This window comes from Dromiciops gliroides, chromosome 2 (genome assembly GCF_019393635.1).
Source record: "Dromiciops gliroides isolate mDroGli1 chromosome 2, mDroGli1.pri, whole genome shotgun sequence".
Taxonomy (NCBI): Eukaryota; Metazoa; Chordata; class Mammalia; order Microbiotheria; family Microbiotheriidae; genus Dromiciops; species Dromiciops gliroides.
Window position 1 is genome coordinate 36,430,642 of NC_057862.1, and position 130,327 is coordinate 36,560,968.

At 45.4% G+C, this 130,327-nt stretch overlaps 3 protein-coding genes and 1 long non-coding RNA gene across 5 annotated transcripts; 2 read left to right on the forward strand and 2 right to left on the reverse strand.

The window, feature by feature from the left end:
- Positions 1-1,759: 1,759 nt before the first annotated feature.
- CRABP1 (cellular retinoic acid binding protein 1) lies at positions 1,760-10,685 on the reverse strand. The gene is made up of 5 exons (XM_043987610.1): positions 10,554-10,685; positions 9,364-9,464; positions 8,865-9,043; positions 6,178-6,291; positions 1,760-2,119 (listed from the first exon to the last, which is right to left on the reverse strand). The coding sequence occupies exons 2-5, from the start codon at positions 9,431-9,433 to the stop codon at positions 2,069-2,071; spliced, it is 414 nt and encodes a 137-aa protein (XP_043843545.1). The 5' UTR covers positions 9,434-9,464; positions 10,554-10,685; the 3' UTR covers positions 1,760-2,068.
- A 46,499-nt stretch (positions 10,686-57,184) lies between these two features.
- On the forward strand, positions 57,185-89,626 carry WDR61 (WD repeat domain 61). Of its 2 annotated transcripts, none has more exons than XM_043982004.1 (12): positions 57,185-57,295; positions 57,950-58,000; positions 58,932-58,959; positions 60,068-60,173; positions 62,412-62,584; positions 63,772-63,920; positions 66,107-66,200; positions 66,588-66,681; positions 73,917-74,009; positions 74,709-74,787; positions 78,070-78,175; positions 88,835-89,626. In XM_043982004.1, the coding sequence occupies exons 2-11, from the start codon at positions 57,989-57,991 to the stop codon at positions 78,157-78,159; spliced, it is 918 nt and encodes a 305-aa protein (XP_043837939.1). In that variant the 5' UTR covers positions 57,185-57,295; positions 57,950-57,988; the 3' UTR covers positions 78,160-78,175; positions 88,835-89,626. The 2 variants fall into 2 exon arrangements, with proteins under 2 accessions (XP_043837939.1, XP_043837941.1); XM_043982006.1 differs by having other exon boundaries at positions 57,220-57,295; positions 58,937-58,959.
- DNAJA4 (DnaJ heat shock protein family (Hsp40) member A4) lies at positions 79,895-97,624 on the reverse strand. Its single transcript, XM_043982003.1, has 8 exons — positions 97,498-97,624; positions 96,604-96,742; positions 91,870-92,050; positions 89,742-89,846; positions 88,785-89,012; positions 86,340-86,570; positions 82,134-82,234; positions 79,895-82,049 (listed from the first exon to the last, which is right to left on the reverse strand). The coding sequence occupies exons 1-8, from the start codon at positions 97,566-97,568 to the stop codon at positions 81,834-81,836; spliced, it is 1,272 nt and encodes a 423-aa protein (XP_043837938.1). The 5' UTR covers positions 97,569-97,624; the 3' UTR covers positions 79,895-81,833.
- Positions 97,478-121,247, forward strand: LOC122740148. Its single transcript, XR_006354712.1, has 3 exons — positions 97,478-97,611; positions 110,524-110,628; positions 117,295-121,247. It is a non-coding gene; the product is annotated as an uncharacterized LOC122740148 (long non-coding RNA).
- Positions 121,248-130,327: the final 9,080 nt, after the last annotated feature.

A 130,327-nucleotide genomic window follows, 5' to 3' on the forward strand; every position in this document is an offset into this window, starting at 1 on the left:
GCTATCTATAGTTATTTGCATGTGGTCATGGACTTAGAATGCAACTCAAACAAGTAAGTATCTGAGGGAGAATCTGAACTCAGGACTTCCTGGATGCAGGCCCAGTGATCTAACCACTCAAATGGGTGCTGCCACAAGCCTCGAAGTTTCATATGAAATGTTTTTGTCATCATGAACCAAGAACATTCTTCTTCTTCCTAGAAAACTTATTTTATCTGAAGCCGCCGCCGCCGCAGCTAACATCGACATAGCGCTTTAAGGTTAGCAAAGCCCATTGTCATCTCATTTTCTCCTCACTACAAAGCTTATGCTGACAACTCTAATTCCAAAGAAAGTCTTCCATAAGGAGTCATTCCATCTCGGGATATCTGGGGGAGATGTTTGAAAGGGGGAGGAGGGGAGGACTGCATTTGCAAAGCGCTTTGAGCTTTGTGAAGACCTTATCTGACAATCCTTATAATTGATTATCCTGAGAAGTAGATGCTGCTGTTATTCCCATTTTACAGACCAGGAAAGTGAGGCACAGAGAGGGTCATTGAATTGCCTGAGGTCACACAGCTACTGAAGGACACTTTCTAGCAATGGATTTGGAGAAGTGGGGGGAGAAGATTTTCAAGCCCCCATTTATTTATGACTTTTATTTTTGGCAACCCAATTTTGGCAACCTGACCAGGAAGGAGATTAAAATAAAAGGGCATTCAGAGGCAAAGTTCCGAATCTTCAAGTTCTTGCACTCCAAAGGTCCTATGGATCTTTTACTCTCTCCCTCTCTCTCTTTCCATTTCCACACAATTCTAACCAGATCCAGTTTCTAAGCCTAGATATACTGGCCAGATGCAGCAAGTGTCAAATACACACCAGGGGCTGCACTTGGCCGGCAGCACTCCGGAGTGAGGCCAAAACCAGATTAAAATCTAATTAGGAAATATTTAACAAAATCGGTAAAAATACCATAAAACAGGTGATGTTACCTTTGAAAGCTAAGTCAGTATGCGCCCACGGGGATCCTCATACACAGAGCGCTGACCCCCATTTCTATTTGTTTGGGATACAATATGATCCACCAAAAAAGGTATGTAGGGAGCCACCTTCTACAGGAAGCCCTCCTGGATTCCCCTAGCAGCTAACGTCCTATCACCCTTACCTTGGGACTTATTTATAGATCCAGAGCCAGAAGGGGCTCTACAGAGCATTAAATTCACCACCACCCACATTTTACAGGTGAAGAACTTGAGGCCTTGGGAGATTGTGAGTTAATTCCCTCTCTTCTCCACCATTCAGCTTCCCAAGAGTTACCCTGGATTTTTTTGTATCTTGTGTTCATGTTTGCACACTCTCTCCACTGGAATGTAAGCTTATTGAGGGTAGAGACCACGTTTTTAATCTTTGTATTTCCAGCACAGGGCCTGGCACGTAGTAAGCACTTAAAAAATACCTACCAATGGACCAACATCTCTCTCCCAGAGTGTAAAAACCCCTTCGGAGCAGTAATTATTTTGTTGTTGTTGTTATCCCCCCCCCCCCCCCCCCCCCCCCGCACCTAGCATATAGTAGGTGCCTAATAAATGCTGGTTGATTGATTTAGGGTCACCTCTGGGGCATGAGCAGCTCCCTTAAGGGCAGGGAATATTTTGTGTTTACCTCTTTATCCTCAGCCCCTCTCCTTGCAAATGTCTGTGGAACGAATGTGTAAACGAATGAAGAACAAGCAATCAGTTGAATGAAAGGGTTTGCCAGGAAAAGAAAGAAGGAATCCGAGTATGTGCCCAATGAGTTTAATGAGTAATCAAACCATACAAATTCCAAGATACAAAATGGCAAATACATGAGAAGAGTGAAGTTTTAGGATTACACGACTGCTTTCGGTACAGGAAACAAAACCAAGGGATACACCTAACATGAGCTGGTGGGGCTTCTCATCTGGAGTCGGTTTCACATTCAAGGCTGCTTCAGGAAGGGGTGGTCCTGGGTCCCCTAAGGAGTTAGCCCCTCACATAGTATGGGTTCACATGCCTTCATTCTATTCCCCTCCCCCCTCCCCATCCCAGGACCAGAGCAGACCATCTTTTTACTCCCTGACATAAATTCTTGTGCACACGATGTCATCGGCACCAAAGGTCTGCAGCAGAAAGAGACAAGAAGCATGAATCAGAGCAGAAATGAAATTGGGGGGTGTGGGTAAAATGATACTGCTCATTTCCCCCTTTGGAAACCCGTCTACCCGACATCCCATTTCTTGGGTTCTCATGCAAAGGGCAAAGAGACGAGACAGAGGCCTCAGGCCTTGGTAACTGGGGTGAGGATGAGGGCAGAGAATGAGAAAAGAGCTCTTCTGTTCAACTTTCCATCCTGGGTGGCACGAATTCTAAGGGGAATTTCCTGGCTGGAGCTTCAAGAGGGAAGATCTGGCCTCTGGCATCTGTGAAGGGGTCCCTACTCTGCTCCCTGCTGTGGTGGAGAGTCTCCCCTGAGTACGGAGAGGTCTCCCAACCATTGTCTGCCTCCCTTCCTGGCTTGTTCAATCCCCAGGAGCTTTTGGCTTCAGAAGCAGAGCTGTGTGTGTGTGTGTGTGTGTGTGTGTGTGTGTGTGTGTGTTGGGGGGATTGAGAGGGATGAAAGGTGCCTCCCAGGGCATGGCTAAAGCTGGAGGAGTGCCTTAGGGGGCTAGGGTACAGATCAAGTAATCCCAGCTCCACTGCCTTCAGACAGTTTTAGAATAACATAGTAATTGGATTTTCACTTTTGAAAATACTAATTAAGGGTGGAAATGTAACCATAGCTTTGCATTCAAGACACAGCAACAGCTGAGGGAGGAGGGCTCACAAGTCCTGCACTCAGACCTGTATGACCTTGGGATGGTTTTTTAGCCCATCTTGGCCTGTTTCCTCGTCTGTAAAACGAGAGGGTTAGACTAGATGACCTCTAAGCCTCTCCTTAGATCTCTGGTTCCATTACCCTTCCTCCTAAGGTTGTCCCAAGGCCCCAGTACAGAAGGCAGCAGGATGGTGATGTAAAAAACATTAGACTGGCCTCAGGGATGGCTTGGGTTGGGCCAGATCGGCATGTCAGGGTCTCAACTTGGCCATTAATGAGCAGTCTGTTTCTGGACCAGTTAGTCACTTCACCTCTCTCCCTGGGTCTCAGCTTCCCTGCTCCCCAAAAAGGGGGTGGGAATGGACTAGGGCTGTCTGCTCTTTCATTTCTAATCACATGTGAGGTATGTGAAAGTCCTTAGAAAATGGTAAAGCCTGTTACAATCTAACAGGTTATCTGATGAATCATCATTTGTACTCACTGCAAAATGCTTTTAAAACAGCAGAACAAGAAAGATGGAAATGGGCCCCCCAAAATAAAACTGACCAAAGGTGGTCTATGCAAAGTCCTCAGGGCACAAGGAGACCCACCCTCTAGACTCTTCCCCCTCCTCCACCACCTCAAGTACAACACGCCCCCCCCCCACGGTCTTATAGTCTCTCATTAGGATATAAACTCCTCGAGGGAGGGTCTGTTGTTAGCATGGATAACTAGATCCCAATTAGTGCAAATGTGAATTCTGTTGATGTAATGCATATTTCCATTGGGCTGAAAGCAATGACCATATTTTAAATAATTATAACTTTAAATAGTATGAATTTGAATACATGTGGGATTCATTATTTGCATTCATTAAGACCTGGTCTTTATTTCCTCAGCACACAGTACAGTGTCTGACACATAGTAAGCACTTAATAAATGCTGTCTGTCTGTCCCAATTTATCTGTCTAGCTATCTACCTACCACACTGGCTTTGAGCTCAGAGATGAGAATTTCGGGCCCCTGAAATCATTCTGAGCAGATGCTACTTATGAACCTTCACTAACAACCTCCAGACAAACCACTCATCCTCTAAGCCTCAGTTTCCCCATCTGTAAAAAGGGGGGTGGTATGACTTCCAAGGTGCCTTCCTGGTTTAAATACCTAATTTTAAGATCCTAAAAAAAAGTATTATCTATTCCCAAAGAAAACTCTTATTTACAAAGCTGTTCTAAGCCCAGAAAGGTCTCACATATCCTGCAGCCCATACAGGGAAAAGAACATGCACACGGGGAGGAAGAAATGCCCTTGGAGCCTTTAATTTTTAAGAATACAGCTCAAATCTGCACATGAATCACCATACGCCTTTAAGGCCCTTATCTGTTGGCCATGGCCCAGGCTGCCGTACTGCCCTGCCCTTCCTCTAATAATAAATAATGCCTTTTCAAAATGGTGGCTACATCTTGTGCATGTTAGGGAAGAGATGGGGAAGATCATTACAAGAGCAGCATGTCATCCCAATAAGGCCACACCGACATTCCAGGGCCCCAGAGGACCCGAAGGCTCAGAGAGCTAGTGTGTTAAGGCACTTCAAGTATGTCTACTCATAAAAGACTCACAGCAGCCCTGCATCATAGGGGCTGGTATCAGTTCCATTACTGTCTCAGCAAGGGGATCTCCACTGGAGTACAGACAAAAAAAAAGAGTCATGAATGATCTAATGCCAGGTACTACTGTGCCCAAGGTCACACAGCTATTAAATACTAGAAGCCATACCCAAGTCTCCTGACTCCAAGGCCATTATAAGCTTCAGAGTATTTTTGCAGTATCTGCTGTCTCCATCACCAATGAGCTGTTCTGTAGAGTCAGTCAATGAACCAACATTTTATTCAGAGCCTACTATGTGTCAGGCACCGTGCTAACCACAGGCAAGAACTGTTTCCTTTTTATCTCTGTATCCTGGGAAGATGGTACAGTGCATGGTAGACAGCAGGCACTTAATAAATGCCTACCCTATGGAAATGAATTCTATTGAAAGCCCTGGTAATCACATTCAAATCCCAGTTCCCTCATTAACAGTAGGGCCACGAGCAAGTCACTTCCTCTCCATCTGCCTCTGCAAGATGGGAAAAGAGACTTTATGGGGCCCTCACTGGCTTACGGGGGTAGGCAAGACTACAGGAGACAGATGGGTAATTGGTATCATCCTGTACAGAACAACGAAAGCAACACCAGAAGCTGATTCCTTGGAAGCATCATTTACCCTCCTGCCAGCAAGGTCACCTCTACTTGTTCCTGCTAAGAAACAGTTTGCAAAGTGTGACGATGGTCACTGGTTAACGAAAGGACAGAGAAGATTCCTTCTAGGTTGAAGGCCAGTTCAAATCCACCCAAAGTGAAGAGCCCTCAGGGACGTTAATATCATCTAGCCAGAGCGGTCAGGTTATTATATTCTAACAATTCGGTCTGAGAGAGTGAGTGCAGACAGGGTCTTAGCTCTGCCGGAGGTAGTGGCGGGGTAATGGAATGAATGCTAGCTAGCCTTGTGGTTCAGAGACTCGAACCAGGGTTCTGAGGGACCCTAAGCAGATCACATCCCCTCCGGGTCTCAGTTCTCTCTTCTGTGAAACAGAGAGAGCCCTGGCACTACCCCCCTCTGAGGATGGTGTGAGCAAGGTGCTTTCTATAAACTTAATGTATTCTAGAATTAAAAGTTATTATTATTATTATCATTTCCTGCAGAATTGCCTCCTGGACCACAATTCTCTCCCCATTCCCCCATCTGCTGAAGGTTCCCTGGATCCTCTAAGAAAATGATGAGGTTTATTATACAGGCCACTTTTCAAGGGACAGCTTCTGACACTCCCTATACTATCTTTCTTGGGGGGTGAGGGAGATGTGTAGAAGTAGGGAAGAGAGAAAGCAAAAGGGGTGAAATGAAGAAAATGAAAAAGAAAGGAGGAAGACAGACAGAAAGAGGGGGAAGGAGAGGGATGGAGAGAGAAGGAAAGGGAGGCGGAAGAAAAAGAGAGAGGAAAGGAAGGAGAGAAGGGACAAAAGGAAAGAAAGGGAGAGAAGAAAAAAGAAAGGGGAGAGGGAGGGAGACAGAGAAAGAGAAGAAAAGGAAAAGGAGGCATACGGAAGTTTGGGAGAGAAAGGGAGAAAAAGAGGGGGAGACAATGGGGGATACAGCAAGAGAAACAGGGGTCAAGTAGAGATGAAAATGGCAGAGGAAAGAGGAAGGGGCAAGAACAGTGGGAGAGACAGAGGCAGACAGAGAGAAGAGGAACTGGTAGGAGCAGGTGAGAAGATGCCGGCTTAGGTCCTATAGCAATGGAACTGATTAGGGAAACATCCTGCTTAGCAGAGCAAGAGGGGCCTCACCAAAATCAGCTCGTCATTGGCCAACTCCCGGGTCCAATAAGTCTTCGGGCCACTGCCCTCCACCAGAGTCTGCGTGCAGTAGATTTTATTTTCATTCTCCCAAGTGGGCAAACTCTGCAGGCCAGAAAACATTAGCACCATGAATCCTACTTGGCTGCGCAGTGTAAGGCAGAGCCAACAATGAGGACTCGGGAGAGCAATGGCTGCTGGGGAGCAACGGCATGCGATCAATAATAATGGGGCCAAAAAGGTGCATTGACAGAATGGTACAAGTCCCAAATTAAGCACACTTCTCTCGGCTGGTGAAGTGGCTTGTGTGGGTACACACAGACTTAGAGCAGAGGGAGATGGATGGGTTGAGAGCTCTCGGGCACAATTTATGTCTTGAAATCCAAATGGGAGAATGCAGTTTTTCTTTTTTAAATACATTAAGACACAGTCCTTCCTTAAGGCCCGTAGAGGCTTAACTAATGTTGGTGCTTCAGAGAAGAAACTTAACTGTTTTATGAGCTAAGCTAACACACTCCAGGCCCTACCCTCCTCTCGATCGTTGGAGTCATCAGTTAAGGGTACATTGGTTCCCTTTTTTGGACACCTGACATATTTTACTTTGCTGGAACTCATTTTTAGTAATCGTGCTGCTCTGTAATCATTCTGGGCTAAGCAAAGCCTTATCTGGAGAATCCTAGAAAAGCCCAGGGATTCCTTCCTGGGTACCAGAAATGCCCTGAGGAGAAACAGATCACTACTTACCGGGAGTGTGCTAGAGAATGGGATGAATCCAATTGAAAGGGAGACCTACCCTGGTAGGGCCCGCTGGCTGGCCGGCCAGGGAGAGATGATTCCTCTTGTGTTGCAGGAGGATGAGGTGCAAAGGACGACCCCCTCTGCTTTGCTTCCCCAATGCTGTATTATTATTCTACAAAGCAGGGGGAACAGCTGGGCTTTGGGGATGGAGTGGAGGGGGGGATATGGGAGAGCAGTAATGAATGTACACATAATCTTTTTATAACTAACACATGGGAGACATTCATTAGGCAGCATCAGGGGTGGCAGGGGGGTTGGAATAAATAAAGGTCCGCTCTCCAGACTGTGTGCCCTGGGAAACTTTTCTATCAAAATTGGACTCCCCATCAGCGTGTCCAAATTAAGCCTTTTTGTTCTTATTGGTCAGATTCTCCATCCAATTTGTGGCTTTTGTTCTAATCCGATAAGACTTTTCTCTCCGTGGGAACAGTCATTTAACTAGGACCTCCGATTCATAACCTATGTCACTTACAGCCTCTGACACATTTTGGGGACGGGATCCAAATACTTAAAACTGAGTAAGGCTGTTTAGCAGCATCCTATGGCTTTGAATGACAAGGGACATAACTCAGTTGGAGGGAAAAGAAATCCTTTCACACTCTGGAAATTTGTTTCTATTTTCTTTGAAAACTGCCCGATAAAATACTTTTTTTAAAGGGGAGGCGGCCTGTTCTATCAACCTTCAAATAATAGAGAGTTAGCCTGATTGCTTTTCCATCTGCCCTAGAAGGCTTTCATTATTAAACAGGAGCAGAGCTCCCTTCTCCTTACAGACGGAGGCAGGGCCAAATTCAATTTTGCCTTTACAAAGACAGAAGTGAAGGTGGCCGAGGGAGGAATTTTTATTCCCTGTATTTGTGCTTTAGGACCAGAGGGGGGGATCCTTAAAACAAGCCCCCCTCTTTCATTCTTTCTTTCTCAAGGATGGGCAGCCAAGGCTCTCCCACCAGATCCCCAATTTCTTGGTATTTGGAATGTATAAGGCATTTTTTTTTTTTTTGCAGCGGGGGAAATTTCCTCAGTGGTCCACCCCTGACTGTAACTAGATCCAAAAGCATTCCTTCATCACATTCCTAACCAAACTTGGGGGATGGGGAGGGAAAGGGTGATAGGCACAGCCATCATTTACACCTGTGAGCAAAAGCAACCTAATAAAGCTGTTTAAAACTAGTCACTCGGGAGTCTGCAGTACAAAGACGTTGAAAAGTTGAACTTTGGTAGGAAAAAAAATTACCTCCCCCAAGAGCCCATATTTCAAAGAAGCCGTTTGTTAGCGTCAAAAGAGGCAGCCCTCCCTCTGGCTTTAGTGATAATCCCCACACACAATCTGGGCTTTGGGCTAAGAAAGCTAAGGACAAGGGCATTCCGTCTCTCTTACAGGTGACTGGACAAAACCGGCTGATCTACACAAACCCTTTGACAGCAAGCTCTAGCTAGGACGGGGGAGGACAGAAGGTCGGTCCTAAGGGTTGCCTTTTTTTTTCTTCCCTAAACCAAAAGACTGTGAGGGTTACCGAAGGGAGGGAACGTCTCTTGGTTTGGGGTTGCCACGGCGGGCTAAAGAGGAGGGGTGTGACTCTCGGCTTCGATCACCCAGGACTGGAGCCAGGGACTAGGGGCAGAGCCAGGTGCAACGGTGCAGGACTAGGGAGCGGAGGGACTTTAAAGCGCGTAGACCGGCTGGGCCGCTAACGCTGTCTTGGAAAAATCCCTTCCCCTTGTCGAGTCTCAGCATTCTAATGTGGAAAAGGAAAGAGGGTGGGCTGGACGATCTCCGAGCTCCTTTTTGGCTCCGACGGTGGCTGGAGCTGAGCTCTGCCAGCTCTCCAGGGGCTCCGGAGTCCGGCTGCCCCTGCCCACCCCCAACAGGGGTTCCTTACCCGGCACTTGCGTCCATCCACCGTCTCCTCATCAAAGCCCTCCCCGACCTTGAAGTTGATCTCGGTGGTGCGGACGGTGGTGGCGGTCTTGATGTAGAACTGGTCCCCGTCCTGGCGGATCTCCACGTGTGGCTTGGAGGCTGCGGCCACGGCCACCTTCCTCAGCATGGCGTTCACACCTGGCCCCGGGGAGGGAAAGGAGGGCAGAGCTCGGGTCAGTGTAGCCAGAGAATAAAAAGGTGGCATAGGGAGAATGGGGGCTGCGTCCAGCAGCAGGGGTCTCCGGGTGGGAGACAGCCCCGTTATCATGGCCAGGGAGGTGGCCCGGTTTGTCTCCCCATAGCGCCCAGCCCGGGAGGGAAGGAGCCGTCCAGGCTGCAGAAAATGGCCTCTTAGTTGGCCCTTGCGGAGTCCCCTCTTCCCTAACCCTTAACCGGTGCCCATGCTCTGGTCCGAGGTGAAGGGATGCCACCCTCCAGCCCGGCCGCATCCGTCTTACCTAGCGCCTTGAGAAGCTCATCGAAATTCTCACTGCTCCGCATCTTCCAGGTGCCGGCGAAGTTGGGCATGGCGTCGGGCTGGGTGCACGGCCGGTGCGAGCTGCACGATCAGAGCGAAGCGCTCGCTGTGAGCGAACTGCGGGACTGCGGCCGGCCCTGCCCAGCCCGTGAGTCACTAGCCGAAAGCCCCCACCCCACCCCACCCCACGCCCGCCCCTGCCCCCGCCCCCCCGCTCCCCGGGGACCAGGCTGCAGTCTGCCTGGCCGCCCCGCCCCCCCCCCCTCCTTCGGCCCGCGCCCTCCACGCAGGGCGTGGAGCAAGTCCTAGTGTACGCGGCCCTGGGCCACTCGTTAGCTGGGTGACCTTCTCCAAGTCCCTTATCCTCTCGTGCCTCAGTTTCCTCGTCTGAAAGATGAGGGAATTGGATTCGATGCTGTCTGAGGTCTCCGTCAGCTCTAAATCTATGATGCTCTGAGGCTTCCGCCCCTCCTAGCTTTGCTCACAAACAAGGGGAAGGGGCGCGTTAGTACCCCGCAGCTCTGAGGGCCGCTCCTCTCCCGAGGTCTAGCTGGGTGTGGGATGGAGATCAGAAGAGGCCAAAGCCCCTTCCCCCACCACACGAAAGCACCCAACGCCATAAGACGCGGGACAGAACGCTTCAGTCATCCCTAGTGTAAGGAATTACCCTCAAAGAAGTCCTTCCAGGGGAGGGGGGGGGATCCCCGCCTGTACGTGACCGCTGCCTCCCACTCAGCCTGGAGACTTCGGGCCGGGGGACTTTCGGGGATAATTGGCCAGGGCTCGAAACACAACATGGCCCCCCATGCCCGAGTAACCAGAGCCCCAGTAACGCAGGGCTGGCCCCCCTTGTGGAAGGCAACAAGAAGTGGAGAAGGGGTCCCCGAAAAGAGCAGCGGGTCTTACAGATAATGCGGTGCCCTTAGGAAGAATGCACCAACTACTTCACCCCTGGCCTACAAACCCACCCCACCCACCGAAAAATAACCAAAGCACTATGCAGTCCTTGCAAAGTACGAGAGCTTGGGACACCCCAGCAGCCCGGAGCCGGGTCCCATGGGTGGGAGCTGCCAGCGGGCGTTGGCGTCCAGCCCGTGGGAGCCCACACATGGCTTTAACCCTCCCGGGGCAAAGAGCTCTTGGCTTGCAGAGTTCTGAGTGGGTTCTCACCGGGGTGTCTCGGTGAAATGGAGAAGATTGCGCCCTGCCCGGCTCTGCTTTGCGCTCCGGCTGCTGCGCCTGCCGCTACTGTCCGCGGAGGGAAAGACGCGCCCCAGTTGGCGCGCGCGCACTTCCGCAGCCCCAGATTCTCCCCCCTGGGATTCCCCCTCCCCCAAGGGCGGGCTCACAGGGGCGGCCGCTCTCTCCTGCACCCGGGCCTTGCCTGGGTGGCGCCAGCACCCACCCGGGGCCCAGCAGAGCCCGCCCTGTCTGATTCGTTGTGTCCCTGGAGCTCTGGCCGGGGATGCCTGCGAAACCTGGGCAGGGCATACGGAGGCAATGTCTCCTGCCATTCTGTTTGCTCCAAGAGCTGCCCAAGGGGGTTGGGTCGCACCCATTGCTTCTACCCAGGCTCCAGTGCTCCGTGTTTCACCCTAGCCACAATTTTCTCCTGAAATAGCCACGCAGTTGCAAAGCCTCACCATTGCAGAGTTACACCATTGCAACTGCCTGGACGGGAAACGTTGGTGGGGGGCATTACTAGAACGGGATGCATAAATGTTTGCATTATTATTTTGCAAGTCGTTGCAAAAAAGTCTTAGTCTTCCGGTGAGCAGCACAAAACTCTGATTGCATTTGGAACGTGGGCAAATGCAATTCTTTTCACTTTTCCTTCACGCAGGCCTGCTCAAAGCTTACTCCCTAAATCCCTCTTTGAGGAAAGGATCTTCTCTCACTTGTACTTCAGTGAGAATGCAAATCATTCATTCCTTCCCCTAAGGGCGTTTGCATTAATTTTTTAAATCGCGAAATAATGACTCCTTGATGTTAGCATTTAAGGTTTAGAATTAATTTCGGCAAACACTTAGCAGGTGCAAAACTCGGTGCTAGGTGCTAGAGATACAAAGAAAAAAAAAAGAAATAGACCCAGTCCTCTGTGGCTTAACAGTTCACGAGGGTGGGGGAGGAAAGGGAATGAGCGTTTTATATAAAGCCTACTAAGTGCTGAGCTCATTTGATCCTTACAGAAATCCGGAGAGGTAGGTCCTGTTTTTCTGCCCCATTTTACAGTGTAGGAAATTGAGATTAAATGACTTGTCCAGGGTCACACAACTGGTGTCTGAGGTCAAATTTGAACTGAGTTCTTGGTGACTCTAGATCCCAAGCTCTATCCACTGCGCCATCTAGCTAGGTGCTTTTACACTGCTGGGGCGGGGGCCTGGAAGGGTGGGGGACGGTGAGGGGAGCGGGGGAGGGAGACACATAAGTAGGTTACGAGGTGGATAATGAAGAAGGGGAGGGAGAGATCCAGATGAGATATTCTAGGAAAATTTTGGGAGGAAAAGAAAGAGTACTAACAATTCAGGGCCACGGTACTAACTGAAGATAAAGATTCTGCCAGATGAGGGAAGACAGTCCAGATGTGGTGTGACAGAGAGGGTGTCCAGGGAAATACTCTGCTTAGTGATGCCAGGAAGGGCATCAGGAAACGTCTGTTTGGCTGGAATGTAGGGCTCTTGATACAGAGAGACCTTGGAAGAAGGCTGGAAGGGAGGGGAGTCTGGAGTCAGTTTCCTGTGACAGACTACTGAATTTGTGTTCTACCCTAGAGGCAAGAGGGAGCCACTCTAGACTTTTGAGAGGGAGAGTATACCTGTCAGAGCTGTGTGCCCTGTCATATAGAAGAAAGATTGGCTTTCTGTACTTAGTTGCCGAGGCTGGAACCAGAACACTGAGTGATAACGGAGAAACAAGTTTTCAGTTCAATGCTAGGGAGAACTTCCTAAGTATCTGTTATCCCTAAGTGGAATGAAAAGTTTCCCTCTAATAGGAGTCTATCTGTCCATCCAACCATCTATCCATCCATCCATCCCCGCACCCACCCACCCACCCACCCATCCATCTAGCTATCTAGTTGTATCTATATATTCTTGGTGGGGGGCAGGGTCTGTGAACTTGGATTTTTTAAAAATTGAATTATTTTAGTAACTTTTCTAATACATTAGGGGGCTTACCTAATTGGTTTTCTTTGTTATATGCATTTAAAAACATTATTCTGAGAAGGGCTGCCCCAAGACACAAAAATAGGTTAAGACCCCCTGAGCTAGAGAAGCTGTCCGAATGAAATGAGGTCACCCGATAAGGACCAGTGGTAGGATGGGGACCCAGGCGTTCCTGACTGCCCACCTGTTTTCACTGAATCATGGTAAGGCTTTGTGCTAAGTAAAAGAACTTCAGCCCTAAGTATAACGAAGGCTGTCTCCCATACCAGTGGGCTTTGGGACTGGAGTTATGTAAGTAATAAGTGGGGGGCATTTTACTTTTATTGTTAGGAGAGACCAGAAGATGGTCTGAAATGCCCTGCTAACCACTTGAGTGCACCCTGGGAAGCCTTCTGAAAGGGAAAATCTTGAAATTGTTGACTTTTATTTTTTTTAATTTTATTTATTTATTTATTTTGGTGAGGCAATGAGGGTTAAGTGACTTGCCCAGGGTCACACAGCTAGTAAGTGTTATGTGTCTGAGGCTGGATTTGAACTCAGTTGCTCCTGAATCCAGGGCCAGTGCTCTATCCACTGTGCCACCTAGCTGCTCCAAATTGTTGACTTTTTAAAGTCAAAAAACACTGAAGCAGCTTCCTTGGCAGAGTCTGTAGATGGGATGAACACCTTATAATAAAGACTTTTTGCTGCTTCTCTCACAGAAGCAGTGACCCTGGGGTCTTAGAATTTATCCTAGCTCAGTATCATTACCAGTACCAGTAGTCACTACCAAGCAGGAAAAGCTTGGAGTGTGGGCCCAGCAGCGGGCTGACTGTGGTTGGTTCAGAAAAAATAGAACTGACTCTGATGTGTTTCTCTGAGTTGTTTGTCCTTCATTCTCAAAGAGAACCAAGGCATGGGGAGTGATATCATAACTTTCACTGAATTGGATTTAAGTAAGGGAGGGCTATACAAGGTCACCAACCTCACTCTCTCCTCCAGACCATCTGGGTCCAGTGGCAATATATGGCCCTGGATGTTTAAGGCAATTGGGGTTAAGTGACTTGCCCAGGGTCACACTGCTGGTCAGTGTCTGAGGTGAGATTTGAACTCCGGTCCTCCGAATTTCAGGGACAGTGCTCTATCCACTGCACCACCTAGCTGCCCCTCTCTCTGAGTATTAAAGAAAAACAGAAATTAGGTCTAAACCTCACAGAGAAGGAGGAAGAGGATCAGTGCCCTTGGGGACGAATAAATTAGGGTATCTAACAGTGCCAAAAAATTCAAATGCTTTCAAAACAAAGAAATCAAGAATCAGAGTAGACTCTGAGTTGGAAAGGGGTACTTGGTGGCCAACTAGTCTCATTTCCTCATTTTACAGATGGGAAACTGAGTTACAGAAAGATTAAGAGCACATGTATGTATATGTGTATGTACGCATGTATATATGTGTGTATGTATGTGTGTGTATATGCATGTATGGCCTCTGGAGGTCCATCAGGCTTCTTGGCATTGTCAGGCACCAGCCGCTAATTCTCTCCCAGAGCGCTGACCCTCCCCTGGCCTCATTGTGAGGGTTCCCCTGGATTTATGCTCTGCTCTGCAACTTTGCCCAGAGACGCCCATCAGAGCCTCAGGCCTGCTGTCCAGCCAGGTCTCCTCTGCTGGACACAGCTTTCATGCTGGGAATAATGAGGGGGTCAGAGTTCAGGCCCCCCGAGGCTTGGGAACTGCAAGGAACCACCTAGCAGAGGTTTTTCAGGCCCACCCTTCTTGGCCAGGACTCAGAGACCCTCATCATTCAAGAGTTTCTGCACCACAATGCTTTCTTTTGAGGCTGAAGACTCCTTTTGTAACCTCAAAGAATTTTTTCACCCTTTGTCACAGTAGAAATCTTTCTCAATGTTTGTTAATTGAGAAAATACAAGATTGCAAAAAAGCAGTTCTGCCTTCAGAGATGTTTTGAAATGAATTATTTGCATTTTATTCATGAAATGAATAAAAATGTATACATTTTAATGAGAAAATAACTATATATGCAACAATATCTATGTATATACATAGACACACATGTACCTATACATACACACATGCAGGTACACATAGGTATATGTGTGCATATATATAGGCATATATATGCATGGTACACATACATATATAGGTATTGTGTACACATACATATATGGGTATATGCATACATATGGATCTATTTTATGCATAATATATACACATATAACTACATATACATATATACACCTATATGTACACACATATTGTGTATATGTGCGTATATGTGTATACACACATGTGTATATATATGTACACACACATCTGTAAAATGGGGCTATTCTCCCAGGGTTCGTGTGATGTTAAAATGAGGAAATGTATGTAAAGCTTTTGCCAACTTTAAATCCCTGTATAAATGTCAGTTCTTATTAATGTGTGTAAAGTGTTTTGTTAGACCTCAAAGCTCTGTGTAAATGCCAGAGATTATTATTATCTATACCCAAAGCTCACCTGGACTTTTTACCAGCCTGAATGCAACTTCTGAAGCCAGACCTAGGCAAAACTTTGAAGGAAGGAGACGTCCGCCCCTTCCCACTTCCCACCCCCCTTCTCCAGAGAGAAAATTTGAGCTGCAGCTTCCTTCCAGGGGAGAAACACTCACGGAATCATAGGTTTAGAGCCAGGATATGGAGAGATCATCCCAGCCCCTGTTCTTCCCTTCTCACCTGGGGAAGCCGACACCTAGAAGGGGTCCTCAAGTTACATTGGTGAGTGGGAAGTGGCAAGGCCTGGATACAAACCCATGGTCCAAATCCCGAGTCCTCTCAACACTCAGAATGGTCATGCCCATCATCCCTTGCAGCCTCCTGTGGTTGACCCGGGCCCTTTGCCCCATTTCCCTAATACTACCATTTTTTACTCTCCTGATGTGTTCCTCAAAGTGATTGTCCTCAGGGCTCTCTCTTTTCCCTTCAGTCTGGATCTGAGGAGTTCTTAGCCTTGGTCCGTGGATTTGTTATTGTTTTTTAAAAAATATTTTGATCATTTTATTTGAGTGTAACGTGTATTTTATTTTGTGCGTATAAAAGCCTTACTCTGAGAAGGGGGCCATGGGCTTCACTGGACACCGGAGGGGGGGGGGGCACAAAAAATGGTTAGGAACGCTTACTCTGTGGACTTCCCGGCCCATCTCATCTGCTCTAATTAGTTCTTTTCAGTAGTTTCATTAGTATCATTGCCAAGAAATCCCCAAATGGGGTCACAGAGAGCCCGGCATGACTAAACAACAACAATATGGGTTGTAACCATCTGAACCCAGGCCTTTTGCTTCAGGAGGCCATGTTCTTTTTATTGTACCATAGTGACCAATGGACCTTGTGGGTCAGGAGGCACCTGGGGAGATCTTGTGTGTCAGTTCAGCCCAGTTTAACCCGAGGTATGATCTCTTCTTTTTCACTAAGATCAACTCTTCACATCTTTACATGACAAATCTGGCTCCAACCTAAGAGTAGTTATTATTTTTCAGTGAGCTTTGTATGTGGAGACATGGTGTCTATAAAGACTTATGGAGGTCACAAATAGATCACTTTATTATTCTTTTCCAGTATCTCTCCTGTAGGATTTTATGCACAGATCTGCTCTTGTCACATTTCTGCTCAAAATCATTCGCTGGCTCCCTATTGCCTAAAAAGTCAGTAGACTTGAATGCCCTGGCATTCAAGGCCCTTCATGCTGTGGTACCACTTGGGTTTTCTAGCCTGGGTATTGTATTCTTCTCTCTCACTTGCTCTGTGCTCTGGGTTGGATGACTTACTTTTTGTCCCCCAAACTCACGTCAAACATTTCTACCTCCATGCCTTTGCTAGGCCCTGCACTGGGCACTGTGGTTCAGTGAACGTAGCATTGGCTCCAGAGTCTGAGGACTTGGATTCAAATCCTGGCTCTGATGCATAGTGCCTGTGTGACTTTAGGGAAATCATTTATCCGCTCCACCTCCATCCCAAACCTCAGTTTGCTTATCTGTAAAATGAAAGAACTGGACTAGATGGTCTCTTTTTTCCCCCCCGGGGCAATGGGGGTTAAGTGACTTGCCCAGGGTCACACAGCTAGTAAGTGTCAGGTGTCTGAGGCTGGATTTGAACTCAGGTCCTCCTGAATCCAGGGCTGGTGCTTTATCCACTGCACCGCCTAGCTGCCCCCCTAGATGGTCTCTTAGGGTCCCTTCTGAGGCAGCTGGGGAGCTCAGAGGAGAGAGCATTGATTGGTCTGGAGTGCCCCAAGTTCAAATCCTGCCTCATACTTGGGTTTTTGTTTTTTTTTTTGGTGAGGCAATTGGGGTTAAGTGACTTGCCCAGGGTCACACAGCTAGTAAGTGTCAAGTGTCTGAATCCAGATTTGAACTCAGGTCCTCCTGAATCCAGGGCTGGTGCTCTATCCACTGCGCCACCTAGCTGCCCCTACTGCCTCATACTCTTACTAGATGTGTGACCCTGGATAAGTCACTTGATGTCTGTCTGCCTCAGTTTCCTCAACTGTAAAATTGAGATAATAACAGCACCTCCCTCCCATGGAGGTTGTGAAGATCAAATGAAATAGCACAGTTCCATGAGTGTTAGCTGCTGCCATTGCTCTTTTATAACTTCCTTCATGCAGCCTTGCCTGGTCCTCCTTGTGTCGGTAATCCTAGCACTTCACCAAGCTTCCGCATGTGTGTGTGTGTGTGTGTGCACACCTGTACTGCCCTTTCTCTACTTCTCTGGCTGTTTCTGTACATGGTTCAGTGGGTACCTGCTGTGGCCCCAGAGTTCCTGGTTTATTTCCCTTTGCCAAAGATACGGTCCCAGTGACAGACCAGGCTGTAGTGGGTAAAGGGCAGGGATTATCAGGGCTGAGAGACAGTGGCATGTACTGGAATCGTTTACCTGCATGTATGCATGTGTATGTACATGTATGAATATACATGTGCATACGCATACATGTTACACACATACATCCCTATATCTGTCTATAATTGTTTCTGACTTTTGTAGGGGGTGGGGAGAGAGAGAGAGAGAGAGAGAGAGAGAGAGAGAGAGAGAGAGAGACTGATAGATGAAAAAAGGCCTGCGTGGGTGTGAGGGATACTCGGGTTTTCTGCAAATTAAAATGCATCCCCTAAGCCTTATCACTGAGTAAAACTCCTCAGTCTTTCTATACTAGGCTGCTAGACATTGGAGAGATCCTTCAGATGATAATTAAGATACACAGTACTTCTTCCAGTGATAGACTCACAGAGTGCTAGACCTTAGAACAGGGAACTGATGTTAGACCTGGAAGGAGCCTTGGGAAATAGGATGGTAGAACAGGAGGGGTGGAGGGGGGGGGGAGGGAAAGAGAGAGACAGAGAGAGGGGGGAGGAGGAGAAGGAGGAGGGGGAGAGAGAAAAGAAAAGAGAAAGAGGGATAGACAGACAGACAGACAGACAGACAGACAGACAGACAGACAGACAGACAGATAGATAGATAGATAGATAGATAGATAGATAGATAGATAGATAGATAGATAGATAGATAGATAGATAGGGTATTATTACGCACTTACTATTTGCAACCACAGTGCTACGGTTCTGGGATGCAAACACAGACAACAGTCTCTGCTCTCAAGGAGTTTAGAGTATACTGAGGGGAGACAAGGTATTAAGGAGTGCTGAAAAGGGACTGGGGAGAGGTACCTTGAGGAAAATGCAGGAAGAGCTTATGGATGTTTGGTTCCTAGGCAGGTGAGGCAAAAGAAAATAGTCTCAAATCTGGGGAAATGCTTAGAACACAGGACAGAATGTCAGAGCATCTTGGAACTGAGGACATCAGTTAAAAGAACCTAGGATAGGGGCAGCTAGGTGGCACAGTGGATAAAGCACCGGCCCTGGATTCAGGAGGACCTGAGTTCAAATGCAGCCTCAGACATTTGACACTTACTAGCTGTGTGACCCTGGGCAGGTCACTTAACCCTTATTGCCCTGCAAAAAAAAAAAAAAAGAACCTAGAATATCAGAACTTGGAGGGTTTCAGCCCAGGGTAAAGAGGATGTCCAAGCTGGAATGGACCTCTGAATACAAATGCAATATTGGATGCCCTTTAGAATAGAAACCACAGATCAGAGCTGGGAAGGACTTTGCGGCTCCTCTCTTTGAGGGAGAACACTATTTGATAATACAATGACAAAGCTGCAGCCTCAGCCCTTCTCTTTTCTTTCCCGCTTCCGAGCAGACACTTCAGGCCGTCCACCTGTCAAGCCCAGGGTTGAGCACAAAGACGCCGTCGTCCCTCTGCCTTTATTCCTAATGGATTCCCCAGTGAGCCCTGGATGCCAAACAGCAGCAGCCTTTGAAAGTTCTTCCAATGAGAGACCTTTCGAGTACATCCTGCTTGCCCTCATCCATCAACCCTAATGCCTTCCTCGTGGCATTTTCAGCGCCTGACATGCATGGCCTTGCCCATAAACAGGAATGAATGTTTTTAAATTGCTTTCATTATAAGCCTCATAACTGTCAAGAAAAACAACCAACAGAACGAGGGATAAATCGATGCTTGAACCTATCAGCTCTCGGCTATTTAGAGCAAGCGTCGCTAAAGGTTTTAACGAACTGGCGATCAGAGCATCTCGTTTGTTCCAGCGGTCTCCCCTTCCTGAGCTGACCGGATCGCATCGATGGGCTTTATTAATTTGTGCTTATGGAGTGGGCCTTTCTCTTGTTTTGACTCCCCTTCCTTTGCTCTGCCTCACTTGGGATAAGCTGTCCCAGATTTCTCTATATTCTCCAAAACTGGCATTTAAAAAATAACCCCCCACACACATACACAAAACCCCAGTGCGGCAATATTCCATTACACTGGGGAGACAACTCATTGATCAATTGGGGCATATCAGTAGTTTCCACATTGTCACTGAATATATGTTTGAATTTGCTAAATGAATGAATGAATGAATGAATCTTCTGAAGTGAAATGCGAGTCTCTCTCTCTCTCTCTTTTTCTTTCTTTTCCTCTTCCACCCCAGCCTCTCTCCCTCGTCTTTCTGGTTAATGATCCGATGGATGGGGAAGCACCAGCTCTCCAAATCCCTTCTTAATAAAGATTGACTGATAAGGGACGTGTGGTTACTATAGAAGCCAATATATTCCTCCTGAAGGAGGAATGAATGAGCCTGGCTCTCTCCTTGGGGGATTGGTGGGACAGCTGACACTTTCCCCAAAATTTCCAGGGAAGTCCATTCATATACAAATGAGAGAGAAAGGTTCCCTCCCCCCTCCTCCCCCCAACTCAGGAGTTCCCAATATGCTCCCCCCCTTCTCTTTTCCTAGGGCTCCAAATTATCGATTAAGTGAGTGAAAATGTGTCAACCAAGCCCTGGAAACTCAGGGAGGCCCAGTGTTGCCTGGGTGACTTCCAGCTTTCATCCTGGTCATTCTTTCAACCGAGTGACACTCGTTTGAAATGGGTGGCAGGGGAAGGAAGGGGGCCTAGCTGGACTGCCTGGGCTAGGCTGCAGTGGGGTGTGTCTGTGTGTCTGTGTGTGTCTGTATGTGAGCGTGTGTTTCCAGACAAGCTGCTCCCACGCATTCAGAAATGATGAAGCAGCCCCCTCTCGCTTAGGCCTGAGCTCCTCAGGTTGACAGGGACGATTCTTGTAAGATCCTTAAGAATGATGGCATCGTTATCCTCCCACATAAAATAATATCGGCGCTGGGAGAATCAGCACACTGGCCTCCCGGCATTCCCAGGCCGCCTTCTTTACTGCTTGCCTCTTGATTATTTATCGGGCTTCATTGCTCCCGGAGGTGAGGCAGGCTATGAATTAGGATGGGCCCTCTCTCTTGCTATAAGCACATGTGCTTATAAATATGATTCATGGCTTCTATTGTTCTGATGCCCTCATCCTCAGCCTCCCATCCCTGCCAGCCCCATAAAACACTCCTCTCCCCCTCCCTCCTTCATCCAAACCCATGCATCGCCCTCCGGCATGAACTGGTGTTTGCAGGCTGTGCCGGCGGTGATTTCTAGCACGCACCCCTCCCGAGGTTGGCTGAGAATTTTATTTTTCACAGCTACCCTGCTGGAGTAGGCCCTGGGGGAATCTCCATTCCCATTTTACAGGTGAGAAAACAGGTTTACAGGACAACACGGTGTGATGGAGGTCAGAGGAGAGCCACTGATTATCTGTGTGACCTTGGGCACATCACTTCTCTGGCCTCAGGCATCTCATCGGCATAAACTGTCCCATATTTCTCTGTATTCTCCATGTCTGGTAAATGGAACTAGATGGTGAGGGGACCAAATGACCTCTGCTGTCCCTCCCAGTTCTAAATCTGTAAAACTGGGAGGTAAAATTGCTTGCCTGTGGTCCTGTAACTGGGAAGGAAGAGAGAAGTAGATGGCATCTTGGATTTTGAGTCAGCCAGAACTGGGTTCAAATCCTACCTCAGATGTTTATTAGCTGGGTGGTTCTGGTCAAGTCTCTTGATCTCTCTGAGATTCCATTTCCTCCCATTTAAAAGGAGATGATAATAAAGGCACATGCCCTATAGGGTTGTTGTGAGGTGCTATATAAATGTAGACTTTTATTAGGGCTAAGGGTCAGGGCTGGCATTCAAATCTGGGCCTCTGGCCTCCAAGAACAAAGCTCTTTATGCCACCTCTTGCTTTAGCGCCCGGCCCAGCAACTACTGTGTGCAGTGTGAGTCGTCTGCACTTGGTGGGGTGGTGGGAATGTTCACCAGCCACTTCCTGTCAAACCCCAGTGCTTTGTCTTCTGACCTGGGCTGCTGCTCCCCTTGTCCTTGGGCTTCCTTTTGTCCTCCACTCCAGTGCTCACTGTAGTGATGCTGAACTTAGCAAGGACACTCCACTGACATCCATTTGGAGTGATCCTCAGAGAGGAGAATGGCCAGCCCTGGGTACACCTGGCTTCTCTTTCCGTTATTCAGGCACCACCTTTAGTGCTCCTTCCCCACCCCTCCAAGTCAGTGAAAGCCGGGCAGCTGCACAAAAAGGCTGGGAAAGCGGGCAGCAGCTGCTGCTGCTCCCACCGAAGGACGCCAGCTCTCCTACTCTGACCTTGCCTTTTGCCGGGCTATAAGAACAGGGAGTGTAGGCTCCTGGACCAGATCCCTTAGTGTTTCACTGATCTGCCTCATGACAGGGGCACGTGCTTTCTGTTGCCTCGGTGGTGCTGTGGCCTAGTGGGTAAAGTTGTCTTTAAAGGCAGGAAGACCCAGGCTCAACGGCAGCCTCTGGCACATGCTGGCAATCTGACTGCGGGCAGCGAACCTCTTGGGGCCCGCTAGCGGCTCCCCAAGATTATACATTCATTGACAGAGAAGGTGAAGACAGCTATTGCTGATGAAGTTTCTTCATGCAGAGATTTGAAAAAAGATTTTCTTTTCTTTTTGTTTTTTTAAGTGAGGCAATTGGGGTTAAGTGACTTGCCCAGGGTCACACAGCTAGTAAGTGTCTGAGGTCGGAGTTGAACTCAGGTACTCCTGACTCCAGGACTGGTGCTCTATCCACTGCGCCACCTAGCTGCCCCCTGAAAGAAGATTTTCAAAGGAAAATCCCAGGCCTCTTATCTCTACCTATCGATTTCCTTATCTGGAAAATAGCAATACCTGTTTTCCCTATCATATAGGATATTACCGAGGTGACAGAAAAGAGGCTGTGAAGGAGCTTTGGAAGGCATAAAGGCTTCCTTTTTTTTTTTTTTTTTTGGTGGGGCAATGAGAGTTAAGTGATTCGCCCAGGGTCACACAGCTAGTAAGTGTCAAGTGTCTGAGGCCAGATTTGAACTCAGGTCCTCCTGAATCCAGGGCCAGGGCTTTATCCACTGCACCACCTAGTGGCCCCTAGGCCTCCTTCTTGATGGAACATTTCTTATCTACTTTCAGATTCCATTTTAGGAATGATAATTATTCAGCTAGAGGCCATGGAGAGAGAACTGGCTTCTGAGATAGGCTGACCTGGGTTCAAGTCCCACCTTGGATACCTAACAACTGTGTAGTCCTGGGAAAGTCATTTATTCTTTCAGTGTTCCCACATACTTCTCTAGGACTATAACTTGAAAAACAGCTGCTGATCTGCCTTGGGAGATGGAGTTTCCTCAGCATTTCCTTCAACAGTGAAATAGGTCCATATCAAAAACAAACAAAAAAACCCCAAAAACTAAAAAAAAAAAGAGAATTCACAATATGAGCCCCTACCTGATGTGTTTCTTTACCGCTAGGCACACCAGAGACACATAAATCTTATTGAGAAGCATTTGATTAAAACATAAAACAACAAGGAAGGAAATCAAATAATAAACCATTCTTTGCAGCCATACACTAAGGGGTATAAATCTCCCACACTTCCAGAAGAGCAACAATCCAATCCCCATTCAGTCTCGTAGGAGAGCGGAACGACATCGTCACTCTGCAACCCGCCCACCATCTGAGTAGAAGATGCGGCATCATCTGTCTCTTGGAGTCTTTCCTGGTAGTCATTTGGGGCAGGCTGGGGAAGGGCTAAAGGCTCTCACCTCTGCTCTGCAGTCATTGTCACAGTTCAAATGGGATGTCAAGGACTCAGGACGCCATGACCTCCACTCCGTTCAGGTGTTTCTCTCTCTCTACTTCAGCCTCTGCTTTTCTCCTACTCATGAATGCCACTGGCTCTTGTAGCACCACTTATTAACCTCCTTGCCCATTATATCAGGGAGTCTCTTCACTAATAAGAGTGACCACTCGGTAGATTTCCACATGTTCTCTCGGCTCCAAGCTTTGTGGAGAATGGATTACCTTTCCATTATGACCTGGCCCTCTTCTCATCTCCTCTCTTTCTGGCAATGACATCACCCTTGACTCAGTCTTCCATATTCCAAACCTCGGCATCATCTCTGACTCTCCCATTTCTCTTACCTCTATCAGACAATCACTGAGTCTTGACAGTTTTATGGCTCCAGAAGCCCTTTCCCCTCTCCCCATCTCAGTGTGAGCTGCCCAGCACAGGTGTCTGTTCCCACCTGCCTAAACTATGACAGTATCCTCAAGACGGGGTTTGCCCCTCCACTCTTTCCCCCTTCTAGTTCATTCAGCACATCTCTGCCAGAGTAGTCTTTCTCAGACGCAGATCTGTCATGTATCCTGTTTAAAACCCTACCTTGGATTCCTCTGACCTGATGAGACCATTCCAGACTTCTTTGTCTGATACTAAAGACCTTCTGAGACCCTGCTGGTAGCACAGTGGATAGAGCACTAGCCCTGGAGTCAGGAGGACCTGAGTTCAAATTTGACCTCGGACACTTATTAGGTGTGTGACCCTGAGCAAGTCACTTTACCCTATTTGCTTCAATCTGTAAAATGAGTTGGAGAAGGAAATTGGCAAACTACGCCAGTATTTTTGCCAAGAAAACCCTAAATGGGGTCAGGAAGAGTCAGACATGACTGAAACGACTGAACAACAACAAAGGACCTTCACAATTTGCCTCCATCTTCTCTCTGCAGCTTTACCTCATGTTATTTCCCTTCTAGGTTCTAGCAAACTGGGCTTATTCTTTGTTCTTTTGACATCTGTCTGCTTTCATCCCCATCTTTTCCCTGATGGGGCCTGGGGCCTGGTTCCCAGCCCACGACCTCCCAGGCTTGAATAGGTCATCTTTTGCCAAACCTCGCTGGCATTCAGGCCTCCATGCCTCTTCCTTGAGGTGATCTCTACTCGATGCCTAAGTGTATCTCCACTTTCTACCCCCAACTTCTCCCATTAGAAAGAGGGGCAGGGGCAGCTAGGTGGCGCAGTGGATAGAGCACTGGCCTTGGACTCAGGAGGACCTGAGTTCAAATCCAGCCTCAGACACTTAACACTTACCACCTGTGTGACCCTGGGCAAGTCACTTAACCCCAATTGCCTCACACAAAAAAAAGAAAGAAAGAGGGGCAGAGGTCTTGGCCTTGCTTGTATCTGGATCCCTGAGCACACTGCTCAGCACGTTTGTTGTTGAGTTGTTTTTCAGTCGTGTCTGACTCTCCGTGACCCCATCTGGGGTTTTCTCGGCAGGGATACTGTAGTGGTTTGCCATTTTTTCTTCTCTAGCTTATTTTACAGATAGGGAAACTAAGGCAATCAGGGTTAAGTGACTTGCCCAGGGTCACATAACTAGTAAGTGTCTAAGGCTGCGTTTGAACTCACAACAAGGAATCTTCCTGACCCCAAGCTTGGCTCTCTAGTCACTGCACCACCTGGCTGTGCTTAGAACATAGTAAGCATTTAACAGATGCTCTCCCACACCTCTTCTGTTGCTCTCTTCCTCTCTCTCCCTTTCCATTATAGCCATCACTAATGGGAGAAATTATCATGAAGAAAGGGCCCTTGGGGCAGCTAGGTGACCAGCTGTATGACCCTGGGCAAGTCACTTAACCCCATTGCCCTGAAAAACAAAACAAAACAAAACAAACAAACAAAAAAAACCGCACACACACAAAGAAAAGGCCCACCTTCCTCAGCAGCAGCAGCAACAGCTGCCACCCAGAACAGCAGGTTCTTGCCACCAAAGTCCTCGGCCCTGTCCAGTGGTCCACAATCAGAAACTGATAGAATTTTATCAGTGGAAATGACATTAAGGAGGAGGTCTGGCTATCTGCTTTACCACAGACCAGGGGACCTTTCTACTTGATTTTCAGATGAAATCTTCCATCTGTATTGTCTTCCCCATTGGGATGTGAGCTCCTTGAGAGGCATCCCTGTATCCACTGTGCTTTGTATGTAGTAAGCGGTGAATAAATGCTTCATTCATTCATTCATTCATTCATCCATTCCTTATTTCTAGCATGCCCTCCTACTCACCAGCTTCCTGCCCTTGTTTAAGTCATGCCCATCCTTTAAAATCCAACCCAAATGTCCCGTTCTGCAGGAAGCCTTCCCTACTTCCCTTGTTGACCCCAGTTCTTTTGCCCATTCCCCACATAGTATCTGAGCCTCTTACATTATCATTTGTCACATACAGCTCTCTCTATAGGAATCCTATCCCCCAACTAGACTGTAAGCTGTATTCAAGCAGGAATGCTGATATCTTTAACCCTGTGTATCCTCCAGCACCCAGTAGATATTAACAAATATTTGTTAAATCCATTGGAACCTCTAGAAGTTGGACCTCTGTCCAAGGGCACTGAATACAAACCCCCTCGTTTTACAGGTAAAAAAGCTTAGGTTTTGACAAAGGATGTGACTGATGATAAGCCCATGACCGAGCAGGAAACGGAGCCCCTGCCCATATATTGCCAACACCCATGCCCACCGGGCCTGCTTTGTGTAGGAGAGCACAGCAGGCTCTTGCTCCAGCTGTAGGGGTTGAAGGTGACTCTGAGAGAGAATAGGGATTAGGAAGGGGAGGTGGAAAGACCAAAGGGCCTAAAGGCCTCCATGGATGTGGGACTGGGAGGAGAGAAGGGGGTGGTACATCTGGAGCTGGTCCCAATCAATGGGGCTTGAGGAAAGAGTCTGCCTGTAGGAATGGGGACAGGGGCGTGAGGCAGGAGCAGGCTTGCCTGGGGAGGGCTTGGGGATAGAAACAGCTGAGGAGGCAGCTTTGATGTCCGCCGTTGTTTCCCCCAGGAGTGAACCAGCCTTTGTTAGAGGCAGGCCGTGTGGTCTTTGTGTAGATTCTGATGAGTCTCCAGTTAGACTGGACTCTGGAGGGGAGGGGGTGCTAGAAGAAGAAAGGAGCCCTTGGAAGGTTTGAGTGTGGGCCTTGGGAAAATGGGTATGGCACTTTGGCTCCCAGAAAAACTGGGGTGAGATAGAATTGTGCCCAGGAACTGGGAACTTTGAAACATTAGGGATCATGGGAAGCCCATGCCATGGGATGGTATAGGACCTATATCCTGTGATGGGAGGGGTGCTGGGAAGTCTCCATTGGCCCTCACTTCCCTACTAATTACCTTGAAATTTCAGCTTCATGTTCCTACATCATGTATCTCCCCAAATTCTTGGGAACCCGGCTGATTCTTGCCTTTTTCAGCAGTCTGAATGTGTTGTGGATCCTTGAGACGATCTAATCTAGCTCCTTTATTTAAGAGATCAAGAAGCTGAGGCCAGAGACACTTAAACGACTTGTCTAAGGCACACAAGTGGTAAGTGACAGTAGGGATTTGAAACCCAAGTCTATTGAATAGAACAAAGCCCGGTGGTCTTTCTATTGTCCCAAGAAAGAATCCTGGACAGAGGACATGACTTACCCAAGATCACACATTGAGTTAGTGACAAAGCAGGTCTTTCAGTTGAGTTGAGTCTACTCACCTACTACTCCAGGATTCCATTCCATCTTCATCAGGCTGCCATATTTCCAAAAATACCTTGAACCCAATCAAAGGCCTTGCTGGGTTGAAACACAGTCCCACTTGGTGCCTGTTGATGGGGTGGAAGGGACTTTGAAAGGGTGTGGAAGGATGACCATCATGGAGCTTTGGTGTTTCAGTTTTCATGAGAAGTGGATTATCATACTTCAATAGATATACCTTAATATGAAAGCAAGCCAGTCTCAGATTCAGGAAGACCTAGGCTCCTGTCCACTCTACTACCTAAGGCAAGAGTCTCCTCTATAGCATATCTACATCAGTAAGGTGATACAGTGGATAGAGTGGTAGACTTTGAGTCAGGTAGACCTGAGTTTGGATCCTGCCCCACATACTTACTACCCTTTTGACCCTGGCTGGGTTACTTAACCCTTTGGTGCCCAGGGTGACTCTCTAAGACTTTGAGATACAGAGAATGTGCCAACTTACATTGGTAGAGGGAGTTTCCTCACCTGGGTGGTTCCTATGCTTGTGAATTCATTAGTCTAATCACAGCAGTGGTGTTATTAGGGACCCATGATTTGGCCAGGTAGGTGTCAAAATCTACCTCTCTCTTTACCAAGATAGATTGCAACACCTACCTGCCTCAGTAGGCAATTTCCATGAAAACAATTACCATCAGAAACTCTGGTCACCTGCCTCTCTGCCCTTAGTCAGGTTGGTCCAAAGGTGACAGGCAGACATAGTCTGTCACTAGGCCTGTACTTGAAGCCTTCCCAGCCTGGTCCAACCTGCCAAAGCTTGAGTACCACTTTGGTAACACCTTTGTGAACCTCCCATTGCCTCCCATGCCATGATGAGACATTGCTCACAGGATTTCTGAGTTGAGAGGGCCCTCAGAGATGATCGATTTTTCCCCTAATTTCCTTTTACTTTCTACCCCAACTCTCTCTCAAGCCACTCTCTGAATCCCCAGGGCCCCCCAGTCCAGGGCCCCCCTGAAACCCCCTCACCTCCTCTGTTCCATTTTATTCAGTCTGTGTTTCCGGGATCTTCCCATCAAAGCCCGCTCTTATCCTGCTGTCCAATTTAGAAAAGGGCTGATAGATTCCCCCTACAGCACTAGCGATCGACCATAATGTGTCATCCATCTCAGGGGTATAGCCTTATGGATTTTCAGAGCTGAGAGAAGCCTCCGAGGTCACAGGGTCATGGATCCAGGGCTGGGAGAAACCTCAGAGGGCATCCCTTCATTTGGCAGATGAGGACGCTGAGGCCCTGTGAGGTTAAATGTTTTGCCCGAGGTTTTACAGGTAATAAGCATCAGAGGTAGGATTTGAATCCATTTCTCAAGATGTGAATTCCACCTTGCCATCCAGCCTCTTACCCAAGGGAGGAATCTCCTTTAGAATATCTGAAAGCTGGTCACCCACTTGCTGCCTTCACAGAGACCCCATACCACAGGTTTATAGGGAGACGGCTCTCACCGTCATCTGACTCCAAGCATGTCCACAGTCTCTCCATCCTGCCACAATTAAAAAACAAACAAAAAAAACAAAAACGAAAGGGAGCAGCTAGGTGGCACAGTGGATAGAGCACCAGTCCTGGATTCAGGAGTACCTGAGTTCAAATCCAGCCTCAGACACTTGACACTTACTAGCCGTGTGACCCTGAGCAAGTCACTTAACCCTCATTGCCCTGCAAAAAACAAAAAACAAACAAACAAAAGATCCACAATTTCCTGCCGGTGGGCACTCCCTTCCCAGACCATTGGACCATGGGTGCACAGGGAGAAGGGCCTTTAGAGATTATCTTCTCCAATCTCCTCATTTTATTTTTATTTTCCCTGAATTTAACACCAAATAAAATGAGCACTTCCATATATAGTGTAGAACAACAACAAAAAAGAAGGTTGTACATGAAACTTAAGGTCCCTATTGTGTGTAGTTTACCTTTCTTTTAAAATATATGATAGACTGGGGCAGCTAGATGGCGCAGTGGTAAAGCACCAGCCCTGGATTCAGGAGTACCTGAGTTCAAATCCGGCCTCAGACACTTGACACTTACTGACTGTGTGACCCTGGGCAAGTCACTTAACCCTCATTGCCCTGCAAAACAAACAAAAAAAAAACAACAAAAAAAAATATATGATAGACTGAACATTAGGGCACCTAGGTGGTACAGTTGACAGAGTGCCAAGCCTGGCTCAGAAAAAACTGAGCTCAAATCCAGCTTTAGACACTTACTAGCTGTGTGTCCCTGAGCAAGTCACTTCACCCTGTTTGCCTCAGCTTTCTCTTCTGTAAAATGAGCTGAAGGAAGAAATGGCAAGCCCCTCCAATATCTCTGCCAAGAAAACACCAAATGGGGTCATGGAAAGTCAGACACGACTAAAACGACTCAACAATACCCAAAAATTCAACATGCAACTTTTGGAACTATCTGCCTACTTCTGATGCCTTCTGGCCTTCCTTCTGTGTGCTTAAACAAATGTTTCAGAGGTTTTCTTTTCTTTCTTTTTCTTTTGTCAACTTTATTGCTACCCCAGGCTCCCTCCCACCCCCAATTGAAAAGAAAGTCAAAACCCTTGGAACAAATATGCAGAGTCAAGCAAAAGGAATTCCCACACTGGCCATATCTAAAAATGTCTGTCTCATTCTACAGCTTGAGTCCATCTGCTCTGTGTCAGAGGTTGGATAATGTGCTCTGGAATCATGCCAAGCCCCCTCATTTTACTGAGGAGGAAACTGAGGGCTCGGGAGCCTAAGGAACTTACTGAAGGTCATGCGAGTAGAAAGTAGCAAGTTAGTCAAGAAACATTTGAAATTGTGAAAAGGGGATGGAGGGGGCAGAGGGAGATATGAGAAAGGTCAAAAGAGTGCAGCCCAGCGGGAAACGAAGAGAAGGTTGGCCTGGATACCCTCCTTACATTTTAGGAGGATCTCTTCATTCTGCCCTCCAATCAGAGGGACAGAGGGACTGATGAGGGATGACTACCAAGGCTGAGGCAATCTTGCAGATTGATGGGGTTCTCGACAGAGCAGGGGATTTGAATCCTGGTCCTTGAATTCCAGATCTCATATCCTTTTGGGGGGGGGCAGGGCAATGAGGGTTAAGTGACTTGCCCAGGGTCACACAGCTAGTAAGTGTCAAGTGTCTGAGGCTGGATTTGAACTCAGGTCCTCCTGACTCCAGGGCAGGTGCTCTATCCACTGCGCCATCTAGCTACCTCCCAGATCCCATATTCTTGATCTTGTGACCCACTGTCACGACTCCTTCACACCCTGAGTTATGGCCACAATGAAATGTGGGGATGGTCTTCACAGCCATCCTTTTGTTGGAAAGCCCTCAGTCGGGCTGGTGGTTGTAGGACTGACTGAACTGTGCCTTTGCTACTAGATTGTCTGAACTTCCCCAGCTTCAGAGACCACCTCCCCCCCACCCCCCATGTCCCTTTCCCTGCCTTTCTATCTACCCCTCATCTGTCTCTTTCACTGTCGGCGCTACCTCTTCCCAAGTCCTCAACACGGATGGTCCCTAAGAGTCTGCTTTGTCTGTCTTTCCCAAGTTACAATTGGTGAGTGAATGAGCAAAACCTCCAACAGCCATGATATCTAGCCTGTGCCAGATGAGATCAGGTTTCATATAGCATCCAGCTTCCCCCCCCACACCCCCAATTTTGCCAGCTGCCTTTCTGCCACAATTATCTCCCTCTATTCCCACTTCCCCCTCTCCCCTCCGACTGCCAGCCCTTGATACTGGAAAGGGCATCAATAGATAATTAGCTGAGGTTGGAGAATCTGTAAGTCCACACACCTAAAACAATAGCTCACTAGCCCCCACCAGGGTGTTTACCTTTACACTATTGAGCCAGAAGACACAACTGACTCAAGACAAAGACATTTACTAAAAAAGGCAAAGTAAGTAAGAACAGTAGCAACACAGGGTCTCCCTCATATATGGGGTGGGGGGCAAACTCTGCCACAAATACATATGTATCAGTGGGAAGAGTGGATACCCAGATACTTTACAAGTGGAAAGGCACCAGTGTAGTAAACATATAAGTCCACAGAACATGAGAATAGGGAAAATTCACGTCTCTTGGAGGGCCATTGATGTCCTTGCACTGACATCACTGTTTGGCTCTTTGTCTCTGCAGGATTCTGCTTTATTGCTTTGTTGTAGTCATCAATGCCTCCAGCTCCAATCTCAGCAGACATTTTGGCCCATGGAACTGTTTCATTTCCAGGAAGAATTGGAATCTTGGTTCTGGGGCCTACTGCTTCTTGATCAGGATCCCATCTAAAATTCTACTAACTATACACATGCTCCAGTAGTAGATGCTTTAATAAGTATTGCATTGAACTGAATCTATAGCAAATCTGTCTTCTTTTTGGACTGTTGGAATCAGGAAGACCTGAGTTTGAATCCTGCCTCAGATACTTTCTGTATGACCCTAGGCAAGTCACTTCAACTCTGTATACCTCGGTTTCCTTATCTGTAAAACAGGGGTAATAACAGTACCTACTTCACACCTTGTGAAGATCATATATAAAGTGTTTTGCAAACTCTAAAGTGCTACAAAAACATTAGTTAATATAATCATTATTAGAGGTCATCTCATCCAGCCCCTTCATTTTTCTTTTTGGTGAGGCAATTGGGGGTTAAATGACTTGCCCAGGGTCACACAGCTAGTAAGTGTTAAGTGTCTGAAGCTGAATTTGAACTCAGGTCCTTCCGGCTCCAGGGCTGATGCTCTATCCACTGTGCCACCTAGCTGCCCCCAGCCCCTTCATTTTACAGAAAAAGAATAGAAGCTTAAGTGACCTGTTCACTGTCACACAGGTGGTATACATTAGTTGTAGGATTTGAATCTTGGTCTTCTCATTCCAGGTTTCACATAATCAAAATTGTTTCTTTTTGTGACCTACTCTATGTCTTAATTGCTTAAGTAACGCATCGCTGAGGATGGGCAGAATCTCTGTCTTAGCCCCTCAGATGATACCACTTGGTGTCTGAATATCAGGCTTACTTGTAAAGTTGCTTTGACTAACCAGAGTCAGAACTAAGGATGGGGCAACTGGAACATTTTCCCCAAGGAACTGAAATTTCCAGGGGGCACTGACTACTTTCAGTCCTTCAATATCAGAAACAGCTGAGCTTAACGCATAGAGATTTTTTGTTTTTGTTTTGGGGGGGCTTTGAGGAGGGATGTTTATACCTATGATTTTATTGATCTAGTTATCTCCATCTACCAATATAGATTGGCTACTATTCTGTTGCTTCGAGTCTTAGGCAGTCACCAGGGGCTTTGACAGGTTGAACTACACAAACACACAGCCAGTGGATGAAGCAGGCATACATGAATCCCAGTTGTCCCAATTCTGAGGCCAGCCTTCCATCCATCCATCCATCATACCACATTGTTTCTCAACATCTACTTAGCAAAAAAATGATCAGTTAAAATAGGATGCTGCCAGATAGTAGCTTCTGCCATCCTGCCTGCCCCCCTGCTCCAGCCCTCCAGGGGAATGAACTGGAGTCCCATTTTGTGTTTCTTGCCCAGGACTTAGAAATGGCTGGTAATGACTTTGTTGCTAAAGAATGTGTGATAGTAGAAAAAAAAGCCACAGACTAGAGGTGGTCCCCACATTAGACACTCTTTGCCTCCCTGAACCTATTTGCTCATCTGTAAAGTGGGCATAATAGGTATGCTCCCTGCTTTGCAGGGCTGTTACAAAGAAAATGTTTTAAAGCCCTAGAAATGTGAGTTTTGCTTCAGGTCACTGTGTGACCTTGGGCAAATCCAAGCTCCCCACGCCTTAGTTTCTTCATCTATAAAATGAGTGAGTTGGACTAGCTGACCTCCAAGGTTCCTTCCATTTCCAAAGAAACCTCCCGTGATGGCTGAGAAAGGAGCAGTTCACAAGCCCCATTTCCTGCTCTGTGGTTGATCCAAGGAGGGCAGGCAGGGCCACAGGCCTCTGTCTGCCTCCTTTCTGATGGAAAGTAATCACGGAGAATGAGCAAAGGACCTCTGGCTCTTTCTTTGCTGAATGGGGATTTGGGGAGAGTCTGGCCGAGGATCCTCTCCAGAGAGGAAAGTTTTGATAGTCAAACAGAGGAGCGTAGCCCTTAGTTTGATTCGTATGTCTTCCATAACCCAGCACCCGCCCTGTTATTAAAGTTTTTAGTTTCTCCCTTAGAGTCCACATTTGGCTTTCCTCCCAGTCATCGCTCCTCAAACCATAGGATTTAGAGCTGACATTCCAACCCTTTCATTTTATGGATGTAGAAACTGAAGTCCATAGTACTTAAGTGACTCATCCAAGGTCACACAGCCAGTTCATGGTAGAATCAGGAGTAGGACTTCAGGCACCTGAGTTCCTCTTGTCCTTCATTCAGAGCCAGAACTAGGGTGTAGCCAACAGGGCCATGACCTGGGGTACTGCCATGAAGGAGGGGGTGGTTGATCGTTATCACTATACCTTGTACCTCATGACCCTCTGGTGGCCCATGAGACCCTGGTCTTTCTTCCAGCCCCATTTCCAGGTCCTGTTACCATGGCATCTCTCTTCTGGGGACACCTTCCCGCCTGAGGAGGACTTGGGCAGGACCACTGGTGTGACTGAACCATCTGCCATACCGTCCTCTTTGTATATACTGGGGCTGACCCCACTACCATCACTCCCCTGCTCCCAACCATTGCATTGTCTTCTGTGTTGTCGTCTGTCAACGGTTTTTGCCCCCAAGTGAAAGGATTCCTATTTGTGATTCTTCCCCTACGATTAAGATCTTCAGAACCATAAGCAAAAGTCATGGATCCTAGACTTAACACACCTCAGTAATCTGCAGTGTGGTGTATTGGAAAGAACACTGGACTTTGACAGAGGAGCTGGGTTCAAATTCCAACTCTGATGACCTTTGTGACCTTGGGCCAGTCATTTAATCTGTTTTCTCTTCCATAAAATGAGGGGGTTAGACTGCTGTTGTTCAGTCATTAAGTTGTCCCCAACTCTTCATGACCCTGTGGCTCACAGCACACCAATGCTATCCACTGGGTTTTCTTGGCAAAGATACTGGTGTAGTTCTCTGGTGGATTAAGGCAAACAGAGGTTAAGTGACTCCCTCAGGGTCACAGAGCCAGTAAATGTCTGAGGCTGGATTTGAACTTAGGGCTTCCTGCTTCCAGGTCCAGGGTTCTATACACTGAGCCACCTGGGGGTTAGTCCTCTAGTTCTGAATCTAGCCCTAATTCTTTGTTCTTTTGAGAGGGAGTATAGGGAAAGAGCCGGGGACCTGGGTTTGAATCTCACCTCTGATTTCTCCTACCTGGGTGTTGTTTGGCAAATCAGCTAACTTTTCTGAGCTACAGTTTCCTCATCTATGAAATGAAGGGGTTGGTCTCTGAGGTTCTAGATTGAGATTCTAGGATCTTAATTGTCTTATACCTGCCAAAGACCTTGGTTTTGTCATGCTGGGGGACTGGTGAATTCCAGGGAACTCCTCCTGTGCCCCCTCAGAGCCCTGGCTCAGCTTTCAGGAGGGTCTCAGTCAGGAAAGAAGGCTAAATAAACAGCGAGCATAGACATAAACAAACTCTCATGGGCCCTTCCTGAATTGATGTGCATTTGTTTCCCTATCAACCACTTTACTAGGTTGGCGTTAAGATGGTTCCGATTAAAACCCTCCTTTTATTTGGTGATTCAGCCTTGGACCCCATTAACCTGGAGAGGAGCCAGCTCTGCCTCCCCACCCCCTTCCTCCCGACCTCCCCTATCATCGTCCCCTCCAGCTATCCTTGCCTTCCTGGAGTTGTTTTATTTACCTGAATTCCCTAAGGCAGAGCTCTTCTTGCAGATGGACCTAATTAATCTTCCCCAAAGTGCCCCAAAGACAAAATGGAATAATATATGTGCAGATGGGGCCAGGGTACTCCATCATCCATCCAAATAAGCGACCAGCAATGTGGCCAGAACTACTCCCCTGTGCCTATTGACTGGCCACTGGGAAGTCACGCAGGCCTCCCTGGAAACAATAACACTGTATTTCCGAAGGTGGCACCGGAAACAAAAGGAAAAAAAAAGAAAAAAGAAAAAGCATCAGGAAGAGCGAGCCCTGGGAAGGAGAATCCAATAAATGATTTCTGACGTGAATAAATTATACATCTGCAAGGCAAATTGCGGCAGTAAATTTAGCTGCCAAATTAATTTACAGTGGACCCACAGAGTGAGGATAAGTGAAATGTGAAACAAATGGGTTTAGTGCAAATCCCGACGTGTCCCCTCAGAAACCCTTCAAAGGCTGTGGGGCTCTTCAATTCTGAGAGAACAGAATGGCTCCTTCCAAGACCAGGGGCTCCATTTCTCTTGGGCTCCTAGATGACTCACCCATACCGAAGAAGAGGCACCACTAAAGAGTTTGGTCTGGTGCCTCGAAAATAATGGTTTGTTTTGTCCTTTCTAAAATAAGGGCCCCAGAGAACTATCAAACGTGGTTTTTTAAGGCTAAAACACAGGAATTCAATCACTGATGGCCTTTATGCATCAACTCTGTTCTATAAGGGTAGAGACATTGATGGTGGTTGGTGACTCCCTTACCAAGGGCTTTGGGGGAGGGGGCATTGTGTAAATCCAACAACATGTATCAAGAATTACTCAGTGAAAAGACTCAATGCTTTTTCTTGGACAAGGATGGAGGAGGAAGAAGAGAAGGAAGAGGAGGTCATGATACATAGAACTTCAAGGTTTGCAAAGCTCCTGATATCTATTAGCTCATTAGGTCCTGACTTGAATTCAACGTACATCGTTATCCTTGCTCCACATATGAGGGAACTGAGGCTCGCCTTGCTCAGCTCCAAGCCTTCATGCCACTTCCTAGCCGACCCTCATTCTGCTTTCTCTGCCCATTATCATGTCAGTTTCTTAAGGACAGGGGCTGTCTTGTTATTTGTGCCCTCAGTTCATATCACAGCAAGCATTTAATACATCCTTTATTTGTCTATCTATAAGTGTACTACCGGAGGAAGCTGGATAGAGTACTGGGTCTAGGATCAGAAAGCCCTGAGTTCAAATCCAGCCTCAGATACTTACCAGCTGTATGATCGTGAGCCCTGTTTTCCTTTATCCACCGGAGAAGGAAATGGCAAGCTACTCCAGTATCTTTGGCAAGAAAACCCCATTCGGGGTCACAAGGAGTCAGGCAGGACAGGACAAGAATGTAATGTTAGTTGGCATTTACATATGACTTTAAAATTTGCTAAGCTCTTTGCCAGGATTATCTCATTTGATCCTCTCACTAACCCTGTATTTTCATCTCTATTTTACAGATAAGAAAACTGAGGTAATTAGGTTGCTGAGCCTCAGGGGCAGGATTTCAAGCTTGGTCACAACCTGACTATAAAGGCTTGTTCTTTTCTCCGTTCTGCCCCCTCCCCATGTCTTATATGTCATTTTATGCCCAGAGTCCAACTCTGGGCCTCCCTCATAGTCAGAATTCAGCAAATCATGGAAAATGAAGAAGTATGGCGTATAGGCAGAGTGCTGGATTTTGGTCTTGTATTAAAATCCTGCTTCTGAGTCTTACTAGCTGTGTGACCATGGACTGGGTTATTAACTGTGTTATTATATTATAATCCCAGGGTGATTAACTCTCTCACCTCTCCATTTCCTCCAAACAAGAATGGAGTTAGACTAGTTACCTCCTGAGGTTGCTTCCAGTTCTAAATCTATAATCCTATTATAATAAATATAATCAATAATGATATAGTCAACATATCTGAGCTTCAGTTTCCTCATCTGTTAACTGAGAATAATAAAAGTACCTATCACACGGGGCATTTTTGAGAATCAAGTGAGATGATGCTTCACAAGTACTTTGCAGACCTTGATTGTGCTATAAATGGGAACCATCCCTGTCATTGCTCTTTTCTTGTTCTTGCTCTTTTTGTTCATCTGGTGGCAAGGTGGTGACATGGTGCATAGAGCGCCAGGCCTGGAGTCAGGAAGGCTCATCTTCTTGAGTTCAAATCCAGCCTCAGACACTTACTAGCTGTGTGACCCTGGACAAGTCACTTCACCCTGTTTGCCTCAGTTTCCTCATCTGTAAAGTGAGCTGGAGAAGGAAATGGCAAACCGTGGGGTTATGAAGAGTCAGACATGACTATAAAGGACTAAACAGCAACCAAAGAATCATCAATGCTAAAAGAAATTTGGAGAAATAGAAATGAAATATTTCAAAACTTTTCAGATCAGCCAGGTGGCAAAATGGATAGAGCACTGGACCTACAGTCAGGAAGACCTGAGTTCAAATCCAGCCCCAGATATTTACTGTCTAGGTGACCATGGGTGAATCACATAATCTCTGCCTGCCTCAGGTATATCAGTTGGTTGTGTGTGTGTGTGTGTGTGTGTGTGGCAATTGGGGTTAAGTGACTTGCCCAGGGTCACACAGCTAGTAAGTGTCAAGCCTCTGAGGCTAGATTTGAATTCAAGTACTCCTGACTCCAGGGCCGGTGCTCTATCCACTATGCCACCTAGCTGCCCCAGGTATATCAGTTGTAAACTGGGAAGGATAATAAGTACAGTTTTTGTGTGCAATTATCTTTTTAAAAAATTATACTATGTTATGGAAATGCTTCTTTTATTGCACAAACTAAAAATAAAATAAATAAATAAAGATAACAAGCACCTACCCCCCAAAGTTGTTATGAGAATCAAATGAGATCATATTTGCCAAGCACTTAGCCCAGTGTTAGGCGCATAGTAGGTATTCAATAGATTCTTGTTTCTTGCCTTCTTTCCTCCCCTTCTTTCTTCCAGGCTCTGGCCTGTTTACATGGCCTGATTCCAAATTAGTCCTTCTCTCACAACCCTCATTCCCAACTCAGTCAGCATGCTTGCCATTTTCATTACAGGACAGTCCACTTCAGTCACTCGAGTTTTGTTTTTTGTTTTTGGGGGGCTGGGGTTTGACTGGTTGGCTCGCTGATGTCATTTCCTGCCTTTGTTTTTTTGTTTTTGTTTTTGTTTTTGTGGTTTTTTTGTTGGTTTTTGTTGTTGTTGTTGTTGTTGTTGTTTTTTGGTGGGGCAATGAGCGTTAAGTGACTTGCCCAGGGTCATACAGCTAGTAAGTGTCAAGTGTCTGAGGCTGGATTTGAACTCAGGTCCTCCCGAATCCAGGGCCAGTGCTTTATCCACTGTGCCACCTAGCTGCCCCCAATTTCCTGCCTTTGTAAGCTATCTCCTACACGCAGAATGTTCTCCCTCCCCATTTCCATCTCTCCAAATGAACCACTCGCTCCTCTCAAAGCTTAGCTAGAGATACTCCTTACGAGGCTTCTTACTTACTTCTTACTTCTTGATCTCCAAGTAGTTATCGATCACAATGCCAGAGATTGCCTTTAACTTATTTTCTGTTACCTCATCTCTGCACATATTGCTTTCCCCCAATAGAATGTGAGCTTTTTGAGGGCAAGGATTGTTTTCTTCTTGCCTTTTTCTTTTGTCTTTGTTTTATTATCGCTGATTCTTTGGTCTCTATTCTCATTTTATTTTGTCTTAGGGTCTAGCACAGTGCCTGCCACATAATTCACTAATAAATGCTTTGGGGTTTGAATTAAATTATCTTTATTTGACTTTAATTGAATTAAGGAGGTGAGAGATCAGTAGGGGTCAAGGAGGTCAGGAAAGCCTTCATGGAGGAAGAGAGACTTAAGCTGAAGAAGGGAATAAGCCTATCTTCAGGAAGGAATAAATCTGAAATGGGTCTGGCAGCAACATGTAAACCCACTCTGAGAAGTGGTGCAACCTAAGACAGGGAAGGATAATTGGGGTCAGATTAAGAATGGCCTTGAGGGGCAGCTAGGTGGCACAGTGGATAGAGCACCTGCCCTGGAGTCAGGAGTACCTGAGTTCAAATCCAGCCTCAGACACTTGACACTTACTAGCTGTGTGACCCTGGGCAAGTCACTTAACCCCAATTGCCTCACTTAAAAAAAAAAAGAATGGCCTTGAATGACAGTTCAAGGAGTTTAGACTTTATATGGTAAATAAGGGGGAGTCATCCTCAGTAGAACAGTGATAGTGGAGGGGTCTGAGTTCAGGCTGAGTTCGGAATAAAGAAAGGGGGAGCCTGGAAGGGGAGAGATGATGAATTTGAAAAACTGAACATCAAAGAAAACTTCCCCCTGGAAAGAGAAGGGTGACCCTTAGGGAACTCCACTGAACTGAGACTAAACCATCTGTACCCCGGGGACGTCATAGGCTGCTGGGCAGCCTTATTACTATGCTCCCTGGGACTCACCCCCGGCCTTCCCACTCTCCAGCCTCCCCTTGCCCCATGCCCTTGCCAACAGTACATTCAGATGGAGCTGGAGGAAAGGGTTAATGGAGAAGGCCTTCTAGAAACCCATAACCTTCCTTCTCTACCAGGGCAGGAGAATACTGGCAGAATAATGGGGGGCTTTGTGTTCCAGACGGTGGCAGAGCTCCCTCTTCTTCTTTCCCATATTTCATCTTTCTTTAAATCAGGGGTCTTTGAGCTTGTTTATTTTATGTTCTTAATACTTGGCTAACTTTCAGGATAATTGCATTTCTTTGTGATCCAATTTATTACATTTTATACAGTCATAAACACTGTCTGAGAAGGGGTCCGAGGTTTTCACTAGATTGCCCAAGGGATCCAGGACACAGCAGAGATTTGGAACCCTTTAAGCCTTTGGCTAAAGCTGGGACAAGATGGTGGGAGAGATGGTGATTCTGAGGTAGGCTCTGCTGCCTGACCTTGTGCAAATCAGTTATGACCTTTGAGGAGGATCACAGGCTGGGGACAAACACCTGAACTGGATGCACTGATGGTGCCTGATTTATTCATTCCTAAAATTCTGATGAAAGTATTTATACCCATTTGTTGTTGTTCAGTCATTTCGGTCTTGTTTGACTCCTCACAACCCCATTTTGGGGTTTCTAATCTTGCTCATTTTACAGATGAGGAAACTGAGGCAGGGTGAAGTGACTTGCCCAGGGTCACACAGCTAGGAAATGTCTGAGGCTGGATTTGAACTCAGGAAGCTGAGTCTTTCTGACTCCAGGCCTGGAACTCTATCACTGTGGCACCTAGCTGCCCCATACACACACATACCCAGACATATGCCCACATATGTATATATGTGTTGTACATATTAGGTATTTATTATATTTTGATAGCTATATTTCTTTTCTTTTCTTCCTTCCTTCCTTCCTTCCTTCCTTCCTTCCTTCCTTCCTTCCTTCCTTCCTTCCTTTCTTTCTTTCTTTCTTGATTTCTTTTTCTTCTTTTTTTTTTTTTTGGTGAGGTAATTGGGGTTAAGTGACTTGCCTGGGGTCACACAGCTAGTAAGTGTTAAGTGTCTGAGGCTGGATTTGAACTCAGGTCCTCCTGATTCCAGGGCCGGTGCTCTATCCACTGTGCCACCTAGCTTCTCCATTGATAGCTATATTTCAATATAATTGGATTCCTTCATAATCCTATGTACTTTATTTTATGCTAAAGGTATCCATGATGCAAATATAGGTAAGAACCCCTGGTAAAGACACAAAGTATTGCCCCCTCTGGTGTTAAATGCTGTGTATAACAGCCAAGAAGGATGAGTTTTAGTGGCTCATATATACCTGGGACTCATTCTTTCTCTTCCTTCCTTCCTTCCTTCCTTCTTTGTTTCTTTCTTCCTCCCTCCTTCTTTCCCTCCCTCCTTCTCCCTTCCTTCCTTCTTTGTTTCTTTCTTCCTCCCTCCTTCTTTCCCTCCCTCCTTCCCCCTTCCTTCCTTCCTTCCTTCCTTCCTTCCTTCCTTCCTTCCTTCCTTCCTTCCTTCCTTCCTTCCTTCCTTCCTTCCTTGCTTCTTGTTTTCCCATCCTTTTGCTGGATGTGTAGCAGCCAGTCATGAGTCTCATCCAGGGGGATGCTAGAGCCAGTTCTTTTGTTTGTTTGTTTGTTTTGGTTTTTGGTTTTTTGCGGGGCATTGAGGGTTAAATGACTTGCCCAGTGTCACACAGCTAGTAAGTATCAAGTGTTTGAGGCTGGATTTGAATTCAGGTCCTCCTGAATCCAAAGCCAGTGCTTTATCCACTGTGCCATCTAGCCGCCCCCCTCCCTGAGCCAATTCTAACCAACTTTCCAGCTGATTATTAACTTTTCATTGTGAGCATTTGCACCTCAGAAATCTACAATCACTACAAATCAGGGCTGGTTTATTGTTTAGCTATCACAGTGTTCATAATAATGCAGATTAAATTTAGAGGTTTTTGTGTCCGTTTGTCCTTACCTCCCTGGTCAGGCTGTTAAACATTTACCTGCACACCCCTGTATTGCTCTGTAAACACTGCTCAAGCTCAGCAAGATGCTTCAGAAGGCTCCTAGAATGAAGTCATCACTAGACTGGAGGCCTGGGGACTTGAAACTAACACCACTGCCGATAACCAGCATTTATATAGTGTTTTAAGGTTTGCAGAACGTTTTACAATCATTCTCTCCTTTGAGCCTCACAACACTCCTGGTCCAATCCCACTACTAATCAACATAGTTGGAGCTTTGACCTGCCCTACTTTTGACATGGGCCCATTCATCCTTCCTTGAGCAGCCTGGTAGCCCCCAGTGGCTTACCATATTGGTGTTGGTCTTGATATAATCACCTGATGGGCTTAGCCCAGTGCAGCTCAGAATTCACCTTGGACCAGCCTTAGTCATCTTGGCAACAAAGATTACAGGGGTTTCCCACTGTGACCAGTTCCACTAGGCTCTTACTGATGACTAAGGTCAGGGTGATGCTCATATATGGCCTGACATGCAGTGCACTGGGGGAACTGTGATGTGAGAACACAAATACAGTGGGTCTACTATCAAGAAAGAGGGGGGAGGCTAGGTGGGGCAGTGGATAGAGCACCGGCCCTGGATTCAGGAGGACCTGAGTTCAAATCTGGCCTCAGACACTTAACACTTACTAGCTGTGTGACCCTGGGCAAGTCACTTAACCCCAATTGCCTCACTAAAAAAAAAAAGAAGGAGGAGGAGGAGGAAGAAAGTTCTTGTTCTTGAAATCTTAACAGATGTTTTCCATTTTTCATTTATTTCTTGTCCTGTCCAGGGGGCAAAATATCAATAAGAGGTGAGGCTGGTAATAAATGTAACAGTGGTAATGAAGGTACAACAAAAAAGTTTGTTTGTTTTTTTTTTTTAAATCAAAGGGATAAGTGCCACTCGGAGTGGATGGGGTGATAACATGGGAGAAGAAAACTACCCAGTTCTTATTTTTATTTTGTTTTCTTATTTCTCATTTCTCAAGTGAAAGAGAAAAGGTAGAACTACTGACTTCTTATTTGATTCCATTTTCTCTGCCAAGAAAAATAATCTTTGCATTTGAGAGAATAGATCCCAAATAGTTACCAGGGAATTGAAATCCTAAATAACCAAAAAAATAGCAAGCAGACACCTAAAAACCCTCCATGAACTGATGTCACTAACCCTAGATGGGCTGAAATCTGCAATTTCTGAGCTACTATCAGCAATGTTCAAAAGACTGTGCACAATAGATGAGGGACAGCACCAAGGAAGATGGGCAAAGAGTCCTGATTTGTTTTTCTTTCTTTCTTTTTTTTTCAGTGAGGCAATTGGGGTTAAGTGACTTGCCCAGGGTCACACAGCTAGTAAGTGTTAAGTGTCTGAAGCCAGATTTGAACTCAGGTACTCCTGACTCCAGGGCCAGTGCTCTATCCGCTGTGCCATCTAGCTGCCCCTGATTTGTTTTTCAATAGGAAGAAAGTGGAGTCTGAGAAGTATAGGTTGGCACGTGGCTCAATTCCTGGCCAAATTTTAGACCCTACTAACTAAAAGGATGGTTAGAGAACCTCTAGAAATGAAGCCAGGGTCACAAAGAGCCCTCATGGCTTCATCAAGAACAAGACTAAGCTCGGGTTCTTTTTTGTAGGTTAATATGCTGTTAGGTCAGGGGAATGATGCACAGACTCAGTGCATATACCTGACTCTCAAGCAAGGCATCTGCAAAGTCTTTTAAGCTACTTTGGTTTGGTTTTGTTTTGTTTTTTTTGGTGAGGCAGTTGGGGTTAAGTGACTTGCCTAGGGTCATACAGCTAGTAAGTGTTAAGTGTCTGAGGCTGGATTTGAACTCAGGTCCTCCTGACTCCAGGGTCGGGGCTCTACCACCTAGCTGCCCCTTTTTGTTTTGTTTTGTTTTTGTTTTAAGCTACTTTGGGATCCAAGATAGAGACATAGAAGCCAGGACAGTTGGATGGTAGAGGAATTAAGTGATTCAGAGCTAGTTGAATGATCGGACACAAAGAGTAGTCCCTTGTGTGTGTGCCCCAAAGATCTATGCTTAACCTTGTGCTGTTTTAACATTTTCATCACCGGCTTAGATAAAAGCATATATGGGAAGGTCATCAAATTTACAGACGTCAGGATGCTGGAGGGCATAGCTCCAATGTTGGATGACAGAATCAGGATTCCAAAATATCTTAGCCGGTAAGAATGATAGACCAAATCTAATTAAGAGACAGAAATGCAAAGCTCTATACTTGCATGCACAATAATCTGTTGCCTGAGTCTAAGATGCATGCTAGGTCACTGAACAACAGCTCATTTGGAAAAGATTTCGGTGGACTACAGAATCAGGATAAGTCACCAGTGTGACAATGGTAGCCAAAAAAGGCTAACGTAACGTTAGCCTGGTTAGCACCAAAGCCGACATTGTGCAAAGTCAGCCTTTGGGACAGAGTCAGTCTGAGTGACCCCTGTGTTTTAACCTGGCTCAACTTTTAGCATGTGGCCCTCCGCCAGCCCGCAGGAGAGGCTTGGTCCGCTCAGAACTACTCCCATCTCCCAATGATGCTATAACAGGGAGGAGCTAAGGAGCCTCTAATCCCACCTCCCCATTGAAAGCTCTGCCAGCCCGGATTGTTTTACCCTCATGTGTAAATTGTTTTACTCCTGTCTAATAAAAGCAGCTCCAAGTTGGAATCCATTCAGCAGCGGCCCCGCTCCAACTGCTTGATCTGCAAGGAACAGTACAGTAACAATCCCATCGTACTCAGCCCTGATCAGACGACATCTGGAACACTATTTTTCGTTCTCAGTGCCGTATTTTAGGGAGGACGTTGACTAGCTCAAGCTGGAACAGGGCAGGGGAGCCATAACAGTGAGGCGTCCCAAGACGCTGCCAGATGAGGTTTGGTTAAATGAAAGATGTTTAGCCTGGACAAGGGAAGGCTAAGAGGGGACGGGATCTCTGCCTCCCAGTATTCGAAGGGCCGCCTTATGGAAGAGGGATCGGATTTGTTTTGCTTGGCCCTGGAGGCAAGAACTAGGAACCATGAGTGGAAGTTACCAAGAAACGCATCTTGGATCTGTGCAAGGAAACGTTTCCTAATCATTACAACAGTCCAGTAGAGCAAAGAGATGCTCTGTGAGACGGGGGGGATCCCCCCACCAAGGTGTTCAAGTAGAGCCTCGTGATATGGAGGGAGTCCCTGTTGGAGTGCAGGTCCCTTCTAACTCTCGGAGTCCGTGATTCTTTGTTTCTTTTCCGTATCCAGAACATTAGCAGGTCCTGCTAATTCTTCTTTTAACAATTGCTCTTGGGGCAGCTAGGTGGTGCAGTAGATAGAGCACCAGCCCTGGATTCAGGAGGACCTGAGTTCAAATCTGGCCTCAGACACTTGACACTTGCTAGCTGTGTGACCCTGGGCCAGTCACTTAACCCTCATTGCCCTGAAAAAAAAAAGTTAAGATGGTGAGCCACTAGAGGTCCAAGAGCTGGGATGCTTGTTAGGTTTTATGGAAAGCCTAGTGAGTGAGTGGCACGCCTAAGTGACCTGTTTGACTAATTGCAGATGAAGGCAGGAGAACACCACCCTTGACTCTTCAGGGGTACCCCTAGAGCCCTGACAGGGACATGGAACCTTGCGCTGAGATCTGGGATTTGTTTGTTGAATGTGTGGTTGGGATGAGGATCCTCGGAGCCTATAAAGGCTCTAAGACAAGCAAAAATACAAAACAACCCTCAGTCCTAGGTGGTCCCTTCCAGCTTTGTACGGTCCCTTGATGGTGGAGTGGTGGATGAGGAAGCAGACGATGCAAAGGGTGGCATCATTTTTAGACCACCTCTAAGTGTTTATTTAACTGCTGGCATTCTAAATGTGAGATCTCCATCTTACAACCAACAGATCACATCCTGCTGGAAGGACTGAACTACAGCCACGGTGATCTTCCCAAACTAAATAAAACCAGAAGACCTAAGGAAACTGTGGCTATATGGGAGGCTGGCTCACAAGTTCTTCTCCCTGCAGAAGCCGACCAAGGGGCTGATGGAGTTAATTTCATCATGCGCCCAAAGGCTGGAAGAAACATCATTTCGTGGGATACGTGGTTATTTCTTCCTGCAGCGCTCATGATGAGCACAAGCTAAACATCCCAATAAAGATAATTGCAGTTTATGGGCTAACATCTGGTGCAGAGAACAGAGGAATCGAACAAGATCCGGTATTCCGGATCTGCGAAGACTTTTATAAGCCCGTGTCCTGTTATCAGGGAGCCTCGGTGGAAGGGGCGAGCTAGGGCACGGGTATAACCAGGGTCCTCAAGCTTCCACAGTCTTTGGACCTTTTGAAGGAACTTCTTTCTGTCAAGATGTCCTGGGGTTAGGATGCAGAGAAGCCAAGTAGAGAGGCTTGGGAGGAGAGGCTTCTGGCTCCTGGTTGTGCAGGTCTGATCACCTTGCTGAAGCTGCAGGAAAGCGGGGAGGAGGAAGAGGATGAGGGAGAGAAGGGAGAGAAGAGGAGAGAGGAGAAACACTTAGACAGGTCGGCAGACCAAGGGGAGTGAGACTTCTGTGACGTAGGGTCAGTCATCTTTCTTCCCCTTGCTTTCCAGGAAGGTTGTTTGGGAAATTGCCCTCTGTTTTTCTCACTACTTTCTTCCACCCCACCTCACCCTACGTGGGGGCATGGGTTCAAACCCTGTCCCTTGCAGTCATCACAGCCTGAAAGGGGAAGCTTATTCCTTTAATGAATAACAATTCTAATAACACAACAGTTGGCATTTATATAGCCATTTAAGGTTTGCAAAGTGCTACACGTGTTATCTCTTTTGATCTTCACAACAACCATGTGAGGTTTGTCGTTGTCCTTGAGCCATTTTCAGGCATGTCTGATTCTTCATGACCCCATTTGGGGTTTTCTTGGCAAAGATACTTGAGGGCTGTGCCATTCCCTTTTCTAGCTGATTTTACAGATGGGGAAACTGAGACTGAGAAGTTAAATGGCTTCCTATAAGAAGTGGCTGAGGTAGGATTCAAACTCCCTGACTAGAAGTCCAACATTCCATTCCCTGGGCTCCCTATGTCCCTCATGAAGCTGCTATTAAATGATACAGGCATTTGTTCTCAACTGAAAGGGGGAAACTTAACTGAGAAGATGGGATTATTCTCTGGTCTGTCCTAGGTGGTGGTGAGCTGATAAAAGAGAGAGATGCTATAATCTTCATGATGAGTCTTTTTTGGGGGGGACAGTGAGGGTTAAGTGACTTGCCCAAGGTCACACAGCTAGTAAATGTCAAGTATCTGAGGCTGGATATGAACTCAGGTCCTCCTGAATCCAGGGCAGGTGCTCTATCCACTGCGCCACCTAGCTGCCCCTGAGATGCTATAATCTTAATAATATTTAGATCATATCTTATACAAGGGGTTCTTTACCTTTTTTGTGCCGTGGACCAATGTGGCAGTTGGGTGAACCCATGGACCCTTCTCAGAATGTTTTTACGTGCATAAAATAAGTTCACAGGATTATAAAGCAAAGCAATTAGATTGAAATAAAGATGAAAAAAAAAAGAAAAAAGAAATAAAGATCTGATCCCCCCCTTCCAGATTAAGAACTCCTACCCTAACCTGCCTTTTGACCTCTGAGAGATATGTAACCTAGGACTCAAATGCAAACCTTGGCAGAAAGCTCTGCTCATTATTGTAGAGAATTCATCCCATGTCCTCTCAAAGCCAGAAGCATGATCCTCCCAAGGTCTTACCAACTCTGTGAAGGTTCTGAGCCTCCATGAAGGGTTGAGTTGGTGAGAGTTTGGATGAACAAAGAGAACAAATAGAAAAGGGCACAGATTTGTCAGTATTTCTGTAACCATTTATTCTCATCATGTTGGAACCACCACATTAGACCTCAACACCTCTGCCCTTAATGTGCTCCATAAATAAATAGAAAGGAGATTTAAGAATATGAAGTCAGAAAAGGTGCTGGATTAGGCCAAATACACACTGTAGGAATCTCTGCTGGATTAGATTTTGTTTCACAATATATCACAGGAAGGAGAAGTAATGAGAAACCCAGCAAACCATCAAAGACCATCTTAGTGATTTGCTGTGTCCAAAAATAATATATTACCCTGCAGGCAACTTGATGATGAGTCTCCCCAGAAACTTAGAAAACAGGCCCATGGTCCATGGCCTGGCTCAGACTTAAAGCTTTTCCATCTTAGAAGGACATACAAGGGGGGCAGCTAGGTGGCACAGTGGATAAAGCACTGGCCCTGGATTCAGGAGGACCTGAGTTCAAATCCAGACTCAGACACTTGACACTTACTAGCTATGTGACCCTGGGCAAGTCACTTAACCCCCATTGCCCTACAAAAAAAAAAAAAAGAAGGACCTACAAGAACTTATTACTCTTTGAGAAACCAGGTTCACCTCCAAGCCATGATGAAGCATCAGAGCAGGATATAAGTATAAATAACAATGTAAAAGAACCACTAAAGATATATCAGAAGGGAGTGTGAGCCAAATGAGTTGAGGAGACAGATCAGAAGAGGGAAAAATTGGTCAGGGAAGTCTTCATGGAGGAAATGGGACTTGAAGGGTAGGTAACACTCAGGTAGAGATGAATTTATTGGTATTCTAAATAGTCAAGCTTTATTGGGAGAGGGAAAAGGATTGGGAAGAAGACTTAGTTAAGGGGAGGCCCAAGGCGGGGATGGGATGCTACTGAAAAGGAGGAGGGGTGTTTCTCAAACTAACCTTGGCTCCATTAGTTTTGCTCTTAAAAAAAAAAAAGTTGGATTTTTTTCTTTCTCTGTTAAACTAATTAACTGGCTAATGAATCAATAATGATAAAATGTGTTTGTTGTTTGATGTTGCTAAGCCGTATCTGACCCTTTGTGACCCCATTTCTTGCCAAAGATACTGGAGTTTCCTCCAGCTCATTTTATAGATGAGGAAACTGAGATAAATGGAGTTAAGTGATTTGCCTAGAGTCACACAAATAGTGAATGTCTAAGGCCAAATTTGAACTCAGGTCTTCCTGACTCTAGGTCTACCACTCTATTCACTGCCTCACCTAACTGCCCCGATAAAATACATATTCTCTTTTTTTTGTGGGGCAATGAGAGTTAAGTGACTTGTTCAGGGTCACACAGCTAGTAAGTGTCAAGTGTCTGAGGCCGGATTTGAACTCAGGTCCTCCTGAATCCAGGGCCGGTGCTTTATCCACTGCGCCACCTAGCTGCCCTAAAATATATATATTCTTAGCTTAAGGATGGGGGAATGGTTGGGCAGGGAAAAAAAAAATTTCCTTTGTGATAAAAGACACATTACTTCTTTTTTTTTTTTTTAGTAAGGCAATTGGGATTAAGTGACTTGCCCAGGATCACACAGCTAGTAATTGTTAAGTGTCTGAGGCCGGATTTGAACTCAGGTACTCCTGACTCCAGGGCCAGTGCTCTATCCACTGTACCACCTAGCTGCCCCCCACATTACTTCTTTTTTACTGGGCCTCAATCTCTTCTTTTGTAAAATGAAAGGAATGCCATGGTTGACTTAGAAAACCCCAATAAAATGGGGAAGAAACTAAGACAATTAGTAAAGATATTAGTACAGAACAAAATTGAATTATCAAAATCTTGATCATCATTTTACAGCACTATCAAAACCAATACAAAATGATAGAAGGAAAAATTCCATTCAATATAATGAAAAATAATGAAATCACTGGGCAAAATAATGAAATAAATAATAAATAATAAAAATAATGAGATCACTTATCAGGACACACTCAGGTTTTATATGGTTATAACTATAAAACACAGAAATAAAAGAAGCTTTAAACAATTGGAAAGATCTATTGTGCATGGTTAGGTTGCACTAATGTAATAAAAACTAATATATTACTGAAATTAATTTAGAAATTTAGTATTCTGCCAGCTAAGTTGCCAAGTGATTGTTATATAGAACTAAATAAGATAAGAGCAAAATTTGCTTAGAGGAACAAAGGCTCTGGAATCTCAAGGGAATTAAAGTAAGGAAGGAGGATTAAAAGAGGCATAACATGATCAGATCACAAACTATATTTTAGTGTAATTATTTTTTATTTATTTTTAATCTTTTATGGTGGTGTTATTTATTTATTTGTTTATTTTTTACATTTTCGGTGTAATTATTTTTTAAAAACTATTTGATACCAGTTAACAATAAAAAAGTAGGTTAGTAAAAGAGAGTAGGTTTGCAAGGTTCCAGAGCAATCAAATAAATACAAGAACCTAAAACTTTTAGGGTAAGGATCCATCATTTCTCAATGATGACGAATTGTTACTGATCAAATAACACTTTAAAAATATCCTATCTATAAAAAATTAAAACTAGGAATTGGACTAGGTGATCTCTAGGGTCCCTTTCTGATGCTAACATTCTATGTTCTATGTTCTAATGTTCTAGATATCTTCCAGCATTAATATTCTATGATTTCTTTTGTTCCCTTTTGTAAGGGTCCCGATCCAAGCCACTCCTTACCTCCACACCAAGTATGAAGACAGTACCCCCTGACCTCAGGATTTCATATACAATTACATAGACATCTGTTTTTCCTGCTCACTGGGGGCTCCAGGTCCTTGGAGAAGCAACAGTTGGATATGAAGAAGAAACCAAACGATTAATTATGAACATAACTGGCTATAAGGAGTTAGTGCTAGTACCACCTGCTCAGTTTTTCATCCCAGCTGTTCCCCCCCAAACCCAACAAAATAAAATCAAAATAAATAAAACAAAACCCAATCTTTGATAAACAATGGACTTCTCTGTCCTCTATCTGGTCCTCAGGCTAGAGTCTTGTTTTATCTGAGGGGCCTTGGAAAGACTCACTCACCCTTCTTGCAGCTCCCTTTCCTTGCTAGACCTTTGGTAATCTAATGTTGGGCCCGGAGTCAGAAGATCTGGGTTGTGGTTCAAATTTGGTGATGAACTTGTTCAATGACTTTCTCTTTGTGGCCCTGGAGTCAGGAGGACCTGAGGTCAAATTTCACCTCAGACGCTTACTAGCTGTGTGACCTTGGGCAAGTAACCTTGTTTGCCTCAGTTTCCTCATCTGTATAGTGAACTGGAAAAAGAAATGGCAAACCATTCCAGGATCTCTGTCAAGAAAACCCCAGCTGGGGTCACAAAGAGTTGGACACAAGTAAAAAACAAATAAGCAACAGCAAAAACAACAAATATCTAGATAGACATTAACATCTTTTAAAAAGTCATTTGAGGGGGGCAGCTAGGTGGCGCGGTGGATAAAGCACCGGCCCTGGATTCAGGAGTACCTGAGTTTCAAATCCGGCCTCAGACACTTGATTACTTACTAGCTGTGTGACCCTGGGCAAGTCACTTAACCCCCATTGCCCCCCAAAAACAAAACAACAACAACAACAACAAAAAGTCATTTGACCTATGAGCATAGATGTTTGAAGTCATCTGAGGATCAATACTGGCTGATTGAAATGAGATGTTAGAACCTGACCAATGTGGAAATGTTTTGCATGACTACACATGTATAACTTATATTGAATTGCTTGAGTTCTTAAGAGGAAATGGGGAGGGAGGGAGGGAGGAAGAGAATCTGGAACACAAAGTTTTAAAAATCGATGTTAAAATTTGTTTTTACATGTAAATGAGACCTTTGGGATTATCTGGACCTCCAGGCCCTCCTCGGGAGAAAGGGAAGGGATGCATCTGAATTCACACCCAATCCCAAGGGGCCAATACAGACCTTTAGAAAACCAGGCATTCTGTGGGCTGATGATGAGTGAGATGAGCAGAACCAGAACATTGTACACAGTATCATCAACATTGAGTGTTGATCTACTGTGATGGACTAGATTCTTCTCACCAGTGCAATGGTACAGAAGAGTTCCAGGGAACTCGTGATGGAAGAGGATCTCCAAATCCAGGAAAAAAAAAAAAGAATTGTGGAGTATAGATGCTGAATGAATCATACTATTTCTTTTGTTTTTGGTGCTGTTGTTTTTCTATTTTTGAGGTTTTTCGTCATTGCTCTGATTTTTCTCTTATAACATGACTAATGCAGAAATATGTTTAATGTTATTTTATTATGTATGTATGTATGTATGTATATATATATATAAAACCTATATCAGATTGCCTACTGTCTAGGGGAGGGGAGAGGGAGGGGAGGGAGGGAGAAAAATCTGAAGTTGGAAAGCTTGTATAAACAAAAGTTGAGAACTATCTTTACATGTAACGGGAAAAAAATAAAATACTTTATTAATTAAAAAGAAAAAAGAAAAAAAAAAGAAAATCAGGCATTCTGACTCTAAACCCAGCACTCTAACCACTGTACCACCTAACTGCCCTTCTGAATCGTACTAGCTACATGTTTCCAGGCAAATCACTTAATTTCTCTCAACCTCTGGCAACTTCCCAAGAACGTGGGCAGAGAAGGAATGAGTGTCAGTGAGTTGGAGGGAGTTCCCACCCCGGGAGTTCTCTACGAGGTAGATCACAGATTCTTGTAGGTCATGTTTTGCTTCTCTTGGATCCCAGAGATTCCTCCCTCGTACTGTGGGATCTCAGCTTTGAGAGAGACCTTGGGCATTTGTTTTGCTCTCTGAAGGGCTCCATAGCTATTCATTTCTCCACAAGGAGTTGGAGGGGTTCTCATTGGATGCTTCCAGTAACTCAATGGGCTTTTTTGTTATTGTGATTCTTCTCCATGGTGCTGTGTAAACAGCAGCAAAATCCCCTCATCTCCCAGACAGAGGCTGCAGCTGGAGCCCCCACATCCGCATCCCACTCAGCATCTGTCTGGATTTCTGGCCGCTCCTTCCTATCCCACAGCAACATGGCCTGTCACATCCACTTGTAATACTGGACCAGGAGGCGGGTGTGACTCAGTTCCTCAGTATGAAGTGATCCCATTCCCAATCCCAAGCCTTCGATCTGCTCTGCAGATGTTCTCCAAAATTCACAGAAGGGTTATGAACGGGGCAGGGAGAGAGGGGGAGCGATGAATCATCCCTTAGGTTAGCTTAAATTATTTCTCAAAGAGCATATGCGATATAGAAACGGCCTGGATTCCAATGGTCTGGAGATGGCATGAGATTCTTATAATAAGAACCAACATTTACACAGGGCTTGAAAGTTTGGAAAGCATTTTACATCTCTGATCTCATTTGAGCCCTCAAGCAACCTTTGGAGATAGATAGTATGTCTTTTATTATTCCTGCTTTACTGAAGAGAAAATTGAGTCTCAGAGAGGTTAAGCAACTTGTCCATTTTCCGGATGGGGAAACTGAGGCAGACAGAGATTGTTGGTTTTTTTAAGTGACTTGCCCAGAGTCACACAGGTAGGAAATGTCTACGGTTGGATTTGAATTCAGGTCTTCCTGACTTCAGAAACCAATGATTTATCACTGTGCCACCTAGCTGCCTAGTTTGTAAAAGATCCACTGGGCAATAAGCTCTGAACAGAGATCCATTCCATCCTCCAGACTTTGTGGGCTCCCCAGTACTGGCTAGCCATCTTGAAGACACACCAAGAGCAAAGAGGTGTAGTAGAAAGATTGATCACTGTGATCCTAGATCTAGAATTCAGAGGTAAGCTAGTCAATCCCCAATCCTTTTACAGAAGAGGATAGAAGAGACAGAGAAGGGACGGGACCTGTCCAAGGTCACACAGGTAATAAATAGTAAAGTTAAAATTTGAACCAAGGGTCTCTCTGACGCCAGATCCAATGATCTTTCCACTAAATCACACGGCTGCCTTGATTTTTAGTTGTTCTGAGACTTACTAATCGGTAATGAGACAAATCACTTACTCTTTTTGGTGTTTAGTCAAAATAAAATTATATAAAACAAAACAAAACAGAAAGTCCCCAAAGTCTGAAGGCAGGTTTACTTTCTCTTTGCAAAGTTTTGTTTGTTTTTCATGAAATGCTCGAGCCTGCAACGGTGAAGTTTGGGGAGGAGGGGGGTATGGGGTGCAGAGGAGGGAGAGGCAGAAGGAAGGAGGGTGGAGGAGAAAGAGGCTGAGCTCAAGCATCTTCCATCACACTTCAGTGGTTTTGGAGCTGGTGAGTGAGGCCCATTGTCTGGAGGAGCCTGCCTGGTTCTGGGCGGCTGATGTAAGTTTCTCTGGTAAGTTTCCTTTTCAAGGAGCAGATGCTGGGGGCAAGAACTCCAGGGGCTTGGCTTGCAGGGATCATTGTTCCCATGGAGGTCGTTTGAGCTTTGTTCTAGGAAATATCTTGGGGAGGCAAGAAAAAAAAAAGTGGCATGAGAAATTGAAGGAGCAAGGCGAGAGAGGGGTGTTGTACAATCTTTTAGGTGTCCTTTGCTCTCTGGAAAGCTTGGTTAGGCCAAATGACTCATCTATTCCCTGAAGGTCCGGGAGGGGAGAGGTTTTGTTTTACATCGAGACAAGCTTTTCCTGTATTTTGTAGGAGCTGCTGCTCAGGCAGAGATGATCGAATCCTTCCATAACCTGGCTCATTATTATAGTACATAGATTCCTTGAAATGATGCTGTCAATGGAGAGAGAGCCCTGGGCTGAGTCAGAAGACCTGTATCTGCATTTCAGTTTTGCTGACTGGATTGTTGACCTTGGGCAAGTCACTTAACCTCAATGGTCCTCAGTTTCCTCTTTTGTCAAAGGAGGAAGATGGAGAAAATTCTTTCTACTCTAATGATTTTTTAATTTATATAACAACTCTGTCAGAGACTGACAGTACCTTGTAAATAGTAGGTGCTTAAGAAAATTTGATTAGTAAAAGCCCATTATTTGTCCTCCTCTTCCCTTACCTTCTAGGGCCAATCAGTTTCCAAGAAGGACCAATTCTACTTTCTTAGTTTCTCTTACATCCATCTCTCCAATACCACTGCCACCATCTTAATTCAGACCCCTATCCCCTATTGTAATAGACCTTTTTTTGGGGGGGCAGGGCAATGGGGGTTAAGTGACTTGCCCAGGGTCACACAGCTAGTAAGTGTCAAATGTTTGAGGCCGGATTTGAACCCAGGTACTTCTGAATCCAGGGCCAGTGCTTTATCCACTGTGCCACCTAGCTGCCTCATGTAATAGACTTTTAACTTGTCTCCCTTCCTTTTCCAAATTCATTCCTCATATATCTTGGTTGAATAGTTTCCCTAAGGCACAGTTTTAACAATGTCACTCTTACTAAAAAATTAAAAAATTAAAAAAAAAATCCTTCGATGCCTCTCTATTTCTCTGTAGCTTAGCCTTCAATGTTCCCCATGATCTGGGTTCCAAAAAGTTCTGTAACCTCATCTTCACATTTTTTCCATTGGCCAATATTACTGTTTCAGAGATATTTTATCCATATAGGAGGGAGGAGAGGGGAAAGAAGAGTGATCTTTCTAGAATGCATCTCCTGATACTGGGTCAGCTGAAAGTTGTCTGGCTCTGGTGAGGTCTCCCCCAACTTGGAAATTCTGTGATTCCGGAGTTCTGGTTAGGGTCATGTATCATGGATTCAGAGTTGGAAGGGGTCTTTGATGTTACCTAGTCCATCCACCTATTTTATAGATAAGGAAACTCAGGCAGAGAGATATATAAAGTGATGTCCCAAGATCAGCTATGTAGTTAAGTGACAGAGTCAGGATTTGAATCTAGGACTTCTGTCTCAAAATCCAGGGCTCTTTTCACTGTGGGATGCTGAAATTGACTTAGAGCCTTGGCCTCTGCAGGGGAGTAGATCTTAGAAGTCATTCAGGCTGGCTTCTTTATCATACAGAAGAGGACAATAAGGTCCAGAGAGGGAAATAATAAAAATGAACACTGATACAGTAGTGTAAGTTTTACAGAGCCTTCACATAGATTAATCATGTTTGATTCTTTTTATTTTATTTTTTTTTAAATAACCATTTTAATTTAAAGTTTTGAGTTCCAAATTCTATCCCTCCTTCCCTCCCTCCCCTCCCTGAGGCAGTAAGCAATCAGATATGGGGTCTAGTGTGTAGTTATGTAAAACAATTCTTGAAACCCTAGGAGGTAGGTGCTATTATCATTCCCACTTTACAGATAAGGAAACCGAGGCTGACAGAGGTCAAGAGATTTGCCCAGAGTTGCAGAGCTGTTACAAAGCCAAGGCCAGATTCTAAGTGCTTCCTGAGCTATGTCCACTCTGCCACCTAGCTTCTGGTTTAGGGAAGTGACTTGCTTAAGTCAGCATTCAAGCCTGAGCTAGAACCCAAGCTCCTGACTAACATTCTTGGGCTCTTTACATGGTCAAGGGTTTTTTTTGTTTAAAGAGCATTTATTAAGTGCCTACTGTGTGCTATGTGTTGGGAATACAGAGAAAGGCAAAAGTGTCCCGACTCTCAAGGGACTCATGGTATAATGGAAGAGAAAACAACAGCAACAAGACAATAACAATAACTTTTTTAGCATTTATATAGTGCCTACTAGGTGTTGGGCACAATGCCAAGCACTTAGTAATATTATCCCATTTGATCCTCACGACAACCCTTTGAGGTGGATGCTGTTATAATCTCTGTCTTACAGCTGAGGAAACTGAGGCAGAGGTTAAGTGATTTGCCCATGGTTACAGACACTGTTAGTATCTGAAGCTGAGTTTGTACTTGAGTCTTTAGCCACTTAAGTAATGAGGATGCTTCATGCATGGCTGCATGCTGGCACGAAAACAATTCTATACAAACAAGATGCATAAGGGATGTTTTGGGGATAGGAAAGGGGCTTGAATAAAGGGGGTCTTAAACTTGTCACGACTCCTAGGCCTTGATTCCGCCCCCCTCCTTTGGACCCCTCCCCTCCCACTGGATCTTGAATTCCTTTCTCTGGCCAAACTGGACCAGGAGGGCCCCCAATCTCTGCCTTCGGGTCCCATGAAAAACACTTCCTATAGAAAGCAGCATTTCGGTTGGGTCCCGAAAGAAGGCAGGAGGCAGAAAGGAGAAGGGAGAGGCTTGCAGGTGTGGCAGACAGCAAATGTTTGGAGTCCCGAGATGGGGTATCTTATTGAGGAAACAGCAAAGAAGCCAGTGTCGCCGCATCGCCTGGAGTGGTAGGACGTAAGGTGTAAGAAGGAAAGGTGGAGGGAGCAAGTCATAACGAATGCCAAGCGGAGAATTTTGTATTTGCTCCTGGAGGCGATAGGGAGTCACTGGCGTTTGTGGAGTAGGAGAGTGACCGAGTCAAACCTGAGCTGTGGAGGATGGATTGGAGTGTGGAGAGACGCGAGGCAAGCCGACCCACCAGAAGACTCATGCTATAGTCCAGGTGTGAGGTGATGAGGGCCTTGTCGGAGAGAAGGGGGCGTGTACGAGCGCTGTAGCAAAGGTGAAATCCACATCACCGAGGTCCGCCTCGGTCCACAAGACCCTGCGGCCCGAGCCAAATGACACGCCGGGCCGAGGTCATTCCCCGCTGTGACTATTCCATGCGCTTGGTGGAAGCTCCCTGCACACGTGCAGACAGTCTCGAGTGGCCCAGGGCCCAGAGAGGTTAAGCCACTTGCCCTGAGTCACCCAGCTAGCCCGTATGGGAAGCCGGGGCTTCGCCTGCCCTTTTTCTCATAGAACACGATGGCAGACGCGGGGGTCTCTTTTCTTGTGGCCCCGCACTTCGCTGTTGTTGTTTTTGTGGTTGTGCTCCTTAAAGGCGAATCCCACGCTCTCCCCGCCCCCTCCGGTCCCCTTTCATGTGTGTTTAATTGCTTTTTTTTTTTTCAGCAGGAGAAAGGAATCCTTGGTCTGGAGGGAGGGGAGGGGCCCTAGGAATGGGTGCGGAGTCAGGACCGAATGGGTGCGACCAAGGCTTGGGGGCGAGCCCTGAAGGCCGTTCCAGTCTTCCCTCCCCTTTCGGGGTCCCCTCGCCTCCCGAGGCCATCGGAAAAGGCGGGGCCATAGGGGACACCACCACCTTCTCTACCTAAGAGGCGTGGCCATGGGTAGGGGGCGTGGCTCATCCCTCTTTCCTTTTCTCCTGAGCCCAGCAGGGGGCGACCGGACTCCACAGTGACGCGTGGCGCGCACGCGGCGGCCTGACGTCCTCCCCACGTTGCGCGCCGCCGTCCTCAGCGCGTACGTCATAAGCCGGCGCCGCCGTCGCTAAGGAAGAGGTAGAGAGCAGCACCGCTGCGAGGCCGAAGCCGAACAGAAAAGCCCGGAGCCGGTAAGGCGGGGGCTGCCGAAGACGGCCGCGGCGAAGGGGCCAGGCCGGCCTGCTCCGGAGCGGGCTGTTTGCCCGGAGGCCTTCCCGTCTAAGCCTTCCCCATGACCCCTGGGGAGGTGGGAGCAGAGAGCCTCGGGCCTCCCCTCGCGGATTTTCCGACTCTGGGAGGCCGGGGCTCCTGCCAGAGAAGGGTCGGGGTGGTGGGCGCCTTGGGAAGGCTTCCGGAGGTGGGAGAGAGGAGGCCGCTAGGGGATGCAGAGGGCCCGTCTCAGACCCCCACTAGCCGGGAGACACCCCGGGCGAGTCACTGACCCCCTGCCCGCCTCGGTTTGCTTTGTCTGCAAAAGGGGGATGGGTCGCACCGACTCCCCAGGGTTGTGTGAGGACAGGCAGGAGATGAGGATGGTGAGGGTGGTGAGGGTGGTGATGACGGGGCGCTGGGCGGGCTGCCTTTTAGCAGTGTAGTACCTGAGGATTGCTACAGCTCCTTACAACTCTGTGAGGATGTACAATCTTGAATCTTGCCTCTTTCTTTATAAAAACAATGCAGGAAAGATGAACTGGTCTCTGAAGTGAATGGAATGTCCAGCTTCTGGGTAAAAGGTTGTATTAAAGGCCTGACCTACCCTTTATTAACACCCGTTCTTTCCACAGAACAACCTACCCTATGTTCATTCATCCCAGCTTAAAGAAATGAGTGTCCAGGTAAGATATAGGGGTGGAATTAATCCATCATTGAGTTCAGCTCAATCTGTCTAGTACTTTTGGATTTCCTAGTCCTTACAAAGATGAAAATGAAATATTCCCTGCCCTTGAGGCTGCTGTTCTTTCTGAAGAGGTACAGTATCCTAAGTAATTTTGGGAATGGAGGAATCACCTAACTCCTAGGAGAGGAGGGAATCAGAAGAAGCCTAATGTTGGAGGTGGCACCTGAACTGAGCCTCCACCAACAGGTGGACATGAGCAGGGATGGAGATCATTAGATCAAATACTGGCAGTCAGGCAGCTAGCTAATACTTAGTGAGTTCCTACTCTTTGTTGATAGAGCACGAGGCCTGGAGTCAGGAAGTATTAAATTCAACTCCAGCCTCAGATACCCACCAGCTGTGTGGCTCTGGGCAAGTCACTTCACTCTGCCTCAGTTTCCTCATCTGTACAATGAGCTGGAGAAGGAAATGGCAAACACTCCAGTATCTTTGCCAAGAAAAACCCTAAATGGGGTCATGGAGAGTCAGACAGAACTGAAATGACTGAACAACAACACTCTTTTCAAGGCCACCTAAAGAGATACAACAATGTTTAAGAGTACAGCTCCTGACCTTTTGAAGTTATATAGTTGAGGTGAGGAGATGAGATAGAAACACACCAAATGATACGGTACCACCTTTTTTTACCCTAGGTTAAGTCAGTTGACCTCCCTGTGCCGTATGTGTAAAATGAGGGCGTTAGTCTGGATGGCTTCTGAGGGCCCTTCCAGCTCTAGGTCTAAGATATTGTTGGTGGAGTTTAGAGGCTAGATAGAGCAGTCAGGGAAGATGCCTGTGGAAATGTTGTGGGAGTGGGGGATGGGTAGAGAGGAAAGGCCTGGCTTTGAGCTCTGACCAGTCTTGTAATGTGATTACTCTTGTTTTTTCAGTATAGCATTCTCTTCAAACAAGAACAAGGTATGAAGATGCTGTCCTCCAGCCTTTCATTTCTCATCAGAAAGCAGCAGCTTGAAAAGTTCCTTGTTCTGCAGAGCTGCAGTTCCTAAGCCCATCCTTACTTTGCTTTGAGTGTGTTTTAAGGAATACATTGGATCACTTGCTATGACTGAAAAAACTCAATATCGTTCAGCCAACCTAGTATGGAGCCTCTCTAAACCTAGTGAGGCTACTCTTCAGATATCAGATATAAACTCCCTTCTGACTACATGCTTACGTACAGTCACACAGCAAATTAGTGTTAGAGATGGAACCAAATGTTCTGGTGTTAAATGCCTTTTGTCAAAGATCTCTATCAATTAACTTGCAGTTCTCAAGATGACCAAAAATATACTGGCCCAGACAGCAAGACCCTCCAGCCCACAAATTGGAGTAGTTCTCCCTTCTTCCAAGTGATGTGATTGTACTGGAGGCAGCATGATGGAGTGGACAGCAAGTGGGCCTCTGAGGCAGACCTCAGATCCTGCTGGTGTCACATCCTTACTCTGTAACTCTGGACACGTCATTTAAGCTCTCACTGCTGCCAGGAACTCTGTCTTTTTAAATTGCAGAGAAAATGTGGATGTGCAGTGAGTGGTAGAAGAAACTCCTCACTACATGCTCCCTGTAACAATGAAATCACAGGTTTGGTCTGAAAAAGAGAGCACTGGGCAGATAATATTTTAATTCATCAGGGATCTGTAAGTGTAAGATGTTCTTTGTCCCTCTGGGCTGGATTTCATGCTTTCTGGGGAACTTTCCAGCTACCACTTCCTTGTTTGTTTTTTCATGTTCTGTTGTCAATCTTAAAGACATTTTAATGTCTTTGATTTTGTTTGAATAGAAAAGCAATAGGTACTTGAAACCCCTCCATTAATGAAGGTATGGAACTAGATATATAAATTTTATAAGCATGTGACTGAAACATACTTGAATATCTCAAGGATCTGTGATTTCATTGTTGTGGATACTCATTCTGCCCCTACACTTCCCACCATAGGGTCTATCTTTTTGAATTTTTGTTCTTGAAACATTTTATCACCTAGTGACCAGCCCTCTTGTGACAAAAAAACATTTTCCCCTGTCCTAGCTCATGATGATGCCATCTGGTCGGTTGCCTGGGGCTTGAACCAAAGAGAGAACTCTGAGATGATTGTCTCAGGATCCCTGGATGATCTAGTCAAAGTGTGGAAGTGGTAAGTCAGTTTTTCCAGCAGTATTTCTGGGAGCCATGTTTTGGGGATGCTGACAAAACAGATATGAGGGGAAAATGTCTATCTCTAAACACTCATCAGCAAAAAAGAAAAAAGCATACAGCTTTTAAAAAACAGAAAAATCCTCAAATAAAAATCCCTCATATAAATATAAAAAAGATATCCAGGAAATCAAATTGAATTGCCTTTTGGGGTAATTGTATCAGGAGCTCTCTGTGCATTTAATGTCTTTCCCAAATTGAATTGTCACTTTTACTATTTGACCTAGTTTTAAAAATGCTTTCTATAAGAATAAAACAAGGAACACAAATTGAGGGAATAAGAGTAAGCAAAATTATCTTTTATGCAGCTAGAGAGCACCAGATTTGAAGTCAGGAAAGCATGAGTTCACATCTGTCCTCAGAAACTTACTGTGACCCTGGGCAAGTCACCTACGTCTGCCTCAGTTTCCTCATCTGAAAAGTGGGGATAATAATAGCACCTACTTCCCAGGGTTATTTTCAGGACAAAAATGAGATCATATTTGTAAAGCACTTTGCAAAATCTAAAGAGCTCTGAAAATGTATTTGCTGGTGAATGGGTGGACCAGGTACAGAACCTCAAAGATTCAAAGAAAAAATGGAAACAATTTGTAACTTGAGTCAAGTAAGATTAGGGTAAGAAAGTTCCAGAAACAATCACACTTTGCCTTGTCATGTTCAGTAAATCCAAGGGCAGCAGCTGCTAAGAGCAGGATGTTTGGTTCCTTATAAACTAAAAAAAAAAGACTGGAAAGCAATTTGGCAGAATCGAGGCTTGTGCTTCTACCCTGAGAGGTCGTCGAATAGATAAATAACCTAAATATAAAGGGTTACATTTTTTTTTAATTAGAGGATAATGGGACAGGGCACCTTGTAAAACCGGCTAGGGAGAGAAGTCTTAATTAAGCCAAGGGATAGCGATGATCAAATGAGATAATTTGTCAAGTGTTTTGTAAACCTTAAAGTGCTAGCTAAATGCTAGCTACCTATTACTAAAGAAGCTAAAATAAACAATTCTCATTATATAAAATAGCAAAGCTTTTGCATGAAAAAAATCATGCAGCTAGGCTTGGAAGCAGTTCATTGTAAAATAAATCTCAAATACATCTGTTTGATGAAGGTCAGACATTTGAAATACATAGAAATCTATGCTTTGACATATGATAGACGTTGGTTACCTTATCTGTAAAATGAAGGGGTTGCACTTCTAGCTTTAGAGAGAGCATCTATTGAGGGGGGGCTCTTGTTCTTCGAAACAGATCTTGTGAATGAAAATCCAATCGTTAAATTGTAGAGAGAATCTGACGCTCACATATAAGAACCAGAGGCCTATGACACTTAGCAGCTGTGTCCTTCTGGGCAAGTCGCTTAACCTCTGTAGGTCTCAGTTTCCTCAGTGGTGAAATGGGGATAATAACAACACCTACCTCAGGGTTGTGAGGACCCAGTGAGAGAATAGTTGTGCTTAGCAAGACACCCAGCACATAGGAGATGCTGGATAAATGCTTGTTCCCTTCTCTGCTCCCACCTCCCGCCTTGAGATTATCATAGCTTGAGAGTTAGAAGGGAGCCCAGAGACCACACGATTTTCTAATAAGTTAACTTTTGAGGACTTGCTCAAGGTCACATAAGTAGTACATGTCAAAAGCAGGATTTGAACTTGGAGCCTTTGGCTCAAGAGCCAATGTTCTTTCCACTGTACAATATGGCCTGTAGGTGCAAACTAAAGCACATGTTGTTCGACATGGCCAGTGTGATCCTCTGCTTGGTTTGACAGTAATGCCTGCTTAGAAGGGGGGGTGATCGTCTTAGGAAAGGGACACTGATGCAAAGATGGGCATTAGTGAAACGTTTAAGAATTCCCTCCCTCCCTTCCTGCTATTGGGATAGTATGAAATGATGCTCCTCGTAAATCAGAACACCTTATAGAAATGTCACTGTTGTTGTCTTCTATGTACTGCCATGTGGCGATCACTTAGTAGCCATCTGCTGGACCTTGGACAGCAGGTGCCCACAGTCTTTGCTTCGTTTTGTGTTAATACCCACCCAGCTCCTTCCCACAATTGATTGTGTCTCAGAAATGTGTGGTGATGCCAAAGGAACATCCAGAATGTTTGTGTTCCATCACTCAGTATACCTCAGGACAAGTAACAAATGGCCATTTCACCTTTGCTGCTTTTCCCCTTTGCCCTTGTTGAAGGAAAAATGAGAAGCTCGAGTTACAGTGGAGTTTGGAGGGCCATCAGTTGGGTGTGGTTTCCGTGGACATCAGTCAGACCGGGGCCATCGCCGCATCCAGTTCACTTGATGCTCACATCCGTCTGTGGGATTTAGAAAATGGCAAACAGATGAAGGCTATCGATGCAGGCCCTGGTAAGAAGGAGCGCAGATCTCGAGCAAGGCTCTTGCTTGATTAGTTACTGCTGAAGAGACAGTTTCATAGAAACTGATAGAACCAACTGGTGGCCTCATCTAGCACATGTTTTATGTGATTTTAACTCTGCAATATTTCTTTTCGTTTCATATAATGGATGACTGATTGGGAAGTGCACGTTCCCAGCACCAGAGTAATTCGTTTTGTACATAGACTGATAGTGTGTCACAATCTCTCACCTTCGCTCAGTCACTTGGGCCCCTGCATATGACACAGAGCACACGGTTCAGTCACTGACACCACTGCTGCTTGAGGGCCGTGTGTGCACACAGTAAGCACTTCTGTGCTTGTTGAATCCAATAGGCCTTTTGAAAGTTGACCAAACACTTTTCTATCCCCACCCTGGAGAGTGGACAGTATAAATGTGACCTTCATTCGACAGCAAGAAAGGAGTGTGGAATTTCATTGCTCCTTCATTATCTTTCTCTCAGAGTTGTTGCAGAAGGAGAGTGACTTAGTTTTACCCATGGCTGATGGGGCCACTGCTGAGAAAGTACAGATTATCAGTCTCTTTTATTTTGAAAGAAATGTGCTGGTGCCTTGGGACACAGCTACCCCGGGGATGTCCTGTGCCCTTGTCTTTTCAGAGACCCTTAGCATGTTCTGAGACTTTGTTGTAATCATCCTGGTATCAGTGCCCAGCACAGGGTCTGCCTCAAGTAGGTACTTGATTGATAGGTGGTTGAACTGATTTGATTTCCATTAGGCACTATGGTGGATTCGTCTCTCTTTTGAATAATGTTATGAGGTTTGGTTGTTCGCTTCAACTCAGAGCAACAATAACGTTCCAGGTTCCAAGCTCAGAGTCAGAAGTTTATGAAATCAATTTTTAAAAAGTTTTTTATCCAGTTTTATCCAGACTTTGCCTAGGTTTAGGATTGTCAAATTGCATCTACATTTAAGCATGTGAAATGTATTTCTGTACCAATGAAAACAAAATATGATGAAAATTGAAAGCTAAACTATGGAATTTATAAAATGCATCCAACAGTGATGTGTAAAACAATAGATAATGGACAGTTGGTTAAATTTGTAGTGCAAAAATGTCTAATTTAGTAAATAACCAGAAGAGAACAAGAGGAGGCTAGAAGATCATCTCAATAATTGTTGTCATTTTCCTTTACAGTGGATGCCTGGTCCTTGGCTTTCTCACCCGATTCCCAGTTTTTGGCTACAGGAAGCCATGTGGGGAAAGTAAACATTTTTGGTGTGGAGAGTGGGAAAAAGGAGTACTCTTTGGATACAAGAGGGAAATTCATCCTCAGCATCGCCTACGTAAGCGGTCCTTCAGCCCTGGGCTCTCCTCTTCTGGGTTTCTTAACTCCAAATTTCTCATCTCCCTTTTTCTACACAAGTACAGTGTATGTGATGGATAAGTCTGTTTAGAGGCAGCACTGACCACCTTTGTGGTCATAGGTTTGCAGGGGGGCCGGGTGGGGAGCCTGACACTCAGGCCCTGGATGGCCACATCCTCGGGCACTCTTTGGATGACCGACATTTACCTTACTTTCTGCTGCTGCTTCTATTACTATTTGTCACTCTGGTGGATTGATTGACATTTTTGTAGCTTGTTGTTTTTGTTCTTCCCTTACCTTTCTCATTTTTTTTTTAGAATGGACAAATTTTATTTTATTTTGGTTTGGTTTGTTTTGTTTGTTTTCCCCCTGCTCCCATAGTGAGCTAGAGAAAGAGATGGAACTAAAATTCAAGTCTTCTGTCTCGAGTCCAGTGCCCTTTCTACTCTACCACACTGAAAAGTGAAAGTAGAAGTTCAAGAAATGAGAGCCTTAAAGATATATTTTAATTTGAAAATTGTCCAAGAACAGATGAACCAGTTTGTGTAGACACACAATTTGTGTAGAAAACGGTATTGTCCTTACAACTATTTCATACACCTGAATTATATTGCCTCTGAGATGCTTCATTAATCACTCATCTTGCCATGCAGAAAACCTGGGCTCTTTGAGCAGGAGTGTTAAAATCTCTTAACATTCTATAGAATGGACCAAAAGTCAGGATGTTTTAATAACTTTATGAAAATTTTTTTCTTTATTTTTTGCCTAAAATTTATGAGATTTGATTTTTCACACATAATATAAATTTCTTTCCTACATATGATGTATAGGATGCTGTGGTGTTGTAAATTAAAAACAAAAGATAAAGGAGTTGTTAAATGTTGAAAGCCCTTGTGACTTTTGGCCCACCCTGTATAAGGGAGCCTGTCATAGTGAGCAAAGCACTGGACTTGTCAGAAAACCTGGGTCTAAATTCACCATTAAACAGTGTGAACTTGGACAAGTCGCAGATTCGTGGGACCTTAGCTGCCCTCGCTTATGTCTGTTTTGTTTTGGTTTTCAGCGTTCATTTCCGTAAAATTTAGAGTTCCAAATTTCTCCCCCCCCCTCCCCCCCCCAGACAGCAGCCGGGTTACGTGTGCACAATCCACACGCGCTCTTTTTATCAGTTTCCCTTACTTTTCTAGGCAGACTTAGAGCCTGCCTTTAATTCCATCTTGTGGTGTTTTGTTGTTTCTGGCAGTGATTCAGCTTGGGTTTCTCTATTAGTTTTGTCTCTTGGTTCTTTTTTATTGTGGAATTTTTTTTTCAAATCAAAATATTTCTTTGATTTGTTTGTTATATCAGGTAAGTTCTTGCCATTTTCTGTTTTTATGGATCTCTTTCCCCTTTTATATAGAGGGAGGTAGCACTAGATGTAAAATGAGCTTCCACTCCACCGATTTGTATTCTTATAGCCTATCCATGTGTGTGGGGGCGGGGAGCGGGGATCGGGCAGGGAGGGATTGTAGTGATGATATTGGATGCTCCTGGCCTCTTTGCTAGGAGGGTGGGAGAAGGGAAGTGGTGGTAGGAATAAAGCTTTGGTGGTTGGTTGTTCTTGCTGTTTGGATCTTTTATTTCAGTGTCCATATGTTGCCTCCCTTTCTCAGTATCCTCCAACCAACCCTCCCTCCTTGCTTTCCCTCCCAGCATTGGGGGCAGGGTGGGGCAGCAGCAGTAGGGTCTGCTCTTTCTTCCCATTTTGTATGAGGGTTGGGGGTGAGGTGGGTCTCCCTCCTGGGCTCTGGTGGTGTCCAGAGTGGCTCAGACCCAGCCTGGATAGTGCCAGTGAGGTGCTGGCTGCTTTAGGACCCCTCCCCTCCCCCTTCCTTTCTTCGCTGCCTGGCTTTCTTGCTCTGCTTTCCCCTTTGCTGCTACTTTACCCTGTTTTTTTTTTTTTAAACGTTTGACAATTGCTTTTATTTACCAGTTATAGCTATGGAGTATTTACATTTCTTTTATTATGGAATGAGTAAAAGACCATCCCACCAAAGTTCAAATGAAATTTTATATACATGTACGTGTGCATGTGCGTGTGTGTGTGTGTGTGCGCGCGTGTAATATGCTGTTTCCACATAGGACTCTATCAATACCAACTGTTACTATGTCAATGCCTTTTTGCAGAGTCCTGATGGGAAATATCTGGCCAGTGGCGCCATAGATGGAATCATTAATATTTTTGATATTGCAACTGGAAAACTTCTGCATACGCTTGAAGGTACGTGTCTTTACCCACTCACATGAGCTGCGCTTTGTCAGGCCGTCCACCCACCTCTTTAAATGACGGGATCTTTAGATGGTAAATGAATTTTGTGTCTGGAAGCCCAGAAGGTTATTTCCTTGATCTCCAAATGACGCCTAATGGAGTGACACAGTGGTACTCAGATAGAAGTCACACACAAGTGTTGAGGTAGAACAAGCTGGGGTGAAAAGGGCTTGTAGACCAAAGGTTCTGTGTGTCCCGTGGACTTCAGAGGACTGCCGCGAGACCCAAGGAGTGGCAGGGATTGGCCAGAGGACAGCTGAGAAGGGCCCTCTCAAGAAGCGGAGCCTGGGTCGGTGGAATTTCTTCCCCCAGATTAATAGTATCTGTTCTGAATTTCAGGCCATGCAATGCCCATCCGCTCTTTGACCTTCTCCCCAGACTCTCAGCTCCTTGTCACGGCTTCAGATGACGGCTACATTAAGATTTATGATGTGTAAGTTGCCGTTTCCAATGAAAGCATTATGGTGAATGCTTGCAATGTCTGGGTCAGTGAGCAAGGGTTCAGACTGTTGGGATCAGCTCTGTGGCCAGAGCGCTTTGACCATTGGAATGAGTTGGCGCATGTGAATCATGTCTGAGCAGGAGGACCTTCTGAATTCCTAATCCTCTTACTTCCCCTGTCCTCAGGCTTTGGGTATAGGCTATTTGGAAGGCTAATTAATAATCGGCATCCATTTTCTTATTACGGACCCAAATGGCTCTGTGATCTTGTTGACCTGGATTCGCCCTCTGATGACGCAGCTCCCGAGCTGCCTCTGCTTTCTCATTTTGGGCAGCTCTTGTCCATAGTCTTCAGTGCTCTCCCACAGCTTGTCCAGCCCACAGGGGAGGCCTTCCTTCCTTTCTTGATGGGGGTATAGCAGCCGAGCTTTGGTTTTGTCACTTGCACCACATGACAAACTCATCTTCTTTTTCACTTATACATTTCTTTTTAAGAACTCTTTTACTCTGGTTTTCCTCATAATTCTTTATGGGTAATTTGTTACAGGCCGCCCACACTCACCATACACTGCATTCCACCGGCATTTATAGGGCTCTTTAAGGTTTGTAGAGCGCTTTACAAATATTGTCTCATTTTGCCCTCACAACAGCCCTGGGAAACAGGTGCTATTATCCCCATTCTACAGATGAGCAAACTGAGGCAGACAGAGGTTAAGTGACTTGCCCAGGGTCACACAGCTAGTAAGTGTGGCTGGATTTAAACCCAGGTACTACTCACTTCCGGGTCCAGCATTCTACCCACTGTGCCATTTCGCTGCTTTCAAATGGATTTATTTGTATAAATCTTTAAATTTATTATTGTTGTTTATATTTTCCCTCTTCTTAGCTGTTATTAGATGGGTGAATCAATAATGACTCCCATATTGGTGATGGTGAGTTTTATCAGACTTTGCAATGAAGAGAATGTAGGATCACAGTGGGAACACTTGACCCAAAGGATCCCCAACTAGCCAGTAACAGATAGGTGGATAACTTGGTTCTCTCTCACTTCTGACAGGGTAGCCATTTCCCAGCCCCCTACTTTTAGAAATGGCCTAGAGAGTTGAGGAGTTTTGTCTTGGTAGGGGTGTGTCTTATCCCATTCTGAAAGTATCCAGACTCTCAGACTGAGAAGGTCTCCTTGACTAGCCCCTCACAGACATTTCTGGCAGTTTGTGGGTGGCAAGAAGATAAGTCCAGTTGACCAAGGAGTCATGGAATGGATTGCTCCAAAGGACTTCAGGTGTATCTGCCCACAGGTCTTTTTTATTAGACAGTTAGGGAAACTGAGGTCCAGGGAGGAAATGGGATGTTCCCTGGAGTCAGGCCTGCAACCCAGCTCTCCCTGATCTCAGTTCTGAGTTCTTTCCTCCACACCACACCGCCTCTAGCTGCAGAACGATAAGGTTGGACTAAATGACCTCCCAGAGCCCTTGGAGCTCTAAATTGGGTGGGCTCCTGGTCTTCCCGTGGGTATTTAGCCAGCACATTCAGGGCAAGAAACCTGGAACTGAACTCATTCTTTTCCCCAAAACTTATTTTTCCCCATCTCCCAAACTCTTCTCTTTCTGTTGATGTTTCCACCATCTTCCTAGGGCCCCGAGGCTGGTTACTTGAGTTATCTTTCCGTCTCTCCTGTTCCGTACCATGGGTTGCTCTTCCCCAGCCAGTCAGTGACCAAGCTCCTTCCTTCATTGAAGCCACCACATGAGGAGGGAGGAGCTCCTCCTCCCTCATTCTGGTACATCACCATGGCAAGGATGCAAGCAGCCTAGATGAACAGCATTTCATGCTCCAGCCTATGTGCACTTCTTTGGTTCACTGCTAGATGGCTTCTGAGAGGCCTGAGCTTCCAGTTTCAACCAACTCAGGCCCAGGCCCCAGTGCTTGTCCTGGTACTCTCAGGCGCTGTCTCCCCCCCCCCCCCCCCAAGGACCTTGGCACATTTCTTCCTTGGTCATGTACTAATCTTGCTTACCTTGTTTGGGGTGGTATGGGTGTGGGGGGGGGAGTATAAGAGAATGTGTATGTGAGTGTGTATATGGTGAGAGAGAGTGTGTGTGGGAGTGTGTGAGAAAAAGTGTTGTGTGAGATGGAGTGTGTGAGAAAAAGTGAGAGATAGTGTGTGTGCATGCGCGTGCATGTGTGTGTGAGAGAGACAGTAAATGTTTCATGAATGATTGAGTGAATGTTCTCTGTGGGTGTATATGTGACATACAGTGAATGTTTCATAAATGATTGGGTGAGTGAATGTTCTGTCGCCAATACCAGCGGTAGATGTGGAAGCCAAACCAGAAAAAAGAGTTGGTTCTCATCGGGAATGTGCTCACTGGCTCACATTTTGTGCTTACCTTCTGGCCTTTCCATCGCAGATGACTTTTTATAAGGAGCGATAGTGGCCTTCATTTGATGCAAAAGTATTCATTAGACCTGTCTTGTTCAAGATGAATAGAATGACCCTCCACACTATTGAAGAGAGTGGTTTTTGCTTTGTCCTTAGTCAGCCATGAACCAGGGTGAGTGGGAAGGGCACCAGACTTGGAGTCCAATCCTGGCACAATTCTAGGACATTGGGATTAGATCACCTGTAAGGTCCCTTTCAGCTCTAATGTTTTATGATAGTAATAACTGACATTTATATAGTGCTTTACTGTTTACAAAGCTCCCAAGCCACTCTTCCCATTTTATAGGAAATCAAACAAGCTAGTGAGTATTGTAGGCAGGATTTCAACTCTGACTACAAATTCAGCACCATCTACTCTTCCGATGTAATAATAGCTTACATTTTACCTAAGGTTTATGTTTTATTTCAGTAGCTTTGTGGCCTGATTCATGTGCACAGCAGACTCCATTTATGTCTTATTCCCCCATGGAATTCTTGTCCATGTTCTTCCACAAACACTTCATAGATGAACCTAGCACATGGAGACCTCTGAGGGTTCCGTGGCTCCCAGGACAACCATCCCTCACCCCCTCCATATTTTATAGCAGTCCGTTTTCTGGATGACGTCTGTGTGCCACAAATCATCCTTGGTCCTATTACTTACTACACCTGCTAATCACGTCTCCCTTCTTCTGGGTCAGTGTTCCCTGACTCATAGCTGGCTCCCCTCATGGGAAGAATATCAATCTTAAAAGATAGTTTTTACATCACGGATGTTTCCTGCCTCCTCTCCTTCTCAGTTGAACTTTATTTCTCCCCCTCCACTCCTGTGACAAAGGATAACAACTGAAGACAAGCATTTGCTGGAGACACCTTGTGTGTCGATGTCTTCCCTAGTAGTGTCCCTCCAGCTGTACTCCGGCTCTGCCCCGGACTGGTTTTTCCAGTACTCTTCCCTTTCTTTTACATTGGTGTAGTTGTGACTCTTATTTCCTTGGTTCTCCTTATTTCCTTCTGCGTTTGTAATGTAAACTGAATTCCTTGTATTTTTCCTTTTCTACAGCCCAGTAATATTCATTCCATCATCTTCATCATGTGCTGGGGTTTTTTCAGCCATCACCCAGTTGGTGCTCACCTTTGTTTCTAGTTTGTTGTTTCTGTTTTTTTACCACAAAGAGCACTGCCATGACAATTTTGTTGGGTGCTGGATCTTTTTTCTGTTTTTTATTTCCTTGGGTTAGATTCCTAGAACTGAGAATTCTGAGTCAGAGTCATTTGATCGAATAATGACAACTCAGAATATAGAATGGTTACAACCACATCAAACAGGCTCATCCCTGTTTCATCGAGCCCAGTTTCCAAGGCCTCTCTAGCAGTTGCCATCTCCATTTTTTGTTCATCTACACCAATTTGCATACTGCAAGCCGAAACCTCAGTTATTTCAACTTAGATTTTGCTTCGTGTAAGTGATTTTTGGAATAGGCTTTCATGTGAACATTTGTTAATTTGAAAATCTTTTTATTTTTATTTTATTTTATTTTATTTTATTTTAGTGAGGCAATTGGGGTTAAGTGACTTGCCCAGGGTCACACAGCTAGTAAGTGTTAAGTGTCTGAGGCCGGATTTGAACTCAGGTACTCCTGACTCCAGGGCCGGTGCTCTATCCACTGCGCCACCTAGCCGCCCCTGAAAATCTTTTAAGAAAGCTGTTCATATCTTTTGACCACTTGGGAAGTGCCTCTTGTAGTTTATATTTTGTTATTTTGGATGTTAGATTTATATTGTTGATATTTTATGCAAATATTTTCCCACTTCTAATTCTTTTTTATTCTTTTATGATCACAAAAGATTAAACCTTTGCTCCTTATTTGCTTAGGAATTATCCTGGTGTTGTAGTATCTAATTGTCAAGCATCAGCTAGAATCATTGACCATGGTATGCGATTTACTAAGTGCACACAGGTCTCTCTCTAGCTTGGTGTCTCTCTGTACTATTTATCGAAGGTAAAGATAAACTCCATGGGCTGTCTGCCAACTATACCTCTAAGTCTATGCAATAAACATTCTGCATCCCTTCAGTTTCCCTGTATGGATTGTTAGCCTTGTCTCTTTTGAATCTCTCTGATCTCCCTGAGGAGGCCTTGTTATATTCTGGGCCTTGGTGTCATTATAGCACAATGTCATATACAAACAAGAGCAGCTGGAGAATCTTACCAATGAAAAGGAGCCCTTCATCTGTTATGTGCCACAGACCCCCTTGGCAGGCTGGTGAAGCCTATGGACCCCTCCTCAGAGTAACTTTTAAAAATCCACAATTGAAAGAAATGTTCAATTTTTAGTTAGAGGTTAGTGAAAATAATGATGGCGTTTTTTTCCTCATCTGAATTCACTTGACACCCTGAAATCAATTCTAGAACCAAGGTTAGGAATCCCAGATCTCTAGGAAATCCTTCGTCCACATTCTCCATGACAGTGAAGAATACCATCAGTGACCACAGAGAAATCTCTGTTTTATTTCTCACGTGACATTTATCATCAAGACTATTGAACAGTTATCTTTTTGGTTCTTGGTATGAAGGACTATCTCATGATTTTAACACCTCCATGGGCAATATCTTTTTGGAGAAGGCTACAGGCCTTTTTGTTTTGTTTTGTTCTGCCAAATCAAATGCTTTCTATAATCAATAAATAATCACAATGAAATGTATTCTTTAAACCTTTTAGTCATGGATTTCTGCTGTCAAAAATCATTTGTGAAAGACTGCTTCATTCCTCATTTTCATCAAGGATACCTTTGATACATAGATTGGTGATATATACCTATACCAGGGGCAGGTAGGTGGCACAGTGGATAAAGCACTGGCCCTGGATTCAGGAGGACCTGAGTTCAAATGCAGCCTCAGACACTTGACACTTACTAGCTGTATGACCCTGGGCAAGTCACTTAACCCTCATTGCCCCGCAAAAATAAATAAATAGATAAATACCTATACTATAACCATGCTACCTACATACACACATATATTGCTTTTATAAAGCTTTTGGAGATAGGTCTATTGTCATTGCAAAGGGTCATTGTCTCAGTGGTACTTTTTCTTCTCACTTGGTGGTGAGTTTGACCTTTGTTCTTGGGTTAATGGTCTATTTGCTCACAAACTGATCTTGAAATTACTCTCACATCAGTAAATGGTCATATCTGTTAAGATGTATTGGGCAGCTAGGTGGCGCAGTGCATAAAGCACCAGCCCTGGATTCAGAAGGACCTGAGTTCAAATCCGGCCTCAGACACTTGACACACACTAGCTATGTGACCTTGGGCAAGTCACTTAACCCTCATTGCCCTGCAAAAAACCCAACAACAACAACAATAAAATCCCCAACAAGATGTATTTGCTTTCATTTTCCTTTCCCCTCCCCTCCTCTTCTCTTCTCGTAAATGTTTGTATTCAGTGCTTACCATACCTAGTACCTTCTGACTCTCTTGGAGAAAATTTAGTCATGTCCTCTTGAGACTTCTGAATAACCTGTAAAAGTTCATTTTCTTTCATTTCTTAATCTTGAACCATGTTTTGCAGAATATTTTTCCACCAGCCTTCTTTGTTCACCTTTGGTTTGAAATTACTCAGAATCTGTGTAGCTATAATCCTGGTTTGGAAAACCTTCTTGGTTTCTGTGTAAAATTCTGAGCCTCTTAGTCCCCTGCAAGCCGGAGTTGTTGGCACTGTAAGAGTGTTTATCTTCGATGCTGATCTTTTGATTTTTCATATTATCAGTGTTGTGATAGGAGGTGGTCAAGTATTCCAGTAAACGTTGTGTATTGTCTTTGAGTGCACCATGAAACTGACCTCATTCTGCCTTTATTTGCTCATCGAGGAAACTTCCTTACCCTTCCTTGTTTAATTTGGAATCAGACTCATTACTAGTAGATTGATTTCCCCCAGTATTCTGTCACACACTTTGGACATGAAAGTTTCACATTGAGATTGCCATCAGTTGGTCAGTGTTTGCAGATGATCCAGATTGCCAGCTCTGCCTTGTTTTCTGCTGGGCTGCCACTGTGGTTATTCCTGAGGCAGAAGAGACCAGAGTCCTCATGGATTGTGAAGGCACCAAAGGATTCCCCATGTAGTCCCCAAGGTGCCCATGAGGAGTTTCACCGTCCTTACCTAGGCTGGTCCTCGGACAACACATACATTCTACTACCGGGACTGTATTTGAAGCCCTTCCAGCTTGGTAGAACCTGCTAGAACCGGCTACATCATGCTGGGGGGTAGCCCTCAAGAACCAGGGGCTACCATCACGCTTAATAGGAGGCATCCGAGGAGGGCTTCCACAGCTTCCTGCACAGGCATTCCTTTATCCGACCCTGAAACCTGCCCCATGAAGTAGATTTCAGAAAAATGGGTGCCCAGGAAGGTGCAGTTCCAATTCCCAAGTAGCCGTCAGGCATCTTTCTTGAGTCCTCAAAACTGGAGGTGGACAAAGGCTGCTCCATTGTCATGAGAAGAAGAAAGCAGAACCCGCAACGACTGAACAGTGACCTTGGCTGGGTCTGAGCCTGGAACTCCGGTGCTTCTGACCCAAGTCTGGGGTGCATTCCATTACAGCGCTCTGATTCTGTTTAATCTGAGAGAATTCTCTGTGTTGTAGGCTTGCAAGAATTTAACTTACTGTTTTTCTGCAGCAATATAACATTTGTATAGAAAAGCACAAACTGGGTAGTTTGCAAAGTCTTTCTAAGGTTGTCAGGCCAATCAATCAATCGAAATTGTTGTACTAACAATCTTTACGTTTCTCTCCTAACAGACAGCATGCAAATTTGGCGGGTACACTGAGTGGCCACGCATCCTGGGTGTTAAATGTTGCGTTCTGTCCTGATGATATTCACTTCGTATCTAGGTACTCAGAATTCTTTTTAGTTTTTGTTGTTTTCAGTCGTGTCCAACTCTTTATGACCCCATTTGGGGTTTCCTTGACAAAGATACTGGAGTGGTTTGCCATTTCATTTTACAGTTGAGGAAACTGAGGCAAACAGTGACTTGCCCAGGGTTTACACAGCTAGTAAATGGATGAGGCTGGATTTGAACTGACTCTACACTGCACCATCCAACTGCCTTTCAGTATTCTTAATTCTTCTTAAAAATTAAGGGGATATGGGGCGTCTAGGTGGCTCAGTAGATAAAGCACCAGCCCTGGATTCAGGAGAACCTGAGTTCAAATCCGGCCTCAGACACTTGACACTAGCTGTGTGACCCTGGGCAAGTCACTTGACCCTCATTGCCCCGCCCAAAAAAAAAAAATTAAGGAGATTGAGCATCTCCACCTACATTTCTATAAAATGATTCTTACTCCTTAGGTGTGGAATTTCACCGTGAAACACTGTGTTTATGTTCTTGAAAACTTTTGTGGCTTAAACACATTTTTAATGATGTTCAAAAAGATCATTTGCTGGGTTCTTTTGTACAAGGGGTGATCACCCCCTAACTTCTTGTTTGTTGGTTTGGTGAGGCAGTCGGGCCCTCTTGGGTCAGCACTTTAAATGATGCTTTCTAATTGAAGCGGCGCGTAGCTCACTGGTTCCTCTTTCCTGTTTTCTAGCTCATCAGACAAAAGCGTCAAAGTTTGGGACGCTGGGACGAGAACTTGTGTCCACACCTTTTTTGACCACCAGGACCAGGTATTGTACCTGTCTCTTGGGTCTTGGGGCCTTTGGAGCCGTAAGGGCCCTGAAGTCCCTTGGCCTTAGCCTCTGGCCATTTGAATTGACCTGACTCAGTGTCATCTGTTCTCTTTGGGCATGGGGCAGATAGAAGAGGCACATCTCCTCAGTAACATTTAGATGTGTCTTTCCCCTCTCCCCTTCTCTGCATCTCCACCGCTACCACTGTCGTCCGGGCCTTCGTCCCTGATTGCCTAGCCCATTTCAAAAGCTGGCAGCTTTTACACACCACCCCAACAGCAATCTTTCTGATCCACACCCACCCGCGTCTTCTACTCACAGATCCTCCCAACACTGCCTTATATAAAGTGGTGGCGGGAGCTGGAGAAGTAGGAAGAGAGAATGGTCAGGACTGACATCATCCTTGGAGGGGGGCCTTGAAGAGTAGAGATTTCAGCAGGCAGAGATGGGAGCAAGAGGGACATCCCAAGTTAAAGGATCACAGGAGCCAAGGTAGAAAGGCAAGAAATTAGGGAAAGAGTGTAAGAAACTCCAGTTCAGGGCAGTTTGCCTGAAGAGTGTGTTGCTACCTGTGTGAGAGAGGCAGGAAATGCCACTTTAGTGCCAGGCTAACGAGCTGGGACTTATCTCGGTAGGTAAGAAAGACTCCTTGAACATCTTTAAAGCAGGAGCAATGCGATTAGAGTCCTGCTTTAGGGAGCCAAGGGCACGTCTAGTCAGAACTGCGGAGGCTTGGCTTCCCAGTCCGATGTAGAGGAAGAAAGCTGCCACCTCACAAAGAGTAAGAGCCTACATCGACTCTCCCCAGGGGGCGTCTCATGGGCCATGGCTGGGGCCTTCAGGAAATGGAGCTAAGTGCATTTGATTCCAGGCAGGCTTTGAAATCCTATTTATGATTTCGACACTCCTGAACATCTGTGATCAGGGGACAAACAGCTCAGCAGTTTTGATGTCAGTTGCCAAAACAAAACACACCTGTTTCACATTATGATTTGCCATTATTTTGGACATGAAGTGCTTTAATTTCTCTTAGTGGGTCCCAGTCTTAGTTCATTTAACACTTGCACTGACGGTCTCCCAGCCCGCCTCTCTAAACTGGTGGGGGAGGGAGATCCTTATGCATCCATTCATTTGTATGCTGCTCAAGTGCTTTCAATTCTCAGTAGTGCATAAAGATGAAATGTCAAGTTTTCTTGGTAAATATTTTTTTTAAAATGACTTTTCATGATAGTAATTTCACTCTTTTTTTTTTTGGAGGGGCAATGAGGGTTAAGTGACTTGCCCAGGGTCACACAGCTAGTAACTGTCAAGTGTCTGAGGCTGGATTTGAACTCAGGTACTCCTGAATCCAAGGCCAGTGCGTTATCCACTGCGCCACCTAGCTGCCCCATAATTTCATTCTTAATAAACCATGTCTTCATGTGGAAATGATTTTGTGGGTTTTTCTCATTTTGATAAAGATTGAAAATATCCCTCTCTCTCTTCCCCCCCTTAATGATGGCTCTAATTACATATTTTAATCTTTAAATAAATTGTTCCTAACAGTGTGGCCCAGCTCTTAGTTTTGACAAAAGTATGAAAGCTCCCAAACATGCATATTTTATTTGAAAGTCATAAATCATGTAGACAGCTGCTGATATCATATGACCTGTCAGAGGTGGCCGGGTGCTCTGTTTCATTCCAAACAGCTTGTCTTGGAGTGGGCCCTTTAATAAAGGCAGCTGTTTCAGGATGCCAGGTTGCATAATGGAGACCATAGCCCAACGTGCTTAAACTCATTCACAAAAGTGTGAGTGAGATTGAGATTACTTTCTCTGTTTACTCCCTGGTGACTGATTTCATCTTGTTTGGTTAAACTCTTACTGTTGTTCAGAGTCTGTACCCAGATGGGATTGGCCCTTATGGTTCTTCTCAGGGAGAAGATATCAATTCCTCATTTTTGGCTGGGAAGAGGTGGAGAAAATGAGTCTTATAACAGTGTAGGGGAACTTTCACTTATAAAAAGAATCTGGCCTTTTCTACAACTGGTTTGGCTGAGTTGTTGGGGATTACTGAATGACTGAAATTTAGGGTTTCTGGTCGTGGGTTTGGGTGGAATGAGATAGCTGAGAGAAATTTGTGTTAGAACAGTTCAAGGGTTCCAAATGAGAAATGACCCCAAAGTCATTTGCGGGCTCATTTTCCTCCTAGAATCAAACTTGGGATTTGTCTGAGAGATCCCTGGTGTAGATTTATGTCCCAAGGGCCACTGCGGACGAGAGGCTTTAGATGGAGCTTCCTCTTTTTACAGACCCAGAGTGGGGGTCTCTTGCCTGGGGGTTACCCACTTAGTCAAAAGGACAGAGCTGGGATTTTAAGCCCTGTTTCTCTGACTCCCAATATAGTCTGTCTTTTTCAGGGTCTCCAGGTATGGTGGGTGGTCTAACCCTGCCCTCTCAACCAACCCCTCACCCCCGCCGCCCCCCCCCCCCAAGAGCTACTGGCCCCTCTAGGCTTTGGTAAATCTTCATCCTTCAGAGATTTAGAGCTGGGAGGGACCTTGGGGTCCCTCATCAGCCCTGAGGAGACAGAGGCTATGGAGAACTGACAAGGCCGCATGGGCAGTAAGTAGCAGAGCCAGGATCTAAACGGAGGTTTTCTGACCTCACATCCGTGCTTCCCTGCTACACCCCAGCCCCGTTCCCCTTAACAGGCTCTTCCTAGCCTTACCAAGCCTGCCCTCTGAACTTTGACCACCAGGCCATGTGGAAGGCCCAGGGGGACTGAAGCAGAGACATGGGTCTCCAAGAGTATTCTTTGTACAGCTGCGGGCCGTGTGCCAGAGGGCAGCACAGGAGGGCCCAAGTTCCCATCTGACCTCAGACCCTTACCCAGCTGCTGTCCCTGGGCATGTCACTTAACCACTACCTGCTTCAGGTTCCTCTTGTAAAATGGAGATGATGATACCCACCCTCCCCGGGTGGCTGTGAGGAACCAGAGACACAACAGGTTTGTCAAGCGCTTTGCAAACCTTCAGGCCTCCTAGAAATGCTTGAGCTGCTGATTATTTGGTTCATTACTGTTCTGGGATGAGAAACGGAGGAAGGATCCCCAGCGCACAGCACTCTTCCCTCAGTTCAGGTAGCAGAATGAAGGAGGCTGCTCAGTGATTCACGGGCTGCTTAATGAGCATTTCCTCCACCATACAGTTCTGATAACAGTCTCTATGCAGTGTAATGAACAGTGTAGAATCTGGGTAAAGGCATCAGTGGGTTTGACCTTCTTCCACTTGATTTGCAGGTCTGGGGAGTGAAATACAATGCAAATGGCTCCAAAATTGTGTCGGTTGGAGATGACCAAGAGATTCATATCTATGACTGTCCAACTTAAGCCCCCTCCAGACCGGGTAGGCTAATGCTGGGGGGTGGGAAAGGAACACAGAGGGATGGACCACACCATCCCCCACCTATGTATGTGTTAACAGCTGGACATATGGAACACTGCATTGTGCAGAAGCTTTGATATTTTGGGATACTCTTGATAAGTATATACGACTTTATATGTACTTGCCATTTTCATTCTTTAATAAAGAATGCTCTATTCTCTGCACAGGTATTTAGATATAGTATGAAATGTCTTTTAAACTCCCTTATTCCCTTTTCCCCTTTTTTTCAAGTGGATAACCCAAATGGATCAGAATAAATTCACTTAGGAAAAGACCCATGAGTCACTTTAACTAATGCCTATTGAAATGAAACATTACACTGTCAAAAAGAGACTAGTTTTACTTCCAAGGAGTAATTCGTTATGAGCCTTTCCCCCTCTTTCATTTCATTGCTTAAAACAAGGCTTACCTATCATTTTACTAGAAGCATTATAATTGTTTCTTTGGTTCCAAGTGATTTGGTTAGCAGGCAGACTTACCTACTTGTCTGTCATGTGTTATTTTAAGTTACACAGAAGTTATTTTTGTGCACTAAAACTGAACTTCCTCCTTGGATGTTTAAGTAATTGAAACACTGCTAGAAAAGGGAGGAAGAAAAATTGGACCTATAAGAAATTATGAAACAAAAACCAAAAAAACTCAACTATTAACAAAGTAATTGCTTGTTAAATTTTCCAGTTCAGGAATATCAGGTGATGTCTTTTTGGTTCTGGGGAGTTAGCAACTTTCAGAGAGATAGTTCAAAGTTGTTAATTGCTTCATTCATCATTTTAAACTCTGAGCCTCAGTGTTTCCCTGTTTGTAAAATAGGGATAATATAGTCACAGCTTCTTAACTCTACAGAATGGTTGTGTGGAAAGAGCTCTAGAAACCTTAAATTACTATAGAAATGGTGTGACACAGTGAATACTACCCCATAAGTAGAAGAAGAAATCTCTACAAGAGGGAACAGTAGGCTGGCACAAGTCCCCTTTTTTCTAAGTATGATCTTTGATCTTGTTCTGTCCTTCATCCTCAGATGCAATCATACTTTATTCCCTTCTCCTTTTCCATGGTAATTAGAGAATTACTAGCCTAGAATTTGTGAGAACTCAAGTGTCGGCACCATTCTGTTTCAGCCATGCCATGGCCTAGTCAAAGATGGCTGGCTGGAGAGTCAGAGGATGTGGATTCTAGCCCAAGTAATGGGACTTGACAAATTGGAGCTTCTCAGAGCCTGAGTTTTCTGTATTTCAAACTACCTCCATTAACAAGATGGTTGTATGGAAAATGCTTTGTAAATGGTCAAGTGTCATATGTTAATGCAATCATATTATCTTTCTAAATTGGGTTTTTAAGGGTGCTTAACTTTCCTGTTAACACATTTTCTTAAAAGATCAACTTATAGTTTGTCATCGAGATATCAGAGTATCTAATGCAGTTTTTTAGCAATTAGTATCTATATCTGAGAAGCCATGGTCAAATATGTTCATGCCTTTAATTAGGATGAAATATCCTTGCTGCCTGAAGTAATGTTTTTTTCTTCCAACTTGTCAGTTACATAGTTAAGAAAAATGATGCAACCAAGTCTGGTGTCTCTAACAATCTTTTGCAGCAACTCCATGGGGTCTATTCACTGGGTGGGCAAGCCTCAAGCTTTGAAACTGGCAACATTTCCTGACTTGGAACATCCATACTTACAAAAGGAATAAAAGTCATTTATCTTTCAAATACCAGCTCAATTTTATTTTTAGAATGACTTGAAAATAAATACAAGTGAAAAAATTATTTAAAGCAACTCCCCTCCCTCTCTGGTCCCCCATTCAGTCTACTTAATCAACAGAAGAATGTAGAAAAAATAAATTAAATTGTGATAGAACTAACAGTGCTAAGTACTAATCATTCTTGTTAGAACACCACCAAATGGCCAGGATGGGGGGCACATGAAACCTTATTTGTGTACAGGCACAAAGAAATCCATCACACTGCTCTGTTCTGGGCACCTTATTATTGGCCAGGCATACATTTTGAGCACTTTGGGTCCTACCTCTTGTGTGGTACCAGCTAAATCTGGCTATTTTGAGTCACTGGGAAAGGAACCATTAGCATTGTACAAATGAGATTTATCTCTAGGTCTTAGCCCAGCAACTATTATCTAGTCGCCTGGACCCGACTGCTTGTCTACATTGCCTCACAAATAGGTCAGAATTCAAGAAATGGCCTTTACCCACTGTAGCTAAGAATATCCTAGCTAACTCAAGTCTGTTTCAACAGGATTGTCTCATATTTGGCATTTTAAAAATTTACTACAAGATTGGAAGGATTCGACTGATGACATTTCCCATTTTACTGTCAACAATCACACCTCAGTGGTGGTAGCCAGCCAGCCCATGGTTGACTTATATCACATAAAATGGAATGTGATAGGTAGAGGTCAAGGTTAGAGAGAGGTGATGGGTTGGGAGCAAAGCTGAGATCCATTAGTGGCCAATGACAGTGTTTTCAGAGAATAGGGCGAGAGGAGGAAGCCCTCCAAATAGACAGTAGGACTGCCAGCCTGGTGTCTGCCACCCTTTGGCGAGTATAAAAAGCAAGCTTACTCAGTTGTTACTTTTTTAAAAAAGTTAAATTTTATAGGACACGTGAGTAAAAGAAATGGCAAACATCAACTTATTGAACAGAGTACTAATTGATTTACAGAACTTTACAAATGGTTCCTGAAGCCGCTCAGACACGGAAATATCTCCACTTGCTACTGTTTCACTACAGACATCCCAGCATCAGAGGGGGTTGTTTGGGTTGGTCAGTGTTCTATAGGGTAGCAACATTAGAAAAGCAATGTAAAATGGGCAACAGGCAACCAAGGGGACTACAGCCAAACTGGATTTTCAATATAATCTCCAAACTTTTTTTTTTTTTAAGTTTTTTGGGTTTTGGGTTTTTTTTAGGTTTTGTTTTTTGTTTTGTTTTGGGTTTTTTTTTGCTTATACCAACAAATGTTTTGGATAGCTTAGTAGTGATGTAAGAATCCAATCCAAGACTGCCTGGTAACTTCCAGGCGAGAAGGGAGATCTTGGCCCACCTTCTGGTGGGTGCTGAAGGCTGCCCTTCCCCTCTCCCTGTGGTAAGGCAGACAGAGGGATGTGTGTAGGTGCATCTTGGGCCTTCCCCAAAGCAGCATCTTAGCAGCAGTGGGTGGGCCCAGAGAGGAGAGCCTCTCTCACTGGCATGGGCAAATGTGGGATGGGGTGCGGTTGCCTGTGGCTGCCCGACTGCCCTGCAGCACCAGCTCTGCTCTGGGGATGGGACTGATGCCTGAGAACCACAACTCTGAATGAGGGGCTTCTCAAAGCTACAACCTAGAAGTGTAAATAAAAAGATTCCATATGCAGACTAGATGTGATTTACACTTAAAAACATTTAAATATAAATTAAGCTATAACTTAAGATACAACCAGAAAATGGGACACTCAGCAATTCCTTGTGCTGAACACACACACACACACACGCACACACACACATGCGCGCGCACACGCACGCACACACATGACGCCCCAAACACAAGACTATTAAAGGATGCCATTTTCATTGTGCCAACTTTACATTCATCAGTTTGCTAGTCCGCTCACACCCCGCCACATCACGCCGTCTGGCACTGTACTCCCGCCCTGGGGCCCTCGTCGTCCTCTTCATAGGCTTCTGCACTGTGGCGCCAGCTTTGTTCGTTGGGGTTAAATTCCTTGAGTTCTACTTGATCCATGTCATCTGTGATTCTTATTTTTTGTCGCGGCGGAAGTAAAGCTTCTAACTGAGGTAATTTTTCTTGGGGGAGCCAGTGTTTTTCAGGAAAGATAACCTGTGTTGAGGGGGAAGCCCAGATAAATGGAAGGGAAAAGTGCCACTGGAATAGATGTTATGTGATAAGAGGAAACAGACTCACCAAGAACTGTATGATGAGAGAGCCTTTCTCTAGTGGTGCTTTGTAGATGGGCATGCCTTCATTATGTACACACTTCAAGTCACCGTGCTTTATCACTTCACCTGCCCACAAGAGAGATTGGTCTTATTAGGCACTAGACAATTCATCTCTAGTTCCATGATACACCCGAATGAAACCTATCTAATCTGGTGTCACTGTGGTGTGAACCTGGGGGGCTGGGTTTGAAGCCTCAGAAAGGTCACCTTAAGCTACCAGAAAATCTAGAAAAGGATCCAGTGGGAAATCTAGGCATGAGAATTTCTGTCTCCCACACCTCTTCTCGACAGTATTCAAAGACAAATCTTTATGACCTTCTGGCTGAAGCAGGTTATGCTACCTGTTAGAGTGGGGGAGGTTGAGAATGGGATCTGTCATCTGAGAAGGGCCAGGCACAGAGGCAGCTGGGAGAGCACCGGGAGTTTCTTATTAACACTGAGTATCAGACATAAAGTTAATGTGTGCCTTTAAAAGCAGCTCTCAGCAGCAACACAAAGCCAATTTCTAAACTCTTTCCTTACATACACACACCTCAAGGACATGTTTTTGTGAGTATTCTCCCCTTTGCATCTACTGTCCAACATTTAACCACACAGTTCACCCACATACAATGGGAAGGAGGTTGGAGGATACAATATTAGGCTCCTGAATTCAGTCTCAGGATAATAGTGATGGTCACTAACGATTATCACAAGCAGCTAAGGGGGGACAAAACAGGGCTACTAGCAAGGTAATTAAGATAGGTGGGAGAGAGAGAATTGATCTCTCTCCTTGGCAACTTGTTAGCCAAGGTGATTATGCTCTAGAATATCAGTATCATGCACCCCAGCAGTGAGGCCTCATGGAGATGGATAACTGCTGTAGCACCTCGTAGCAGTTTGCTGTCATGCCAGAGGTGGAGGCACTTTTGGGGGCCTAGGAGGTTTTCTGCCTCATGGCAGGGTGCCTTTGACAATATCCCCATTATCATGAGGCCATGGGGAGTTTGTCATGATGAGGGAGGACTACCAAGTTTCTAAGTAATGGCAAGTTCTTCTAGAGTTGAAATCTGCTACCCCATCTGTAACTATATACTACAAGGGGAGGGTTGCCAGTATGGACCAGAGCACATTTTAGTTTGAGCAAAATAAGATTCAGAAAAATCACCCACAAGTACAGGACAAGAGAGAGCTGGCTTGACGGTATTTATGTGGAAGTAAAAGTTACATGTTTTAGTTGATCTCAAGCCTGAGCCAATTCTGTGCCATTGAGAGAGAGAGAGAGAGAGAGAGAGAGAGTGTGTGTGTGTGTGTGTGTGTGTTTTAAGTTAACATACTTTTTATTTGTTTTCTTTTCTTTTTTTTTTTTTTTGTGAGGCAATTGGGGTTAAGTGACTTGCCCAGGGTCACACAGCTAGTAAGTGTTAAGTGTCTGAGGCCGGATTTGAACTCAGGTACTCCTGACTCCAGGGCCAGTCCTCTATCCACTGTGCCACCTAGCTGCCCCGTTAACATACTTTTTAAAAGGCTATAATAAAGAAGCACAGTGGTTAGGTTTCTGGTTTAAACTTAACTTACACTGGTTCTGCCTTCTAGACGGCCCAAATGTAGTCCCTGTCATTTTCTGTCCAGCCATTGAAGCTAAGGTTTGGTTTTGTTGTTTTCTTTGAAAGCAGCAAGGGCACAGTTGGCTCAAGCCAGAAGTCCACGTACACCTCTAGCTATTTCTTCCATATAAATAAACATTGTTGAGTCAGGTTCTCCTCCCCCCACCCCACAAATCATTTCCTTTAAAATCTTAATAATCTCAGACATGCTGCTTGGAATTTGCTTACAAAACTATTCACCATAAAAAATTATCATTTGAAAAACCCAACTTCATCAAGAAACTAATGCCCACACAAACCGAGGAATAAAATGTTAAGTATTATCACGGAGTGGCTGAACTGTTGCTTTTAGGATGACAGGCTGCCAGGAAATGATTCCTTCCTTAGAGACTTGTGCTGGTATTCTTGCTGCTCGACTAAGAATACAAAGACCTAAGAGGGTAAGGTTAATTTTTGTCCTAGAATAGTCTTGTTTTCCAACCCCAAAATACCTCCAAAGTGCCGGGCCTGGGTCCTCGTTTGATAATAGTTTTATGACTTATGTACGTTTGGGGAAGGTGGGAAGAGAAAGGGGCCTCTTGGTATGTATTGTTTTTCTACTATAATAATGAACATTGGAGAAATGAGCATGAAGAAAAGAACATATGCTATCCTCAGGGAACACAAGATTTCCACACAAGTGGATTTTCTAACTGTAATAGCAGCTTATTTCCTCAAATAGTAAAACATAATTTCCAGCATTTCTAACAGAAATCTTTTTAAAAGTCATTTCTCTTCTACTTTAAACTTCTCTACTTTCTTAAACTAAACATCATTGAACACAACCCTTTTTTATGACTTGAGATCCCACTAAGAAACAAATTGCTACTCTACTAGTAGGCTTTGTAAAGGCATATCAGCTATGTGTGTGTTGACTAACCCCGGGATTATTGTGGAGTTCGAGTTCTTTCATCTGTTTAGCTTTTCCATCTCTATTTGGTGGCAGCTGTTAACTTCTTGCTGCTGGTGCTGTGGTTGCTTCTAGCAACTTGCCTCTTCCCCCATTTTCTGATTTACTCTGAACTTACAAACTAGACAACTGGCCTTGTTAGAATTATGTCTAAAATTAAATTAAGCAGGTGGAAATAAGGAGACCTGAGGGGTTAGGAACAACATACAAATTTGATACCAGCTAACCATGGCTGCTGAGGGCTTTTAAAAAATCTTGGTTCTCTGGGAAGCTGATCTTTCTAGATGGGTACATCTCAGCATAAATAAGTTAGTACTTTAGAAGGAAAGCAGGCAGACATGAGAAATACAAGAAAGGGATGGGAGGGGAAAAGGAGAGAGAAGAGGGAGAGGGAGAGGAAGAGGAGAGGATTCTGGCAAGCAGAGTTTTCTCTGCCCTCATGGGCTCAAGTCTAGAAATCGTCCTCCCTCCAGGCTAGTAAGCAGCAGCAGCAGTCCCAGTGCTCTTGCTAAGTTCTCGGCACTGCTGCCAGATCTGCTAGGATGTGGGTCTCGGGTCCATCCTTGGTCCCTTGCTGCTTCCTTCTCATTCTGAGGCCCCAGAAACAGTTTCTCGTAGTATCAGTGACCACAGGGCATGTGTGCTCCCCTTTAAGGACTGTACCCTGCCCTACCCCACTGTGTGGAAACCTACACTTTTAGCCTTGTTTTTAAGGGGAGAAGATATTCAGAAATATATTTTTTTTATCATTCAAGCAAGACTGGGAGAAAGGAAGAAAGAGGTATGGTGGGTGGGGGAGAACAGATGAGTGAACACCAAATAAGAGATGAGAAACAAGAGAAACATAGAAAAGGGGATTCCTTGGAGAGGAGCCAGTCACTTCTGAAGTGTTTATTCATGGCTCAATTCGTCCTTCCATCCCTTGTTACTCTCAGCTTTGGTCAGAAGTCTGGTTTGACCAGTCCGTGAGCTATTCCACTCTTACTCCTCTTTCTTCAGTCCTTGATCCTTAAACCTATGAAGATTGGGTTTTGAATAGCGCAGACTTACTTATCATCATGACCAGGGCAGTAACACGGAGAAGACCTGTTAGAACATGGCTCTCTACAACCTCCTGTTGGAACCCTTCACTGAGTTGGTGTCTGAATGTTACGTTTGGATTCTAAGCCTTGGAACTCACTTGCATTTGAGAGCCTGACTTCATCAGCTTACTCTGCAGTGTGCAGATGAAACTAGAACATTGTTCTTTCGGGAACCACTTAAAGATGAGCTAAAAATGTGCGAGCAGCCAAACATCTTGTCAGGGAAATCCCAAGCATGTGTCTGTGTCTGAGATTTTTGTTTGTTTTTACTTGACCGCCTAGGGCCCAGAGGAGAGAGTTGTGGCTGGATTTGTTTTAATAACTACTATTGGAAAAAATAAAAGCATGGCCTAATGTGAATAGTGTTGTCTTCTAATACAGGGCACAGAAAGGGGTGGGAGGAGGCAGTATTCAATTGGAGGCCAAGTTATTTCGCTGAAACAACTTGCAGAAGCAAAAAAAAACCAAACTCCAGGCAGCGTTCACAGGCGAGCATAGGGAAGTAATATCTAACAGACAGCGATACTCTTTACCCCCCGCCCCTGCCCGCTCACCTGCCTTAGAAGTTATAACAAGAGTTCGATTATCCAGTGTTTTTATCGTCTTTTTGAAGCCGCACAAAGCCTCAGTGAGCTGAATTTTCATTTTCATTATCAAGTCATGGCCTCTCCTCTGAAAGGTACCATGGTCCTTCTGATCAAGCACAATGATGACATCACCAGGCTCCAGCTCGGGCTCCTGATCTCCTTCTCCATGAAACATAATCTTTTGTCCATCTTTCATACCTAGGAAACATGGTCCCTTTTATTGATGAGCCTTTTCTGAGATACTGTATTTTGGGTAAGCCTTTTTTCAGAAGGGAGGGGGAAAGGGTTTGTATAGCACCTACTATTAAGTGCCAGGCACTAAGCTTCACAACAACCCTTGGGAGGAGGGGCCATTATCATCATTCCCATTTACAGTGGAGGAGACTGAGGCAAAGGTTAAGTAAACTTGACGAGGGTCACATAGCTAGTAGGTGTCTGGGGCTGGAATCTACCTGCCTCAGAGTCCTTTCCAAGCTTCTTTTTAATATGACTCCATAGGAGATGGGAAGATGGGAAAAGAGGGGTCAAGTGCTATATCCTAAATCACAGTCATGTAGCCAAGTCAGTAGGAGTCTGGAACAGGACTGACTCTTCTACGTGCCCTCTGGATTTGTTTGTAGAGTCCGCTCCTAATTCTCATTTTGTGAGACATGTAGGTGTCCTGGTACTACTGAACCCTAGCAAAGTAACACTGATAAACACCACTGCTACGTCTGTATCCCAAAGAGATCATCAAAAAGGGAAAAGGACCCACATGTACAAAAATACTTGTAGCAGCTCTTTTTGTGGTATCAAGAATTGGAAATCGAGGGAATGCCCGTCAATTGAGGAATGACTAAACAAGTTGTAGTACATGACTGTAATAGAATGCTGTTGTGCTGTAAGAAAGAATAAGCAGGTGGAATGCAGAAAAACCTGGAAACCTGGAAAGACTTAGATGAATTGATGCTGAGCGAAATGAGCAAAACCAAGAGAATATTGTACACGGTATCAACAATGTTGTATGATGGTCAACTGTAATATTGTTAATTCTTCTCAGCAATGCAGTTTGATCCAAGAAAATGCCAAAGACTTATGGTGGAAAATGTTCTCCACATTCAGAAAAATATAGAGTCTGAATGCAGATGGACACATACTATTTTCACTTTTGTTGTTACTTATTTGTTATTCCTGTTGATTCTTTCTTGCGCTTTTTTCCTTTTGTTCTGTTTCTTCTCTTACAAGATGACTAATGTGGAAATATGTTTAACATGACTAATGTATAACCTATATAAAATTGTTTGCTGTCCCCAGGAGGGGGGAGGGAAGGGAAGGTGGGAGAAAAATTTGGAACTCAAAAAAAAAATCTTTACATGTAATTGTAAAAAAGAAACAAAAACAAAACAATAACAAATATTTGAATCAAGTATCTATAACAAAAGTCTAATATTCAAAATATTGAGGCAATTGGAAATGTAAAAGACCAAGAGCTATTTCCCAATAATCATCTGGCAAAAGGATTTGAGCAGTTCTTAAAAGAATCATGAAATATTAATGACTAAAAAAAAATCCAAAACAAAGTAACACTGACACTGACATGCAGGCACAGAAATGTAAAGAATGAAGAGTAGCACTGTATTTTTTGATACCGGATTTTGTTCTTTCTTTGGTATGGGGTGGGGGGTGCTGTTGGCTGTTTATAGAAGTGTTCGCATATCAATTGGGCATTTTTTTGCACTGGAGTTAAGCTTGAAAGGGCTGTGATATTGCCTGGTACACATCAAGAATGGCATTGGGCCTGATTCCTATGTTGGGACAACTGGAGGGAGCAGGAAGGGAACAATGAGACAGCTTCAAGGATCTAAGGGGGAAAGAAAAAGAAGACAGATCCCCAAGCACCTGGAGACAGCAGAGGGATGGGAACAAAAATGGGGTGGCTTGGTGGGGCGGGGAGTGTCTTCAAAGGAAATCCTAAAAGAAGTCAGCAAACCAGGAGAAGCCAGTTCGATTCACCTTGGAATCAAGCACCTAAGGCTTTCTAAGGTGGTCACGGTATCAGGAGCAGGGGGAGAAGAGAAAAACTCCAGAAAAGAGAGACCACTGTTACCCACACAAACAGGACAATGCTGCTTCTATCTCATCTAGTGTTTCTCTTTGGCCCTTGTGTCTATAAGAGTCAGGGGCAAGATGGAAAAGTGTGACAAACTACACCAGATTTGCCTTTTCCATCTATTGTGTTTCACTTGATTCAGCCAGAAACTCATAGGACAAGGAGTGCTTGGGTTCTCAGAGCTGTTGTGGGTGGTAGATGGTGGGATGTTTGCTGGGAAGAGAAGAGGTCAGAGGGAGTGGAAGAATAGAGGGGGTGGGCCTAGGGGGCAGTTGTGGGGTGGGGGGGTGGGGGGGGAGCTGATCCTCTCCCTGGGGCCTCACCTTTTTCTATGTGAACTTCTATAATTTTTTTCTCTCTTACAACTTTACAGCCATTACAGTTCTCACACCGGTCCTTGGGGTTGATGCGTTCGCCTTGACCTTTACACTCAAGACACACAGTTTGAATCTGCTGGACCATCCCTGGCCCAATCTGCTGGATGTGAATTTGCATTCCTCTCCCTTTGCAGATGGGGCATTTTTCAACGGATCCCTTTTTCCCACCAATTCCTAGGGAAGCAAAACAAAAATGCAATTTATGATCTTCTCAGAGTCAATCGGAGCAAGAACTCTGAAAGCTCTGGGCAGTGGCCACATGTTTAAGTTTTGGCTGTTCCTTAGAAAACATGACATAAAGACTGAAATGGAAGACTCAAGTCAAAGAAACATCTCTACCTAAAATAGCTACCAAGTTGAATCGAATATTTTGTTTTGGTCTGACACATCCTGAAGACCACCTGAAAATTAAGGAGTTTTTTGCTGTTGTTCAGTCATTTTTCAGTCATGTGCAACTCTTCGTGACTTTTTGTGGGGGGTATCTTGGCAGAGATAGTGGAATGATTTGCCATTTCCTTCTCTAGCTCATTTTTTACATGAGGAATTGATACCAATGGGATTAAGTGACTTGCCCAGGGTCACACAGCCAATAAGACTGAATCCAGAGTTGAACTCCAGAAGATGTCTTTCTAACTCCAGACCCCAAATTCAATCTGCTAGTTACAAAAGTTTTCTTGCTTTTTTAAAATGTGTACTAATAAATGCATAGACTTTGAAGGGGATGCAGGTATTCAATTTATACTTTGTGAGAAACTGTATATAATAATGAAAAGAGGGGTGTGTAGGTATGTGTGACTGAGTGTGTTGTATTTCACTTTATTACTTTACAGTGTCTGTATATTTGACTCTAAAGTCGGGGAAGTATTCTTCTCCGCACCCCTCCCCCCAGCCTCAATTCATTACCTTCACATTTTTCACAAATTACATTTTTCTGGAGTGCTAGTTTCCTTGTGACTCCATTATATATGTCTTCAAGCGACACAGACAACTGATGCACGACATTCTTGCCTTCCAAGAAAAAGTACACAAATATGAGGACAAAAGCATTAGGAAACCTCATCGTTCGGGCTAAAACAGGACAATGCTGCTTCTATCTCATCTAGTGTTTCTCTTTGGCCAGCAGGAGAATAAGCTCAAAAGAGTTTTTCCACCTCTATATCTCTGTGAATGAGGCTCTTCTGGTCACTTAAAAGTCACCTCTTTTAATCTGAAAGTCCTGCACCTTCATTATTTAGCTAAAAATAAAACTATTTTCTAAGTTAAATTTTCTTAAAACAAATCTGAGTGAGGCAGAGAAAGGTCACCTTGTACTGAATATAAAATAAAGCAACATAAACAGAATGTTTAATGAGCCCACTAATTTCTTTCTTTTCTTTTTTTTTTTTTTTTGGTGTGAGGCAATTGGGGTTAAGTGACTTGCCCAGGGCAACACAGCTAGTTATGTGTTAAGTGTCTGAGGTTGGATTTGAACTCAGGTCCTCCTGAATCCAGGGCCGGTGCTCTATCCACTTCGCCACCTAGCTGCCCAAGCCCACTAATTTCTGATAAACAGTTGCTGCTTATTTTTATTTATAACTATTATTCAAAACAAAGACTTCATAAATCACTAAAGACTTTTTTAGCATGTGAAATATATATATAAGCTATATTTATATAAATATATGTCTTAATGGATATCTCCTATCCTTAAGTTCTCAATCATGTGATTTTATAAATTTTAAAAGCTTGATAGTTTTTTTGTAGGAAGCAAAGAAGTATCACAAGGTAAAAGAAATGTACCCATAATCCTTAATTGTTGGGGACTAAATACATTAAGATAATTTTCATTTAAAAGGTACACTTTAATTTTTAGCATTCTTTGTCTTTTTGGAACAGATAACCTAGGTCCTTCTAACTCTAGTTAGTAAATTAAGTAAAAATAAGTATATTTATAAATGCCTAACTTACTGAAGATTAGATATTTAGACCACATACCAAAAAAGCAAGTTAAAAAGGTTTCCAAGCAGTACAAATATGAAGCCTCTCCCTTTTTAAAGGGCCCTGTTTACTTTTAATTTGCAAAAAATTTTAATAAATTGGTAATCTGGTTTTTCTTACATTATATCAGATTATAAACAGATTAAGTGAAGAGTAGAAGAGAGGTAAGGGGGGGGGGTAAAGTTCACCGAGAAATACCAGAGAGACCATTCAAAAATAAATTACTCTGAAAAGCATAAAATCTGGGGCCCTTTAGTGTACCCCTAGCGATACTCCTCCATAGTTCCTGGAGGCACCTTGCTGAATTATCCCACCACCTAATAATCCAAGTTCATAAAATACCTTCCTTCTATGAAACAACGGGGTAGAGTCGGGGAGAAGCTGCAGTTAGCACCTTGTGGAACACCTCATTCCCCAATAAAGGATCAATGAGGCTTTCTTTTCTCCTTTGAACACAAGGCAGGCAGAGCTTAGCAACCAGAAAAGCTGACTCAGTCAAGTAGCATTTATTTAAGCAACAGTTAGGTGCCAGGTACTGTGCTAAGCAACTGGTTTTGTTGGTAGATTGACATGACATTAACAAAACAAAACCAAACTTTCCATGTGGAGGGGAAAGGGATGATTTGGTTTCTAAGCAATTCTTTGTAACAGGTTTCTAACTTTTGGGGGAGGGGGCAGGGCTGGGGGGGGAGGGATGGCACTCTAACAGGCTGGTGAAAACTTAGGGACTTCTCAGAATAATGTTTGTTGCCTACATTCAAAATTGAAGGAAATGTTAAATCTCACTTATTCAGTGAAAAGAAAAATACTTTTTTCCTATCCAAATTCACAGGCCCCGTAAAACATCTAATTTCTAATACTCAGAATTACCTATATTCAGTTATAATCCAGAAGAAACCAGGTTAGAATACTGTGTAGAAGTATATAGAAATTCAGTCTTAGTTTTCTTGTTTATGAACTTAAATTGAGTGGCATAGGAAAGGACCCCTGTATGTATAATTCTGGTAAACTTAAAACTTTTAACTTTGAAAAAGAATCCCCAGAGGCCATTTACCTCTTCTCTCTCTAGTCATCCGTCCTCCGCCACCAAAGAACATATCAAAAATGTCCATGGGTGATGAGAAGTTGCCGCTTGTGGTGCCTCCTTCTTTAATAGCCTGCTCTCCGCCCTGGTCATAAATTTCTCTTTTCTTTACATCTGAAAGTACTTCATAGGCCTGAGAGATGAGTTTAAACTTGAAAACAAACAAACAAAAAAATAACAATAGCAACAAAACCGGAGACCTGAGTTGAACAGTTTTAACAGGCAGAGCTATCTATCATCTGAGCCAGCAGTTATCCTTCCTTGATGCTCTTCCAATAACAGTAGCTTGTTTATGGCTGTAAGGATTACAAAGCGATTCTCTTGGTAAGCCAATAGGTAAGGCAAGGGCAAGAGACCGATGAGGGTACCTCTGAGGGGCCCAATCAATGACCACACATAGCTGTGTTGCCAGGACATGTCAGAATCTGGATTTGGGGCTTCTGTTCCAGGTACTGTGTGCAGCCTCCTCATCAGTGGTGCCTCATAGGGCCAAGACAGTTCACTTCCATGATTATCCTGTTTTTCCTACATAAGTAATATGGGCTGGTTACTTGAATTAGGGTTTCACATGTTTTCTGTGAGGCTCAGGGGGCCCTTCTTAAATCTTAAAGCCTACATGCATTATGCACGCCTATTGCGACCAAGCAGAGCTGAAAGGCCTGTGCGTTTCTTTGTACATTATTTCTTTAAGGAAGTAGCTACTATGAGCGACTTTTGCAGACAGGTAAACATGTAGCACCTTTAGTAACAAAGGGAATCAGGACTTTGGAACTGAAACTGGTCAAGCTGCCCTCAGGAACTGGCAAGTCTCACCCTCACAATGGGCAAGTCCAACATACAAATCACAGTGAGAAACATCAAATGATTATCAGCGAGGATAGGGATGAGGTTTTTAAGGCAATGCAGGGTTGTCCCCAAAGTCGGTGCAGTTTTAAGCTTGAGTAGCTTAACTAGCCCTTTTTTTCACTGTAGGAATAAATAGTTAAGTGCTTTGATAAATTTTCCCTTCAAACCACTGGTAATTTGTCATTTAAAGACAAAAAGTATAGAAAATTTCGAATTTTTTAATTTTCTTGTTTATTATGAACTTTAAAACAAGCATGAACACGTTAAATATACAAAACAGAAAAGAGGATTGCACATGAAACTGAACTTTTTACACATTTTTAAAGTATCTTAAATTTAACACTAAATAGTAACAACTTTTCTCCTTGTCTATTTTCTTTTAGTACTAGACATTCAGTCTGAATAGTATGATCAAAGAGACAAAAACAGTGAAACTGGCCCCAACATCATCAGTATCCCCAGTTTGGTTGGGACCTTCCATCTACAAATATCTTTTGAGCTTATAAAAGTTTACAAGTGACTCAAGCTTACTAGTTACCTCACTGGTACTATATAATCTGATTTCCCCCACCCCCTCCCCCTCCCCCAGTTATGCTGCTGGCCCTAAGCTGGTGAAGTCTGGGTACAAAGAGCTTGACCACAAAGCAGTAATGCTGATGCTTAGCAACAACCCACAACAAGACAGAACGAGAAGACCCAAGCCTTCTCAGCGCCAGGGGAGGGAGAGAAAGAGATCTTACTCTTTTCACTGTAGTGTCATCAATAAGAACAAAAAACGAACTAGTAGCCCTGACAGAGGAAACCAAATTTGGTAGCTACATAAGAACTTTTTTCTTTTCTTTTTTTTTCCACATAAGAAGATGCCTACCATTTCCTCCCTCAAGAATTCTGGGATTGGAGTTTGTTAGAAACCAGCAGAAGCCATCTAAGTTATGGGGCGTTGTTATTTTCCCTTGTGGAAAACCCCAACTGGTCCTTTGTTGCCTTTTATTTTCATTTAATGTGCTAGGCTGCTACTCACTTTCCCCTTATTTTGTTAACATAAAGGGTCTGGACCAGGGTTCCTTCTCTAACATTGTAATGTTCTTGCCTGTTTCTCTGCTAAGTAAGATACTGCAGCAGCACCATTTGGGGCCGTAGACTTAGAAAAGGGACGTTGGATTTGGAGTCTGGGGACTCGAGTTCCAATTCTAGCTCTTATTTTATTTACTACCTTTGTCGTGATCTTAGTTTAGGCAAGTTCACGTCATCATCTGTAACGAATAAGGTTTGGTTGGCAAATCCCTTTCAACTCAATCTATGATTCTCTTCCCTAATCTTAGATAAAGACAAACTGGACAGGACAAGCTAGTCCCTACCCATAACCACCCCCTGCCCTCCTTAAGTCAGAATCATATTTAAACCCAGCTCAAGATGACAAACTTGGGTAGATTAGGCTATGGGTTCGTCTGGGTAGGTGGGGTGGGGTGTGCACAGTGTCGTATGGCTAACTAAAATGTTTTTCTAAGCCTCTAGCCTACTTGCACACTTATTTCAACATTTAGTTCAGTTATGAAAATATTCTGCTAGAGCCAGAGAATTATATAAACATTGAAAATATTAACATAAAACAACCCATGAAAATATTTCTTTATTCAACCCAAGTACCCACAATCCCATAAAGCAGTGGCCAGCACTGCCCTCAAGGAACTTGCTTTCCACTAGCAGGGATAAATATAATTCAAAAGAGGTGGACCCTAACGACATCCATCATGCTAAAGAGAATTAACTTATCGAATGGGTAAGGTTAAAGGGAAAGAACAATTTCCTGGGGGTGGGGGTGAATAGCAGAGAAACAAGGAAAAGATTTCTTCAAGAACAAGGGGCTTATGGCTGAAGATGAATTTGTGGGGGTACAAGGAGCCTGGAGGGAATGAATGGGCACAGGGAATAGCAGAACTGAAACCAGCTATGATGACTGAATACACAAAGGGGAATAATGAGTGGGAAAGGAGGCTGGAGCCAGCTAATTGCAGATAATCTGAAATGCCAGTCAGGTGAAGTAGTCTATATTCTATCTTGTAGGCAATGAACTTTTTGATCTGGGATTGATAAGGACTAAGTTATATGTAGTAAAAAAGCAATCTAATTTAAGACCACCATTTTGGAGAACTACGACTTGGTTTGTTTGTAAAGCCTTTAAGAATCTTGAATCACATTTTCTAAAAAGAAATAAGCTCATCCATGGTGCCGACTACTTCAATAGAGCTGACTAGCAGACCAGCAAAGAGGACCTTAAAGTGACCTACGTGAGACAAGAGAATATTAGTTGTCCCCTAAATATAGATTAGAATGAACATAAGTGAGCAAGGGACAAATGGCCTAACAGCAAGTATTTTAAACCTGTGACGATGGCGGTCGTTCACATAAAGCACATGTGGCTAAATATAAATATTCCATCACTGCCCAGGCAAATGTTCTGAAGCAGCTCCCACTGAAATGAGTAAGGCAAACAGGTATTTTGATACGAGGGTTGTTTCCATAGGTACTAAACAGAAACCCATGGTTAACGGCGCCTAGCTAGCCGGTTTAAAAGCGTCCCCCTGCAAGCCATCCAGGACACAGGCTCCAGACCCAAGGAAGGAAGCCTACAGAGCTTACATGAAAATGACAAAGCATAAACGACAGGCTGTTATCTATAGGGAGGGAGAGCGACCGTGGTGTGGTTCTCCAGGAATTCAGTGTTTGATAGTCTTTTTGTTTTCCTCAAAAGTATGAAATTCGGCACTTTAACCAAAAAAGCGTCCCTCTTGCTTGTTTGTTTGAGACTGGGCCACTGGATCACCCAGGTTGTAAATGAAGGGGGTTACTGCTCAGCCCTGAGCCTGTGATTGGCGGGAAGCTTTTGAACTCCCCCACCTTCCCACCCCAGCTCACCACCCAATTGTAGCTTTAGCCCTACTACGCACAGGTCACTAAGTCAGCGAGCCCCGGAGACCCACCAGCTTCGGCATCCCCGCGTAGCAGGGATCGAGAATGACCCGTGTGCACCAACTACCAACCACACCTAGCGCTAGGGTTTCTAGTTCTCATTTTTACAAACTGGTCGATTTTTCTTAGCTTAATTAACGGAGGAAGAGTTGGGTACTGACAGGTAGGTGCCTCATTGGTGACCACAGAGAAACGACGTGAATGTGGACAAGCTTACTCACCCAGCCCTCGGTAAACATTAAAGGGATGGCCAAATGCGGTCCCTGTTCTACCGATTATCCACTTTTAAGCTCTTCACCACTCTGTGCCCGTTTAAAGCTTTGTGTCTAAACATTTATGGAAAGTTGCATTGCTGCTCTTTGATGGCCACTGGAGCCATCCTCCCCTCATCCTCCAGCTTCTGCCAAGGTGACAGCTCTGACCCCGAGGCAGCCACCGCGTCTACTCAGTTCTCCCATGGAGAAAAAAAAAAAAGATCGTTGGTCCGGCCAGCAGTTCAGCACCTTGAGAAATGCTTGCTAGGGCTGACAGTTACCGGCTGCCGAGGCCGGCTCCCGAAGGGGCCAAAGACCACGATTAAACGCTGCCTGCTTCGGACCAAAGTTCCTTCCCCTTCCCCTTCCCCTTCCCCTTCCCTCCTCCCGGCGGGGGTGGAGACCCTCCCTCCTCGGCCCTCTCCGGGCCCCGGGCCTCCCCCTGCGGCCACAGCTCCAGCGGGGCTCCCGTTTCCGGGGGGCTCGGGGATTAAATATTCTTTTCCCTCAACTTTCAACGCCCAGGGCCGGGGCGCCGGCGGCCGGCCCGGCGCTCTCCCTCCATCCCTCTCTTTCGTCCTCCGCCTGGCCCGGGGCAGGACCCCCGGGGGGGGCACCGCACCCCCCCCCTCACCTTCTCGCCTTCGTCCGGGTTCTTGTCCGGGTGGTACTTGAGAGCCAGTTTCCGATACGCCTTCTTGATCTCCTCTTGAGGGGCGTTGGGCTTCACCCCCAGGATGTCATAATACTCTGTCTCTTTGACCATCTTTGCTCTACGGGAGAGGGCGGGGGGTCAGGCGGGCGAAGGAGCCCCGAGGGGCCGGGGAGGGACGGGCCGGACGACCGGACGGACTGGCTGAGGCGGCGGCAGCGGCGGCGGCCGCCCAGGGGCCCCAAGTCTGTCCGTCCGCCCGTCCGCGGCCCCGGCTGGCCCTGGCGCCGGCCCGCTGCCGCAGATCCCCAGGCTCCTGGCAGCGGCCGCGGCCCCCCGCCCGAGGACGCCCCCAGCTGTCGCGGTCGCCTCCCCACCCGCCTCCACCACCCGCCCCTGTCCCGTGCCGGGTGCACACACGGCCCCGGGCCGCCTCCGCCGCGACTTTTATGGGGCGCCGGCGGAAGGTTCCTCCGCGCTCCGGTGACGCCACAGTGGCCCTAGAACGTTCGCGGAGGTTCCCGCGGGCGCCGCGGGCGGAGGAGCTTCGGCAAGGTTGGAGGGAGGGGGAATCCCCCTCCCCTCCCCCTTCCAGCTCCTCCCCCGGGGGGCTTTCCCTCCCCTCCCCTGGGGCTCTTCCTCCCCCTTCGGGAGCCTCCCCTCCCCGGGCATTCTTGGGGACCCCCGCTCCCCCTTAGGATCTCTTTCCTTCTTGGGGCTCCTCTGCCCCCAACGGGACCCTCGTTCTCCCTGGAGACCCATTCCCCACTTGGGGCTTCTCCTTCAGGGGAATCCCCTCCCCTGGGCACCCCTTCCCTTTCCCCCTTGAGGGTCCCTCCTTCCCCCACCCCAGATACGCCCCCCGTCCCCGCTCACTCTGGCTCGGGGGTTTCTGCCTGTCTCTCCGCCTCCCCCGAGGTCCAGTTCTGCCCGCCGCCCCGGGCCATTTCGGCGGCCTCGGGCGGCTCGGCTGCGGTGTCGGCGATAGCGGTGAGCGGGCAGGGGCCCGGGGCCTCGGGGCGGCGGGGCCGGGGGCCGCGGGGCGGAGGCGGCGGCGCGGGAGGCGGCGGCTGCTCGGGCGGCGGCGGCGGGCCGCGGGCCGAGCGGGCCGGGCGGGTGCGGGCGGCAGGGCGGCGGGAGGCAGGGCGGCGGGGCGGCGGGCGCGGAGCCGGCCCCGGCGGGAGGCCGGGCGAGCTCACTCTGGCGGCGGGGTGGGTGCGCGGAGCTCCCTCCGAGCAGGTCTTAGACGGAGAGAGGGAAGAGCAGGTGGGGCGAGGTGGGCGGCCCGGGGTCGACTGACCCCCGGCGGATCTGGTGAGCCGATCCAGCCTGGCCGCCCACCTGGGTGTGGTCCTGCGCGCACCTCTGTGCGGTAGGTGGGTCTGGGGTGGGGCACTGATGATGTCGGGGCGGGGGCAGTGACCTAGGGGCCGTGCCCGCCGAGGTCAGGGCACAAGTTGCCCGAGGGTCACACCCGGACAGCTCCCTTCTTTGACGGAGCGGGACACTGAGGCCCGGGGAGGGGAGCGGATGGGGACGGGTCCTGCACAAAGGTCACACAGTCAGTGACCCGAGGTTCCCTGACTCTTTCCTCTCCATACCACACACGCGGCCTCTGAAGAGGGGGGTGGGTCTGTGGGGTTTAGTAACAAGGAAGATGAAAGTCATAGAGGAGGGGAGAAGTGATGGAGGAGGAGGTGATGGCCTGGAGGAGCTGGTGATGAGGAGAGAGGTAGAGATGACAGGAAGGAGGAAGAGTGGTCGAGGAGGAGTGATGGATGGCAGGAAAGAAGAGCTATCGAGGCGTGTCATGATGGGGAAAGTAGAGAAGCCGAGAAGGACGAAGGGATGGGGAAGGAGCTATGTCGGGGAGAAGGTGATGAGAGGGAGAAGTGTGATTGGGTTGGGGAGGGTCGATGACGGATGAGGAGGTGGTCTTGGTGCAGGAGGGAAGAGACTTAATAAAGTAATTAGTGGTGATAAGGGAGTGAGGGTGGTTGTAACTGGAAGAGATTCCTGTTTTAGGGAAGAAGTCATGAGTGGGATAGGAAAGCTGAGTGGGGAAGTTGACTTGGAGGTTCCGGGCAGAGGTAGTGATATCTATGATTGGTGAATGGGGGGGGGGGTCAAAACAGTAGAAAAAGGGGAAAGGAATTAGTGACAGATGTTTGAGGAAGACTTGATAATGGAGAGGTGGTGAGGGAGTGACAGTTTCATAGTCAGAGGCAAAGATGGTGTCAAAGGGTCATCATGGGAGCAGGTGGATTTAATGGTGAGGTTTTTATACATGGTTGAGGTTCCGTGGTTAGATTCTATCTAGACGCTGAAGCAGAGTTCATCTCTCACCTGTTTGCCACAAAGTTGATTCACACACCTAAGCATCTAGGTAGGGTAAAGAAAGAGCCAAGAATTCTGACAAAGTCCTAAGACCTCATCCATTTATCAGCTGGTCACCCTTGGACAATTCACAACTATTTTCTCTCAGAATAGAGATGAGGAAAGTAGTTAAGTGTAAAATGCTGTTGTCTAGGGCAAAATGTGGCTCTTTTGTCTCATTACCCTCATCTAGTACAGACAGATCTGTGATGGTCTAAATTTATCTTGAAGATTAAGACTAATAGAATTTTGGGGGTTGCAGGTCAGGGACATTTGGTGCCCTCTGGATTTTGTCTTTGAATCCAAGAGTTCAAAATTGCCCTGTATTCAGAAAAATGGTCACAGCCGGACTGCCCCAGGTCTTAGGAGGCCAGCCTGTCAGTAGCAAAGGAAGTAGTGGGTTAAAAGGGTGGAGAGAAAATGGCTCTAAACTAAGTGTTATCAAATAGAAACAGTTTAACTCCCTGCTCAGCCTCAGGAAGCTGATCTGAAACTTCCAAGTGGTTTCCTTGGGGGAGTTGTTTGTTTGTTTTCTACACCTACTTAACAAACAAACATTCCATAAGAAAAGATACAGTTTTTTTTTGTTTTGGTTTGGGGTTTGCATTTCTGGTTTAGAGCTAGTCTCCTTAGTTTTTCCTTAGAGCCTCTCTTTTGAACTGTGTGTGTGTGTGTGTGTGTGTGTGTGTGTGTTCCATATTAGATAACTGGTGAGGACACCACTTACATACAGATCCCTTGATTCCCATGAGGTTCTTCTAGTTGAATTTGGAGGGTGGTGAAGCCAAGCAGAGTTTGACTTGGTTAGTCTTATTGAAAGGGCCTATTGCTATAGCACCTGCATGTTAGACAGTTACGTAAATGTCATAAGAACGGAGAGGCAGCTGGCCTCTGGCTGGGAGAACACATCCAGCCAGGGGCCAGATCACTTAACCTCTCTATGTCCCAGACAACTTTCTAAGACTCAGTTGTAGAGAAAGGACCTGGGTGGGTCCTGGTAGGAAGCTCAACACACTAATTAATTCACAGATCTGGTCTGGAGAGGAAAAATAATTTTTTTTTTTTTTGGTGAGGCAATTGGGGTTAAGTGACTTGCCCAAGGTCACACAGCTAGTACGTGTTAAGTGTCTGAGGCCAGATTTGAACTCAGGTCCTTCTGAATCCAGGGCCAGTGCTCTATCCACTGCTCCGCCTAGCTGCCCCGGAAAAATAATTCTAGAGCAAAAGAAATATTTTCTGACAATTTTCCATTGGGCAAAGTGTGGATAGCATCGGCCAGGGAAGTCAGAAGCCTTGGGTTCTGATTCCTGCTCTGGGCTTGGTACAGTGTCCTTGGGAAGTCCAGTTCTGCTTCTGGGCTTCCTTTATCTATGAGATGGGGGAGGGGAGCTTCAGTGTATTGATTCCTACCCTCCCTAAGATGCCAAGGCCTCTGCCTCATCTTCTAAGGTTGAGCAGTGCATCTCTCCTAACCAACTCAGAGAGGAGGTAGGATGGATAGGTGTCTGGGCTTATTGGGCAGAAGGAAACCGAAAGACCCAGAAACTTCCTCTAGTTCCTTCACCCCAAGTGTGACAAAACTGGGCCTAGAATTGTGGGATGGAATTCTGAAAAATAGCTCAGCTCAGGCAGCTGAGAATTCATGTTGCGGGGCTACAGGCCTGTTACACATAAAGTGCTATGGTGCTGGGGGCGGGAGGCAAGGACAGTCAGTTAAATTAACATTTACTAAGCACTTGATGCGTGCCAGGGTTTCACTTCGAGGGATGAGGGGGTACACAGGAAGTTAATATGGTACTTGCCATATCAAGTTCATATTCCAATGAAGACAACATGTAAACAATTGCGTAAATACAAGATAAACGGAGGAAATGTAAGAGAATATTAGAAGGAATAGTTTAGTGCAAAGGGGTCAGACTCATAACCAACAAGCATTCCTGATTGCTTTGTGAGCCAGAATAAAATGTAATTGGGAAATGTTGTGGTTTTCTTTGATTACGAGTGGGATTGGATTTCTACCTCAATTTGACCCCAACTGGTCTAGCTAATAGATAATTAGGTGAGGAGAGTTCTAAAGTAGGCCTGAGTTTTGTGGCTGAATAGCAAACAGCCCAGAATTCCTGGGAAAGTCTCTTCACCCTGTTTGCCTCAGTTTCCTCACCTGTAAAAGGAGCTGGAGAAGGAAATGGCAAACCAATCCAGTATCTTTGCCAAGAAAACCTCGAATGGGGTCACAGAAAGTCAGACACAACTGAAAAGACCAAATAACCACGAGGTCAGGCTGGAGCCATTAGGATTATACAGTGTCTGTCCTCTCATCTCGACCATATCTTCTAATTTGGTGTTGGCTTTGACCTCTGCTTTCTTTAAATAGTAGATGATCTGACTGCACAGACTAGTTGATCTAAAATGATTCTCAGAGTCGAACATAACTGAACAAATGACTGGGTAAAAAGAGTTATTTTCTGAGGACCCAGCGCTTGCCACAGCCAGTCTACTTTTCAATTCTTTTTGTGAACTATAGTCATGGAGCATCAGTAGGGGAATATCAGTGTTTAAAAGATGGACGTGGACTTGGATTGCAGACATAGCTTGAAAGCAGTCTGCTGTACAGACTGCTAGATATGTCCCCACCCACTGTCCCTCTATTCAATTGTTAGCTCAGTTCATTGTCTATCTGCAGTATCTGTCCAAGACAAGTGCAAGAACTTGCATGTCATAATCTGGACAACATGCATTTTTCACCCTCTTGTTTTTCCCCCTTATCCGGGTTGCTAGGCTGATCTTTTTTAGTGACCATTTGTCTCTTGGAGGAGGTCCTAGTGCTTAATGAAAACAGTATGATGTCCTTACAAAGAGGAGCATCAGTAGAATCTCATTCTCTACAGGTAACCTTTTGTCCATGTGAACCTGGTAGGTGATGTCTTCCATATCAATGACAAACAACTTTGGGGAAATGTGTCACCCTGTTTTATGCCTCCTTTGATATGGCTAGCAAGAGACCCATTGAACAAAGTTGTCTCTGTGACTGCTTTTATCAAGAAATCTTGTGGTGTATTCGTGGAAAAGATGTTATAAGAAGGGAGCATGGAAGGTTACAATTTGTTCTACTGAAGCAAATGTTCATTTGAAATCGTCAAACAATAAATACAGCAGGATCTCATATTCTCCATATTCTTTAAATTCCATGACTGTGAAGATGTGATCAGCTATAGAAAAACTTCTGAAAACTCATTTTTCCCCAAGGAGAGCCTGAATATGAAACACCTTTTTTTCTAAGTGATACAGTGGATAAAGCACCGGCCCTGGATTCAGTAGGACCTGAGTTCAAATCTGACCTCAAATGCTTGACACTTACTAGCTGTGTGACCCTGGGCAAATCATTTAATCTTCATTGCTGCTCCAAAAAAAAAAAAAAAAAGAAATGGAGGGAACTTAGGGTAGGGGAACTGCAGATGTGCAATTTGGTATGTATACTGTCCGATGCCATTACTATGTAAGTTATTTTTCCTTAAATGTTTTTCTTTGTTTCAATGAGAAATTTGAGAGCAAGGTCTGGGTAGGGAATTTTAAGGGAAAAGAATGGCAAATAAACAAAAGGCAACAATAATTTTTTTTTCCTTGAAAGGATATCCTTAATACACGGATTGGTTTATTGGCCATTCTCATCAAGATTTCATTGAGAAGAGAAAATAAGGGGCAGCTAGGTGGTATAGTGGATAGAGCACCGGCCCTGGAGTCAGGAGTACCTGAGTTCAAATCTGGCCTCAGACACTTAACACTTACTAGCTGTGTGACCCTGGGCAAGTCACTTAACCCCAATTGCCTCACTAAAAAAAAAAAAAAGAGAGAGAGAGAAGAGAAAATAGTTGTATTGATGGGTCCTTATTGATGTCTTCTCAATTGCACTAAGTATCAACTGTGTCCAAGGCCTTGCTCTAGGTACTAAGGACATGAAGACTGAGATAAAAAGATAACCCCTGACCTAAAGGACTTCACATTATATAAAGATATGTGTGTTCTTCTGGGGTGAGAGGAATCGTGTTTTTGGTAGTAGGACTGTATTGTGTGCTCCTTTCCATTCTTCTGGAATACTCCTTTAGAACTGACCGCTGAGTGCCTTTAGTCTCTATTTGGTCAGGCCCAGCTAGACTCCCACATTCCCCATCTGGAGGGGTTGTGAAGCTCCAGTTTGTTGGTCCTGTTATTCTCTTTAATAGAGTAGCTGTAGAAGGCTTCAGGGCAGTGAGGTGATGCAGTAGATAGAATGCCAGGAATGGAGTCAGGAAGTCTTGAGTTCAACTCCAGCCTCAGACATTTACTACCCAAGTGACCCTGTTTGCCTCAATTTATGCACCTGTAAAATGAGCTGGAGAAGGAAGTGGCAAACCACTCCAGTATCTTTGCCAAGAAAACCCCCAAAGGGGTCATGGAGAGTCAGACACAACTGAACAATAACAAAGAAATGCTAGCAGTTGTTTCCCATCCCTCTGTATTTGCTTTCCTCCCACTTTTGTCTACAGATTTTTGGAAGATGATCTTGGGTTTCACACCAGGTGTTTTGTAGGTTCACTTTCCCTCCCACTACTCATTGCTTCTTTTTTTTTTTTTTTACGGGGCAATGGGGTTAAGTGACTTGCCCAGGGTCACACAGCTAGTCAGTGTCAAGTGTCTGAGGCCATATTTGAACTCAGGAACTCCTGAATCCAGGGCCAGTGCTTTATCCACTGCGCCATATAGCCGCCCCATACTCATTGCTTCTTAGAGCCATAGTCAGTACATCTTCTTCAACTTTCATGCTGTTTGTACGAATGAACTTGATTTGAAGTCAGTACTGTCCTTAGCTCACCCATCTCTGCCTGCAAGGAAATCATGTTTGTTGGCCAAGAAGGTGTTGGGGCCTCTTTGTTGTGACAACTGTTTTATTTCAGATACATTTATCTCATAAATAATGATCATCAGACTATGTCTTTATTTTTATTTGTCAGCTATCTTTTTTCAATAGATGAAGGTTATGGTTATATGCAGTGTCCCCTCATCTTGATCATTTAAATAGTGGATGATCTGACTGCGCAGACAGTCGGTTCTGAAATGATTCCCATGTCAGCAACCAGTTATTTTTTGTCCTTTAGGATAGAGGCATTTTTTTTGCTGATGTTTTGTTCTGGCCACACCCACTGCCTTCCAACTCTTTTCTCTGATCATTCATTACATATTTTCATCAGATGGCTGATTACTCTATCTGCCTTTGGCCCTTTGTTTCTTAATCCTGAGCCCTGATTTCTTTCTTTTGTAAATGGTGTTTATGTCATCTCCCCCCCTCCCCCAAGCCTGTTCCATGCACTGCCATGGCCACAGAATACATCACCCAGTCAATCAACAAACATTTATTAAGCACTTAGTATGTTCCAGGCTGCTCTGGGATAGGCACGGTGGTTCCTTGGTATGTCTCCAGGATCTTATTGAAAGCCTTTATTAGGACCTCCAGGTCTTGCCTCTTGCTGGCATGACGACCCAGAGCCTTGGGTCAGAGATATAAAGTCTTGACATATCAAAGATGACCCAACTTGTACAGTGAGGGAGTGTGGTTGTCAAAGAGGCCTGTGGAACTGGAAAAGACCTGGGAAGATGTCTAGGCCAACTCATTTTGTATATGGGGAGGCCGACTCTTAGGCATGGATGAGTCATGATACTTGCCCAGGCTCACACAGATGATGGTAAAAGTGATTCAGGAACCTGGATGACCTGTGTCCACATTCCAGCTCCATCATCTGTAAGACCTGTATGACCTTGGACAGATCCCTTCCCCACTGTGGGCTGCTATTTCTACTTCCAAAAGGAGGGGACCCACCCTCTAAGATAACCTCTGGGATCTCTTCCAGCTCTCCAACTAGAACTCTGCCATCCTGACTCCAAATTTGGTGATCAGAGTTGGGCTGTAAGGTGGTGAAGCTTGGGACTAGTTCTGGAAGATTAGGGCACGGGTTCTTATCCTGGCTTCCATGGACCCTCAAAAGATCAGGGGCTAGATTTCAAGGCGTCCATGAACTTGAGTGGGGAAAAGAATTCAATCTTTATTATTCTCAACCTCTAACTGAAATTTAACATTCCTTCAATTATTAATTTTAAAAAGCAACAACACATCATTCTCAGGTGTCCATAGTCTTCCCCAGATAGCCAGAGGGCTGGGTCCATGATGTAAAAAAGGCTAAGAACCCCTGCATTTGAGGGGTTCGGAGATTGGCCATGAGTCTCCTTTCTTGGGCCAGGTGTACAATGGTGGTGATATATCATTGAGACTGCTTCTGGGGAGCCCTCGTCCTTGCCTTGTCTCAGTCTGAGCTGCACCACTGGGAAGTCCCTGGACCTCCAGCTCAGAGGAGGTCACTGAGCTAGATCACTGCAGGATAGGAAAAGCTCAGAGACAAAGTCACTGACCAGTCCAAAACCCAGGTCTGACAGTGACCAGACAGGTCATCTGCTTCAAAGTAATTCATCTTTATGATGTCACATCCTCATTACCTCCTTACTATGTGCTCAGCCCTGGACAAAGAGCCACATCATCAACAGGACAGAAAACCTCAGGTGGGGTCATGGAAAGTTGGATATGACTGAACAACAATTGTCAGCGATGGCTGATTGCCAGGTGTAATGGCCTTTTCTTCATCTTTATCCCTTTTGACCCCTCTGCAGCCTCTGACGTTATTTATTTATTCATTCATTTATTCATTCATTCATGCATGCATTCATTCATTCATTCGTTTATTTGTTTGTTTGCTTATTTATTTTGCGGGGCAATGAGGGTTAAGTGACTTGCCCAGGGTCACACAGCTAGTAAGTGTCAAGTGTCTGAGGCTGGATTTGAACTCAGGTCCTCCTAAATCCAGGGCCTGTGCTTTATCCATTGAGCCACCTAGCTGCCTCTGATCACATTCTTCTTGATGCTCTCTTTTCTCTGGGTTCTCATGACATTCATCTCTCCTGCTTTTCTTACTACCCTGACTGTTTTTTCTCAGTCTCCTTTGCTGGATCTTCATCCAGGTCACACCTACTCTCCATTGGTGTCCCTTAGGCTTCTGTCCTAAGCCTTCCGCCTCTTCTACCTCTACAGTATTTCACTTGGTCTCGGATTTCATTATCATCACCTCTGTGCCAATGATTCTCCAGTCTCTTTATCCAGCCCTAATGCCTCTGCTGACCTCCAGGCTCCCTCCTGCACTTGGATCTCAAACTGAATGCCCTGTAGATAGCTTCAAATCAGTCTGTTCAAAAGAGAACTCATTACCATTGCCCCCCAATCTCCCTCCTTCTCGGCTTCCCAATGACGGCCAAGGAGCCTCCATCCTTCTGGACCCCATGCTCTCAATCTCTCATCCTCTACTCACCCGCCACACCCCCACATCCCATCTCTGCCAAGTCCTGTTATTGTGCGTTAGCTTTAACACTTCTTATATACACTCCCTTCCTTGTCCTGTCACCATCCTGGTTCAGGTTGTCACCAGATCATGCCTAGACCATGACAATAACCTGTTGGCGGATGTACCTGCCACGAGTCTCTCCCCACTCAGCAGTCAGATTGATCTTTTTAAAGCACATCCCCCACCCCCAAACCACCTCCTTTCAGTAAACCCCACTGGTCTGGGCCACCTCAAGGATCAAACTCAATTCTGTTTGGAATTCAAGCGGGACAGTGACCTTGTTGCTGTTCCCAGAAGACGCTGTCACGCTCTTGACTCTGAGCGTTTTCTTGGGCTGTCCCCCATGTCCAGAGTGCTTTCCTCCTGACTTCCCTGGATTCCTTCCAGGGTCAGTTAAAGCCTCACCTTCTACAGAAGTCTCTCCTGATGCCTTCCCTCTGCTGATCATCTCCCATTTACCCCACCTATAACTTGTTTGTACACAGCTGTTTGAATGTTGTCTGTGAGCTCTTTGGTGAGCAGGGGTTTTCTTTTGCCTTTCTTTTTATCCCCAGTAGTTAGCAAAGTGTCTGGTACATAATAGGTGCTTAATAAATGCTCATTGATTGACTGACCTTCTCTGTAAAGGGCACTATTCTGGGTGCTAGTCAGTCCAGAGACAAACAAAACAGTCCCTACCTTTTAGAGACCTCATACTCTACATTTTGTACCGTTGTGAGGAATGGACTTTTTTTTTTTTCGGGGCAATGAGAGTTAAGTGACTTGCCCAGTGCCAAGTGTCTGAGGCCACATTTGAACTCAGGGCCTCCTGAATCCAGGGCCATTGCTTTATCCACTGTGCCACATAGCTGCCCCAGGAATGGACTTTTATGGAAGCAAGGTAAGTTGGTGATTTAGAGCAGAGCTTCTTTTTTTTTTTTTTTTTTTTTTTTTAGTGAGGCAATTGGGGTTAAGTGGCTTGCCCAGGGTCACACAGCTAGTAAGTGTTAAGTTTCTGAGGCTGGATTTGAACTCAGGTACTCCTGACTCCAGGGCCAGTACTCTATCCACTGCGCCACCTAGCTGCCCCTAGAGCAGAGCTTCTTACACTTTTTCCACTTGTGGCCCCTTTTTGCCTGAGACATTTTTATGCTACCTTGGGTATATAGGTATACAAAATAGGTATGCATCACCTTTAATTCATGACCCCCACTTATGGGGTGTGTAACTGAATGTGGAGGTCACAAAAAATTTGGCAGTAAATGTTCTATTTTTATATCTATTTTATATATCTATATATTGGGGTCCTGTAAAAATTTCTCCTTCAAAAAGGGGTTGTGAGGGGGCGGCTAGGTGGCACAGTAGATAGAGCACCGGCCCTGGATTCAGGAGGACCTGAGTTCAAATCCAGCCTCAGACACTTGACACTTACCAGCTGTGTGACCCTGGGCAAGTCACTTAACTCTCATTGCCCCACAAAAAAAAGGGGGTTGTGAGTGGGAAAGGTGTGAGAGTCCTGATTTAGAAATGGAAGGGGCCTTGGAGATCCTCCAATCCAGAGGTGTCTCACATGCGGCCGGTAGGTGATAACATTCCTGAGTGTGGCCTGAAACAGATTAAAATATAATTGGGGGGGCGGCTAGGTGGCGCAGTGGATAAAGCACCGGCCCTGGATTCAGGAGGACCTGAGTTCAAATCCGGCCTCAGACACTTGACACTTACTAGTTGTGTGACCCTGGGCAAGTCACTTAACCCCCATTGCCCTGCAAAAACAAAACAAAAAACAAAATATAATTGGGAACAATCTAATGAAATAAATGAAAATATAATATAAATATATATAATATATAAAACCTTACATTTTAAAACCAAGTTCCAATGCAGCCCCCAGGGATCCTCATGCATGGTTTAGTAGCCGTCATTTCTATTTGAGTTTGACACACTGCTCTGTTCCCCGCCCCTCCCCTCCACACACACCTTTTACATAGGAAAAAACTGGGTTGGACTTTAAAGAATGGGTAAGAATTCTGTGTATGAAAGTGGAGAGCAAAGATGCATTTGTGTGGTGCATCTAGCCAGGGTAGTAGTATAGTAGTGCAATAGTAGTGCTGGTAGTAGTTGTAGTTATAGTCGTAATGATAGTAGTTGTATAGTTGTTGTTGTTGTGGTGGTGGTGGTAGCTGGCATTCACATCGAGCTTTAAGATTTGTAGTGCCCTACAACATCATCTCATTTGATCCTCACAATACCCCAGGGAGGGAAAGACTCTTCTTATCCCGAGATGAGACTTTGAGAGAGAGGTAGAATGACTTGCCCAGGGTCACAAGGTGTCGGAGCCCTTCCTGACTCCAGTGCAGGGCTCTGGTCCTTGCTCTTCCTGCTGGTAACCAGGAGTCTTCATGGGCAATCACTCCCACAGAGCTGGAGGACAATAAAAGTGGCTCGGCTTTGGGTGATGACTTTAACACCTACTGAAAGTCCAAAATTGCCTTTGGAATTATCCAAGCAAGATTCATATTCACTATTGCCTTAATGTCCAGTGTCTCTTTTTGGTCCCCTCATTCTCTGGAAATTGGTTGTATATGGATGGTGTGCAAGAAAGTGGCCAGAAACCTAATTCAACCTGAGTTCAATCAGCCAGCACTTAATAAGTGCCTACTATGTGCCAAGCATTGTGTTAGTGATGTAAAGATGAAAATGGGATAGTCTCTGCCCTTGAGGAATTAGCAGTCTATTGGGAGAGACCACACACACACACACACACACACACACACACACACACTTCAGAAATTACAAATTAATTGTAGGGCACGGGAGTACCCAATTTGCCTCAGTGCCTAACATAGGACATTGCACTGCTATGGGCTTAAAAGATGATTTTTGAGTGAATAAATTCAGTAGTCAGAATATCAGATCAGCTGGAACTCTGAAAAGAGCCTTGGATTTGGAGACAGGGGTCCGGATGTGAATCTGAAATCTGTGAGTTACTGCCCTCAGGCAGTCACTGCCCCTCTTTTGGGATCTTACTGGATGAACTCGGGCCCATGAACAGCACCTTTCTAGCGTGTCCTCATTACTAACCCTAAACCTGGGAGCTGCAGGGCCTCCAGGCAGCTGGCTAAAGGGGAGTGGGGTAATCGATGAGAATGTCTGTGATCGACTCTCCTGAGCTCCCATCCTTGGCTAGCTTGCTCAATGCCTTCTGTCCTTTTGCCCTCCATAAACCAATTTAGAAAGCAATAAGCAGTTCTTTTTGTCTCTTCTCTCCAGGGCAGTTCCCTTCCCTATTTTGTGTCTAATTTGAATCATAAAATCACCATAATGATGAAATGGCCTCCTTTGACCCTATAAAATTGGTAGTTGTGCCCCCTGCCCGAGGCCGAGGAGAGTTAGTGCCTCATCGCTCAGGCAGAGTGGGCTCTTCCTAGTTGCTATTTCCCAAGGCTCCTGTGGTTACCAGAGTAACGGTCAACACTGGCAACTTCTAGAGTGAAGCCAGTTTGGGGGAGCCTGGGACTCCTGCACTTGACAACGCACCGGGCTTGCTTTGGGGCTGCCACTGAATTGGCCTCCCTTCCATGAGCTTCCAGGTGGGTGGGGAAGAGAGGAGGCATCCTTTTGACAAGGGAAACCCAATGGACTCTCTCAGGCGAGGACGGCGCGGGGCGGAGATGGGGGGGGGGTGCTTCTCTGACATGCCTCCAAGTCCCTTGCATTCCCCACCTCACCTCGGTTAATCAGCTGGGTCACATGTTTGTTCAGCTACAGCCAGATTACTCCATGACAACAGAGGCAAATGACTGTAAACAGAGACTGGCCAGTCTGTCTGAAGTGTGAGGGCTCTCCTCACACAGAGCAGCCAGTGTCCTTTCCTGCAGGAGGAAGTGAGCGAAGGCTATCCACATTTCTTTTGCTGCCTTTCTGTTCTGTGACTGGAGACTGAGAGACCTTTTGAACCTTAGACCTCACCTACCCACAGTCCAGTTCCCTGATTCTACAGAGGAGGGAACTGAGGCTCCAAGAGGGAACATGGCTTGTTCGGGGTCACAACCACCAGGGGAGGGTCAAGAAGGGACAGGACAGTGTCTTGACTCCCAGTCTAAGAATGACCATGCCTTGTTGTTTCTAGGCACCGATTCACAGTGATGGGACAATAACCAGAACATCAATGGAAAAAGGGAAGATAATGTCACCAACCGAGAGACTGCCAGTCACCTGGTACCTGCCATTATGGGTATTTAGTAAATGTCTGATTGTTGTCATTTAATAAATGTCTGATTGTTATAAGTTAATAACTGTCTGATTATTATAATTTAATAACTGTCTGATTGATGATACGTAATCACCATGATACACAGTAATATTTATCCAGCAAAATGAATGGAGCCAGGGGCTGCCCAAAGATCCAGAATTTGATCCTTGGCTTCAAGGAGGACATTTCTTCCTAAGGAAGATGGAAATATAATGACACTGAGTTTTATCGCAATGACAGAATGGCTTCCTTTGGCCCTTTCCTCACAACGACCCCATGCACGCAGGGAGTCAAAGTATCATTAGCCCCATTTTACAGATCAGGAAGTAAGTCAAGTGATTTGCTCATGATCCCACTGCTAGTAAGGACTGAGCCCAAAAGCCCAGTCTTCTGCACCGCAGGACCAGGGCTTGTAAGGCCCAAGTTGTAGGGTGAGGGTTAGAGCCAGAAGGGTCCCCCTTAGGGGCTGTCTAGTCCAAATTTCATTAGAAAGGGAACTAAGACCCAGAGAAGTTAGGGGATTTGTTCAAGGTCATGCAGAGAGTGAGCAGCAGAAGCAGCATTTGAACTCAGATACTCCATCTTCCAAGTTCATGCATTTTTTTCTTGCCGTCCCCCTTCTTGGAACATTCTCCCTCCTCATTTCCTACAAGCTTTCTTGGCCTTCCTCAGGTGTTAAAATCCCACTTGTGCAAGAAGCCTATCCTGATGCCCCCTAATGTTGGTGCCTGCCATCTGCCGTTATCTCCAGTTTACCCTGCCTGTTGTATGTTGCTTGTTTGTACAGAGTTGTCTGTTTTCATGTTCTGCCCCCGCCCTCCCCCATGAGACTGTGAGCTCCTTGAGGGCAGGGACTGTCCTTTTCCTTTCTCTGTATCCCTTGTGCTTAGCAGAGTGCCCGGCACATGGTGGCACATGTTTCTTGACAACTAAACTCTTTTCAAAAATCTTCAGGGACTCCCCATTGCCCTGAGAGTAAATTACAAGCTTCCTCAGCTGGCCTGCAAGGCCTGTGGGAAGCTGCCTTCAGGCTCCTTTTCCAGTCTCATTTCATGTTATTTCTATTTGTGAACGTCCCAGTCTGGCCATACTGAACTATGGAAGCTGTTGGCTGAACTGGACAACCCTTCTCTGGCCTCTGGCCATCTGTCCACACAAGTGGCAAGTGGTCAAGCTGGGATCTGAACCCAGACCCAAGTCTTAACCAGGTTCCTCTCTCTGCTGTTTCTTGCAGGAGAAATTCCTCCATCAGGGGCAGTTCTGATTTTGTGTTTTTATTCCCAGCACCTCCCACAATGCCCAGCACATGGAACTAGGGCCTTCATAGTTGTGAACTGAATTATATTTGTCTTCTCAATACTTTGTACAGAGTAAGATCAATATAATAAATTCTACAAGAGGGTTAGAAATCAAAGGCCTCAAATGCAGTGGGGAGAGAGGGAGGGAGGGAGAGAAAGGAAGAAAGGAGGGGGGGAGAGAGAAGAAAGAGAGAGGGAGAGGGAGAATGAGAGGACAGGGGAAGGGAGACAGGGTGGAGAGAGAGGGAAGGAAGGGAAGAGAAGGAGAGAAAGATGGAGAGGGAAGGAGGGAGGAGAGAAAGGGAGAGAAGAACAGGGAAAGGGAGGGGGAGAGAAGGAGGAGGAAGAGAGAATAGGAGTACTCTGGATTGATGTAGGTTTCATGTCAGTTCCAGGTTGGCACCTGAGGGGTAACTAGGATCAGCATAGGCAGAACTGGGGGAAAAGGCTGGAAATAGGATGAATTTAGGCCAAAGAACAAGGAGTAATTTAGTGTAGCAGCAGCTGAGGGGTTTCATCAAGCCCCTGAAAGGTAGCTTGAGGACAGATCACAATGGGTCTTGAATGCCACACTAAGGAGCTTTATTTAGCAGGCCCAGAGGAATGTCTGAAGTTTTCTAATAGGAGAGTAATGTTCCTGACTTGTATATTGAGAAATGATCTGTGGAAGGCATTAGCAGTGACCCCCCCCCACCCCCAGGACAAGACTTGGTTTTTGCTCCAAGTACTTGACAGGACGGTTTTTCCATCAAAAGAAATGCAGATTTAAAAACGAAACAAAAGGGGATATCTGGGGGAAGCAGAGGTGTGGGAGTGGGTGATGAGTTTGGTCTAGGGAAGTTTGAGGTCCTGGTGGAGATGTCTGAGAGAAGCACTAAACCAGGTGTGTTGCTTAAGAGCCAGTCCAGGCTAGAGAGAGGTATTTAGGGAGGCCAGGAAGGTTCCTGAGAAAGAGAAAGAGTTGTCAGAGGCAGGAAGAGGACCACAAGTGGGCCAGTAGGAACCAAAAGGAGGAAGGAAAATCAAGGGGCTCAGAGGGTAGGGAGCAGAGTCAGATGGCGCAGAAGTCCCTGAAGATGAGGATGAGGGGCCAATCTCACTAGATTAGGACACAGTTCAAAAGTAGTGGATAATGGATTCGGGAGGACCTGAGTTCAAATCCATCCTCAGACACTTGATGTTTACTAGCTGTGTGACCCTAGACAAGTCACTTAACCCTCATTGCTCCGCTCACCTCCCCCCACCCAAAGTCAGTGGATAATGAGAAAGTAGATGTAGCAAGTATAGAGCAATGTTTGGAGATTTACACCACACTGTAAAAAAGTGATCAGCCCGTCATTTATACATACAGTATGGAAGGTTCTGGTTCTATCACACTATCCTTTAGGCAAGTCATTTAAACCCTGGCTTCCATTTTTCTCCCTCAGGAAAAGGAGACCTTTGGGCCAGATGATTCTTAAAAACAAACATTTTTCCAATGAACAAATATTCATTTTCTGTCCTTTCCACCTCCTCCCCATTAGGAAAAAAAAAAAGCAAAATTCTTGTAAACAAATGTGCATTTTCAAGCAAAAAAAACCTCCCCCAGTTGGCTGTGTCTTCCATTCTACCATTGCCTCTCTTCTAGGAGGTGGGTAACAAGCCTCATGATTAATTCTCTGGAATCATGGTTGGTCACCCTAAGAGTCATAGTGCTGAGGCCTTTCAAAGATTTTTATCTTTACAGTATTGTATAAATTCTTTTCTTGGTTGCATCCGCACAAGTCTTACTGAGACCAGCACTTTAAGCATTTCTTATGACTCAGTAATATTCCATTCCACAAGTTGTTCATCCTTTCCCCAATTGACGGCATCCCCTGGGCTTCCAGTTCTCTGCTACCACAAAAAGAGCTGCTTTCAACCTTTTTTGTAGATGCTTTTCCTCCCTCTTTGCTCTCTTTGGTGTACAGACCTAATAGGATTATACTGGCTCAGAGGGTGTGCACAGTTTAATGACTTCGGGAACAAAGTTCCGGGTTTTTTTCCCCCAGAATAACTGTACTGATTCACAGCTCCACCAGCAGCCTATCAATATGCTTGTTTTAATGAAGCCTTCCAATATTTATCTTTTTTCTTTTGTCATCTTTGCTGATCTGACACCTCTCTCCCCACCAGTGCCTTAGTGCCCTCCCCCTCAAAACTTATCTCGTCAATTCTTATATATGTATATGTCATCTGCACCGTAGAGTGTAAGTTCCTTGAGGACAAGAACTGTTAAATTTTTGTCTTTGTATCCCCAGTGGCTAATACAGTGCTTGGCAGTAGTAGGTACTGAAGAAATACTTGTAGGTTGATCCACTTATCAGCTTCTTTCTACCTCTCAGGTTATGATCCTATGATCTTTTGAAAATTTTTGGTGATTCCAATTTGTCCCTAAGTCCCCTTATTGTCCCCCACTTCTCACAAAGCGTGACTGCATATATGGTCACAAGTTACTGCTCAATAAACATGGCAGGGAAAGGCAACTGGTTTTAAATGAAAACTTTAAGGTAAGTTTTCAATAACTAAACAGCATTTATTGGTGCTTTTACTTAATGTATTTTTGTCTCCTGGGAATTTTTAACATAATCAATTTTTTTTCTGTGAAAGATTGCTCCAAGATCTTGCAATTACCATTTGGAAGCTGGTCCTTCTCTAGCTTTGAATTAGTGATTAATTTATTATAAATAGTTAATCATGTTTATTCAGGACCATCTAGGTCTGGACTATTAAATGACATCTGTGATGACATAGCAGCAGCTGGTGTGGCTCTCCCCAGCAAGGGATGTTGGAGGAATGGGGGAAGGGGAGGGAGGGAAGAAAGTAGTTGTCATTGAAATCCTTAAATTAAAAGCCTACCCCCATTGGAAAAATCCCAGGATCCCCTTCGAGCGAGGGAAGGAGAGGCTCGCCATGAACTTGAGTGTGAGCTTTTAACAACCTCCTTCAACTGACATCTCCCATCATCCCTCCCTTTGCACATCTCTCCTTCTCTCTGCTCACTCCCTCTCAGCTGCCACCCCAGGGCAGGCCCTCATCACCTTCTGCCTGAGTTATTGCAATAAACCGGGAGGTCTCCCTGCCCCAAGTCTCTTGCCACTTCTGTCTGTCTTCCTAAGGCATGGATGAGGCTGCCTCTAGGGTCAAATGTAACATCTCTCTCTGGCTCCGACAGACCTTTCCAATATAGTGCCTCCCTCTCTCTCTTGGTTTTCTTACACCTTATTTCCCACCAGGCACTTGGCAATCCAGCGGCTCTGTCCTCCATGTCCCAACTCTGTGCCTTTTCATTGGTCCCATCCGTGGAAAGCTATTTTTCCTCATCTCTGCTTTCTGGCTCCGTTGGCTTCCTTCGGGGTCCACCTGAAATCCAACCTTCTGCAGGAAGCCCCTGCCAGGCTCCCTTGATGCCTCACCCCCGAGATTCCCTCCCATCTGCCTCGAGTACATGGGTATTCAGTTAGAATATGAGCTCCTTCTGGGCAGATCTGGCCTATGCTTGCTGAATGACTGACTGATGAATAACTGAGATGGATATCATGTTTTACAGTGTGCAGAGAAGCCCCATGATACAGGCGGTATCAGCCTCATTTTATAGATGAAGAAACTGAGGACCAGCAAAGTTCCCTGGCTTGTCCTGGTCATATAGCAAATAAATGTGAAAGGTGGTTTTGAATTCAGATCATCCTGACTCCCAGCCTGATACTCACTACCTCGCAGTGCTGGTTAACACAGTGTGTTGTCAGTGCCGAGACCTGAGAGGGTCTTCCCTTATTTAAATCCTGGCAACTGGGTAGTGCAGTGGATAGAGCTAAGGATTTCGAATCTGGAAGACCTAAGTTCAAATCTTGCCTCAGATGGTAGCTATGTGACCCTGGACCAGTCATTTAACCTCAATCTGCCTCAGTTTTCTTATCTGTAAAATGATACCAGCATTTACCTCCCAGAGTTGTTGTGAAACTAAAAGGAGATCATATTTGTAAAGTTCTTTGCAAAGTGCTATGGAAATATTATTTATTAGTATTACTAGAAGAAAAGCAGCTTAAGGGTAGTAGATAGAGTCCTAGGCTTGGAATAAAAAATATCTGGGTTTGAATCCTACTTCTGAGGCTTAAAGCTATGTGATTCTGAGCAAGTCACTCAACCTCTTGCTTGGGTTTCTCTCTAAGAGGCATTGAGGAATTGGCTTTCTGTGCTGGGAGTCTAACAAGTCACAGATGCTGGAGAGTATTGGGCCAGGAAAGGAGACCTGAGCAAGAGATAATGTGTGGGCGTCCTCTCCATTGGGATCCCTGCATTGGAGAGGAAGGTCCTTAGCAAAGATAGCCGACTTTCTGCTGCTGTTGCAGTGGGGGCTCATACTTAGCTAGCTTGGTCCTGGACTCGTCCTTCAGGGGCAATCGACCCTTGAGACCATATTCAGACTGGTTCCAGGTTGTTCCAGCTGACCAAGACTGGTACTCTACTGTCATGGTGGTGTGGCCACTAGGTAGCCTAGTGGATAGAACACGGGGCCTGGAGTCAAGAAGACCTAAATTCAAATCTAGCCTTAGATACTTAGAAGCTGTGTGAGTTTGGGCAGATTACTTAATTTCTGTTGCCTTAGTTTCCTCTTCCATAAAATGGGGACAATACTATTACCTACATCTCAAAGTTGTTGGGAGGATTGAGATGATAATTGTAAAATGCCTGGCGCATCTTAAGCATTATCATTAGTTATCGTCATCGTCACCACCACCACCACAGCCTTCAAGAACCCAAGACCATCTTTAGGTCATAGAGGCATATGTAGCAGGTTACTAAGAGATGGAAGAGACCTTAGACACCAAGGAACTGTGCCCCAGAGAAAAGGAAGTGACTGATCCAAGGTCACACAGTTGGCACTGCCAGGATTTGGACCCAGGTCCTCCAACTTCAAATCCCAGGTGTTATAACTCCTGAAGCAGGATGTGTGTTATTAGAATAGAGACATGTTGTGAGTCAATTATAATTGTAATTGTGATGAATACTGTGTTGTCAATGGCTCAACTTCTTACATATTGCTGGTATGGCTTAGAAGTGTATGAGACTTAAGCTATTGACTGGAAACCCAGTTTAGAAGGGTTTAATTAGAAAGGAGTTGGTGAGTTAGCATGAATGAATGACCAAATGCCCAAGTGGGAACTTCTTGGTGTATGTTAGGTAGGAAATGACCTCCAGTTGCCCGAAAAAACCAACCGTGTTATGCTGGATCATGCTTGCCCAAGTACTCATCCAGGGTTTGGGCTCTGAGCTGCTCTATGGGATTTAAGCAGCACAGTAATGTCCTTGTTTGATCTCTTGTCCTTCCTAGCCCCGGGCCACAACATACAGATGCATTCCCAGGTGATATTTCTGGAGTTGTGCTATCCAAAGGAGGACCCTAAGTGCCCCCGGACTGTCTCTGCTCATGGGAAGAGAGCCAGCCACAGCTACACGCCACTGTGGGAGTATGAGGGAGAGCTGGAGTACCCAAAGCCCAGGGTGAGGCATTGGAACAAGCCTGGGTCCATTGGGAAAGTTTTGGGGTGTCTTTCCACTATAACTAGTTGTGCGCATTTGGTGACATTGCTGGAGTCAGGAAGGGCATAACCATCATGATCCCTCACGTTCTGTCGGCCTTTCCAGTCTACAAAGCCCTTCCCTCCCAACAACTCGGAGGTATGGTGGAGCTGCTCTTCCTCTGCTGATTTTACAGAGAAGACAATTCGGGCCGCGGCTGTGACTTGTCCTAGATCCCACAGTTTTGCCACTTACAACCACGAGCAGGCCCCAACTTGTGCAGGCTTCCATTTCCTAGTCTAAAAAAGGGGGCTTCCAAGACCTCCTCTCATTCAAAACTCTGTGACCTCTGGCTTATGAGGTACTTTGTCTCCACACAATTCTGTGATGCCCCTCACGTGGGGTTCGGAGAAGAGAGTGAGCTGGCTGCGATCACCCACCGAGCGAGTCAGTCTTCCACAAGCCCAGCTGGTGCTCTTTCCCCTGTGAAATTGTGCCCGGGTTTGCAGCTTCAGGAGGTGAAGCCACCCCAGGTTACTTTGTGACCTTGGAGGAAGTGCCGCCCCTTCCTGAGCCTCAGTTACTTCACGCAGGAGATGAGGGAGTGGGGCTAAATGAGTTATTCCACATTCAACAAGCATTTATTGAGTGCTTCCTGTGCACCAGTTTTTTAAAAAAGTCTCTGGACTCCAGGAGCTTAGATTCTAATGGGAGAGACAAGACGGAGGAGGCCCATAGGAAGGGAGGGATTCTAGAAGCTGATGTCAGGAGGGAGCAGCCCATGAACACTCTCCAAGATGGCTTCAAGGACCACTCCGTGACTGAGAAATTTTTTAAATGATTTTTTTCTTATAAGGCAAATCATATTTACAGGAGTTTAGACAATGACCCTCCAAAGACTTTCTCCGATGGTTGCCTCATCGTGGCCTGGGATGACCCTGAGGTTCATGCCCAAAGAACACAAGCTCTGATGGGTGGAGCAGGCTGCAAATACTTCAGATATGGCCCTTGAAATGGGCTGTGTCCATCATCCAAGGACCAGTCTAATGTCCTCCCCCCAGTCAAACTGGCAAAAACTCAAAAATGGTAGAGTCCAGTGTTGGATGGGGCCGTGATGGAGCTGTGAACTGGTGCGACACTTTTCTAAATCAATTTCTAATTATGTAAAGATCACTCATTCCCTTTCATCCCACTCTTGGGTTTTATACACTTGAGGCAAATAACAGAAATAAAAGATTTGCAAACCATATAGAAAACATTCATAACAATCTTATTTAAGATAGCAAAAAGCTGGAAACAAAAAGTATGCTCACTGACCACAGAATGGCCAGATTCTGGCATAAGAATGAATAACTAAGCATTTTTTAAGCACTGTGCTAAGCTTGGGGGATATTGTCAGACGAGTCAGACAGTCCCCACTCTCAAGGATCTCCCATGGTATACAGGTCAGTGCAGTTCCGGGGTGAATGGCAAGATTCCATGGTCTGTCCCCTGGGTGCCTCAGCCAGGTAGCTGGTAATGAAGCTGCTTTTGTGGCACTTCCATGATAAAACCATCTCTTCTTCTGATGTTGAACCATCTGGCAATGCCAAGGACTCTGATGGTGAGAAGTAGGGATGTTAAGGAATAATGAACATGAAAAATTCAGAGAAATGTGGGAAGACTTAAAGGAGGTGATGCGGAGTGAAGTAGGGCCAAGGGAGCCACCTACACAATGGGGGCATGTGACTGTGACAGTGCAAACAAAGACCACACTGAAAGGCGACAACCTCGGGTCAAAGACAATGGGCAAGGCTGGTACCAATCAAAGGCGAGGCACATATCCTCCCTTTCTTTTAACAAATGAAAGTCACTGAAGTACAAAGAGATAGATGCTCATGTTAATGGGTGGTTGCTTCAAATCTTGGACTGTTGGGTGGGTGGTGAGTGTGTTGTGTCAGAAATGAGAAGGCAGGAGGCAATCGGCCAGTGCCTTTGTTGGGCACCAGCGGCTCCAGAGTGGAAGGGACAGGACCTGCTTCAGGAGAAGCCCCACCCTCCTGCCTTCCCCCACCTGGCTCTTTTGAAGTGATGAATTTAGTTAAACAACAACCCTTTGCTATTCCCCCCTCTAGTCCGCCTGAGCCAAAGCTCTGTGGCCATTGCCAGGTAACTCGAACACACAGACTCCATTTCCTGGGACTCGTCTTCCTCTCAGAGGCTCTGCACACAGCCCCGCCACCCTTCACTCATGGTAAATGTTTTCTCTAAACTTTTACCAGGTGGCCACCCTTCCCAGCCTGGGGCACTGCACCAAGCGGGAGCTGAATGACAGCCTGCCCCTTGGGGATGATCACAATGACCTGGGGGAGGAGAACGGCAGGGAAGCAAGTCTCCACCCACACAGGCGTGAGCTTCGCAGGTGGCAGGCATCTAAAGCCCACCTCGGTCTGGCTGCTGCCGCTCACCCTTGCAGCCTTATTTCACGTGGCTTGGGTTTGTTCTGTGTGTGATTTGAACCCAAACCTTCTTTAATATGTTGTGTGAATGAGAACTATTCGTATTGTTACTGAAAGTATAAGAGGAAAACAATGAAAAGTTCTTTGATCTCCAGGCTTGCTCTGCAGAATTGGGCAATGGAATGAGCGATCCAGATGTTCCTCCATCCCAATTCCACTGACTAAGCCACTTCCTGGGCCCTCACCACCCTCAAAACTTGGCTCATGATGCATTTTTACTTGCCCTTCCTCACATGGCCTGGGGCCTTATCCCCAAGGGCCTGCTTTATGTTAATGAGATGGAAGGGCTCAGGAGACACTTCAAAGAGCTGACACCAGAGGGCACCCTGACCTGCTGCTTTCCTAATTCCCTGAGCAGCAGAAACTCCCAATGGTCCCCTGTCTCCAAGGCAAAAACCGACTAATTTCCTTTAAGAAAATCCCAGGGGGGCAGCTAGGTGGCGCAGTGGATAAAGCACCAGCCCTGGATTCAGGAGTACCTGAGTTCAAATCCAGCCTCAGACACTTGACACTTACTAGCTGTGTGACTCTGGGCAAGTCACTTAACCCCCATTGCCCCACAAAAAAAAAAAAGAAAAAAGAAAAAAAGAAAATCCCAGAGTGGAAAGGCACCTCAGGATTGTTCTAGTTCACCCCATCCCTGAACAGAAATCCCCTCTACAAAGTCTGGCAAGTGACTCTCCAGCGAGTGCTTGCCAACCTCCCGAAATGGGGGGTTCATTCCCTCTGGAGGCGGCCCATCCTCTTGTGGATGCCTGTCAGGAAGCTGGGCTGGCTGGCTTGGTGGTGGGGATTTGGTGCAGCACAGTGCTCCTCTTTCCGCTGTCGGGACCGAACTGAACAAAGAGAATTCCTTTTCCCATGAGACCGCTCCTCTGCCCTCCTACTTCTCCTTCAGCGCATTACCCACTAGCATCTTTAGGCCTCATTTCCTCTTGGTTGCCCATCTCGAGGCCAATAATACGACACAGTGAAGGGTGCTGAGCATCCATCCGCCACGTGGGTGTGATATCAGGAGGCCAGGGCCTTCCTTCCAGTATTTCAATCGGCCTGAAATGAAGTGACAGCGAACATTCAGAGGGGATAGTGACATATACACAGAAGGAGATGCACGCTACTCAGCAGCCTTGTGCCAAAGTGGAACAGGCTATTTTGGTAGCTAGCTGTGTGACCCTGGGCAAGTCACTTCACTCTGCTTGCCTCAGTTTCCTCACCTGTAAAATGAGCTGGAGAAGGAAATGGCAAACAGCTCTAAGATCTCTGCCAAGAAAACCCCAAATGAGGTCATGGAGAGTTGGACGTGACTGAGAAATGACTGAACAACAACAAAATGGAAATGGGCTTCAGGTCTTTTTTTAAAAATAGCATCAGAGGAGGGAACATCTCTCTCCCTCCAAGTGCTTTTCAGAGCACAGCTCTCCAATGAATGGGTAGTAGGAGGGCAATCAGCCCCATTTGGCTTGCCAGGATACAGGCACAGGCAACCGTATCAAGGCACAGTTGTATATCCTAGAATGCTGACCATACATTATATTCTATGGTTGGGGTTCTGTGTGTGTGTGTGCATGCATGTGTGTGCACACGTGTGTGTGTGTGTGTGTGTGTGTGTGTGATGGACCCCTTTGATAGTCTAGTGTAGCCCCTATCTACTAAAAATCACGTTTTCAAAAAATGGAAGAAAATGCCAAATTTCAGTTAGTAATGATGTATCCTTCCCCCTCCCAGCTCACAGACCTTCTGAAATCTATTGATGGAGGCCTTGGAAAGCCCTGGACACAGGTTAAAAACCCCCACACCTATCTGTGATTTTAGAGAGCTTTACATCAGCTCATCTGATGCTCACCCTGGGAGGGAACCAGGGATTTCTACTCACTTGACAGAAAGGGACCATTGAGGCTCAAAGAGATGGTCTGCACTGTCCAAGGTCCCGCTGTCAACGAGTGTCAGTGCCCTGCCTCTGACTGTGGCCTCCTGACTCTCCTCCACAAACCATTCCTTGTGGTCCTATTTCTACTCTCAGCCTGCACACACTCCACGGGGCAAGTACAAGGGACGGCCCTTTATTTGTCCTAAACGGGACAGTCTGGCTCCTAGAGCTGGAAGCTTGATGGAGAAACCCATGCACATCCTCTCTGTGCCTCCCCTCTCCACGCGCTCGCCAGGTAAAGTACTCCCATCTCCCCAGGATGCCATGCCTTCCTGTGCTGGGCATCCCTGCAGGGCTAGCACTGTGAACTTTCTCTGCGTCTTCCTCCACGAGTCTGCCCAGGGCACTGGGACTGGCCCACAGCAGAACTGAATTCAGTGAAATCTGTCTTTGGTGACCCCAGCCTCTCTATATCCATGTCCTTTGCCCCGCTCTGACACCCCCTTCCTTCCGCTTCAGTGGTGCCCACTGACTTTCTCTTTCCCCTTATCTCTCCCATGGAAACCAGTGTGGAGAAGAAGAATGGGAATAGTCAATCACACCTCAGTGTAAATGAGTTTTAAGCCCCTGGACCCACTAATTCCTGCGGGGAGGAGTGGGGAAATCTCCTATCTCCTTGTAAAGCAATTCCAAATGAGAGTGAGGCAGCAAGGCATAATGGAAAGCGCCCTGAATTTATAGTTGGAGGACCTGGAAAAATCCCCAGATGGGTTAGTTGTTGTTGTTGTTGTTATTATTATTATTATTTACAGCAGTGGGACCTGGGGTAACCTTTTAGGACCTTAGCTCCCTCATCTGTATAATGAAGATAATGCTTGTATCACCTGCCTCACAGGGTGGTACAGAAAGCATTTTGCAAATCTATAGAAATGTGAGCCAATTATAGGAGAAACATGGGAAATAACCCCAGAGATCATCTAGTCCAATCTCCTCATTTTACAGATGAGGAGACTGAGACCCAGGGACTTGTCCCTGAGCATGAGGCTAGTAAGTTATTTTCTCTTTTTTTGGAGACAATCATGATTAAGTGACTTGCCCAGGGTCACACAGCTAGTCAGTGTCTGAGGCTGGATTTGAACTTAGGTCCTCCTGACTCTAGGGGTGGTGTTCTATCTACTTAGCTGTCCCAAACTAGTAAGTTTCTAAAGCAGAATTCAAACCCAGGTTGCCTGGTGCCAAATTTAGTGAATTTCTTCCCACTAAATCAAGCTTCAGATGGTGGGGGGGGGTGTTTCTGTTGTGGGGGGAGAAGGTGGTGGTCATAGTGAGGAAAACAGGACTGACATTTCTAATCTACACATTGATCCATGATGGTCCAATGTTTGCTCTCCTGGAGAGGTAACTGGTTGTAGTAGAAAGAGTGAGGGTCTGGGTTCAAATCCTTCTTACTTATCTGACAGCTTCTCTCAGTTTCCTTTTCTGGGTCTTCATCCAGTTCATGCCCACTAACTTATGGGTGACCCACAAGTCTAGGGCTCTCTTCTCCCTCTATCCCACTTCCCTTGGATTTTAACATTCCCTCTATGCTGATGATTCTCAAATCTATTGGATACCAGCCATAACCTCCCTGCTTACCTCCAGCCTTGCATCTCCAACTGCCCATTGGCCATCTCCAACTGGATTCCTTGTATACATATTAAATACAATACATCCCAAACTGTTATCTCCACCCCCAACTTCCTTATTACTACTGAGGGCACTGCCATCTACCCAGTCACCCAAGGTCATAACCCAGATGTCATCCATCACTCCCTTACCTCACCCCCACATCTAATCTGTTGATTTGAGCCCTATAACATCTCCTGCATGTGCCCTTTTCTCTCCTTGGACATTACCACCACCCTGATGCAGTCCAACCTTCATTCCCTCATGCCCGGACTATTTCAATAGCCTACTGATTGGTCTGCCTGCTACAAGTTTCTTCCCTATCCAGTAAATTCTCCATTTAATTGGCAAAGTGATTTTCTTAAAACTAGGGTCTGACTATGTCACACCTCCCATGGCTCCCGATTACCCCCAGGTTCAAATATAAAACCCTCTGTTTAGTATTCAAAGCCCTTCATAACAGACCGTTGCTATCTCTCCAGTATTCTTACACCTTATAGCCCCTGTCCTCCATATATTGTTCTATCCACTGACACTGACCTCCTGTCTCTTTTTGTAACAAGGCTCTCCATCACCCGACTTCATACATTTTCTCTGGCTGTTGTAGGGGCCAAATTTATTATGGGGAGAGGTAATTGGGTGGCTCACCATAATATTGGGGTTCAGAAAATAATGAGGGATCTCTAGGTCCAAAGTTTCCTTCCTTCCAAACTGCCTTTTTTAGTTATTTCTCCCAGACTAATAAGAAAGGAAATTAGCAGCTTCTTTTCCACAAACAAATCAGGTTTTATTAATGGGAATAAAATATACAGCAAAGGTGAAGTTAATAAAGCTAGAGACAAGGGAATAGGGGAAGAGAAAAATGGATAAGCTCTCTGACTCTAGCAAAGACTGACTCAATCCCCAAAGTTGCTTCCAGCTCAGCTCAGCTAATTCAAAGAGCTGGCCTTGTTTCTGTTAACTCACCACCTGGGGTCCGTAGTTTTTTTTTTTTTTTTAGTGAGGCAATTGGGGTTAAGTGACTTGCCCAGGGTCACACAGCTAGTAAGTATTAAGTGTCTAAGTCCGGATTTGAACTCAGGTCCTCCTGACTCCAGGGCCAATGCTCTATCCACTGCGCCACCTAGCTGCCCCGGGTCCGTAGTTTCTAAAGGAGTCAGCTGTACAGCCTCTCTCCAGTCCACTCTCTCCAAAGCTCACCAACAGGAAAGAGAGCTCCCACCCTCAGCATTCTCTTTTCGACCTTTTCTCACCCCCTCCCCCAAAAGGGAGGTCCTTCAAGCTGGATGGCTGAGATTGGTCCCCCTGCTGACGTCAGCAATATATATCACTCAGGGCAGGCCAGGTGTGGCCTATATCTAATCATCCCAAGTAGGTCCTTAGTCAGTTTCTCAAACAATACTAAATCAATCAGGTGGGACCCCTGGGCATGTGCCAAATTCCATTATTTTATCACACTGTCCCCCATGCCTGGAAATCTCTCTCTCTCTCTTCATCTCCACTTCCTAGCTTTCCTCTATTCCTTCAGGTCCCAACTAAAATCCTACCTCCTACAGCAATGCTCTCCCAATGTCTCTAAATTCTAATGCCTTCCCTCTGCTAATTACTTCCAATGTATCCCATATTATAGAGCTTGCTTTGTATGTATTTATTTTCACATTGTCTCTCTCATTAGATTGTGAGCTCCTCCAGACCAGGACTGCCCTCTACTCTGCACTTAGCACAGTGCCTGGTAAACACTTAATAGATGTTCATCGATTGACTATGTGATCTAGGATCATCAGCCTCTCTAGGCCTCAGTTTCCCTATCTGTAAAATGAGTGGCTATTACTGGATCATGACCAAGGTCCCAGACAGCTCTAACTGCTGTGATCCCAGAGGAATGACATTCAACTTCAATTGGTTCCATTTTCCCCATTTTCTTTGGTTTTCGTAAAGAATGACTCTCTTGGAGGAGGTTGAGGAAAGGATGTATTGAAAAGGGTAAGTGGTGTCAAAATGAGAGATTTCAATAAAATTTAAAAGAAATGAATTGGCCCCATCTCAAGTATTTAGTTGGGTCTGTGATCTCATTGCCTGCTCATCCTGGTCCCTGTACTCCCATATGTTTACCATAGGGAATCCACCCAACACCAGGGCCAGGGGGAGGGAGACCACTCTTCACTTTCTCCAGGAGTGGAACATGTGATCTGTGAATTTCTCTTCCTTTCCATCCCATTATTGTTGAAGTAAGAGGAAGCTTGAACTAGTGTAAACAGAGACTTGCTCCTTTCTGGGGGGTCAGAGTAAGGGGTGGGCAAGTAAGAGAGAGGAAAAGAAAGGGTGTGGGGAGAGGTGGGGGGGCCACTTTCTGAACTTGGGTGGGGGAATAGAATGGGGAAGCAGCTCTGGCCAGCAGGGGGTAGCAGAGGCTAGAGTTCTATCCTTATCACTGCAAACAAATCCTGAGATTCTTTGATTTCAGGGATGGCATGCTGCATTAATTTTTCAGTAGAGTCTGTGGCCCAAGTGATCCCAAACAGGGCAGTCAGACTGCAGCTGATCTGCCTGCGAGAGATCTAAAAAGGTTGGACTTGTACGTGAAAGAAATCTGGCTGTCAGAAATAAAAAGTTTTCATAGAAGTTGAAAAGTATGTTGCTGCCTCTCACTTTGTATGGGATGTACCAGGTCCTGAGCCATCATGCCCCTATAGTTTTGTCAGTTGATGGGGAGAAGAACCAGAGAATGATAGAGATTAAGTGACTTATCCAAGTTCCTACAGTTAGCTACTGACAGTTAGCCTTAGCTAGAAGCCACATCTCCTGATTCCCAGTAGAAAATGCTGCTGGGCCAATTTTATTGGTTTTTGTCTAAGCTTGACTGCAGAATCACCAGGAGTATAGACTATATCTCACTCAACTGTTCAGTGTGAAGTCTGAGAATGTCATCAATTTCTCTTCCTGTTTAGACCCTGGTAAATACCATGATAGCCAGTTTATTTGATTGAAGAAGTTTAAGAGTCTTATCCATATGTTTAGTTTCTTCACCTGTTCCATTAAAGGTTTCAGCCAGATCATCTCTGACCTAAAGGCTCCCTCTGATGTTCTAGGGATAATCTCCTGGGATGAGAGCTCAGGGGAAGTTCTTTGGTTTGGGGTTAATGGCCAGAATGGAGAGAGGGCGCAGTCTGGCTGCTCAGTTCCTTGTCCAGTATGGGCTGGATGGTAGAGGTAGTGAGTGGTCTGCAGAGCCTTCAGGTATGCCCTCTAATCCTCAGCTAGCAATGCAACAAAGTTCCCAAGTAGCAATCCCTTAAATTGCATGGAAATTGGCTCCCTTACAACTTCCCTGTTTACAAGAACATACATGCTTAATCTTTCCTCTGTATGACTCAAATTCTTGCAGATTGTTATCATGTCTTATTTCTAAGCCTTCCCCAAGCTAAACATTCCCAATTCCTCCCACTAATCCTCAGAAGTAACAGACTTTTTGGTCCCCTCAACAACTTGGTTGCATTCCTGTGAACACACCCCAGTTCATCGATGTCCTTCCTTTCAAAAAAGTAGCTCCTAGAGCTAAGTGAATACCATATTAAAAATGTGTCCCTCCCCCAACCCAAGATTAAAAATGTGTTTTGACTAGGACTGAGAGCCTTGGGATTATCTCCTCTCTCAGCACAGTAACTATGCTTTTATTAATGGAACCTTAATCTGTATTAGCTTTGGGGGGGCAGGGGCGGGGCTGCCATGTTACCCTGTTGATGCCTATTGAGTTTGTAGTCTGCTAAAAGCCCCAGGTAGTTTTTACATGAATTGTTGCCTATCCAAGTCTCTGGTATACTGTATTCATTCAGTTAATTCAGTTGAGCTTTCCAGGGCTCAAAGAAGTTCTTCTACTCTCCTCCAAATCATGTCTACCTGCTGGGTGGGGTCTCTACTGTGATCATTTGGGCTGGAGTCAAAACTCCTGGGATTTCTGGGAAAGCACAGACCCCCTCCTCACTCCTTTGAGCTGTCCTCAGTCACAACAGCTGGTCCTCGGGTCCTAATGTGAAAGGAGAACAGGAAAGCATCTCCAGTGGACGGTGGGGGCTATGAGGCAGGGGTGAGAACATTAAGAAGAGGCATAGCCCATGGGTGATAGGCTAAGAGGAAAAGGGAATGGGGGAAGAGGATGGAGGAGTAGGGAGGCAGGGAACTGAACTGGGATTGCTTCCCAACTTTTTCTCGGGGCTCATGCTGGTCCATTAATGCTCTGACCTTGGCAAATGTGGCAAGGGCCACATGGGTTGGCAGGAAGGATGTGTGGGGTGGGGGCAGGTGCCGTGAGTAAAGAGGTAACATGAGAGGTAACAGTGGAGATAGGGCTGGGTTTAGAGTCAAGGAATTGGGGTAGCTAGGTGGCACAGTGGATAGAGCACCAGCCCTGGATTCAGAAGAACCTGAGTTCAAATCTAGCCTCAGACACTTGACACTAGCTGTGTGACCCTGGGCAAGTCACTTAACCCCACTTGCCTCACAAAAACAAAAACAAAACAATAGAATCAAGGAATCATAGATTTAGAGGGCCTTTGTTCTCCTAGTATTGTCATTATTCACCATGGGATTTGTCAGAGGATTATAGAATTCCAGAGTTCGAAGGGGAATTTGCAGCCATCAAGTCCAAACCATACCAGAAAAAGATATACCGTGTGTGTGGGGGGGGGGGGGGGAGTTCAGCCAACCTTTGCTTGGAGATCTTCAAGGAGGGAGAACACATTACTTCCTAAAGCTGTGAATTTCCACTTTGGACAATGCTAATTGCTGGGATATTTTTCACCCCCCTCAATTTATAGATGAGGAAACTCAGGTCAAGAAAGGTTAAGTGACTTGTCCAAAGTCACAAAGTGACCTTGACAAGATCCAGGATTTGAACCCATATGTGATCTCATTTGAGCTCTGCAGCTGCCCCTGTGACCTGGGAAAGATGGTGCAATTATTCCCCTCTCTTGTATTCTGAACTTCAGCCAAACTCACCTACTTGCTGCCCTACCCAGCTTCCTACCTCCCATCTTTAAGCCCTTCACTCTCCCCCATATCTGGAATAGTCACCTTCTTCACCAGCATCTCTTGAAATCCCAAACTCTGTTGAGGCTTAGCTCTAGGTCCACTGTCTAAATGAGGCTTTTCTTGACTCTGGTGATTGTTAGCATTTCCTCTCCTCTTTTTTCCCTCTAAGTCTTTTTTTATTTGGAATTTTTATTTTCCCAAATTACATGTAAAAACAAATTTTGACATCAAATTTTTTAAACTTTGTGTTCCAAATTCTCTTCCTCCCTCTCTTCCCCTGCAAGAACTCAAGCAATTCAATATAAATTATACATGAGTAGTCATGCAAAACATTTCTACATTAGCCAGGTTGTGAAAGAAAACAGACAAAAACAAAACTTCAGATAAAGGAACTAACAAAAAAAATGCTTCAATTTGTATTCAGATACCATCAGTTCTTTCTCTGTAAATGGATTGCATTTTTCATAAGTCATTCAGAGTTGTCTTGGATCATTGCACTGCTGAAAATAACCAAGTCCTTCACAGCAGATCATCTTACAATATTGCTGGTTTTTTATATACAATACATTTCACTCTGCATCAGCTCATGTAGGTCTTTCCAGGTTTTTCTGATAGCATCCTGCTCATCTTTTTTTTTTTAAATAGTAAACTACCTTGATGCAGTACTTTATTTTTTAAAACTCTTATATTTAGAATTTATTTTCCCAAAATACATGTAAAATACAAAATTTTACATCATTTAAAAAAACACCTTTGTGTTCCACATTTCCCCTCTTCTCAACCTCAGATTGCTTTGTATTTGAGACCTTGCCTCATGGCCAGAAAGACTTGAGTTCAAAACCTGCCGCTAACTCATACTGGCTATGTGACCCTGGGCAAGTTACTTTATTTCTCACAGCTCCAGGCACCTCTCTAAGACTATCAGTGGCAGAGAAGGTGCTGAGGTACATTGATTGAGGGAGTGTCCTCACTTGGGAGTTCTTTCTATCAATGAAATCACAGTTCTGGTCCCTATCCATATTCCTTCCTTCCTTCCTTCCTTCCTTTCCTCCTCTTCTTTTACCTCTTTCTCCTCCTCCTCCTTCTCTTTCTGTGTCTCCATCTCTCTGTCTCTCTTTGTGTTTGTGTCTGTGTCTGTCTGTCTGTCTGTCTCTTATGTTCTTTCCATCAAGTGAAATGTAAGCTCCTTGAGGGCAGGGATTGTGTCATTTTTTTTTTTTGTCTTTATATCATCAGTGCCTAGCACAATGTATGGCATATAGGTGCTTAATATAGATCTGTTAAATTGAACTAAACTGAAGAGAAGGATGTACAAAGGATAACATTGCAGATATGCACGCCCAGTGAAGAAGTTGGGGTAATCATATGATCTATTCTCTGACATTCTCTGGGCAGTCAGGTGGCCCAGGGAGTGGAGTCCTGACTCTGGAGTCAGGAAGATTGTGTTGAAATCCAGCCTTGGAGCACTTAACAGCTGTATGAATCCAGCCTCAGTTTCTTCATTTGTAAAATGGGAATGATAATAACAATAGCATCTACCACTCAGGGTTTTGTGAGGGTAAAATGAGATAATGTTTGTAAAGTGCTTTGCAGACTTTAAAGCACTTTTTAAATTTTAGCTGTCATTTTATAGGATCATAGATTTAGAGCCAAGGAGGCACCTGGGAGGCCACTGAGTCCAGCTCTCTCATTTCACAGATAAGAAAGCCATGATCCAGGGGCAGCTAGGTGGTGAAGTGGATAGAGCACCGGCCCTGGATTCAGGAGCTCCTGAGTTTAAATCTGGC

Bases quoted from the DNA above. Each gene is read 5' to 3' on its own strand.
- CRABP1 (XM_043987610.1), bottom strand. From the start codon at position 9,433: ATGCCCAACTTCGCCGGCACCTGGAAGATGCGGAGCAGTGAGAATTTC. The intron at 9,044-9,363 runs GTAAGACGGATG...CCCCGGGGCCAG, and splicing joins TGAGCTTCTCAAGGCGCTAG to GTGTGAACGCCATGCTGAGG. The intron at 2,120-6,177 runs GTGAGGCCCCTC...TTTCTGCTGCAG, and splicing joins CCAATGACGAGCTGATTTTG to ACCTTTGGTGCCGATGACAT.
- WDR61 (XM_043982004.1), top strand. The intron at 63,921-66,106 runs GTAAGCGGTCCT...GCCTTTTTGCAG, and splicing joins TCATCCTCAGCATCGCCTAC to AGTCCTGATGGGAAATATCT. The intron at 74,788-78,069 runs GTATTGTACCTG...CTTGATTTGCAG, and splicing joins TTTTTGACCACCAGGACCAG to GTCTGGGGAGTGAAATACAA.
- DNAJA4 (XM_043982003.1), bottom strand. From the start codon at position 97,568: ATGGCCCGGGGCGGCGGGCAGAACTGGACCTCGGGGGAGGCGGAGAGA. The intron at 89,847-91,869 runs GTAAATGGCCTC...TTTTCTTGGAAG, and splicing joins GATGACTAGAGAGAGAAGAG to GCAAGAATGTCGTGCATCAG. The intron at 82,050-82,133 runs GTGAGTCTGTTT...CCCTCAACACAG, and splicing joins CTCTCATCATACAGTTCTTG to GTTATCTTTCCTGAAAAACA.